The sequence below is a fragment of the Aquarana catesbeiana genome, linkage group LG04 (assembly GCF_042186555.1).
Source record: "Aquarana catesbeiana isolate 2022-GZ linkage group LG04, ASM4218655v1, whole genome shotgun sequence".
Taxonomy (NCBI): domain Eukaryota; kingdom Metazoa; phylum Chordata; class Amphibia; order Anura; family Ranidae; genus Aquarana; species Aquarana catesbeiana.
In genome coordinates, this window is record NC_133327.1 from 261,996,736 (window position 1) to 262,140,914 (window position 144,179).

At 44.7% G+C, this 144,179-nt stretch overlaps 2 protein-coding genes across 2 annotated transcripts; one reads left to right on the plus strand and one right to left on the minus strand.

The window, feature by feature from the left end:
• Positions 1–5,562: 5,562 nt before the first annotated feature.
• Positions 5,563–69,462, plus strand: NADSYN1 (NAD synthetase 1). Its single transcript, XM_073626425.1, has 21 exons — positions 5,563–5,754; positions 13,353–13,413; positions 19,595–19,711; positions 19,811–19,864; positions 21,808–21,897; positions 23,530–23,581; positions 28,311–28,399; positions 29,286–29,403; positions 29,932–30,063; positions 31,233–31,307; positions 32,622–32,746; positions 34,887–34,935; positions 37,930–38,032; positions 38,147–38,315; positions 41,575–41,710; positions 45,138–45,244; positions 47,079–47,210; positions 47,715–47,784; positions 56,507–56,632; positions 60,959–61,135; positions 66,582–69,462. The coding sequence occupies exons 1-21, from the start codon at positions 5,670–5,672 to the stop codon at positions 66,633–66,635; spliced, it is 2,121 nt and encodes a 706-aa protein (XP_073482526.1). The 5' UTR covers positions 5,563–5,669; the 3' UTR covers positions 66,636–69,462.
• Positions 69,463–120,138: 50,676 nt separating this feature from the next.
• Positions 120,139–136,538, minus strand: LOC141139877 (uncharacterized). The gene is made up of 3 exons (XM_073626426.1): positions 136,394–136,538; positions 131,807–131,982; positions 120,139–121,516 (listed from the first exon to the last, which is right to left on the minus strand). Exons 2-3 carry the CDS (start codon positions 131,950–131,952, stop codon positions 120,667–120,669), a joined length of 996 nt encoding a protein of 331 aa, XP_073482527.1. The 5' UTR covers positions 131,953–131,982; positions 136,394–136,538; the 3' UTR covers positions 120,139–120,666.
• Positions 136,539–144,179: the final 7,641 nt, after the last annotated feature.

Below are 144,179 nucleotides of genomic sequence, written 5' to 3' on the forward strand. Positions count from 1 at the left end.
CATATCTGGCCCCAGGGCCACAGTTTGGAGGCCATTGCTGTAGGTATTACTACTGCTAAGGGGGAACCCCAGGCCAGCCTATAGTACCTTAAAACCCAATGAAGGATAAAATAATATAGAAACCAGTAACCTGCCCCCTTTAAGAGCAATAGCAATTATGTTTTAGGACAGTGATGGTGAACCTTGGCACCCCAGATGTTTTGGAACTACATTTCCCATGATCCTCAACTACACTGCAGAGTGCATGAGCATCATGGGAAATTAGTTGTTCCAAAACATCTGGGGTGCCAAGGTTCACTATCACTGTTCTAGGAGCAAGACCTTGAATTATCTTCACAGGCAATTTGGAGCTCATAAACAAGAATTCCTTAGTGTGGTGAAGTGATGATAAACAAGGCAAGATAGCAGATTCTGTCTTACAACAATCCTCTGACTGATCCAGGTACAAGTTGTCTGTGTACAGTGTTCAGCATATGATGTGTATGAAAGGTAATAGAATCTGTGGGCAAAGGCCCCCTCACCAATCCTGACAGCAGTTGGCAGTTTCCCGCAGGGGAACAACCACACACGAGCCCCGGGCGATCTCCCGGCTGGGCCTGTCACTCAACCACAGACAGAAGGCAGAGCAGCCCAAGCGGCCGGATGGAGTAAGGCTGCTCGGGCTGCTCTGTCTTCTGTCTGTGGCCGGGGGTGGGCAGGACAGAGCAGGAAGCGCTCCACTGGTGGACACTGAGGCTGCGCTGGTGGACACTAAGGAGGTGGCACTGAAGGACACTGATGAGCTGCACTGGTGGGCACTGATGAGGTGGCACTGATAGGCTGCACTGATGGACACTGATGGGCTGCACTGGTGGGCACTGATGAGGTGGCACTGATTGACACTGATAGGCTGCACTGATGAGGTGGCACTGATGGACACTGATAGGCTGCACTGGTGGGCACTGATGAGGTGGCACTGAAGGACACTGATAGGATGCACTGATGGACACTGATGGGCTGCACTGGCGGGCACCGATGAGGTGGTAATGATGGGCTGCACTGATGAGGTGGCACTGATGGACACTGATAGGCTGCACTGGTGGGCACTGATGAGGTGGCACTGAAGGACACTGATTGACACTGATAGGCTGCACTGGTGGACATTCATGAGGTGGCACTGAAGGACACTGATTGACACTGATAGGCTGCACTGATGGGCTGCACTGGTGGGCACTGATGAGGTGGCACGAATGGACACTGATGATCACTGATAGGCTGCACTGATGGACATTGATGGGCTGCGCTGGTAGGCACTGATGAGGTGGCATGGATGGACATTGATAGGCTGCATTTAATTGGTACTGGTAAGGCTGCATTTCATTGGGGGGGGGGGATTGTCGAGGTCGACGCAAAGCGTTACCTCCCTGAAATTAGCTTGCCACCTCCCTCAAATAAGTTTTTGCAGGTTAGGATGTCTGAATCAACAAATATCCTTGCTGCAGATGAACAGATATGGTGATCTGTCTGTTGTCTCAGTGAACAGGTCGGCTCCACGGTGTTCAGCACTGCTGCAGACTCTTCAGGAAGCAGGCGAAGTCTGGACCCTCTAGGGCTTGAGCTATAGGCCGTGTATCCCGTGGTACCTCAATCCCCTCACACAGCGGCGAGATGGTGCCCATGCGATGGGATCCAGGAAGCAAGAGAGGCTTGGGCCTGGTCCTCAGTCCACTTTATAGTCTCCCATAATTCTCCTCTGCAGTGCAGACTGGGCTTTGTAGTCCCACCCCTTTTTTAAGACAGTGGGGCCGTGCTGGGACTTCAAGTCCCATGGTCCTCTGCTACTACTGCCTCTCATCGGGTCTTTCTGCCTGCCAATAGGGTCACAGGGGACAGAGCAGAGCGGCGCTCGCATTACATTCCAGTCAGTAGGAGAGGGAGATCCCCCTTGCAGATACTGACAGGCGCGCTCTCCCTCTGCGTGCCTGTGTACGTCTTTAGCCTGGCGCCTGCCAGCACGTATGGCGGGAGGTATGGGGCCGCGAGTGACAGAGCGGCTCTCACTACATGCGTGTAAGCGGGTGTAGGGTGTAGCGGCTTCACAGAGGGAATCACACATACTGACTTTATAAACCAGGCAATGTTTATTACCGGAGAGACGGTAGTAGAAAGAGTATTTACAGCAGTAATGCAAGTAGTTTCACTCCAAGCATGGAGGCACAGATACTCAGCACAGTCACTTCTGATGTAAGCAGTAGTTGTATTCGTCAGCATTATAGTCACTTTCCACTGACTGACATAGTATAAACCCAAGCACACAATGCGTATCCGTAGAGGCTGATATTCACACAGGTTACCCGATAACAGTGGTATTCCTTCAGCAGATGGATATAGGCATCTGATACACTTGTCCCTCCCTCACAGCGAGGACGCCGGTTTTATTATGCGCAATGGGGAGTCTTTCATCCAACCAGGATTGCTGATACAGGACTCCGTAAGAACCCTGAGCTATCCCTCACAGGCCGGAACACTCTCCCTATCTTCTCCTAACTCTCCCTGACAAGCAGGTTCACTCCCCCTGTCTGTGTACACACGTGAACTGAACTAAAACTGGCTGAGCTTTCTTATATTAAGTATCCACCCAAAAATGGCCAACCAAATCTCTCGAGATTTGCTTGCCCTATCAGGACACCAGGCTTCTCCAAAATGGTGCTGGAGACAATATAGAGGCCAAACAGCTCTGAACATATGAACATATTAAATAGGCATTGAAAATGAGACTTTACACTTGCTAACCCACTATCTCTTGCAGCCAACTAGGCTGCCCTGCACCACAGCTGCCTACATGGGCATGCACAGAATCTCACAAACTGCCTCTTAGGATGTGTGCCATAACCATCCCAGTAGATGCCGCGCATGTGCACACACACCATGGGGTTATTGAGAGAGAACTAGCAGAGAGACATGGCTCATCTGTGCGTGTATCTGGCGCATACACACATGACAAGGTCCCATAAACCTGGCAGTGCTTCACAGTGTGTTTGTGCATGCGCCATTTCTCAATTATTTTAGGCCCTATTCAGATCTCTAATGTTGCCATTATTGTGCTTTACAATAGGACATCTCATTAAAAAAATATTCTGCAAAAACATCAAAGTGTCCCAAAAATAAAACATGTCACAAAAGTTGTAACGTACTGCAATACACTATGCGGTGTCACCAGTGCACATGCATTGCCTTATTACAGTGGGGTACCATCAAAAATGAATGGCACCACAATGCATGTGATATTTGTTTTTGCAATGGGCCCATAGCATCTATACTCCAGCAACTAATTTCAGTCGTCTAAAATCTAATGGGTGTAGTCAAATTGTAATGCATTATTTAAGCATTTCTCTACAATTTCCAAATTCATTACATACTGCTGGAGTGAAGTATCGAATATGTTATTATTTATGGTGTTAAGGTTTGAACATGCACTACAGACCATTGTTAATTTTGACATCAAATTTCAATTTCGTTTTAGTCATACACTTTTGACTAAAATGCCATTTTAGTTTTAGTCGTAAATTTAGTCATCTCAATTGTTTTAGTTGCATTTTAGTAGACAAAAATGTTGTGGTCGACAAAATGAACACTGGTGCGAACATGTGATGCATATTAACACATGTGCACCACAATATGTGGTATTGCCATTAATTCAGAATGACACCCCCAACGCACATATCTAGGATGAATTAACGCACCTGATCCTGTGGCATACCACAACGCAGACATATGAAGGTACTGTGTTGCCCAAAATAATTAAGGTAGGTGCTACCATAACGTATTACACTTTGGTCTCATGCACGCTGGGCTTATCTGAATGCCTTTTTCCTGGTAGGACAAAAACAGCGTTAAAAATACGCCTAAAGCTGTGTTTTTCAAATGCGTTTAGATGCGTTCAGGCGCATCAAGTGTTTTTTTTTTTTTTTAAACATGTCATACTTACCTCCGTGGCCCCGATCCTCCCCTTCTGGGGTCCCTCCGCTGTGCTCCTGGCTCCTCCTCTTCTCAAGTGTCCCGTCAGAGAAGCACTCTACTACGTGACACCCGTGCGGGTGCACTCCCGTGTCCTGCTGCTGGATCTGTTGACACAGACAGCAGGACTCGGCTCCGCCCCCAGCACCCGTGTCATTGGATTTGATTGAGAGCAGCGGCAGCCAGGACACGAGACACCGACTGGAGCTGGTGTGCTCGTTCCCGTACCGGAATTACAAGGATCAGGTAAGTATAAGGGGGCTCGGGGGGCGCTGCTGCAGTAAAGAAGGTTTTTCACCTTAATGCATATGATGCATTAAGGTGAAAAACTCTGAGGGTTTACAACCCCTTTAAGGCGTCGGCATACCAAGGCATTTTGGACAATTTCATGCTCCCAACTTTGTGGGAACAGTTTTGGGATGGCCCCTTTCTGTTCCAACATGACTGTTCACCAGTGCACAAAGTAAGGTCCATAAAGACATGGATGAGCGAGTTTGGGGTGGAGAAACTTGACTGGCCTGTACAGAGCTGATAGAACACCTTTGGGATGAATTAGAGTGGAGATTGCCAGCGGCCAGGCCTTCTTGTCCAACATCAGTGCCTGACCTCACAAATGCTCTTCTGGAAGAATGGTCAAACATTCCCATAGACACACTGCTACACCTCCCAGAAGAGTTGAAGCTGTTATAGCTGTAGAGGGTGGGCCAACTCAACGTTGAACCCTACGGAATAAGGCTGGGATGCCATTAGAGTTTGTGTGCCTGTAAAGGTAGGCATCCCAATTCTTTTGGCAATATAGTGTATTTTTATTGCACTTTTCTTGTGCTTTTAGCTGGGTAAAAACGGAACAAAAACGTATCTTAGATGTGAAAGGGCCCTTAAAATGCATGCAAAAACATAACAAAGACAATGCTTAAAGTAGAATTCCAGGCTTTCGTAGCGATCATATGATCATCTGGTTATTACACAGCTTTCGAGAGCCGATCAGGACCACTCGTACTATTGTACTATTTACATTTAATCAGTACAGTATTCGTCTGAACATACAATACATCATTTCCGAATTTTGTTCTGATGTACGAGAATTTTCGTAACTAGTCTAGCATGCAAAAAAAAAAAAAACAGACGATCATTCGTCCGTTAATCTCATCATGTGTATGAGGCTCCACTTCAAGACGGCAGTAAAAAATCCCCAAAAAATGGCATTTGCTGTGCAAATACTGTGTGACATAAAAAATTGCAACAATCTCCATTTTATTCCCTAGGGTCTCTGCTAAAATATAATGTTTGGGGGTTATAAGTAATATTCTAGCAACAAAATACTAATTTAATTTTGTAAACAAGTGCCAGAAGAAAAGAAAACTGTTATTTAAATGGTTAATGAACGATGGGCAGTACATTGCATGTTTGTAGCAGACGTGTTGTTCCAGCCTGATCTCCTGTGTATTGGGTCCAATAATAATCAATAGGCTACAAAGATGAATAGATTTCTATGTACGATCACACAGCTGGTGATGAGACGTGCTGGTTGGGAGGGGTAGACCAGTGCGGTGTGGGGCAGGAAGTGATGAGATGGGGGAGGTACACCAGTACACAGGAGGAAATGTCATACTGGCTGCACTGGTCTGTCTGTTTACAGTACATGGTGTCTGTGTGTCCTCTGTCTGCACACTATGGGCAGGAAAGTGACCCTGGCTTCCTGTACATTGAATCAGTGGGCTCTGGACTTTGATGGGAATCTGCAGAGAATATTACAGAGTATGTAATCCCTAATTATACCTAACCTCCTAAAATCTAATCCCCCCTGTCCCTCTGTCCTCGTTTTTTTTTGTCCTCATATACATACAGACCTCTACAATGAATCATAAATGTAATGTTTAACCAGCATATGTCATGTGATGCTTAGGGCTCATACACACGGGCGTAAAAGAATGCTGCATTCAGATCTGCACAGCGCAGGGGTTTTTTTTTGGGGGGGGGGGTTTGTTTTGTTTTTTTTTACATATCTGGATACGGCAGTATTGTATATTTATGGCCCCCCTTATTATATCATTTTTATATGGGATTTATATAACACCAACAGTTTGCACAGCGTCGTCCAAAATGCGTACACACAGGCGTAAAAACTCTACATTCAGTACACCATATCCTATGTATAATATTCTTCCCCCTTTTATTTATATATATATATATATATATATATATATATATATATATATATATCTGGATGTGGTAGTATTATATATTATGGCCCTTTTATTATTATATGGCATTTATATAACACCAACAGTTTGCACAGCGCTGTTCAAAATGCATACACGCAGGTTTAAAAAGTTGTGTTCAGATCTGTACACTGCATCCCTTTTTTTTCTTATTTACATATCTGGATTCTGCATTTTTGTATATTATGGCCACATTAGTATATCATTATTATTAAATGGAATTTATATAACACCAACAGTTTGCACAGTGCCGCTAAAAATACATGCACACAGGCGTAAAAACGCTGTGTTTAGATCTGTACGCCACTTTTTTTTTTTTTTAATTTCGCTAACATATCTGGACGCGGCAGTATTGTAGATTACAGGCTTATGCACACAGGCTTGTTCTGCTCAGTAATTCTGCACTGTGTTCAGTTGTGTCAAATGAAAATAGAAAAGGTCAGCATTCCTGTATAATTTATGCAAGAAGAATTTTATGGGCATGACCCTTTTATGGACAGGTATGAGTTTTAGTTCGCAGTTCGGCGTGTGTTTACATGTATTTGTAATACATTTGCGTTGCTTTTTTTTTTTTTTTCTGATTTGCATTTAAATGTGTTTTGTGGTGCGTTGCACTACATACAGATGCAGCATGCTGTACTTTTTTTTTAAATGCACATGAAAGCACCACAATAGTGTAATCTAGGCTCATTAAGAAATGTTCATTTTCCATACTTACATTCGACTGCATCTGGTGTATTGGCTTGTTCACATCAGAACGCAGTGCGGGAAATTTGCGTTCCGTGTGCATTTCACCCTGTTCAAAACGCACTCTGCACTTGCAATCTGCAGCAAGTGTCAGTACAATGCTAATGACACCCCAAATGTAGGTCGCAAATGCAATGTGCAAACACCGGATGATCACATTGTACAGAAGTAGCAGGTGATTTGGTGGCAGTTTTTAAATGTAGTGCATGCGCTACTTTTTCTACAGTCTGGCACGTTCACCTATTCAAATGAAATTTGAAATTGCACTGCACCCAGATCGTGTGTGAATCGCACAGAAAAGCACCGTGCCTTCCTTTTGTGATTCATGTTGTGTACCTAGGGTTGCCACCTTTTCTTCAAGTCAAACCCGAACTCTTTAGCGGCATGCAGCAATTTTTTTAGTATAAACTATAGATATATACATATCTGAAACCCGGACACATGATTCCAAACCCAAACTGTCCGGGTGAATCCCAGACAGGTGGCAGCCCTATGTGAACCGGCTCTTAGGCTAGGTTCACATCTGTACGAGTGGTGCTGCTGCGGGACTGAAATACCGGCAGCCGTAACCATCCACACAGGGAAATGCGGGACCCGCGTTTTATTATGTCTGTGTACATGAGCCTTAACCTCACTGTACAGAGAGCAGAGCCTGTGTACTGGCATTACCAGGGCTTGCTGCCACTGTCTACACTCTCCCATTGGGATGCATTAGAAGAGGCAGCTGTATGTGGTCATGCACACACTGAACACTCTCTGGGTTTGGAGCATGCGCCCGTGTGCATTAGGTGCTTTACCCAACCCATGCTGCACAACTGCATACTGGCACCTCTTCTAACCCTAGGTGGCAGACGTTTGCAGCAGTTCCCAGGAATGTTAAGCTGGCCATACACCTATAGATTATCTGCAGATTTTCTATGGTTAGATGGAAAAAGTGAAACAGGTTTCTCCATGCTAAACTGTGTGGATGGAGGAATCTCCCACTGGGCCAAGCTTCAGTATTTTGCTAGTCGGCCCTGCTGGCTCTCAACCTAAACAATGCCTGCACCCAATCAGAATGTTCAGGTATTGTGAGAGCCAGCGGTGCCGACTAGCAAGTTATGGAAGCTTGGGCCAATGGGAGATTCTTCCATCCACACAGTTCAACATAGATGGAGGAATCTGTTCCACTTTTTCTATCTGACCATAGAAAACCTGCAGATAATCTATAGGTGTATGGCCAGTCTTATGCCCCGTACACACTGTCGGATTTTCCGACGGAAAATGTGTGATAGGACCTTGTTGTCGGAAATTCCGACTGTGTGTAAGCTCCATCACACATTTTCCATCGGATTTTCCGACACACAAAGTTGGAGAGCAGGCTATAAAATTTTCCGACAACAAAATCCGTTGTCGGAAATTCCGATCGTGTGTACACAAATCCGACGCACAAAGTGCCACGCATGCTCAGAATAAATTAAGAGACGAAATCTATTGGCCACTGCCCCGTTTATAGTCCCGACATACGTGTTTTATGTCACCGCGTTCAGAACGATCGGATTTTCCGACAACTTTGTGTGACCATGTGTATGCAAGACAAGTTTAAGCCAACATCCGTCTGAAAAAATCCTAGGATTTTGTTGTCGGAATGTCCGATCAATGTCCGACCGTGTGTATGGGGCATTAGTATACTGGCTTCCTGTATGGCCATGTGCGTGAGACCTTTGTCTGACCCCAGAATTTTTGCATTTGTTCCCTTGAATAGTCAGTATAAGGGTTCATTCGCACATCTGGTTGAAGGGTAGTAAAATCCTGCAGCTTAGTCATTTATTACCGCTCCCTCCTTTAGCTGCAGAGGCAGCGACCAGTGGTGTACACATGCCATGGCCGCATCAGGAATTATACTCCCTGATGCTTTCAGCAGGTGTAGTGCTGGTGTTCCGTCAGATTTTGTGACGTTACCAACAAAATGTTCTTACTGAGCATTCGCAATGCGTTCCAGCATGGTCGTTATGTGTTTCAATTGGTTTCCTACTCTGACAGAACACGAGGGCAGCAGCAGCCATCTTGTTACACCCACATTTTCTTACACCCAGGCAAATCATCAATTTTACACTTGTTTTGGCAGGAAAGTCAGCTTATATAATACAATATTTTTAATCTGTGACACTGTTTTCATGGTAAATTTGAAAAGAAGCGGCAAGGCTGCAGTCAGAAAGTGCTGACGGCTATCTTGGTCACACTGCTGATCGCCAAACTGATAGTAATAAGGCCCCATCGACATTTTTGGAACTCCTTACTCTGATGCGTTTTGTGACTTTACTGCTAAAATAAGTGTGACATTCAGGGCTTCCCTGGGTGTAACAAGATGTCCGCTGCCGCCTTCCTGTTTCGTCAGATTAGGAAACCTATTGGAACGCATACCGGGCATGCTTGAATGCATTGCACATGCGCAGTAAGCACATTTTGTTGGTAACATCACTTCAGTGTTGCCAACCTACCAGATTGAAATTTACTGACACGACAGCCAAGTTTTTACTGGCATTTCCAAAAGTTACAAAATTACAATTTTAAGTGCAAATTTTAGTATTTAGGCTACAAACAAGTACAATATGCAATTAGCAATGTGATTTAAGGTAGATATTAGGGCAAAAAACATATTTCTTATTTTATCTTCGATATAGTAAGTAAGTAGCTCAGGGACAAGACTCAGGAGGGCAAGAAATTAGAATAGGAAGGTACACATAAACACACATGAAGTTGACTCTTGGTCCCTTCAGTCTACTCCAGTCTAAACAGCACTGACAGTCCCTCTCCCGACCTGCCCTGTTCCTGTCCTGTAGACCCACACACGAGGCTCTGGCCGCTCTGCTTGGCTCCATTGCACCATGACATCACGTGACACGCTCGGGCACCGAGCAGGCACTTGGATGGTCTCGGCTGGCTCTGGACCGAGCCAAATGTCACAGCCATATTTTTTACGGGCAAATTTTTCCTTTTACTGGCAAGAGAAAATTGCCTGTTTTTTACTGGCTGCCAGTAAAAATACTGACGGTTGGCAACACTGCATCACTTCTGTTACCAAATCTGACGGGTTGCCTAATCTTGATGGAACACCTGCCTGCTTCAAGTGAATGGGACCACTCTGCAAGTGCCCCACAACCGCATACAATGCGTGAGTTGTCTCAGGGTAGTCCAGCTTTTAGGGGGTTAAAACATGGGCCGAGAAGGAGATACAGTGCCTCCTCACCGCCTGTCAAATGCTTTCTGAAGAAGGATCTGATTGTGGATCACTCTTCAAAGAGCAAAGCACATGTGAATAAGCCCTACAGGAAAGGTTTTGCTTAAACAAATAGCACCAATCATTCTTTCTTATTACCGTAGTTCTTTATGATCTGCGTGAGGGGGGAGAGAGAGAGAGGGGAACTTTAATGGCATCCCAGACATACACGCTATTAGATTTTCTGCAGACTTTTGTCTTCGGATTTACCAAATCATATAATATGAGGTCAAACCTTAAGAGTTTTAATTTGTATGAAATCAGGCAGGCCCTTACACTACATGGTTGTGGTAAATCTGAAGGCAAAAATCTGCAGAAAATCTAATAGTGTGTATGGGGTCTCTTTTGCTAGCCATACATTATACAAAAAATCGTCCGAAATTCGGTCATTTAGACAGTTCGTTCGTTTTTACAGCCAGTTAATGGCCACAAAATCGATAATCGTTGGGACGTTTTTGAGCTGAAGAAAAACGAAGTACAAGTTTGGAAATTTTCTGCCGAACGAACGATAAATTGAAAGGTTAATGTGTTTCCAGTCTGAACTGTCTGCACTAGGTATATGTAAAAAAAAAAAAAACGAACAAAAAATGCATTCATTTATGTCCACTGAATGATTTATCAGTCATTACATGATGGCACTATCGTCTGAGCTCACGGCCGAATGTTCGTTTTTCAAAAAATGCGTTTGGCCGATTTTTCGTATAGCGTATGGCCAGCATTAGTCTATAGGGTTCAATATTGAGTTGACCCACCCTTTGCAGCTATAACAGCTTCAACTCTTCTGGGAAGGCTGTCCACAAGGTTTGGAGTGTGTCTATGGGAATGTTTGCGTATTCTTCCAGAGGCGCATTCTTGAAGTCAGGCACTGATGTTGGATGAGAAGGCCTGGCTCGCAGTCTCCGCTCTAATTCATCCCAAAGGTGCTCTATTGGGTTGAGGTCAGGACTCTGTGCAGACCAGTCAAGTTCCTCAACCCCACACTCGTTCATCCATGTCTTTATGGACCTTGCTTTGTGCAATGGTGCGCAGTCATGTTGGTACAGGAAGGGGCCATCCCCAAAATGTCTTAGAATCCTGATGCCCCTAAAGCGGAGTTCCACCCAAAAATTAAGTGAAGGTGACCCCCTCACATGCCACATTTGGCATGTAATTTTTGGGGGGAGGGGGGGCGGATACCCTCTTTTTAGAGGCACCCAGCTCCCACTTCCTCCCAGGGCTCCGCGGCACCGGAAGGAAGTTCACCACTCCCCCCTGCCTCCCATGCAATCTTCTGGGACACGTCACAGGTCCCAGATGATTGCCCAGCCAATCACAGCGTGGCTCACACATGCGCAGTGTGTGCCCGGCTGTGAAGCCACAGCTGGGCGCCCACAGTCAGAATGCCAGCGCCACGGAGAGGATTGAGGCTTCGTTCGCCCGCATCGCTGGACTGTGGGACAGGTGAGTGTCCGATTAACAAAAGTCAGCAGCTACACTTTTTGTAGCTGCTGACTTTTATATGGATGGAACTCCACTTTAAGAGTTTCCTTCACTGGAACTAAGGGGCTAAGCCCAACCCCTGAAAAACAGCCCCACGCCATAATCCCACCTCCACCAAATGATTTGGACCAGTAAACAAAGAGAGGTCCATTGCCTTACTGCATTTAAAGGAGAAGTCCAGCCTGAGCTTTTTAGTCTGGGCTTCTCCTAAGGGTTACAGAAGTGCAATTCGTTTTGTACTCCTGTGACCCGTTTTCAGTGGAGAGCGGTCTGAAGTCCACTCCTCACTGAAGTCACTGCCATCAGTCAAGGCATCGCGTCATCCCGACTTCTAAGTCTGGATCCGTCAGCTGCCTTGATTGATGACAGTCTCAGCGAGCCTCTAAGACGATCCTTCCCTGCCCCTCCACAGATCGCTCAGTGAGCATGGAGGAGCAGAGAGGAGAGACACTGACAGTCAGCAGCTCGCCTCTCAGGGATCTGTGAGAACTGAGCCATCGGTGATGTTCGGTGGCTCAGTTCTCAGTGCAGAGATGGCGTGGGACAGTTGCAGCATCATCGGTCTGATGCTACATCCACCGAGGTAAGTATGAATATGAAATAAAAAAATAAAAAACATACTTCTCTTTTAATGTACCATTCAAATAAGTGGCTCCCCACTGCACCGATGCATATAACATAACGTTATTGTAAGACAGTGCAATAGTGTGAGCCAGCACTGTGTGTAAGGCACCATTCACATTTCAGTGTAATGAAATCACGCAATTCTGCCCATGATGCCAAAATGTGAAATGCGCTTGCAGTGCAATTGTTTCTTAATGGCACCCCAAAAATTTAGCGATCTTGCCATTTGATGCCAAATGCGCCTGGCTCAGGAACAAAATTGGTACATGAGCTTCTTTCGGGTGTTTTTGGAGCAGAAGGGAGGCTCATTCTATATAAATGGTGCCCTTCCAAGAATGTGCTACAAAAAATGCAGCGCAGCAGCGTCACTCAGGTGTGAACAGGGCCTAAGTTTAAAAGCCTACAGAGCATCGCAACTGTGATCAGGTTGGCTGCACTACCTTTCCTCAATGTAAAAGTCCCTCTACTGCTGTACCAGATGGGACTTGTAGTCTTCCCATTTACAGATTCCAGTGAATGGATTGTGTGGTTGTGTAGGCGGAACCATGCACAGCCATGCAGATTTGGACAATGTGTTCACGTTTCACACTAAATATGGGTATCGCATGAAACATGGGGGGCTGATTTACTCAAACTGGAGAGGACAAAATCAGGTGCAGCTCTGCATGGTAGCCAATCAGCCTCTAAATTCCGCTTGTTCAGTTAAGCTTTGACAATAAAACCTGGAAGCTGATTGGTTTCTATGCAGAGCTGTACCAGATTTTGCACTCTCCAGACTGACGTGGTTTTCAGGCTAGAAATAGCCTCTAAATAACGCCTGAAAACTGCCTCCCATTCATTTCAGCATGACTTTTCACACTGGGGTGGTGTGCTTGTGGGACGTTGGGAAAAGTCCTGCAAGCAGCATCTTTGGGGCAGTTTGGGAGTGCTGTATACAGTGTGAAAGTAGCCTTAACCTTCATTACAGTTTTTAATGCTTTTATATTTTGTCTGCACACCTGTTTTACATGTCAATTTTTTCCCAGGTATAAAGATTGCCAAAGAGAGAGGAGCTCGATACCGGCTCGGTCCAGAATTGGAAATATGGTAAGGTGTCTGTTTACTAAGAGTCATCTGTTTTGATCGGCTAATCTTTAACTTGTACGCCTAACAAACTCCCTGCTCACATATGTAACCCTGCTCCTCCGCACAAAGCTGGCTACAAGTCAAAGTCTCCATCAAGTGAAGTTACAGCTTTGTTGCTGTTGTTGAAATGCCATAAACTGTCATTTCTGAAAGTCTCTATTGTTTTTGGTCAAATTTATATTTTTAAAGGTTTCAAATGTATATGGCAGGTTACATTTTTTTTTTTTTTTTTTTATTCTACAAAACACAAATATTTATTGCTAATAAGGAAGCCCAGTGCTGCTTTTCGGGAGCCTCTGCAGAACTCATTAAGTCAGGCTTTAACACTGGTACAGAGCGAGGGGTTGGACTATTCAGCCTCTGGCGGTACAGAGCGAGGGATCGGGCCATACAGCCTCTGGTGGTACAGAGCGAGGGGTTGGACTATTCAGCCTCTGGCTGTACAGAGCGAGGGATCGGGCCATACAGCCTCTGGCGGTACAGAGCGAGGGGTTGGACTATTCAGCCTCTGGCGGTACAGAGCGAGGGGTCGGGCCACACCGCCTCTGGCGGTACAGAGCGAGGGGTCGGGCCACACCTCCTCTGGCGGTACAGAGCGAGGGGTCGGGCCACACCGCCTCTGGCGGTACAGAGTGCGGGGTCGGGCTACACCGCCTCTGGCGGTACAGAGCGCGGGGTCGGGCCACACCACACTCTGGCGGTACAGAGCGTGGGGTCGGGCCACACCGCACTCTGGCGGTACAGAGCGAGGGGTCGGGCCACACTGCCTCTGGCGGTATAGAGCGAGGGGTCTCACCTGAAGATCTATTTACTAGTTTTTATTGAAGGCTTTCAGAATTGCAATAGAATAATAAAGAATGCAGGAACATAGACAACAATTCACATAACTAAAGTTAGGTCACCTGTGGATCCAGATCTGTCAACTATAGACGTTTTTCATTTTACCATGGACTCAACCAGTTTTTAGATTTTCTTCAGCCCTTGGGGGGGAAACACGGTGGTTGGACCAGTGATGGCAGTAGATAGGAATGGGCTCGTACTAATCCTGTAGGGCAGGGATATGCAATTTATATAAGAAAGGTGTAGAAATTGCGCCAGCTCCTAAGACAAAAAAATGGAGCAGCCAACACAACAATCTGACCGTTGTAAATGTAAAAGTGATAATAAAGTGTGATGCTAATAAATAGTAGGACACATGTTAATAATCAGGTAACAGTGATCTCTACAAAGAAGTATCAAAACTTAAAGTGTGTGCTTAATAAATGAGTGATAATTGTTATGTAAAACATCCCAAAAAAATATTAAAAGAATAAACAAATGTATATAACAGCAGTGAGTGCTATGGTACGTGACAAATAAAAATAGTGGATACTAGATAGCAACCTATATATCAATTGGGAAACAAATGTGCATAAGGTACCATATTTCACAAGACCGTACAATAGGATAGGTATACAGAGTGTCACGGTATACTGAGTGTATAGCTCAGCAAAGGTAATATTCGTCTGGACAAAGGCCAGAACATGGACGTCAGAGTCTCTAAAGGGGTGGGTAAGTATAAATACTGAAAGTCTGTTATTAGATAGATGGGGTACCCGAAGTTAGCCCCACAGCCGTCTGGACATAGGCAGTCTTCCTGTATGGTGACTACAGACTGTTCTGAAGGGATCCTTAAATACAGGTGGGTTCTTCACCTATGTAGATGGTCTCAACACAGGGAAAAAAAAAAAAGCAAAAGGATGCCCTCACCAGATAAGGTGGACTCACAGGCCCTTGGCGGTGAGTCAAGCGAGCTTGTACCGTCAAGCGGTATGGGGTGATGATCCTTGAGAGGGTCTTGTATGGAATCTCATCAGAAGTCATCAGCTGGTATACCGGATTGGGATCAGGAGCTTTCAGGAATCAACTTCGATCACCGAGTGGTCGTTTCCTCAGTGGCCCATCACATGAACAAATAAAAAGAGGAAGAGACTTCCACATAGTGTAAATCCTTTTGGTTGTAAAGCATAATAGCGTTTTATTGAAGAGTGCTTTCCAAAAAGTTACAGAGGAGGGCAGTAAAAACTCGGCTCAAAATAGCAAGATAGTAAAAAAAATAGTATTAAAAAATAGTATAAAACAGCGCAGTGAGTGGTGGAGGGGTATAATCATAGTAACCTGACGCGTTTCGCCTCCAAAGGCTTCTGCTGAGGTATGAATTAGCCCCCCAAACAACTGCGCTTTATATATTCTGGTTTAAACAAAGTGGAACAGCTGATTAGCGCTGTTCCACTGAGTGACTTCCGGGTTCGGCGGCGTCATCGATGACAAGCGGTCACATGGTGTTTGTTAGGCCAATCACATCCTTGAAAAGCTGGTCAAGAGCCAAGCCTCACTTCTGTCCTCCAATCAACAAAAGCGTCACTCCTATTCGCCCTGATAATCACATGCCGGTCACGTGACGTGTATCCTGAGGAGTGACGACAGGCCGCTCCCGGCCTGCGTATCATAGGGGGTAGGAAGTGAGGGCTCACCAGTCTGAGACGTGGAACGCAAACATAGCGGCGGTCCACGAGATTGGTGTCCTTTTAAATCTAATTCTGTGTGGCTCGGTCCGTATCCCAGGAGTGCTCAAATATTAACTATGAAATCATATATGTGATCATTGAAGATTCTACACATACAGAGAACATATGTACATAGATAATAATACAGCATTTCTGTACAGTAGAAAAAAATCCTATACAGTAATAGTAATGAAAGGACATATCGGACATAAGATGATTAAAGAGTGTGGTTAAAAGATCTGTATAAAAGAAATATATATAGGTGAAACCTATTACAGAGACCTGTAGGAAAATTACAGTCGTGAGGCGGGTATATGTGTATATAGGCCTTTCATGGAAAAAATAGAAAACCAATGTAGCCTAAGGGAGTGGACCGATTAGGTCATATTTAACAGAATTGCCCATGAGAGAAAGGGAGTGGTAAAAATATTAATATTGCATGAACGAAATTTATATCCCATAGCAAAATAGCTGAGCTTCATTAAATATATAGCTCAGTGGCGGATAAGATGTTACTACATGAGATAAAGGTATCTCCTAGGGGGGTATTCTATTTTACAATATGCAAGTAGATCCCAGCTAGGGACTTGGTGGAGAACACTCATGATCGTTACTCAAATGGAGTTAAATAAACTTCATAAAAATGGTATCCACAAATGGAATTAAGGTTAACGGGAATAAGGAGAAAAAATAAAGATAAAATTAAAATTAAAAGTAAAGAAGGACTCTGCGGGTCTGTGCGATCCAAAGAGATATTATGTGGTCCGCAGAGACCCAAGGTTGGCCATGAGGGGGACATCAACGCTCAAGATTGGTTGATAAAAGCGTTGATATCCCACTCAACGTTGAGTCCATGTGGCACATAGCATTTCATGAGGTGTATCCAAAAAGTTTCTAGTTTGGAGACACCCCTTACATTCGGTTCCCCCCTCCAATGTGGAACAAATTTGTCAATGATTTGGAACTTCGTTCCAGATGGATTTTGATTGTGGTAGTGTAGGTAATGTTTAGGAACGCTGTGATTTGTGCGTCCTTTTGTTATAGCTGTAATGTGTTCGTTCAGTCGTATAGAAAAGTTACGTATGGTGCGTCCTATATATTGCTTACCACAGGGACAGGTGATAAGATAAACGATGAACTTCGTGGTGTATGTAACAAAGTGTTTCATCTTATATTCCCTCCCAGTTGAGGATGACACGAAGGTTTCAATTTTGCGGGATTTGCAGGCATTGAGTTTGCATACCACGCATTTCCTACAGGGATAAAAGCCTTTGAGATCGTGGAAAAAGGATAGTGTCTTTAGAGGATCCACTACACCTGGTGCAATCCGGCCCCCTATTGATGGTGCACCTTTATATATCACTCCAGCCTGTTCGGGGAGTAGTGGGCCCAGTATTTGATCGTTTTTTAATACTTTCCAGTGCCTTGAGATAATACTTTTTATCTGTTTATGTTGGATAGAGTAGTTGGTGAGGAAGGCCCATCTATGTCTATCATCAGAAGGTCTTTTAGATTGTTCTACTAGCAATGATGAACGATCAATGAGGGCTACTCTCTGGATTTCGTGGTCAATTTGTCCTCCATCATAACCCTTTTCTCTGAATCTAGATTTGATAGTCTCTGCTATATCTATAATATCTATAATAATCCGGCAAGAGGGAACAATTGCGTCTGATTCTCATCAGTTGGCTCCGAGGAACTGATTTCAGCCATGCTGTATGGTGGCAGCTGTCAATCGGGATGTATCCGTTGCGGTCGGTGACCTTAAAAAGGTTTTCGTCTCCAATTGGCCTTTGATAGCTGTGATTTCTAAATCTAAGAAATGTATCATAGAGGAGCTGGCTTCATAGGATAAGTGGATGCCCACTTCATTCTCGTTGAGGGTCGACATGAAAAGATCCAGTGATTCCATGGTGCCTCTCCATAGGAGGAGGATGTCGTCAATGTACCTGGCCCACAGCGCTAACTGTGGGGGTTTCAGGACCCCGACGACATCCTCCTCCCATTTGGCCATGAAAATATTGGCCAGACTGGGTGCAAATTTTGCCCCCATAGCTACCCCCTTTGTCTGCAGGTAATAGCGGTTATCGTACCAAAAGTAATTAGACTTGGTAGCAAAACGTAACAGATCCATAATGAACCTCTTTTGGGTCCTGGGGATGTTTTTTTCTCTTGACAGGAATAATTCAACTGCTCCTAGGCCCAACTCATGGGGGATAATAGTGTATAGGGATGTACAGGGATATGCAATTAGCGGACCTCCAGCTGTTGCAGAACTACAAGTCCCATGAGGCAAAGCAAGACTCTGACAGCCACAAGCATGACACCCAGAGGCAGAGGCATGATGGGACTTGTAGATTTGCAACAACTGGAGGTCTGCTAATTGTATATCCCTGCTCTAGGGTTTGGCAGTTGTTTGAGCTGTATGGTTTGGTGTACGTGTCCAGAGCCCACACTTCGCTATTTATAAAAACATTTACTATACGAATGTGACAAATGATCGCACAGCCACCACAGGAAAAAAATTCATGTATTTTGTCTAATATGATTATTGCCTGTGATTGGGAGCACTACCTAGTGGCCATAATGTAGCATTTTCCTGATTAGGGTATTTCAGGAAAATAACGCATTATGACCACTAGATGGCATTTATGAACATCAATAATCATGCGTTTTTCTTTTTTTTTCTTTTGTGGAAGCTGTATGAATATTTGTCACATTCATACAGCTATTTATTTATTTATTTTTTCTTTTACTCTTGCCTTTTTTTTTTTTTTGGTTTCATAAATAGGCCCCCAAGTTTAAAGACAGGGATTGAGTGGAAGAAAAAGACACAACAACGTGGTAAAGGAAGGAGGGAACATAGTAGGGACTATTTTTTTTTTTTTTACTTTTTTTTTTTTTTTTGTTTTGTGTCATTTGTATTAAAGTTTTTCAGTTTATTATTTCATTTTCCCGGAATTATAAAATATGCTGATATTCTTAAAAACCGTACTTTTATTTTTTAGTACTGAACATAAAAAAAAAAAAAAAAAAAAAAAAAAAAAACTACAGTCCATTTTAGGTACCTGTAGACGTAAAATGATCAGAGTGTGATCTGGCAGATAAGAACATAGTGATTAGAAATAAAGAAGTTGTTGAACTCTTGAGATAAGCAAATATTGTCTAAATACAAGAGTCATGTATTCTTGCTTGAATCTTGGTGTACTTTGTGTATTTCTTCCAGATCTGTGCAGTAATCCAGTGTGAAACTTTATCTCTGTGCAGGAGTTTCCTATCCTTGTGCAGGGTGACTGGTCTTGTCCCCGCCCCCCTCCTGTAGTTATCTGCAGGCAGCATGTAGTGGGCTGAGCTTGCTGGGCCCCACCCACAGCTCTGCACAGTGTATGTACAGCACAGTGATGATGTCACCACTACATTTACAAGGTTTTACCTATGGTTGCAAAGGCAGTTATTACACACAGAGTAGAATATCCTTTGTGGCTATTAAGGGATATATTTAAATAAAATGTTCTAAGTTTGGGGGTTCAGCTTTAATCTCAGTGAATCCATTCCAGCAAGCAGTGCCTAATTGTTATTAATCACTCTTCACACAGTGGTTATGGCTGTTCGGATCACTTCTTCGAGTCCGATACAATCCTTCATTCTTTCCAAGTCCTGGCGAAGCTGCTGGAGTCTCCAGTGACCACCGATATCATCTGTGATGTGGGGATGTGAGTATGCCATCCTCATTTTCACCAATACGTCATCGGTTTTGTATAATATCCAGGTGATTAAATTTGCATTGTTGTCTAACAGCTCCTTCTTTGCAGGCCAGTGATGCACAAAAACGTCCGATACAACTGCCGGGTGATTTTCCTTAACAAGTAATCAGATTTTCCTTTTACATTTATTACTTTTATTATCATAGAATTCCTGTCTAATCTGCCTTATAGCTAATTTCTCTATTAATAACAATTTACAATATGGAAAAATGTTTGATAAAAAGGCAGTATTTTCCAATGGAGAAATATTATACATTGGACCTAGATATGTCCACCCCTCCGCCATTGACTCTCGTTGACTTTTGAGTTGTTTGACAGTTTTTACATTTTGCAATATTGCATTAATGTACTTGTTTTGCAAAAATAAAACCGCTTTCTATTTATTCTACACCCACTTCACTGTCTTTATGGATGTTTCCAAACACGTATCCATTACTTCTGCCTTACTTCCTGGACCAGACTATAGGTCATGACACAGGAAGGAGTTGACCAGCTGACCTCATTAGCACACCCTGCATCATCTACCCTCCTCCCTACCCACCCATTTCCAGGTGCATGTTTTTTAAATGAAATGCAATCAGTGATCACCCGTCTCACTAAAAAAATGTGAACAAAGGTGAACTTAGCCTTTAAAGTGGTTCCTAAGATTTTTTTTTTCCTTTAAAATAATAAACACACCATACTTACCTGGTCTGTGTAATGGTTTTGCACAGAGCGGCCCCGATCCTCCTCTCCTCGGGTCCTATGGTGGTGCTTCTGGCCCCTCCCTGTTGCCAAATGCCCTCATAGCAAGCTGCTTACTCTGGGCGTACTTATGCATGCTTGCTCCCGAGCCACCTCCATGTGTTTATGGGACACACAGAGCATGGCTCAGGACCTTCCCCCATTCCCTCCTTACTAGCTGTGATTGACAGCAGCAGGAGCCAATGGCTCCTGCTGCTGTGTCTCAGCCAATAAGGTGGGAGAGACTTGGCTTTCAGCACTTTGTTGGATCGGGCTTGGGTAAGTATTAGAGGGGCTGTGGGGGGGGGGGGGGCTACACACTGAAAATGTTTTTACCTTCATGCGTAGAATGTATGAAGGTAAAAAACCTTCACCCTTTACACCCACTTTAAAGTGACTACTACCAGCTAGGTCATCAAGGATCATAACGGTTCAGATTTCGTAGTCGTCTGCAGACACAAGGCTCCCTACATACAGAAAGAAAACTTCATGGCATTCTTTTAGATGTCCATTATTCCTGCCGCAACTGGCCAGCAGGGATGAGTGAGGAGCATGCATGTCTAAGTGGATGCTAATGTTGCCTTCTTTCATATAACAGTAGAAAACATTTCCTATCTGCCTTTCCTTACTTGCAATTTAAAGCCCAACTCTGGGAAAAGTAAAAACTACCCCTTGTAGTTGGGCTGTGCCCACTCCGCAAGGGTTTACTGCTTGTTTAGGTCTAGGGGACATAGAAAACCTGCCTACCCCATTCTCCATGATGCTAGACCGTTCCTTGCAGCGTCTTCTTCCCCCATGCTCTAGGGATCTAAGGTCCAGACCTCATCAAGACCAATGCAGGGTCCATAGGGACGCCAAGGGACAGTCCACCGCTGGAGCATGGGTGGGCACCATCTGCCAGGAGAGCAGAGGATCAGGTACGTTAAAGTGCTTCTACTCTCCCCAGACTAAACGATCAGTTGAACCTTGCAGTGCCGGTGAAGTGCCACTGCAAGGGATAGTTTTCAAATTTCCTGTAGTTTTTGTTTTATACATAAGTGGGTATGATACATACACTCCATTCAATGAAGCCCTGACTAGAATTGAAGCCAGGACCCAGTGCTGCAAAGAATCTGTTATGACCATTGTGTGATTAGTAGGAATATTTCTATATTGTGGTAGTATGTAGGCATTTCTAGTTCTCTTTTCGCTTTTATTGTAACTAGTGTTTATAGTCTTATATAAACATGCATTTTATGAATGTGCCTTTTTTATTAAAATCAGAAAAAAAAACAGTTGGCTCAGTGGCATTCAGACTGAGATTTATTTTATTTATTTTAAAGGAAAATTTTGCTTATCCGACCGAAAACGGTCATGGCGAATGCTGGAAATTACCGGGAGCTGCGCTGGTTTACACCATGGAATAAACTGAGGTATAACTGTATTGTATGGTAATATGTTCCTGCATGTTATAACCTTTTAAAGTGTATGTAAACCCCAACAACAAACTTCTCCTATTTGCTACGTATTTGTGCTATTTAATATACCATTTTGCCACTTCTCGCCCAGCCACAGCACCCCTTTAAAAAGGATGTGTATGCTCAGGGGACAGGAAGGATCGGCTTATCATGTGATTGGCTGTCACAGTGGCCACATGGTCAGGAGCTGATTTACGATCATTGGTGTGCCCTGAGAGCTGCCTTAGCAGCTCAGTCATTGTGCTGGGGAGCGCACAGTGAGCACGCTGTCAGCTCAATGTCTACTGCATATGGTTGTTTTTTGTTTTGTTTTTTTTATTTTGCCTTTACATACACTTTAAGAAATGTATTTGACTTTACAAGAGGAATGATCTCTACACTACAATGCATAGGTTTTTTGTTTTTTTTAGGCTGAACTCCAGGCATTTAGTTTACTATGAATTCTGTACAGAATCATTCCATTTATACATTGTTAGCATAAGTATATCTATCTGTCTTCATATCAGATTCCTGGTATCTCATGTGCAACAACAATCAGAGAAAGAGGGAGGAGGAGAACAATAGCTCTCCATAGCTCTGTGTATAGACATGCTTACTGGCTGGCAGAGTCACCAAGAGCCCTTGTCCAGGAACTATTTGGTGCCCCTATTTAAATACTGCCTAAGTACAAACAGCTCTTTGCTGTGTATTGATAGGCATATCGATTTTGCTTGTATTTAGTTATTTATTGAATGTATTTATAAAGCACTTTGCATATTGTACATCGACATCAGTCCCTGTCCTTAAGGAGCTTACAATCTAATCTTGCATGCATGCATGCATACATACAAACTACGGCTAATTTAGAAAGAAGCATGTCTTTGGAGGGTGGGAGGAAACTGGAGCACCTGGAGAAAACCTGTGCAAGCACAGGGAGAACATGCAGACTCCATGCAGATGGTGTCCTGACTGGGACAGGTAGATAGGAAGATTGATCCAAATGAAGAGTAGTCTCTGCAATACACTGAAATCTCCTTTTAGGTTAGGTCCAAAGAGTGTCCAGATGATTAAATGGGGGAAGCATTCTGTGTGTCTTTGTACCTACCAGACAGGGAGAAAATGCTGTTCTAACCAGGAGTATGATTAGGACATCATTTATATGTCCTGCATCTCACCAGCCCTAGGTGTGAGCATTGTCCAGGTATACATGACCGAGAATGTCCCAGCACCTGCCCTACCTTCATCTTGTATAAATGGACTCTGAAGTTCAAAAGGCCCCTGTACTGCTGCACAATTTGTACAATTGGTTTGTCCACCTATGGGAAGCACAGTGTGCTGTAGCTCTGTACTTGTCCAATCACAGCCTGGGGTGGGTCCTAGACCAGATTGCATTGCTTAGTCTGCAGAGAGGTCCAGAAGTTGGCTGAGTGTTTGCATAACAAAACTGACTGTTCAGAATTGCAGGTAAAACGAGTCACATTTGTATATATGAAATGAATTTTAGCTGTTTCCCTGGAGTTCTAAAAAGTTTTTGAAACCCTTGTTAGCCTTCTGTATGGCTTTCTCAGGAATATTAAATGGTAATCGGTGTCTTTCTTCATTGTTTAGAGAAGTTGAAGATCACTTCCTTCCAAGAACCATTCAGGAAATCACAGGGCAGGTGGGAATGTGTGTTCTGTTGTTATTGTGTACTTATATAAAATGTTAAATCTGAAACCCGAGAGCTGCTATCAGTTTGTAAAGATAAACGCACCAAGAATGTCATACTGATCCTTGCTGCAATACCATCCAATCACTGACTTTAAATCAGAATGCAGGTCGGGGGTTTTGGGTTCGGCAGCTACATGTTGGGTCAGTGACTCCCAAGATAGTAATTTTGGTCTAGCACTCCTTTTTGTACTTCTATGGTTTGCGCTACTGTTGGGTTCCAAGATAGTAACGCCAGGATGAAAGGATAGCAACACCATAGCAATGGCAGCACTATTTCTATCATTGACAGGTGCCTTTTAAAGACAAGTTACAATTGGGCTTATGTTATATTTTTAACTTCTACAAGAAAACCCCTCCTGACTAGCCCCAGCTTCCCTTTAACAGGGTCTTTTCGCCCGGAAGGGCAGGAAGGACTGCCTGATCATGTGACAATTGTAATTGGCTGTCACAGTGGTCACATGATCAGAAGTTGGCTATGACAGCTTGGTCTCTGTACTGTGAGCTTGATCTCAGCACAGAAACCACAGCTGTCTGTGGATCCTGCCGCACATATATATTACAATGGAGGTAAGAAGTTAGGTAGTATACTTTTTTATTTCTTTATTAGAAAATAAAGTAAAACCATGTGATTGACATAGGCTTAATTCACAATACTTTAACACAAGGGTAAGGCTCAATATTTTAGTTATCTGACTGTCATTTGCAAATCTCATTGGTCTAAAAATAACTGTTACTTTCATAAAAATAATTATCTTTATCCTGGTGTGTTCGCTTTGTGAATTGAGCTTTATGTCAGCACTGACATCACATGACTTTGTTTATAAACAAAACCATTCATCACCAGCTCAGGGCTTTTACAGCAAAGTCATATCCTCAGCTGCAACCCAAGTCATTTTTGTGCCATTTTTACCCCTTGTTCTTCCTCGCAGCATCCAAAGTGACATGTGTGAACATGACTGTTCAGTGTAAAAAGTGCAATATACAAGGACGCTGTGAAAAAGACAGCAACCTATAGCTGGCAATCCGTAAACAGCTATTATGATATTTATTGTTTTAAACTGGGGAGAGCTGATATCTGGTTCCTATACTGTGGGTAACTACACACTAAGTAAGGGAACACAATGTAGCACAGTAAGGCTACATTATACTCTGACCAGAGTCTACTGCCTACTGGGCTTATTAATGTAGTTCTAAAGGCAGAAGTGTTTTTTTTTTTTTTTTTTTTTTTTTTTTTTTTTTAAACCTTAATGCATTTTCTGCATTCTCTGTGATAAGGTAAAAACCTTCTGTGAACAGGATCCCCCCCCCTTATACTTACCTCTATACTTACCTGAGCCCAATCTCGATCCAGTGTTGTGCCTAGGAGCAGCATATCTAGAGGGAGTGCCAGGCATCAGGGGGGCCATTGGCTCCTGTTGCTGTCAATCAAATGCTGTGACAAGGGAGTGGGGGGCAGGCCCAAGCCATACTGTCTTCTTCTATGAATGATTGAGGATTGAGCCTGCAGGTGTGCCACAATAGAAGGCAGCTTCCTATGCTGGCACACCGAGAAGAGGAGGAACCAGGAGTGCCAGCGGGAGACCCGAGAAGGGGGAAGTGCAGGTAAGCATGACTTTTATTTGTTTTTTTTTTTAAAGGTTCACATTTACTTTAAATTATGGAGACAAAAGAGCAACTCGTGGACAGAGTATAATATTTGGTAGTCTGTGCCATATATATATATATATATATATATATATATATATATATATATATATATATATATATATATATATATATATATATATATATATATATATATATATATATATATATATATATAACTTTTTTTTTTTTTATACACAGTATCTCACAAAAGTGAGCACACCCCTCAAATGTTATCTTTTCATGTGACTACACTGAACAAATGACACTTTGCTACAATGTAGTAGTGAGTGTACAGCTTGTATAACAGTGTTGCTGTCCCCTCAGAATAACTCAACACACAGCCATTAATGTCTAAACCATTGGCAACAAAAGTGAGTACACCCCTTAGTGAAAATGTCCAAATTGGGCCCAAAGTGTCAATATTTTGTGTGGCCACCATTATTTTTCAGTACTGCCTTAATTCTTTTGGGCATGGAGTTCACCAGAGCTTCACAGGTTGCCACTGGAGTCCTCTTCCACTCCTCCATGACGACATCACGGAGCTGGTGGATGTTAGAGACCTTGCGCTCCTCCACCTTCTGTTTGAGGATGCCCCACAGATGCTCAATAGGGTTTAGGTCTGGAGACATGCTTGGCCAGTCTATCACCTTTTACCTTCAGCGTCTTTAGAAGGGCAGTGATTGTCGTGGAGGTGTGTTTGGAGTCATTATCATGTTGGCATACTGCCCTGCGGCCCAGTCTCCGAAGGGAGGGGCTCATGCTCTGCTTCAGTATATTGCATTACATGTTGGCATTTATGGTTCCCTCAATGAACTGTAGCTCCCCAGTGCCGGCAGCACTCCTTTAGCCCCAGACCATGACACTCCCACCACCATGCTTGACTGTAGGCAAGACACACTTGTCTTTGCTTTGTACTCCTCATCTGGTTGCCACCACACACGCTTGACACTATCTGAACCAAATAATTTTATCTTGGTCTTATCAGACCACATGACATGGTTCCAGTAATCCATGTCCTTAGTCTGCTTGTCTTCAGCAAACTGTTTGCAGGCTTTCTTGTGCATCATCTTTAGAAGAGACAGACCATTTCTCCGAGCACCAAGGCAAAAAGTCTTGGAATTATCTTGGACCCAGAAATGACAATGGATGCGCAAATAGGATCAGTAGTTAGTGGATCGCACCATCTCCTCCGCAAGTTACACAGACTCATCCCCTTCATCCCAGAAGATGACAAAGCAGCAGTAGTTGGAACAATCATTAATTCCCGTCTCGATTACGCAAACTCACTCTACCTAGGATTACCCCAATATCAGCTTACGCGCCTACAGGCCATTCAAAACGCGGCGGCAAGACTAATAACAGGAAAAAACCCTGGGAGTCCATCTCCCCATCCCTGAGGAGCCTACACTGGCTAACAGTAAAGAATCGGATCACTTTCAAGATGCTCTGCCTCACCCACAAATGCATACATGGAAACGCCCCTCAATACCTCCAAGAGAGAATAAAACATTACACACCGAATCGCAATCTGCGATCATCTAGCCAAAACCTCCTCCTCGTTCCCAAATACCGCTACTCTCTTCCGACTCGCATCCGCATGGAAGAAAACCATCTGGCTTTCAGGAAAAAACTCAAGACCTACCTCTTCTAGTGAAGCTTGACAACACAACGCATCAGCGCCTTGAGGCGATTCAGTTCGCATTTGCAGCGCTTTACAAATCATTCATTCATTCAAGAGGCTTCCTTCTAGGACGACAGCCATGCAGGCCATTTGATGCAGTGTGCGGTGTATGGTCTGAACCCCTTCAACCTCTGCAGCAATGCTGGCAGCACTCATACGCCCATTTCCCAAAGACAACCTCTGGATATGACGCTGAGCACGTGAACTCAACTTCTTTGGTCGACCATGGCGAGGCCTTTTCTGAGTGGAACCTGTCCTGTTAAAACGCTGTATGGTCTTGGCCACCGTGCTGCAGCTCAGTTTCAGGGTCTTGGCAATCTTCTTATAGCCTTTGCCATCTTTTTGTAGAGCAACAATTCTTTTTTTCAGATCATCAGAGAGTTCTTTGCCATGAGGTGCCATGTTGAACTTCCAGTGACCAGTATGAGAGAGTGAGAGCGATCACACCAAATTTAACACACCTGCTCCCCATTCACACCTGAGACCTTGTAACACTAACGAGTCACATGACACCGGGGATGTAAAATGGTTATTGGACCCAATTTGGACATTTTCACTTAGGGGTGTACTCACTTTTGTTGCCAGCGGTTTAGACATTAATGGCTGTGTGTTGCGTTATTTTGAGGGGACAGCAGATTTACACTGTTATACAAGCTGTACACTCACTACTTTACATTGTAGCAAAGTGTAATTTCTTCAGTGTTGTCACATGAAAAGATATAATAAAATATTTACAAAAATGTAAGGGGTGTACTCACTTTTGTGAGATACTGTGTGTGTAATTATATATATATTTATTATAATATACCGTATTTTTCGGAAACCATAAGACGCTCTTTTTTCCTCCAAAAATATGGGGGGAAACGTCTCTGTCTTATGGAGCAAATATACACCAGGCACCCCACCACTGCCGGCACTGCCCCCCACGGCCGCCGCCATGCTAGTACCAGAAGAAAGGCAGGAGAGCGGAGGACAGACATCCCAAGCCCCTGCGAGCGCCGGGCGATCTCTCGGCTGGGCCTGACACTTGTTGAGACAGAAGACAGAGCAGCCCGAGCGATGGCACAGGTCAGGCTGCATTAATGGCACAGGTCAAGCTGCATTAATGGCACTAGTCGGGCTGCATTTCTTTGGCACAGGTAAATATTTTATAACACAAAAATATATTATTTATTATTATACAGGATTTATTTTGGTTCAGTTTTGGTTCAGTATATATGAATTCAGAATATATATGAATATATATTGTATGTGTGTGTGTGTGTGTGTGTGTGTGTGTGTATGTATATATATATATATACTCTCATTTATTATTATTATTATTATGTGCTGTTGTGTGATTACCCTATAGGACACAGTACCATTTGGTGATGCAGTTCTGGCAACTAAAGACACCTGCCTAGGATCGGAAATCTGTGAAGAGTTGTGGGCACCAAATAGGTAATATTGGGAGGCTACAATACAGATTAAAAAGGTGTTAGTGCCATATAGTGTGTTAATAGTACACAGCTTAGCTTACATATTTAAAAGTTTAGTTTCCCTTTAAATAGAGATTCAGATATGGAAACATTAAGACCTAATGCAGTGAATGGAGACGCACTGAACTCCTGCTGTGAGCTGCTGCGTTCTATAGTGTGAACCCAGCCTAAAAGTCTCTTGTAAGAACCTGTATCTCAACTCCTACAGTAATATAGTAGTGAAGGCCTACGTCACGGGATGGATGTGTGTGCTGTTATTTAGTTGTAATTTTTCCCTGTCACATCAGAGGTGTCAGCCCAGTGTTAGGCTGTAGGACCCCAATAGAACCTAATTTTCCACTGTCTGAGCTCAGAAATTATAATATACATTCTGTCTGGGCTGCTGGAGGAGTGTAAAACTGTCAATCAACAAGGCCTGGTCATAAAGCATAACAGTCTGTACGCTCAAACATAACTGGCCATTCCCTTATCTCAGGACTTATTCACAAATAATGACCCATTCAGAAAACTGTGTTTTAGAGTTTAAACCTTTAGTATGCAGTCAGCTGTTAAATTGTCTTTGGCCTGGAGTTGATCTCTTTCTTATCACTTGTATACTGCATGCAGTGCAATACATTGTAAAGCACAATAGTACCTTGACATTTGTATTCTCTTCCATTACTTAGGATGGCTTCCATCAAGTGCACCAATACTCCTAGAAGCCAATAACAAACTAATAGTTTGGCTGAACTGTAACCAGATATTGATATGAATGGGCAACATGCCGAATATAAAGCAGTGCAGAATATGCTGGCAGATGTATAAATGTGGAGGAATAATACTTAAATAATTATTTGCCTTTCTTGCAGCCCTCACATTGATATGGGCCTGGACGGGGTAGAGATATTTACCAATGCTTCGGGAAGTCATCATGAGCTGAGAAAAGCCTACTTGCGCGTCGATCTCGTCAAATCTACAACCACAAAAGTATGTTCTATTTGAATTTCACCTCTAGGTGGAGTATCTGTTTTTAGAAGTTCTATAATAAGTATTAACATATTAAGGGGGTATTTAAAACAAAAAAAAGGCAATGACCAAAGTGCATAATTCATGCCAATCAATCAGATATTATGTTTCTGTGTGCCGAGTTTTCTAAATTGATAGAAGATGAACTCTGGGGTTACAACCCTACACCCCGGGGTTACAGCCCCGACACCCGCACTGTGGGGTTACAGCCCCGACACCCGCACTGTGGGGTTACAGCCCCGACACCCGCACTCTGGGGTTACAGCCCCGACACCCGCACTCTGGGGTTACAGCCCCGACACATAACTCATTGCTTCTTGCACTGCTATATGCTTGCCGTGTAAATATATATATATATATATATATATATATATATATATATGTAAATATATATATATATATATATATATATATATATATATATAATTTTTTATTTTTTTTTTATTGTAACCTTCCACCCAATTTTCCAACCTGTATTCTCATTTACAGAATGGTGGGATCTACTTACTCTCCAATCTCAGAGGCTGTGACAGTGACCGGCTCTATTTTGATGGCTGTGCCATGATATCCATCAATGGAGACATTGTAGCCCAAGGTGCTCAGTTTTCTTTACAAAATGTGGTAAGGTCATTTAATTTCCAGTTGCTCATCTATTGATGAATAATCAACTGAAACAAAGTGGCTACAGTCAGAACAGCAGTGGTGACAGATGTAACAAAAATCATTTGCTCTAGTTAGTTTATTCCTAGATAGACCCTTCCTGTTCCCTCCAAATTTCTCTCTTCTCTTTCTATCATAGCTTTCTATGTATCATCTCTGTTGTTTTTTGCTCTCTATTATTCCCCTCTCATCTTTTTTTTTCTATGATCCTTTCTTTATGTTTTTTTTTTTTTTTTTCTATGATTCTTTCTTTCCGTTCTTTTTTTCCTTTTTTTTTCTTTCTTTTCTTTCTTTCCTTTCTTTCCCTCCCTCTTTTTCATATTTAACTGTTCGGCCCCTTTCAGATGGAGCGGACTTCGTCAAGCGCTTTCACCTGCTCAGTGGGGGATATCTCAGCTGATCCCCCGCTGAACAGGTGGATGACAGGTCCATGTCCACTATGCAGAGCGGCCAGGGTCACAGACCGCTATTCTCTATGCAGTCGCATGGAAACAGACTGCCTGTTCATTTCCATCTGACTGTCATCCGTTCTGCCAGACAGTTGGAGAACGTCTGTTTTTGGCAGATAGAATCAAATCAGATGGTGACATCCGCTGCTCTATAGAGAGCTATGGATGGTCCAATTGGGTCCACCTGAAAAACTGACAGTGGGACCCCATCGGTCCGTCAGTGTAAAAGGGGCCTTATGGTGCTGCACATGTGATCAGTTATGACTCCAGCAATTTGATTGTTTCACAGTTTAGCTGAGAGCACAAGCAATGTGACAGTTGGCATTCTTGCATGCCTGGAATATAACTGTTTTGAAACTGTAAAAAAAAAAATTGATGGGTTTAGTTTGACTATAAGTTCTCTTGCTATTCTTGCTAGTAGTGTTTTTGTAAATGCTTCAAACCCATAGCTTTCCTGTAATCTGCATTTATAGAGAGCATTACCTCAAAAATTCAGTTGGGCTTTGAATTTGGTACCGGGCACTTCAGTTTACGCAGACAAGCCAGTAATAGCAACAAGCTTTTGAAACTACCGTCTGCAAAAAAAAGAAGCCAATTTAACCTTATTTTTGTTCATCGGTTTATCTAAAAGAAAAAAAAAAAATAGGTTTAACTGCTCATTTTCCCATTCTGTTTTGACAGGAGGTCCTCACTGCCACATTAGACTTGGAAGATGTCCGTAGTTACAGGGCCCACACCTCCTCCCGGTGTATATCGGTAAGGAATTAATTCTCATGCAGCACTTTTGAGTAGAAAACTACTCATTCACTCACCAAAACCTTATGTATGCATACACCTGTTCATTCGTATCTGACTCTTTGTGATTCTATGGGACAGGTCCCATGAAAGACTTTTTCATAGACTTTACTTGGCCAATTTTTACAAGGTAGGGTTGTCATGTCTTTTCTCAACCCTCCCCAATTGCTCAGCTGGGACTGCCATGTAGAATCTGATAGCACATGTGCATGGCTTATTTATACACACACACTGGGGCCAATTAACCTACCAGCATGTTTTTGGAGTGTGGGAGAAAAACCCACACAGGCAAAGGGAGAAGGTGCAGATAGGTCCCTGGCTGCAATTGGAACCAAGGACCCCCTAAGCCACTGTTCCACACGCAACTTTACAGCTGGATCCCAAATGGCATACAATTTTAGGGGAACTTGTTAGGACAGAAATATTGGAGCTGCCGTTGCCAAGTTATTTTTGATGGTGCAAGCTCTGAGATTGCCGTTGTCATCCTTGCTTCACTATTTAAAGTGGACCATCCACACAAATGGAAGGTCTGCTTAGATAACAGCTCTTCACTACCTTTTTTTAAAAATATGCATAGACAGTGGTAAAACAAGATAGCATTTTAAAAAACATAATAAAAAAGTGTAACCTTTGTAGAGGAAGAGCTGGGTGCTCAAGATCCTGTAAGAAGTCACTCTGCACTGCACTGGAGCTAAGACTATCCTGTCCATAGGGTGACACTGTTGGTGTGATTTAATTGCGGAGAAAATAGCATTGTTATCCTGTTAATAGAAGTGGAAAATGAATGGATCAATTAACAAGTAATAAAGCTATGTTACAAGGGGGAATAAGAAAAACAAAAGCTGCTCAGGTTATTTCTAGTGACAGATTGCATCATGTGCTGCTATTTTTTTTTTCCTCATAGATCCACATTAGAAAAGTAATAGAACTGAGAACAGCTAAATTTGTTTAAAAGGGTATGCTGGTTTTGAGTAGAAACAAAAGTGTGGGAGCCCTTGGTGATAGAACAAGCGTTACTGGACAGTGGGCATGGTAATATGGCATTAATATCTTTGATTTATATATTTTAATAACTGAATATTTTTTTCCTTTTCCATTTTATTCCTTTAGCCCCTTATTTGATCTTTGGATATTTATATTTATCATTTGCTAAAGGAACAGTCTAAACATTTGTTAAACTTTTGAAACAGTCAAGAGTTCTTTATAGAAAAATGTATGACCTGATCTCTAATGATGAAATTGTTCATAGTTCAACACTATCATTGTTTTGTGCAGGCCAGCAGAGTGACCCCCTTTCACAGAGTACATGTGGACTTTTCCCTCTCCTCATTTGATGATATATATACTCCCACATCTGAGCCAATCCAATGGAAGTACCACAGCCCTGAGGAGGAAATCGGGTATTAAATGATTAGATGTATTCTTTTACTTATTGTAAACTGATGAAATTGAATCTGTCTGACTTCTATAGAGCAGCCTATAGATCATGCAGTTTTCTTTCCTTCCACCACGGGTGGAAGGGGGGGCGGGGACCCTTCCCTACCAGCAAAACACAAAAGGTGGCTATAGCTGCCTGCAGTGATCGCATGAAAAAAATCTGACAGGCTGGCTGTACTGAAGTTGATTGATGGATCGACTTGAGTACAACCAGGCTGCCCATAGATGGATCAAATCTCAAATAAAGCTGCTCTTTGCACTAAACCTATCTATTTTGTGAAGAATTTTATCTATCCCATAGAATTTCATCAAAGATGGGTCGGTTTGATAGAACAACCATAGTGTTTTCAAACATTTTAGGGATTACCATTAAAGGACATATCCTTGATGAAATCCTAGGCAGTCGTTATGGTTGATCGTTCTTACAGGCGGCAAGAGGGGACGTCTTGCGCAGGATGCTGACGATAGAGATTTCTGTCTCTATGATCATTTTGAGGCCGGGTGCAATAGTATAACGTCACGCCCAGCCCCTGCATTTGAAAAAATGGTGCTGCCTCGGCTGGGAAGCTGAGATCGTTTTTTACATTTTTTTTTTTTCAGGGTTCCTAGCCTAGAGGTGAGATCTGGGGACTTATTGACCCCTTATCTCACTGTAAAGTAGACCTGTCATGCTTATTCTTGTAATAGGAATAAAAGTGATCAAAAAAATGGAAAAAAGAAAGTGTCAAACTGGAAAAATAAAATTAACAATAAAACATTTTTTTAAAGCTCCCCTGTCCCCGTGTGCTCACTCACACAAACGAACACATACGTAAGTTGCGCCCACATAAGTAAACTTTTGTGTTAAAACCACATATCTGAGGTGTCACCGCGAATGTTAGAGTGAGAGCAATAATTCCAGCCCTAGACCTGCTCTGTAACTCAAAACATGTAACCAGTAAAAAAATCTAAAGCATCGCCTATGGGGATTTTTAAGTACCCAAGTTTGGCGCCATTCCATGAGCATGTGCAATTTTGAAACATGACATGTTAGGTATCTGTTTACTCGCCATAACATCAACGTTCACATTATGCAACAAAAATTGGGCTTTACTGGTGTGTGTGTTTTTTTTTTTTTTTTTTTTTTTTTCAAAAAAAATGCGTTTGAAAAATTGCTGCGCAAATACTGTGTGAGATAAAAAGTTGCAACAACTGCTATTTTATTCTCTAGAGTCTCTGCTAAAAAAACATATATAATGTTTGGGGTTCCATGTAATTTTCTAGCAAAAAAATTATGATTTTTACATGTAGTAAAGAAATGTCAGAATTGGCCTGGTAGGCAAGTGGTTAAAGTAGTTGGTGCTATTGGATTATGTAAGAATAGTAAGGACAGAAGTAGGGCACATTGCTGTATGTAGTCTGTGAAGCTAGCATCACTGATACCAATCCTTTTGTAATCTGGATTCTGATTGGGAGTACTGGAGGGGTGGAAGCTGTTCTGGGTATGTATCTAATCTTACAGATGGGGAAGTGCTTAATGAAGCCTTAATGACCTCTTATGATTATAATATAATTTATATTTGGTGAGTCTACCCTAATAGGGGACTTGTCCTGAGTTTGCGTGATATACCCAAACTAAGAGCCTTCACACATTTCCTATTGTAGATCACAGGGGAGGTAATTGGAACTAAACACTGTCACACTGATCACTTTTATATTTCAGGGCTGATGATTGCTATGGACACAATAGGGTTGATTTACTAAATGGAAAAAATTTGTGCACTGAAAGTTCAGTTGCTCTAGATCTGAGAGTGACGTGCAATGAAAATAAAAAAACTGCATTTTTGCTCACACATGATTGGGCGATAGAAATCAGGAGAGCATTCCCTCATTTCAGAGCTTCCCCTCAGATCTAGCGCAACTGCACTTGTAGCGCACAGACTTTCTACCTTTAGTAAATCAACCCCAATGTTTTAATGTTCATGCATTTGCACAATTTTTATAATATTTGATGTCCTCTTCAGCGTTGTGCACTATGTATATGGTTGTAAAACTTGAATTCATTTTTTATGTACGCTTTTGAACTCTAACTTTTTTTTTTTTTTTTTTTTTACTGCTTTCCAGGCTTGGACCAGCCTGCTGGCTTTGGGACTATTTAAGACGTAGTAAACAGGTAAGCATTTTTTTTTTCGCTTATGCCATGAAATGCTGTATATTGTTTAAATAGGATTTATAGTTTTGCATATACTTTTTTATGATCATGTAAGTCAGGCAAATGGGAAACATTGCATATGAATATTTTGTATAATCACTTCCAGCCAGCAGATGGCACTCTACTCTCTTTTTACATGTTTACCTGCTATCCATAGCTGTTTTGCTAACAAAAAAGAAAAAAAAGGAAATGCAATCAACATCGTGTTACTATGAATCTACATGGAATTTGTCCTTGTTTAAGATACTGGAAATTTTTTCCCGTGAAAAATCTTCTATATAACCCCCCTGCTCTCTTTTTCTTATTTTTTTTTTTTGTTTTTTTTTATCCCTTGCTTGTTATATCCAAAATAATTCAATAAACTCAGATAACAAAGGTTCCATGCAAATGTTCAATCAAAAAGGAAGTCTTTTAAGTCTGCCGAGCTCCCTTTACAAACCCCACTTAACACTATTAACACTATGACACCAGTGTGATGGGTGCTCCCTGTATTAAAAAATTGAAGCCTCACATTTTTTTTTTACTTTTTTATGCTGTCAGGTTGCATACCTAATATAGAACTAGTCATTATTTTTGTTTTTATTTTTACTATGTGCTGGAGAGTTTTTTTTTTTTTTAAAGGCCATATTCTTTACTTTACTCAACCTAGTAGAAAAAATGAAGCTTCAGGAAAACTTTAAAGCAGAACTAAACTCTCTTAATCAACATTATTTGTTTTTATCCTTATGCTGCTAGCAATTAGTAAATAGATAGGAAGGTAGATTATATTTATTTGTATTAAACTTTTTTTGTTTACATTTCTTCAGTTGCTTCCTGGTTTCTGGCTTAGGCCGAAATTTTGTCATATATCCAGTGAGCCTTGGGAACGGGTTTTCTCAGCTAAGCAGACCCTCCTGTCTGCATACCTGAGCTAAGGGCAGATGGATTCCAGGAAGTAAATACTACATGAATCATCTGCCCTTACTCAAGATGGCTGTGGCTAGAAATGCTGGGGGAGGGGGGGGTTGTTAAGTGATTTTTCAACAAAGAAAAGTATAGGTACATGGATGGATAAGGGAGTTTGCTTAAGAAAAAAATAAAATGGTGATTTTAGTTTTGTGGTGCTCGGATACAGGTAAGTTCCGCTTTAAATATTCAACTGTAAATCCAAGATTTTATGTAAATAGTAAAAGATGTAAAACATCAGTTTATGAAAATTTAACCTTTATGCAAATAAAATGTCCAAAAGCCACAATAGTTTACCTAAGAATTTATAATATACTTTTATACTATTTTTTTCTCTGTGAAAATCCCTGTTTAAAGTTAATTTAGCATTTTGTGAAACAAAGTACGGAAGGTTCTGTATATGAAAAGGTCAAATGCTGTTGGTTCAAAGGTGTAAGGTGTGCTCTTAGGGCATATATTGCAGATCTGTTCTCACACTGGTATGTGCCAGTTTGTGTTTCTGTGGTCACTACACATAGAAGTTAATGGGGTTGATTTACTAAGCTTTGGGACAACTGCACTTGCAAAGTGCACAGTCTTTTTGTCTTTAGTAAATCACCCCCTTGTATTTACTGAGCTCCATAAGGAATAACCGTATTGCTTCCTTTTCCAGTATTTCTAGACCCTTTTTTAGTCATGTAAAAGCTTGAGGTACCCCAGGTGAATTACACCTTGTTTTCTAGCAAGATCAACTGGGCCTCTATTTGGAGGTTAATGTTAATAGATATCTACTGATTTATTTATTTTCAATGTATTATGAAAAGTAAAATGGCCCCCAAAAATTTTATTTTTTATTTATTTTTTTACATTCATTTAATAGTATAATTGTTATGCCATTACCATAACCCACTCAAAGAAAAATCCTTCTTCTGATGTTCATAAGGATGCCACATATGTGTGCATTATTTGTTGTTTGTATCCTTTGTAGGGCCAGGAAAATGTCCCTTATTTTTTTATTTAGTATTAGTAAAAGAAAAATCTTCTTTATATTCGCTGAATATTTATTTATTACCATGACCCACCAAAAAAAAAGTACATTTTCCCACTCCTGATGCGCATGAAGATACTGGGGTGAGCAAAAAAGTAAATGGTAAAGATGGGCTCAAGCATGTTCGGATCCTAGTCTGAACCCACTAGAGCAGTTATGCCAGAAAGGGGTTGTCTGTCTATGGCCAATCATAAGCAGCCAAGGCATTACCTACCCCTCAGCCACATGTAAACAAGGGGCGTGTATACATACAGCAGAGTGTTGGGGAATGCCTCCGCTTTTTATGATTGATCATGGACAGATGACTGCTTCCTGGCAGGATTGTTCAGGTGGGTTCAGACTAGGATCGCAATGCGCTTGAGCTCATCACTTGTAAACCGACCGCTCCAAGATATGTAGTTCAAAGGTGTATTTAGCTCATAGGTGTGCACAGGGGGTTTGCTTGGGCACACCCAAATCACTCACTGTGGTGCCGATTCCCCCTAGTGCCTGGGCCTCTCCTCGTGTTGCGCCCCCCCCCCCCCAACCGCAGTGCTGCTGGCTTCCCTCCTCTCCCCCCCCCCCCCCCCCCCCCCGGCTGCTGCAGGGATGTTTCCGGATGACAGTGGGGTAAGCGGCAAATCAATGTCCTTTACCAGCCCCCTCCATTTCTAAATGAACACAGTGAACACACTCAGTTAGTGAATGAACCGGAAGTTGCTTAGCACAGAGCACTTCCCATTCATTCACTTTCCAGTGCAGCTGAGGCTGTAGAGAAAGGAAAGAATGTGTTTTGAGCTTTGGGGTGCACACCCTAATGCAATAATCTTTGCACACCTATGATTTAACGGTTTGCATGGAGTTAGGCTTTACCTATGAGCCTGAGGCCCCAGGACCATGAGTCTGGAGCAACCTGCGTCTAATATCCTGTTTTGTGTCATGACTGTTCAGTCCCCTTATATAAGGACAGCTCTAATAATAATATCTTTGTATGGCTCTTTCAGGGAGGGTTCCTTCTTCCTCTCAGTGGTGGGGTGGACAGCTCTGCTGTAGCCTGTATTGTGTACTCTATGTGCCGCCTCGTATGCCAGGCTGTGGATATGGGAAGTAAGTGCACCTATCAAATCCTTCAACTAATAAAATACAATGTTATTAGTAAAGGTAAGTAAGATATTGCAAAATAATTCATAAAATACTTGTATTTCATTTATTTTTCTCTAGATGAAGAAGTGCTGCGTGATGTAAGTCAGATAGTCGGCGATGAATCCTACGTGACAACGACTCCCAATGAGCTCTGCAACCGTCTATTGACCACTTGTTACATGGCGACTGAGAATTCCTCCGCTGAGACTCGAGAAAGAGCCAGCATGCTGTCACAGCAAATAGGCAGGTACCTGAGAATGGCAAAAGACACAATGGTGGCCATACACGTAGACATTTAATAATAATAAACTTTATTTTATATAGCACCTTTTAAAGGTGGCTTCTCAAAGTGCCTATCGATTATATAGTAGGTGCAAACAATCGCAAAAACAATTGCTTAATCATGAATTAAAATATAGGAAGATGTGGCACACATGGAAGTGTATTCAATTGAGGTAAACCTAAATTGTGATCGATCAGTCAAAAACATTGCTTTTGGAAACAGTTTTTCAATTGATCTGTATTATGAACAGTCCCCTGGCACACACAGATATTTTTGTAAGTACTGTAATCAGAAGGTAAGTTAAAAAATTCCAGAGATTGATGTAGCAGATTCAAATTTGATCAAGAGCTCTCTCAATCTATGGGATAGAGGATATCTGTTTTATGTTTGTATTTGATAGATCAATAGACTGTAGATGTAAATATGGATGATATAGATTTACCCAGATATGATGTAGATATACGTAGATATGGATGATATATAGATATATATATATATATACAATCAATATCTATATGTGTATATATTATGAATGATATAAATGATATACTGTAGATATTGATTTATATAGCTATAGATGAGATATACATTTATATAGATGCTATACTGTAGATATAGGTTATATAGATATTGATTACATTGATATAGATGTTTTCGATAAGGATATTGATTTTATAGCTATAGATGATATTGATTTCATAGATACAGATGGGGGGTCAGCAACCAGTAGATTGTGGACAGGTGACTGGTAGATTACGATAACAGCAAACAAACACTTTTGCGCATTAGTGTGATGTCCAGGTGGTCTATAACTCAATCGATAGTGTCTCTGACCTTGCTGCCCTCCAGGACAGGGGATATCCTAATAGTCATAGAAAAAATAGAAGAGGGCGCATCAGCCTTGTGCATTATCCCAAGGACATTTATTAATAAAAACAAGATAAAAACTACTCACAAACTTATGGAGAATTATTGCTTGTAAGAGCCACCTATTTGTGTCAGTCAGTCCTGGAACCAACAGTCTGCGGATAGCAAAGAGGAGGACATCAGGACCGCTACTGGATGATGCATTTCGAAGGAGTACCTTCTTCCTCAGAGCCTAGCAGTAATGGCTCCTTCAGCTTATTATATACACATGTACTGTACGTTCATTAGACACATCCCACGAGAGCCTCAGGCCCCCACCTGCTAAAGGGGTGGTCCTACGAAGGGGTGGGACTACAATGATAGGTAGAAAATGACACATGATTGACGCATTTGAAACATTGCCAGAAGCATGGGCACTAAGCATATTGGGTATCCGCCATCTAGTGGATATCTACACAAAGATAGCGACTGGTAAGCTCTGAAGATGACCTCATCTCTACACTGCGATAGGCGAGCAGGAGGTTACGTCTTGAGCGCATATCCGGTTGCACCTCCCGGAAACACAAACACTACAGCATGCATTCTAGTCGCCAGCATGACAGCTGTGATCATGGCACATAGCGATGAGACAGATGTCACTTTTGCATTACCAGCTATATACAACAGCAGTACACATAGATATAGATTGGTACGTCACTATACCAAGGTATGGACTATTGGTCATTACGCTACACCCATCGTTATATGTCTATGCATGTAGTATCCTTACCCAATATGCTTAGTACCCACACTGCTGGCAATGTTTTAAATGCTTCAATCATGGTTATACTATGTAGTGTGGGCAAAGTGTAATTTTCTACCTGTCACTGTAGTCCCAACCCTTTGTAGGACCACCCCTTTAGTGGGTGGGGGCCTGAGGCTCTCATGGGTTGTGTCTAATGAACGTACATGTGTATATAATAAGCCGAAGGAGCCAACACTGCTAGGCTCTGAAGAAGAAGGTACTTTGCAAAGCGTCAGCCAGCAGAGCAGTCCTGATATCCTCCTCCTTGCAATTCAGAGACTGTTGGTTCCAGGACTGATTGCCACAAATAGGTGGCTGTTACAAGCAATAATTCTCCACATGTTTGTGAGTAGTTTTTATCTTATTTTTACTAATAAATGTCTTTGGGCTAATGCACAAGGCTGGTGCGCCCTCTTCTTTCTATTTATTCTATGACTGGTAGATTGTGGTCTGGGCTTGCTGACCCACAATTCCAGAGCATTAAACAGAGTGTAATGCAGAGGGACTACTTGTAAAGTTGGAGCTATAGTAGGGAGCAAGAGCCGTATAAGCCGATCCTTCATCTGTAGTGCTCCTGTCCCATGCGGAGTGATACCAACTGCACTCCACCTCTTATCCCAGCTAGCGGTGCCAACAGCAGAAAGAAGAGATCTTCAGGTCAGTGTGAAGCAATACACTGGGAATAATAGTATAGGGCTGCTTTCACACAGAACCGCCACTCAGCCGTAGGGTTTGAACAAGCCCTAAGGGTGCCACTGCCAATTGCAACTAAGTGCTCATTCCCAAGTGCCAAAGGCACTGCTGCTCCTCTGAAAAGCGATCCAAGTGTATTTGACAAGTGGTGAGGAGGCGATATGTTGCCTCCTCGCTACTTGATTTAAACCCATGATTGCTGTGCAATACACGCGATTGCGACACAGTAGTAAGGCAATTAGGGGTTTAAATCAGGTTTGAGGAGGCAACACTCTGCCCGGTGATCTTTGACTTCTCCCATGTTGTTCAGGTAGGTCTCCACCTCTTTAAGTTGGCCCCTGATATAGATGATATAGATCATATAGCTATAGATGATATTGATTGCATAGATATAGATGATATAGATATACGTAGATATTGATAAAATATATTAGATGATATAAATGGAGAGATTTTTGCTTTTCCATCCAAATACGAAGTAACAATGAAATATGACAAAGGAAAAATGTTCAAATGTTTTTTTGGATAGAGTGAACAGGGATTAAAACCACTGCCTGGTTATTTTTATGCTGTCTGTGTACCCTTGGGTAAATTTACCTTTTTGGTTCGTGTCGCAGAGATGCAACAGGCAATTTGAAGAAATCTCTTAAAGTGGGAATTCCATTCTTAGACAGTTGTTACCATTGTAAAATATACCCTTACCTCTCATTCTGGGGTCAGTTTGAAAATGTTGGATTTCCTATCCCTTTCTTTCTCAGTGCCAATGGCCAGCATTACTTAGAGGTGTGAACACTCCCAATGAGGAGTCCAACCCTTTCCCTATCTATCCAAAAACACCTAGAGATGCTCTTCAGCTATATTCAATATTATGTATTTCAGTTATCACCTGACCCCAACCATTGACACAGCTGTGAAGGCTGTTATTGGCATTTTTACTTCTGTGACCGGTAAAGTCCCCCAGTTTCGTGTTCATGGTGGAAGTGGACAGGAGAATTTGGCACTTCAGAATGTCCAGGTAATTTCATTGCATTCATAAAAGATAAAGCATATATAGTCAGGTCCATAAATATTGGGACATCGACACAATTCTAATCTTTTTGGCTCTATACACCACCACAATGGATTTGAAATGAAACAAACAAGATGTGCTTTAACTGCAGACTTTCAGCTTTAATTTGAGGGTATTTACATCCAAATCAGGTGAACGGTGTAGGAATTACAACAGTTTGTATATGTGCCTCCCGCTTTTTAAGGGACTAAAAGTAATGGGACAGATTAACAATCATCCATCAAACTTTCACTTTTTTTATATATATATATATAATACTTGGTTGCAAATCCTTTGCAGTCAATTACAGCCTGAAGTCTGGAACGCATAGACATCACCAGATGCTGGGTTTCATCCCTGGTGATGCTCTGCCAGGCCTCTACTGCAACTATCTTCAGTTCCTGTTTGTTCTTGGGGCATTTTCCCTTCAGTTTTGTCTTCAGCAAGTAAAATGCATGCTCAATCGGATTCAGGTCAGGTGATTGACTTGGCCATTGCATAACTTTCCACTTCTTTCCCTTAAAAAACTCTTTGGTTGCTTTCGCAGTATGCTTCGGATCATTGTCCATCTGCACTGTGAAACGCCGTCCAAAGAGTTCTGAAGCATTTTGCTGAATATGAGCAGATAATATTGTCCGAAACACATCAGAATTCATCCTGCTGCTTTTGTCAGCAGTTACATCAACAATAAATACAAGAGAACCAGTTCCATTGGCAGCCATACATGCCCACGCCATGACACTACCACCACCATGCTTCACTGATGAGTTGGTATGCTTTGGATCATGAGCAGTTCCTTTCCTTCTCCATACTCTTCTCTTCCCATCACTCTGGTACAAGTTGATCTTGGTCTCATCTGTCCATAGGATGTTGTTCCAGAACTGTGAAGGCTTTTTTAGATGTTGTTTGGTAAACTCTAATCTGGCCTTCCTGTTTTTTGAGGCTCTGTATTCACTCTGGTGAAGTCTTCTCTTGATTGTTGACTTTGACACACATACACCTACCTCCTGGAGAGTGTTCTTGATCTGGCCAACTGTTGTGAAGGGTGTTTTCTTCACCAGGTAATGAATTCTTCGGTCATCCACCACAGTTGTTTTCCGTGGTCTTCCGGGCCTTTTGGTGTTGCTGAGCTCACCGGTGCGTTCTTTCTTTTTAAGGATGTTCCAAACAGTTGATTTGGCCACACCTAATGTTTTTGCTATCTATCTGATGGGTTTGTTTTGTTTTTTCAGCCTAATGATGGCTTGCTTCACTGATAGTGTCAGCTCTTTGGATCTCATATTGAGAGTTGACAGCAACCAATTCCAAATGCAAATAGCACACTTGAAATGAACTCTGGACCTTTTTTCTGCTCCTTGTAAATGGGATAATGAGGGAATAAAACACACCTGGCCATGGAACAGCTGAGCAGCCAATTGTCCCATTACTTTTGGTCCCTTTAAAAAGTGTGAGGCACATATACAAACTGTTGTAATTCCTACACTGTTCACCTGATTTGGAGGTAAATGCCCTCAAATTAAAGCTGAAAGTCTGCAGTTAAAGCACATCTTGTTTGTTTCATTTCAAATCCATTGTGGTGGTGTATAGAGCCAAAAAGATTAGAATTGTGTCGATATCCCAATATTTATGGACCTGACTGTATAGAGGGCTCGGCTTTTCTGTAAATGTTTCCTTTATAAACGTAAATTTCTTCTGGTGAAAAATGTACCATATGTATCCCCTGCCATCTTCATGGAATATTGCTATAGTTATAAAGGCCCTAAATGCAAAGAGCAAGCTGCAGTGGTGAGGATTGAGTTCCAGAAAAAGAGATCTGTGCAACTAACTTATCACAGAAATGTGAATTTTGGGTATTGACAGCTTTAGGCATCATAAAAACTGCACAGTGTCACCATAACCATCTGTGGCTTTTATACACCCAACCACTTGCACACCTTTTACTGGCACTTCTTCATGGTAACTAAAGCCACCCTGAGCATCCTATAAGCCAATCTAATCAGTCCACCCAAAACATATTTTATATGTTATTGTTTTTGTTCTACTACTTTTTTCTTTTTATTTAACATTCAGAATTAGGAGAATCAATGACAGCAGCATTACTAGTCATACATTAAGGATTGTATAGGACAGTGGTCTCCAAACTGGGTCCCGCAGGCTGGATGCTGCTTTGCTTGCCTTTATCCTGCTCATGGGGCATTATTCTTCCTACTGATACGAGGCACTATTCTTCCCACTAACACCAATGGTTGGGCACTATTCCTCCCACTGACACCAATGATTGGGCACTATTACTCCAACTGACACCAACAATGGGCCACCATTCCTCCCACTGACACCAATGATTGGGCACTATTACTCCACATGACACCAACAATGGGCCACCATTCCTCTCACTGACACCAATGATGAGGCATAATTCCTGCCGCTGATATAAATGGTTCTTCCCACTGACACAAAATTTGGAACACAATTTCTCCCACTGACACCAATGATGGGACACCATTCCTCTCACTGACATCAATAATGTGGCATTATTTCTTCCACAGACACCAATGATGTGGCATAAAGCCTGCTGCTGATATAAATGATAGACCACCATTCCTCCCACTGACACAAAAGATGGGACACTATTCCTCCTACTGACAGCAGTGTTGGGCACTATTCCTCCTACTAATACCAATAATGGGGCACTATTCCTCCTCCTACTGACCACAGGCACTATATAATCTTTGTCCTCCCACTGATCACCAAGCTTGCGGCATTGTCCTCTCGCTGTGATGCCAGGGCATTTTCTACTCCCAATGACCAAAGCCGACCCTAAAGTCTAAAGTGAACTGACCCTTTGCTTAAAAAATTTGGTGACCCCTGGTAATGGATGTAACAATGCTTCTTGAATGGGTTAATCAAGAAGATAATGCCATACGGTGCATGGCTGTGGCAAGGGTATTGGTGCCAGAGCATAGGTGTGGAGTCTGATTGAAAAATTATATTATTATGTTTGAAACAATATGAACTAGAGAGCGTATATACTGTAGTTGCTATGGATTGGTCTATTGGACCTCCAATGTAGCTAATCAAGTCACAGGCTAATTTTTGTTGGACATTTGTTAATGCTGTTAAGAACTGCACAGGCACCAGGTTTTACATGATTGTGTCATCTCTGAGACAGCACTTCAATCCAGGCAGTAGATGGTGCCCCTGACTTATGCCTGAGCAAAGATGGTGCTGTCTTTCTGAAGCGCTAAATGTCCGGAGGAGTGCTTTGATCTGAAATCTGGAACACCTGGAAGTATTACACTGATACATTACTGAGCATTCATGTGTTTATTATGAAAAGATATATTGGATGCTAGGTCCACTCTAAAGGATATTTGCATGTCACTTGTATCTACAGGCCCGATTAAGGATGGTGATTGCATACTTGTTTGCTCAACTCAGCCTCTGGACACGTGGCTTACCAGGAGGACTTCTGGTTCTTGGATCAGCTAATGTGGATGAAAGGTTATATCAATCATTTATATATTAAACCAGTGACAATAAATGTAGACTATGAGGTCTGACACATTTTTAGAACAATATACTGTAAAAAGGGGATTGTGAAATCAAGAAGTTTAATTATAGATCTGGATGTTACTTTATAATTAATTGCTAAAATAATTTAAGGTAGATATAAACCCTAACTGGAAGACATTTCGTTTGCTAAATCACTGTGTATAAAATACATAAACAATTGCTTTCTTTTTTTACTAATTTTTTTTCCTTTGCACCTTGGTGCTGCTGATCTCCTCCAGATTCTTTCAGCCACTTTCTGTAACATGCACTTGCCCCATTGCTCGGTGGATAATGGTGGACCATGTTATGTATCAGCATTGCTGTTTGCAGTCTCAGTCAATGAAGCAAGTGGCAGCTTGACAACGCAGAGATACAATTTGGAGACAGTTGTCAGCCCGTAACAGGAAGTGTCTGAACAAAGAGCTTCTTGGCAGAATCACCAGGGAGTGTTGTACAGGGTTTTCTTCTGTATGGAAATGACTTGCTCTGATTTCACTTCACCCTGCAAGCTTCTCAAGGTGTGCATTAGAAGCTGCAGTAAGTCAGATAAAGCCCACCTCATTTCCTGGCTGGAGTACGTCCAGCAACATAGTTACACAGTTAATCTAGTTGAAAAGAAGACACAAGTCCATCCAAAAAAAATAAAAGCCCTTTCCTCCCAAATCGGATTTGTGCATGCATCTGGCAACTGAAGGCAGGCTGACAACGCTGCCGCTAATTGTAAGGCTGTGGCCTAGCACTGCCAGCTTGCAACAGGATGTTATTGGCAGGATCTCCAGGAAAAAAATGTTGCAACAGATTAAAAAAAACTCAGCTCCTAAAGTGGACCTTACCTCCTTCCTTCTTTTTTAAACAGTATTACACAACCCCAACCCCCCCCCAAAAAAAATTGTTATCTGCAATTTCTTGAAAGGGGGGGGGGGGTGTTATCTTTTTTGGGGGTGATCACAGTCTGTGCTTCAGCCTTCTTTGTCTAAACCAGAATAATGTCCAGGGATGTCAGGGATACTCACGTTATGCCTCCCAGAAGGCTTTTCAGCAATCCAGAACACGCCTTGCATGCGGGTGTGTCACCAGGGGGCCAAGAACCTGCTGCAAGAACCTGGGAGAGACAGCTTGACACATGATGGTAAGTAAAGAAGATGGCAGATGTGGGCCCAGTGTGCAGCGAAGGATTGGAGGGTTACAGCAGGACAACGCTGGACTCGTGTGAGTATGTATTTTGAAGGCAACCTAAGAAACCATACAAAGGGGGGGTGAGGTGAAGGTTCCCCTTTAAGACATGATGCCCGAGATGCTGAAAAGTAGATTTGAGGTTTGTTTACCCTTTTAAAACTAACAGTGTTTTCAGGTTTTATGGCAACTATTTTTAAAAATTTGCTGTGTGAATGTCTCAAGCATTCGTACAACCCTCACGAATAATGCTCTTAACATAAAATATTTCTCCTAACATGTCTAACAAGTTTATTTTCTAGGTTTGTCAGTGCCATCTAGTGCCTATAGTGTTGTATTTTCCTGAAATACCGCAATCATAAAACGGCTGCATTATAGCCACTAGATGGCACTGGCAATCATAGGAAGCAAACCTTTGAGGCAGATTACTGTGTTTTTTTTTTTTTTGTTTTTTTTAATGTTGGCTGTGTGAATGCTTGAGAGATGTGTACAGTAATTTTTAAAAACCTTCACAGCACTTCTCGCCCCCTGGTGGATGTTGAAGACCCTTAAAATGATTTACAAATATTGAGTTCCAGTTGGTATCATTTTTATACTGTTTTTATTAAAGCCTTCGAGGATACCTGACAAAGTACGACTGCTCCAGTGCTGACATAAACCCTATTGGTGGGATCAGTAAAACAGATCTGAGAAGATTCATCAGCTATGCTATCGATACATTTCAGCTCAGCGCACTGACAAGGTGAGTGAATATTAAACTTGCAGCTGAACAAATGTGGCGGCAGACATTTAAAAGGATAGTCCACTCAAATCTGGTATTGTGGACTGTCTGTCATCAAGGGTCCTTAACCTGTGGCCCTCCAGCTGTTGTGGAACTACAAGTCCCATCATGCCTTTCATGCTTGTAACTGTTCAGCCTTGCAATGCCTCATGGGACTTGTAGTTCCACAACAGCTGGAGGTAAGAACCAGAGACAGGAAGGGGCTTGAGTCCTTTCCGCTGACTATTTAGCTGTGTGTGTAATCAGAATAGCACTAAATAGCTGGAGATAAAATCGCACTTTGCAGCATAGCGGTAAACTGCAAAAAAAAATGTGATTATCATTCTAGCACTCCTTACTCCCTGAATGGGGTCCTGAGCCCTATTTCCTGATTTTCTTTCTAAATATATTCCTGGTTTTAAAAATAAAATGTGTAATCTTTATGCCTAATCTCACCCTGTATTCTTCATGTGTTTTATATTCCAGTATACTGTCTGCCCCACCAACAGCAGAACTGGAGCCGCTCACAGATGGACACGTATCGCAGACCGATGAGGTAGGGCAGTCAATGGTCTCTTATTATGCAGTCCTTTCCTTGTCCTGGTCTATAGTTACATTTCATTCAATTTTTTTTTTTTTTATAATGATTGCACTGGAGAGGGAGAAACACCACCGTACACCAACCTGGCCCAAAAGGTGAATCGACCTTGATTTACCTTTCGGGCCGGGTTGGTGTGCAATGGTGTTTCTCCCTCTCCAGTGTATGCTACAGAGTCGATGGAGGGGCTCCTTAGCCACCTGCACCCTTGAGTAAGGGTCACAGGAGTTGAAGAATGATTGTATGGAGTGGCACCCCAAATTTCCTTTTTATAATGATGCTTGATATCTTTTTTAATTTAGGGTTGTAAAATCATTATTAACAACAAAAATTAAAGTGGTTGTTAACCCACTTCTACTAAATGCTCCTATTCTCTCTGTACCATTATAATAACTGTCCCTGTGTTCTGTAAAAAATCTGCCCGATTGCACCTATGCTGACTGTCGGCTCTCTCTTTTCTCTCTGGCTCACAGCTGCAGTGGGCTGGGCGGGGCCGAGCCCTCCCACTGACATCAGCCGAGGAGGAGGGAGGAAGAGGAGAGAGAGAGGGGGCTGTCAATCAGCTGAGTGCCTGGAGCCGTGCTCATATAGGTTCAATCGGGCAGATTTTTTGCAGAACACAGGCACAGGGACAATTTTTATAATGGTACAGAACGTATGGGAGTATTTAATAGCTGATATTAGAGCAGCGGGGATGGGCACTGGTAGGAGCAGAGACAGGCAAAGAGGGGAGGAGGGGGGAGAAGGAACACAGGAGACAGATAGCAGGCTGCGGATGACGGAATCATGCAAACTGACCGCGGTGTCAGGGCACAGCAGCCATGATTATCGTGGTCAGTTTACAGGGGGAGGGCATAGCCAGGCAGGATCAGCCAAGTATTTCAGGTGATATGGAGGTCCACATTAAAAGGCACAAGCACTGTGCTGTATAACATTCTTTAAGGGAATAGGATCTTTATTTTAATTTTTTGCGGGTTAACAAACGCTTTCATTTTATCATTTAATTAGTAATCTCCCTCATACGTGATTGGGTACTTAAAGTGAACACCAGTATTATCAGCAAAGTGAACAGCATTTACTCCGGTTCACACTGGAGAGACACAGGTGTGTTGGGTGCAATTTTCAGCCTATTAATTTGAATGTGATACTCAAGTCTCTCGTTTGTTATTTTTAACTTAAAAAAAAAAAACATTTTATGTTATACTTGCCTGCTCTGTGAAAAGGTTTTGCACAGAGCAGCCCCAATCCTCCTCTTCTTGGGTCCCTCTTCGGTGCTCTTGGCCCCTCCCTCCCTGCTGAGTGCCCCCACAGCAAGCAGCTTGCTATCAGGGCAGCCGGGCCACAGCTCCCTGTGTCCATTCAGACACGGTCCCCCGGCCCCGCCCCCTTTCTCTTCTCATTGGCTGACTGACTTTGACCACAGCGGGAGCCAATGGCGCCCTGCTGCTGTCTCAGCCAATGAGGAGGAGAGTCGGAGGAGCTATGGAGTAGGACGCTTGTAGAGAGAGCTCCTCTGCCCAAACTCCTATAACAGCCATCCTGCCTTTATCCTAACAATCCTGCCAAGAAAACATACAGAGTTACCCCGTTGCCTGCAAGGCTTTTGGTGCTGCTAGATCGCCTGGAACGCTGCCCGAGGCCGCGAAAACCGGATCGTTCCGCTCTGGGGCTTGCATCTAGGAAAGTCCCCGGCTTCGGCCTAGCGCCTAGAGCGGCGGCCATTTTGCTCCACCCGGCGGTGGCTCCGATCCATCCCACGGACACACTGGGCCCCCCCGAGACTGATCCTTGCCTGCATCGGCCCCCGGATTGCCTGTGGCCCCCAGCGCTAAGCCTCTGCACCCTGTACCAGCCTGTGGGACGGCCCGCGGTTCCGGCCTGGCCCTCAGAGCGGCGGCCATATTGCTACACCCAGAAACGGCCCTGATAGTCCTCCTGGCCTGCCTGGCTCCCCCAAAAGACTGATCCACACGAGCCTGGACCCCAGGATATCCTCAAAAAGTGCAGCACCGGGGGGGAGACCTGGCATGTGTTGGAGTGAGACCTGGAAAGAGAGAGCTCCCTGCACACAAAATCCTAAAAAGAGATCCTGCGGAACGCTACACCGGAGTGCCCCATCCCACGGGCTTCCCCTTTTATCCCGGGATCGTGGCAGACTATGTCCCCACCGAGACGGAACACTGGGACGGCAGACAAGCTCGCTCAATATCGCCGCCAGGAAAAAGACATGCAACAGGAAAATGGAGCCAACGCGTGCACGGGCCCCGCTCCTCAGGCGTCAGACACCGCCAAAGTTCTGGACGCTATAGCCGCCCTACAAGGTACCCTGACTGCAAAGATAGACGAAGTGAAAATTGATATATCCCTGATAAGACAGGACTTCTCAAAACTGAAAGACAGGGTCACAGAGGCTGAAACCAGAATCAGCAAAGCGGAGGATGCCCTGCACCCCATGAGACATACTACAGAGGAGATGCAGAGACAGATACAGCAACTCCATGCCCATCAAGATGACATGGAGAACCGCCTCAGACGTTGCAACCTCCGCTTCATAGGACTGCCAGAGAAAGAGGAAGGCGCAGACCCAGCAACCTACCTAGAAACGCTCCTGCTCAAAACATAAGGCAGGGAAGCCTTTTCAGTAATGTTTGCGGTGGAGAGAGCGCACCGCATCCCTGCGTGGCCACCACCACCCGGAGCGCCTTCCTGCACATTCATCGCCAAATTTCTAAATTATCGGGACAGAGACAAAATCCTTAAACTCACCCGGGAGAGAGGAAATATACAGATCGGGAACAGCCAGATTGCAGTATTCCCGGATTTTTCCAGTGAAGTGCAAAGGAGGAGAGCACAATATCAGGAAGTGAAGCGCCGACTGAGGACCCTCCATCTTAAGTATGCCATGTTATTTCCCGCTAGGCTGCGGGTGGAGGAGGACGGAAGAGTACAGTTCTTTGACGACCCGGCGGCAGCGACAGCATGGCTGGATCGCAGAGATAGACCTGCTTAATCTGTCTATGTTCACATAACAACAGTGAGTACTTTCTGACTTTGAACAAAATTCTTCAATACTAATGTCGCGGGGTCTTCTCGGTGGGGAACCAGAATCCAGTTAAGGGATATGAAGAATGGGGGCATACACAGCTTGTGTGCAGGTGGGGTGGATGGGAACAAGAACGCTAGCTCATGTATAACGTTGATATGGAGCTTGGGGGATCATAAAATAAAGTTGTGCAGGTTACCGGTTGCGCCTTTACAGTTTGAGAAGAGTGGGGACAGTCTACAGTGATCTGCTTTGCAAGACCTCTAAAGAACAGGGATGAACTGTACCACATTATCCTGGAATAAGGGACATAAATTAACCTGATGCAAAGAGGGGAAAAAAAGGGCAAGAGGAACTCAATAACTGCAATGTGTGGTAGTCCTGATTATCATTGCTCCACGTTCGACAGGGGAACAGTCGCCCCCTTAGCAAAGTTGGATCAGCATAAAAGAAAAACTCATCTATTGCTTTTAAGAAATGTGCCTCCAGTGGACTGTAACCGCTGGATGATATGTTATATGCTGACAGTTTGGGTATATATGCTCACATCAGGTTGGGGAGATGTGCAGCTGGGAGGGATGGGAACAGTTAAAAGGATAAGTTTTATGTTTTATTTTGGGAATATAAGTATTGTTGTGACCTTAATGTGGCTAGATAGGCAATATACAGTCAACAATAAAATATGCATTAGCAGACTGGCACTGTGGAAAAGGTAGACTGAGGGGGTATCACTATTATGTGATCTTACAAGATGGCAGATACACTAATTACATTCAGAGACTAACATGGCCAGTGTAAAGTTTTTAACATGGAACGTACGCGGAATGCGGAATAAGGTAAAGCGAACCGCAGCACTAACATTTCTAAAATCACAAAAAGCAGATATCATAGCGTTAACAGAAACCCATATCACAGGCCAGATGCAGGTAGCCTTAAAAAAAACATGGATAGGATGGTTATACCACAGTACGCATACCAATCAATCAAGGGGGGTATCGATATTAGTAGCCAAAAGAGTGCCCTTTGAACTAATCGCACTAGAATCAGATAGAGTAGGAAGATATATCTTCCTGCACGCCACCATAGGAGGCAACTCCCTATTGATTCTGCCATGTTATATCCCCCCCCCCCCCTTTTTCGATTGAGGTAGTATTGAAGGGATTGGCATTCATGGCACAGAACCCATCAGTTCCAGCTATTTGGATGGGTGACTTTAACCAAACCATGAATCCAAATTTGGACAGACCAGACCTGGGAGATGCGTCCAGGACTGTGCCTCACCAAACCAGACTCTGCAGACTATTCACAGAATTTGCGCTAACAGACGTATGGAGATGGCAAAACCCGACTAAAAAAGCATACACATGTCACTCGGTAAGCTGCGACACGATGTCCAGGATTGATTTTATAATGGCCTCAAATGTATTGCTGCCCAAAATTACAGGGTCGGGTATGGCTCCACGAGCTCTATCGGACCACTCACCTTGTTGGATAACAGCATCTCTATTAAAAGCGATGCCCACTTCTGGGTGGAGGCTGAATCCATTCTGGTTATCAGTCCTGCCAGATCTCGAGAGCATAGGGCAAGAACTACAATATATCCTAAACAACTTAAGAACCACAGATTCAGATACTGCAGCATGGGACACCTTTAAAAATCAAGCCAGTAGACTACTATCATTAAGAATAAACAGATTTAAAAATTCCTCTAAACTGCTATTACAGATGACCACTGACAAACTACAGGAATTGGAACAGGTATACGCACAAGAACCCAGTACAGACAATCTCCATAAAGTACAAATGCAATCCAGAGTAATAACCCAAATGCACATAGAGAAAGCCAAACAACAGGTTTTTTTCAAAAAACAAAAAATCTTTGAACACGGGGAGCGAGCAGGTAAATTACTGGCATATTTAGCTCATTTAAATGAAAAACCCCCAGTAGTGGTGACCCTAGCTACCCCACAGGGAGGCGAGGTGACCGACCCACACCAAGTTGCAGACATTTTCCTAAACTTCTATAGAAATTTATATAAAACTCAGACAATATACTCCACACAAGAAATTAAAAATCACCTACACAGAATTCAATTCCCTAGACTCACATTAGAACAGGCTAAGCTACTAGACGCCCCCATCAGCCAAGAAGATATATCTGAAGCACTGTCCCAACTAGCTAAATCTAAGGCCCCCGGACTAGACGGCCTGCCACTAGAATTCTACACTGCATTCCCTGATATACTAGTCCCGAAATTGCAAAAACTATATCAACAAATATTTAAACATAAAACACTCCCTCCATCAATGCAAGAAGCACAGATAATAGTTTTACCTAAACCAGGAAAAGACCCTAGATACCCCGAGTCCTACCGCCCAATCTCACTACTTCAAGTTGATATTAAGATACTGGCCAAAATTCTAGCATCCCGCCTAAATAAAGTCATTCTTTCTTTAATTCACCCAGACCAGACCGGCTTTATGCCCGGGAAAAATACGGCCATGAATATAAGAAGACTTTTTCTAAATATTCAAGCACAGCACGACAATCGAGGTACCAGAGTAGTGGTGGCCCTAGACACAGCAAAGGCTTTTGACTCAGTGGAATGGCCTTTTCTATGGGAATGTCTACAAGAATATGGATTTGGTCCCAATTTCATACAGTGGGTACAAATACTCTATCAGTCACCAAAAGCACGGGTTTTTGTTAATGGTTGTATGTCGGAGCAATTCCCTCTAGAAAGAGGCACACGCCAGGGATGTCCCCTCTCTCCACTGCTATATGCCCTGGCAGCGGAGCCATTGGCCATAGCTATAAGAGCTGACATGGACATAGTGGGTCTTAGAATAGGCGACTATATAGAGAAGATCGGACTATATGCAGATGACACGATACTCTATCTAGCCGATCAGGGCCCATCACTACAAGCAGCTCTAGACACAATAGATAAAATGGGGAAATTCTCAGGCCTACGGATAAATTGGGAAAAATCACAGATACTCCCCATAGACCAGTTTCCCCCAACCAATATACATCCAGAACTACCATTAGTCAGAGTAAACACTATTAAATATTTAGGGGTACTGGTTACAAGAGACTTACGCGAATATACAACCAACAACATAGAACCATTGTTTGCCATGATAAAAACCAAAACGCAAGCCTGGTCCAAACTACCACTGGGAGTAATGGGGAGGATAAATATCATAAAAATGATTATCTTACCTAAGATCCTTTACATGGTATGGCATGCCCCACTATATATCCCCATAGGGATTTTCAAAAAAATGTAATCTATTTTGAACACCTTTGTGTGGGGACATCAAAGACATAAGGTAGCTTGGCATGTCCTTAAAAACCCTACAGATATGGGGGGAGCATCTGTCACACATGCATCACTACCATAATAATGAAAGACAACGATATAGTACACTAGTATCTAGTAGCCCAGACAGTCCCTTATCTACCCCACTTCAAATTATACTACAAGGGGGTCAGGTTCATAGGAAAGGTCCACAATTTAATGACGGGTTACTCAATCACCATCAACGAATATGGGGATTAGCCCAGAAAAAACTTAAAATAGGGTATATTCACTCTCACACTCCTTTATGGGCTAACAACCAGCTCGCGGAACTTAAAAAAATACCAGACCCTACTATTTGGGCCAGATATGGAATTATATACCTGCACCAGGTAATGGCAAGTGCTAGGCCCAAAGCGTTTCAAACTCTTAAGGAAGAATACTCTATTCCGCAACAATTATTGTTTAAATACCTACAACTCCGACATGCCTTGCGTTCTCAATTCAGAAACGAAAGTTGCATCCTGGAATATCCCCAAATCCTGGATATAATAATGGGAGCCGAATCGCAAAAATTGATATCTAATCTTTACTACTCCATACGATTACCCAGAATTAGAGAAGTGATACAAAAAGCCAAAACAAGATGGGAAAGAGATATAGGAGCCGTTAGTGACTCAGACTGGGAGGAAATTCTAGAAAATGTAAAAGTAACATCTCCAAAACTGTCTGATAGGTTAACACAGATATACATTATTCACCAAGCATACCTGACACCTAACATAATAAGGAAGTTTCAACCTACACAACCTATATTGTGTCCTCACTGCCAGGCAGAGATGGGTAGCTTCTTTCACTTAATCTGGGAATGCACTATCCTTCAAACATACTGGAGTCAAGTGATTAAGTTCTTACACGATCAAATGGGTTCCCCTGTGGTATTAGATCCAAAACTGTGTATACTCGGTCTTCTTCCAGACGTGGACATTGATAAATACCAAGCCACATTTATATCTGAAGTCCTGTTTATGGCCAGAAAAGTGATTGCCAAGACTTGGATGCAGAACGTAACCCCCACTATAACAAGCTGGAAGAGGGAAGTTAACAATTCCCTCCCATACAAGCAGTTGATCTACAAACACAGGGGAAACAGCCACAAATACTCAAGGATTTGGGACGAATGGCTGGGAGACGGGGAGACATGTGTATAGTAATGCGTGAAAACAAGATTATCAATACCTAACAATCAAAACACACAACTATATAATAAATATTCCAATTCAGTCTGTTAGAACCTCACAGAGCTATTAACAATAGGTATACCTTTGTTATGCAATGCCAGCCTCGCAAGGCGCTGATGTATGTAAACGTACCACATGTGACTATATTTTATGTTTCTATGCATAGACCTCAAATGTGCTGTATAAATTTATGCCTAATTTCAATAAAGACTACTTTCCCAAAAAAAAAAAAATGAGGAGGAGAGTCCTGGGCAGCTGAGACACTCCTGTAACATCGCTGGATCTAGATAGACCTCAGGTAAGTATTAGGGGAGCTGCTGCACACAGAAGGCTTTTTATCTTAATGCATAGAATGTGTTAAGATAAAAAATCTCCTGACTTTACAACCACTTGAATAGGCTGAAATTGCACTGGATTGCATGCACTACTTTTAAAAATGCACAGGAACTGGATCAAATGGTACTGCAGTACTATGGAAGCAAGTGCAGTCAAACGCACTGCAGGGTGTTGATAGGAATACATTGACACCCACAGCAAATCATGCACCCAGTGCATTTTGAACACGATGAAGGAAGCGCACACAAAAAACGAGCTTCCCACACCACATTCTGGTGTGAGCGGGCCCTTATACCACTTATAAGAGAGCCCCGTTCTGTGTGCTTGCTTGTTGGCAGGCTGTGCAAAACCGACAAAGCATATGGGCCCATCTTTGCCAAGAGCCAGACTACATAATCTGTAATAGTTGAGGGTTTCATTTTTAGTTTTAGTAGTCTTATTTGCTGCAGCAAAGGTTAGTATACCTTGTTCTAGAGAGGCCCTGAGAAGCACTGTTGTTTGGAGCACAGAGCAGGACTATGTTAAGCAGTGGCCTGACTCTATAGCATGCTGATAGCGAGGGCTATTTTTGCCTATGTTCCAGCAATAAGACTCTTAAATGTAACTGAAAAGTCTTCAATTATTACTGTTTATATGGCTGGGCTGCCTACACAATAGCATAGTAGAAGTGATATAATATCAGACTAAAGTATCTTACATGTTAGAAGATTTAAAGCCATGCTCTAATACTTTTCTAACCATCATGCCCCCTACAGCAGGATATGGGAATGACATATGATGAGCTCTCAGTCTATGGAAAGCTGAGAAAAGTTGTGAAAACTGGACCGTACAGCATGTTCTGTAAACTACTTCTCATATGGAGGACGATATCACCTAGACAGGTAAGTACAGAGTTCTTTGTGCACTTTAACAGGTTCAAACATAAGGCAACCTGAAACTTTTTGGAGTGGGAAAGGGAGAGCACTTCTTCCTTTTTTCTTAGGGAGAATTCTTCTTACTTTATTCGCTCATGACAGCTAGCAGCAAAACACAGCAACCCTACAAAGTTTCCAACCATTCTTAATGCTGACCTAAAAAAGGAAAATAGCATTGTTTTGCAGTTGAACTTTAACTACTTCAATACAGGACACCCCCTTCCTGCCCTGGCCATTTTTCAGATTTCAGCCTTGTCACACTTTGAATGACATTTGTGCGGTCATGCAACACTGTACCCAAACTAAATTTTTGTAATTTTTTCATATAAATAGAGCTTTCTTTTGGTAGTATTTAATCACTGCTGGGTTTATTTAGTGTTTGCTAAGTGCCGGTTAACACAGGGGCGGCTTCAAAGTCATCCGACTCTGAAGCCACCCCATACAGCATGACTTCTGTATAGAAGTCAATGCAAGCTGCTCCGAAGTCGCCCCAAAGTAGTGCAAGAACCTTTTTCTAAGTTGGAGCGACTTGAGTCGCTCCTATTAGAATGGTTCCATTGCAATGCATGGAGCGCAACTTGTCAGACGGCTAGGTCACCCCTGTGTGAACCGGCACTAAATAAACAATAAAAGACCAAAGATGTAAAAAAAACAAGTTTTTCTTTGCTTCGGTTATAACATAACATTTTGCAAATAATCTTTCTTCATAAATTTAGACCAAAATGTATTCTGCTACATTTCTTTAGTAAAAATAACCCAAATCAGTGTATATTATTATTATTATTTAGTCTGTAGGAAAGTTGGAGTCCACAAACTATATGTGATATGAAAATCTATCAATCTTGATGTACTGATGGCCAATTTCTCGAGACCCAAAAATGCCAGGACAGTACAAATATCCCCCAAATGACCCTTTTTAGAAAGTAGACAGTCCAAGCTATTTAATTAGAGGAATGGCGATTTTGAAGTCATCATTTTTTTGTTACAATTTTTTGGAAAATGAACAAATTAAAAAGAAAAAAAAAAAAACTTTCATAAGTGTCATCGTATAACTGGTGTGGCAGTGAGCACCGGCATTGACTGGGGTGACAGTACATTAAAAAAAAAAAAAAAACACAAACTGTTTAACCACTTGCCGACCAGCACGGCTTGGCGAAACAACGTTATGTAACGTCGAGCCGATGTGAGTGGCCGGCGGTCCCGATTGCCGCTGAGACACGGAGAACCCGGAACTGTGTGTGAACACAGTTTGCGGTTCTCTGAGGGGAGAAGTGACAGGTCGTCTGTTTATACAGAGTATGAACAGCGATCTGTTATCTTCCCTGCACAGTCCCCCATCCCCCTTCAGTTAGAACACACACTAGGACACACTTAACCCCTTCACTGCCCCCTAGTGTTAACCCCTTCACTGCCAGTGAAACTTTTACAGTAATCAATGCATTTTTAATCGCACTGATCGCTGTATTAACGCCAATGGTCCCAAAAATGTGTCAAAATTGTCCGACGCAATACACATAATGTCGCAGTCATGATAAAAATCGCAGATTACTAGTAAAAAAAAAAAAATAATAATAAAAATGCTATAAATCTATTCCCTATTTTGTAGACGCTATAACTTTTGCGCAAAGCAATCAATCAATAATCAAATTATTATTTTTTTTTTAATTTATTTATTTATTTATTTTTTACCAAAAATATGTAGAAGAATACATCTCGGCCTCAACTGAGGAAAAAAATAGTTTTTTTAATATATTTTGGGAGATATTTCTTATAGCAAAAAGTAAAAAAATATTGCGTTTTTTTTTTTTTTTTTTTTTAATTGTCGCTCTTTTATTGTTTTATAGCGCAAAAAATAAAAACTGCAGACGTGATCAAATACCACCAAAAGAAAGCTCTATTTGTACGAAAAAAAGGACGTCAATTTTGTTTGGGTGCAACGTCGCACGACCGCACAATTGTCAGTTAAAGCGAAGCAGTGCCGAATCGCAAAAAGTGCTCTGGTCAGGAAGGGGGTAAAATCTTTCGGGACTGAAGCAGTAAAAAAAAAAGAATTTTAAACATTTTTCTTTTATAACATTTTTTTTTTTTCTTTTTACAATTTTTTTTTCCTTACATACGGTGACCAGAACAAACTTTTTTTGTTTTGGTTTTTTTTTTTTTGCTTTTTGCTTTTTTACACATTATGATTTCTTTATAACTGTGAATTTTACAGTTAAAGTGAGGTAAAAAAAAGTATTTGATCCTCTGCTGATTTTGTACATTTGCCCACTGACAAAGAAATGATCAGTCTATAATTTTAATGGCAGATTTATTTTAACAGTGAGAGACAGAATAACAAAATATCCTTTCTGCTAAGGGGACAGGACAACTTCACCGCATCAAAGAGGATAGACACTGCCATGTACCATCAAATCTTGGGTGAGAACCTCCTTCCTTCGGCCAGGGCATTGAAAATGGGTCGTAGATGGTTATTCCAGCATGACAATGACCCAAAAAACATGGCCAAGGCAACAAAGGCGTGGCTCAAGAAAAAGCACATTAAGGTCCTCGAGTGGCCTAGTCTTGAGACCTTAATCCCATAGAAAATATGTGGAGGGAGCTAAAGGTTCGAGTTACCAAATATCAGCCTCGAAATCTTAAAGACTTGGAGAGGATCTGCAAGGAGTAGGACAAAATCCCTCTTGAGATGTGTGCAAACCTGGTGGCCAACTACAAGAAACGTCTGACCCCTGATTGCCAACAAGGATTTTGCCACCAAGTACTAAGTCATGTTTTGCGAAAGGGGTCAAATAATTATTTCACTCATTAAGATGCAAATCAATTTATAGCTTTTTTTGAAATGCGTTTTTCTGGATATTTTTGTTGTTCTGTCTCTCTCGCTGTTAAAATAAATCTACCATTAAAATTATAGACTGATCATTTCTTTGTTAGTGGGCAAACGTACAAAATCAGCAGGGGATCAAATACTGTTTTCCCTCTCTGTATAAGCAACCATTTTTTGTGAATGAAAACTATTCATCCAGTTTTTACTATTGTGATTAGCTGTGATTGGACCTGTCTGTACCATGTGATTAATGTGACCAATCACAGAGCTCATTACCATAGTCCACAATGAATGACATGAATAAAAGCCTTACATTGTGTACAATTGTCATGTTATCTGCTGTAAGTAGCCACAGCGATCAAATGGTACTGGCAGCGGGCCGGTACAGTAATCTGTCATCAACTGTGTCCAGTGGATTCAGCGAAGCTCAGCCTGATTCTGGGAAGACGTCATATGACATACTCCCAGGATAGCAGAGCTCCTGCTTGGCTGTCATTTTACAATAGGCTGGGTGGGAGGGAGTTAAAGGGCCAGACCACCCAAAAGTGATATTTTAGGTAATGGTGAAATCAGTCCTGGGAGTGTCTCTTGGTGATTCACATGAGATCTCCCTACCATTGTTCCTGACTTTTCCTGTCTACCCGGGAATTTTAGGTATCCTGTCACCTTTTGCATGTTGCAGGTCCTCCTGTTACATGCTCCTTAACATTAAATAAATAAAGCATACTAGGTAAGTAAGGAATACTCATAAAAGTCAAAGAAGGTGTGCAGACCCAGGAACCTAGCACGCAGATCTCATCAATAAAGTTCCCAGGAGATGCACAATATGGCCAAAAGTAAATAGACGCCTGACATCTCACGCCTGTATGTGGACAGTTCTACAAATTATTCAGTTCAGGTGTTTTTAGTGAAAAGTATTGTTAATCCAAAGATATTTTAGACAATTGTGAACTCCCAAACTTGTGGTAATAGTTTGGGAAAAGCCGTTGTCTCTTCCAGCATGACTGTACCCCTGTGTACAATTCCAGCTCCAGACCTTTGGCCATATAAATTATAAAGAATCTGTCAGGTGCTCTAACTCTACAATGGCTATGGTGGCAGTGGTCAGCTGTGTTAAGGCTTGGACTTCTGTCCTGAACTGCAGCTAATCGCTCTGTGTGCGGCTACATGCAATCAGCAGTGGCTGCTTTCAGCCCGCCATTAGTTTAAATGGGCTGAGTGACCACTACTGATCACATGACCTGGTCATTATAGCTCCAAGAGTCTGCAGATTCTTGGCTCAGGCATCCAACCACCGCAAAAAATCAGCCATGTGGAAGGGGTCTAAATTCTATGTTACCCCAACTATTCATATTCCGGATATGTGCCTGCTGTACCATGTACTATGAAAAAAAGCATTCTATTCTCTCTCCTGCCAGTCCCCCTTACCTATTTCAATTGAATTGTTGCCTCTGTCCTTTTCATTTCAGGTAGCTGAGAAAGTGAAACATTTCTTCAGGATGTACTCCATTAACCGGCACAAAATGACAACCCTGACGCCGGCATACCATGCTGAGAGCTACAGCCCGGATGATAACCGGTTTGACCTCCGACCTTTCCTGTATAATGCATCGTGGACATGGCAGTTCCGCAGCATCGATGAACAGGCAGGTCTCTTTTCATTACAGTGGCTGCATGAGAGCTCTTTTGAGCTTTTATAATGAATATGTCATGAGATATACGGGGACTGCCATTGCAGACCTCCTTCTGAAAATTCCACATACCTGGCTGGTATGTTGAGCCTCTGGCTTCAGTACTTGAGTCACCGACCTGTCTGCAGATCGTAAACCTTACAGAAAAGACAGAAATCCTTTTCTGCATATTTGTTAAGTGACTCAATATTGAAGCAAAGGATCTGTGTGACAGCCAGGAAACTAGACTTTTTAACAGAAAGCTCCGCTATGACTACCACCATGTTTGTCTCATGACTGGTTTCCCTTCTTGTAGACTTATTTCTTCCTTGATAATTAAAGCAAAACTTCACCCAGAAGGGGAAAGTCTGCATCACAAGTCCCAAAAGACTGCGGGTCCATTCACAAACCGCAGCACGGCTCATGCATGTGCAGTGGGAAACCGCCTGTGAAGCCGCAAGGCTTAACTGCTGGTTTCTCTTACTTAAGGTGATATAAAAGTCTTGTTTTTTTGTTTAAAAATAACAAACCTGTTTATACTTACCTGCTCTGTGCAGTGGTTCTGCACAGAGCATCCGGGATCCTCCTCTTCTCTGATTCCCCCACCAGGACTCCTGGCCCCTCCCTTCTGCAGAGTGCCCCCACAGCAATCGGCTTGCTATGGTGGCGCTGCTCTGTGTGTGTGCAATCAGACACAGAGCCGTGGCTTAGCCCCGCACCCTCTCTACCCTCATTGGCTCACTGACTTTGACAGTAGCGGGCGCCATGAGCCAATGCGGGAAAGTCCCCGGACATCCATTGGCTCCCACAGCTGTCAAAGTCAGCTATCCAATCAGGGGAGAAAGGGGGCTCCATGTCTGAATGTATACAGGGAGCTGTGACTCGGCTTGGGTGCCCCCATAGCAAGCTGCTTGCTGTTGGGGCACTCAACAGGAGAGAGGGGCCAGGAGAGCCGAAGAGGGAGATGTAAAAGTGACCCTAAACTTTGCTATATCTCGCTTTAGCTAAACCCTTTTCTGGTTTTCAAGTATTTTTTGCTAGCTGTTGGGCAGGAAGCACAAGCAGATGAGCACCTCCTTGTATTGTTTATCAGCTACTTCAAAAAAAGTCTTCCACTTTGATAATTCAGAGAATAGTGGCAGGTTAATCATGAACTAGCTAATAAGAAAAAACAGACACGCAGCGGGTTAGCCCAGTATTGGAAATTGGATGTAAAGACCAGCTACAGTCTCCTCCCATGCCATGTCCTCTGACGTATTGCTCCCTCCCAAGATTAACCGCTTGCCATCTGCAGGACGTCCATTAACTTCCTGCACCTGCAAGCATCATGCCAGTATGAAAATGTTCAGCTGGCCATTCCCTTTCCAGCAGAAGTGATTTGAGTGGCTGAACAGCCACTCTATCACTTCTGTGGGTGGTGGAAGGGGGTCTCACCCCCTTCCCACTGCTGCCACCTTTCCCGGGCCATGCTGTCTGATCGCAGAGCTCGGGAGCAATGCGACCGGCGGCGATGACTGCACAGAACAGAAACGGGAAGCAACGAGTATGTCGTCACTTCCCGTTCCGCCTCTATGTTTACCTGGCTGTTAGTGGCCAGGAAAGTGACTGATCTGTGTCTGGCTGCATTGTACGCAAGATCTCACCATAAAGAGGACCTGTCAGGGCCCATGCTGTCAAGGGATGTTGTGCAAAAGTTAATAAAAACATTTTTAAAAAAATGTAACCCTTTCTGACAGTTGTTGCTTACAAGTTAAAATCCGTATTTTTTGTTAGAAAATACTTAGAAGCCCCAAACATTATATATATATTTTTTAGCAGAGACCCTAGAGAATAAAATGGCGTTCATTGCAAATGTTTTGAGTCACACTGTATTTGCGCAGTGGTCTTTCAAATGCAATTTTTTTGGAAAAAGACACTTTCATGAATTGAAACAAAGGAAAACAGTACGGTTAGCCCAATTGTTTTGTATAATGTGAAAGATGATGTTACGCCGAGTAAATGGATACCTAACATATCATGCTTTGAAACTGCGCACACTCGTGGAATGCCGACAAACGACAATACTTGAAAATCTCCATAGGCGACGCTTTAAAAAAAAAAATGAACGGTTACCAGGTTAGGTTAGTTACAGAGGAGGTCTTTTGCTAGAATTATTGCTCTCACTCTGACGATTGTGGCGATACCTCACATGTGTGATTTGAACACCATTTACATTTGCGGGCGTGACCCATGTATGCGTTTTTCTTTGCTGCGTGGGGACGTGGAGCTTTAATCTTTTTTTTTTCTTTTTTTTTTTTTTCATTATTTATTTTATTTTAGGTTTTTTTTTTTTTTTTTAACATTGTCCCTTTAAAAAAAAAAATTATAACCTTTATTGCTGTCACAAGGAATGTGACCTTGTGACAGGTACTCTTTATGGGGGGATTGGGGGTTGTTTGCACTTAAAAGTATTCAGATCGCCAAAATCTGCGTTTCTGAATACTTTATTTTTTTTTAAATCGGCGCCATTGAAGACCCGATCAAAGCCAATTCCGGCTTTGTGCGGGTCTCAGCCTAGGTGGCGAACGTGCCGAATGGTGGCTCAGGTCTCCCGGTGGGATGGGAGGCCCAGAAAGATCGGCGGGAGGGGGGGGGGGGCATGTCCCCTCCCACTCCTTTAGGATAACATCCGAGCAGCTTTTAGCCGCATCAGTTTTTATCACTAAAAAGCCAACCGCTGGCTCTAAGAAATGGTACCTGGGGTGATGCCTGCGGCTGTAGGCATCACCCCGCTATAACCCCTTCAAGCTGAGAAAGCATATTTGCATATGGTCGGTGTGAAGGGGTTAAAAGTGTAAAAAAATTAATAAATAAAAAAGAAATTTGTATAAAATTAATAATAAAATAAATTTAACGCACCCCCTTCCCCCCATGTTTATGTGCAAATGTGAACGCATATGTAAACGGTAATTGCACAGCACGTGAGATATTGTCACAAACGTGGGAGCAATAATTCTAGCACCAGACCTCCCTTGTATCTCTAAGCTGGTAACCTGTAAAGACGTTTAAAGTGTCACCTATGAAGGATTTTAAGCAGTTTGCCGCTATTCCACAATTTTAAAGCGTTATATTGTGTTTCGGTGCAATAAAATTCATTAAAGTGTATTTTTTCCCAAAAAAAAACGGCGTTTGAAAAAAATGCTGAAATACCGTGTGACATAAAAAAATTGCAACACTTATCATTTCATTCTCTAGGGCCTTGACTAAAAAAAATATCTATAATGTTTGGGGGTTCTAGGTAATTTTCTGGCAAAAAAAGATTTTTACATGTAGGAGAGAAATGTCAGAATTGGCCCTGATACGAAGTGGTTAAGCCCATTGAAAGGTGAAACGCATCAGTGGGGCATGACATGAGAGAAGACTAGCTGAAGACAGTCTTTACATTCTGTTTCCATTACTGGGTTAATCCATTGTGTGTGGCTCTGATTTTTTTCTATTTGGAGGGTAGTGATACTGGGCCAGACGTGGATGCTGGCACCTTAATGTGATTTTGGAGTCACCAGGAGGGGAGTAGACAGTTGCGTAGACCGGCGCATTTTGCTTATGTGTCACAGCCACGCAATTACTATTCTTTCACCGCTCCACCATTCCATTCTGTTTTTGGAGCCCTCACAACTACCCAGTACTTCCAGGTATGAGGGAGCATGTTACCTTTTCCCCTTACCAGTATGCGGTGATTGAGCCTGAGGAGGAAGGAAGGAGAATATTAAAGTATAACTAAAGGCAAAACTTTTTTTTTTCCTTAGTTTTGGATAGAGTGGAGAAGGATTAGAACACCTGTTAGTTTTTATTGCTGTGCCCCCCGTTAAAGCGGAGTTCCGCATAAAAAAAATAAATAAATTAAAAGTCAGCAGCTACAAATACTGCAGCTGCTGACTTTTAAAATAAAGACACTTACCTGTCCAGGGCACCCGTGATATCCTCATCCGAAGCCGACCCGTCCCTCTGCTCCGGGTGAAGGCGCCGGCATTGCTAATAGGATAATCAGGAAGTGAAGCCTTGCGGCTTCACACCCTAATTCCCTACTGCGCATGCGCAAGTCGCGCTGCGCGTTTTGAGTAGACCGTGCTGTCTATTAGGACAGTGTTCTGAGTGGTCCCTGCTGCAGAAGACAGCGGGGGGGACAGAAGAGGGGCCAGACATGGCATAGCTTGCCGCGGATACTGCGGCAATCTTTTGTCGGAAGTGGGAGCAGATACCTGTATTAGACAGGTATCTGCTCCCCCCTCCCCCCCTGAAACGTGACACCGGAGGGGGGGGGGGATCCGGACAGCAGAAGTTCCATTTTTGGGTGGAACTCCGCTTTAAGGAGATTCACCCTCTCTACTGTATTTGTCCTGTTTCCCATTATCTTTGAAAGTAAAAGAAAATCACAATTTTTGGATTGTAATAGAGGGAAAATCTTCCAATGGGAACACTAGTTCTGGTGACCTGGGGGTCCCCAAGGAATTCCCTTAATTTGAAAGGCTTTCCTCTCACTTCCTGTGTTGGCAATGGCACAGGAAGTAAAGGGAGATCTCCCCAATGGAACACTGATAGCGAAATAAATCTGACATTGGTTTTAACCCTTCCTTTCTCTATCCGAAATGAAATAACGTTTTGCCTATAGTTCTTTAAAGCTGAACTCCAGGTTTAAAAAAAGAAAAGGTAGCACCACTGGCTGCAGCCACCTTTTTAACGCAGAGCTGTCCCCAGATCTCTGCTTCACCACAAGATGTCCTCAGTCTTCCGGGTTGAATGACGCCGTGAGCCTGGAAGACTGTGAAGGGCATCATGAGACCCCTGAATTCTACACACAGTGTACTGATGCAGAGTGCGGCTCTGTGGTCACCACATTAGCTCTACTCTCTATCATCCATGACTGCCCATCACTAGGAGAAAATTTAAAAGGATCCAGCATGTTATGTGCTGGCCGGTATACATCCGAAAAAAAGGCAAAAAAAGCAAAGCATACTGCTGTTGGGGGCTCGATGGGAGGGAGTAGGCCTATCACGAGAACATGTCACACGCAAATAGGCAAAATGTCAGATTCTCTTTTTACAGCAGAAACGCCTTGCTGGCTATGTACATAGGTACTAAATGCCAGCTCAACCCTTCAAATAGGAATTGTCCAGGTTCCAGAAGATGTAACATTATTTTGCTTTTGTTGCAATATATTAGTGGAAAACCCCTTTTAAATACGACCACTGATCAGTTCTATTCATCTGTCCACTGCAGCAGCCATTTGTACCAGATGGCCCAGCAAGGGGATGGGTGTGATTTATATTGCGGTGAAAAAAGTATTTTCCCAGCAAGATGTATTTTGCTTTTCATGAGTAATTGATAGTGAAGAAATTGGCATTGATTGTTAAAATACATTTTAAATGGCATCTTTTTGTTTTAGGTGTCTTCTCTTGAGGAAAGTAAAATGGGAGACATATCTGAAGAGGTGGATTGAAGACAACCAGTTCCATTCACCCTTTTCTTCTTATTGCAAGACTAAAGATTAGAGGGCTACTGCACTGAAAATTGTAATTTAAAGCACAACTTCAGACAAAACGTTATTTTTATAGTGTGGTGGGGGGGTTACAATCCATTTCAAAACTTTATTGTTATTAGTACCCCCACTGCAGGAATTTGACATCTCTATTAGTCCTAGTAACTGTTGCCATTGGGAGAGAAAGTGATGGGAAAACCAAAATGTAAGGGCATGTGCACATTCGTGTGTTGAGGTAAGGGGCTCACATTTGCCACATTAGGCCCCTTTCACACGGGACGAATCCGTGTTGATCCGATCCATGAACATCCGCTGCTCACCTGGGATCTCTCCGTTTTTCCCAGCTGAGCCGGCGGATGACAGGGCGGGACCCACACACTGTGCAGGGACCGCCCTGTCAGATCCCCGCTCTCCCCTATGGGGGGATCGGATGAGCACGGACCGTCTGTCCATGTTCATCCGATCTGCTCTGCAGAGGGATAGAAAAATAGAATTTTCCTCCGTCTGCAGAATCGAAACATATCGGGGACGGATGATATCGAGTGTCAGCGGATGTTCATCCGCTGACACCCGCTATCCCATAGGGATGCATGTATGTCCATATTTCATCCGAAAACGGATGGATGAAATACGGACATACGGTCCGCATGTGTGAAAGGGGCCTTATTTCTTGTTCATTGAGGGACACAGTAAGTATTTCACTTTGGATTATACTGCCACCTACAGGAGAATTTGACAGTCTTTTCTTCAGCTCTGCTGTGTTAAAAAGACGTACCCATCTGAGACAACCTTTTTTTTTTTTTTTTTCTCTTTAATCAAGACCCTTTTCTAAATTGCTGCTGGAGCCTTGCCTATTAGTTTGCATCTGGTGCAATTGTCCTCAGCCTGGCTTTTGGAGTACCGGATCTGGACCCTGCCGGACTGGATGCACAGATAACTGGAAACTGACCTTCGGCACTGGGTTTCACATGGGGCACTTTCCAGACTCCGCTTTGGTAAATGTTAGCTTTGGAACACTATCACGTCCAGGTTCAACATCAAAACTGGACAGGTTTATCTCCAGGTACAGAGATCCATTAGCTCTGTGGTTGCCAACATTAATCCTCAAAGAACCCCCAACATTCTGCGGCAGATGGCTTTTCAGAGGGTGGTTGGCAGGTGACTGGGAGGCAATATGTCCCTGTTTTAACCTTAAAAAGCCCAAACCGCCTTGATTGGGTTGAGTTTGACAGGTGGTTTAATTTTTACTGTGGCACACATACAGCCTTGAGCAGCATGTCCTTGATTAGGTGGGTGGTTGGCGGGTGGTAAAATCGTGCCTAAGCTGCCTGCTTTACTGCCCCCTCGCCACCCCTCTGAATGAACAATTAGACAAAATAGTTGTCAAAATAACACAACACCATTGATGTTTATTTCAGGATTTCCTTTACCTACCACACCTGCTTTAAATTAATGACCTGTTGGGGGTACTTGAGAGCTGAGGTTCTGCTGACTCCATGGGGTCAGTCCACCCTGATCTATGCATTTATTACTTAAAACTTCTTCCTCAACTACTTCTTACAATCAAGATGGAGGGCACTCCGGTGATCATCATGAGCCAGAACAATACAGGTGGATGTGGTTCTCTGACCCAGTAAGACTCCTGGTGGACACATTGTGGGCTCTTCCATATCCTCTGGATCTTCAGTTCCAAGGACTGATCTACCATCCTGAAAGACGTTTGTGCTGTAGACAGCAGTATAACCCAAAAGGGAAAGACTTTCTGTGTCCCTCAATAGACTCCAAGAAAATAATCTTTCAGTGAGTACAATAATTCAGATTTTTTCAATGTAGCACACCACAAGCGTGTTGCTGTGCTATTCCTAGGTGCCATCTTAAAATCAATGGTACTGCAACATGTATTCTTTGCACTACCATGCTCTGCAGTAATCTGCTGTAAAAGGGAGCATTTTACTGCAAGTTTCTGCAACACAGTAGTGTAAATGGGTCACAGTAGGGACATCTGTTAGAGGTGAGAGTTTCCCTGCCTTTGGGAAAATTTCTATGTCTCTGGAACAGGAAGTGCCGGGAAATTTCCGTAATGGGGATACAGACAGTAATTAAAACCTTACAGTGCTTCTAACCCATTCACACTCTATTCAAAAAACAATATAAAGCAAAGATTTGGCTACAGTCGCCCTATAAAGTGAACCTAGTTTTGAATCATATTTTTTAATGGAAAATGGATGCATATGTAGATGAATGTGGAATGTTAATGTTTGCTGGTATCACACTACTACCTCTGACAATGTCTTCACCCTTCTTTCTCCTTACTATACGGAAACCATCTTTATTTAAGTATCATCCAGGGTCAGCAACTACTTCTGGAACTTCAAACATGTTATACACATAGATTTCTCTCATTCAGTTTGCAGGCTGAGCAAGAGAAATGTAAGAGCTTTCTCTTTTCGTTCTAACAAGCATGACTGGAGGAATCTCTGCTGCTGGCTTTTTAATTCAGTGCTGCTTCTTAAATACCCCAAAAGTGACTGCATCTGATAGGCCAAAATCAGAAATTTAATACGCCTAAATTCAAGCTAGTTTTAATATTCTGGCTCAAATATAACACAATCGTGTACAGTTCCTTTGGCTTGCTACAGTGTGCCTTGGCTAGAGGTTTATTTGCTATACCTTTACTTAGATACCTGTGTTTCAGAACTTTTGTATTTCTGCAACCTGAATGTCCTGTAACCTTCTTTCTGAATGTTAAAAACGAATAAAAACTACATTTTTCAGTTCTCAAAAAGAATTCCTTTGGCTGCCAGCAACCTTTATGTAAGCACATAGCTTCATACATCCTGGCAAACTCCTTCTGCCTCTCCATGACCAATCGGCATACAAATTCATCATCCACAACTACTTCCTGTGCTGAATCTCACTCTATGACCTTTCAGCATAAAAATCCATTGCAATCTTACACAGGATAGACACACTGGTGCCACCTTGAGACTACACTGAACAGTAATCACTTGGCAGGAAACATTTTAAGCTGGCCATAGATGGTTTGAATGCCGGCTGGTTCAGCAGGGACCGGCCAAGATTTGATCCATACATGAGCAGGCTGATTGCATCCAAGTCAGTCCATCGATCGACTTGGGTACAGCCTGCATATCGGATTTTTACATGCGATGATTGTAATCACTGTTGTCTCCCAGCCGGGAAGACGCTCCTGGCCCCTCCCTCCTGCCGGGTGCCCCCCACAGAAAGCAGATTGTTTTAAGGGCACCTAAGCAGGCGCGCCCCCGAGCCACGGCTCTGTGTGTCCATTCACACACGGAGACACTGCTTGGCCCCACCACCTCCGGCTCCTGATTGGCTCCCGCTGCTGCCAAAAGCCAGTCAGGAGCGCGAGTCTCCAGAGAGGCAAGGCTGGATCGAGAGAGGGCTCAGGTAAGTATTAGGGGGCTGCTGCACACAGAAGGTTTTTTACCTTCATGCACAGAATGCATGAAGATAAAAATCCTTGTGCCTTTACAACTACTTTAATTTAACAAGTTGAAGTTAGAAGCTGATTGGCAAACCATGCAGAGCTGCACCAGATTTTGCACCTTCCAGTTTTAGTAAATCAACCCCTATGAGTTTTCTAGAACATGAACAGATGTCTTCTCCCACCATATACATAGTTGCCAACATTGTGAAAACATTTTTAGGGACACTTTTTTGGCTCTAGGCAGTCTTATTATAATTAGGGGGTGGGGCATGTGTTTGTAGGTGTGGCACAGGGGAAAAGTAAAAATGTGGTGCGCCGAAAAATGGACGTAGTTTACGCAAAAGTGGGAGTGTCTCAAATGGGCGTGGCTCAAAGCCCCCCCTTACATCAGGTGTCCCCACAGATGTCCCCAGCGGAGCCCCCATTACATCAGGTGTCCCCAGCGGAGCCCCCATTACATCAGGTGTCCCCAGCGGAGCCCCCCTTACATCAGGTGTCCCCAGCGGAGCCCCCCTTACATCAGGTGTCCCCAGCGGAGCCCCCCTTACATCAGGTGTCCCCAGCGGTGCCCCCCTTACATCAGGTGTCCCCAGCGGAGCCCCCCCTTACATCAGGTGTCCCCCAGCGGAGCCCCCCTTACATCAGGTGTCCCCCAGCGGAGCCCCCCCTTACATCAGGTGTCCCCCAGCGGAGCCCCCCCTTACATCAGATGTCCCCAGCGGAGCCCCCCCTTACATCAGATGTCCCAAGCGGAGCCCCCCTTACATCAGATGTCCCCAGCAGTGCCCCCCTTACATCAGGAGCCCCCCTTACATCAGGTGTCACCAGTGGAGCCCCCCCTTACATCAGATGTCCCCTGCGGTGCCCCCCTTACATCAGGTGTCCCCAGCGGTGCCCCCCCTTACATCAGATGTCCCCAGCGGAGCCCCCTTACATCAGGTGTCCCCAGCGGAGCCCCCCCTTACATCAGGTGTCCCCAGCAGAGCCCCCCCTTACATCAGGTGTCCCCAGCGGAGCCCCCCCTTACATCAGATGTCCCCAGTGGAGCCCCCCTTACATCAAGTGTCCCCAGCGGAGCCCCCCTTACATCAGGTGTCACCAGCGGAGCCCCCCTTACATCAGGTGTCACCAGCGGAGCCCCCCCCTTACTTCAGGTGTCACCAGCGGAGCCCCCTTACATCAGGTGTCACCAGCGGAGCCCCCCTTACATCAGGTGTCCCCAGCGGAGCCCCCCCTTGCATCAGGTGTCCCCAGCGGAGCCCCCCTTACATCAGGGGTCCCCAGCGGAGCCCCCCTTACATCAGGTGTCCCTAGCGGTGCCCCCTTACATCAGATGTCCCCAGCGGAGCCCCCCCCTTACATCAGGTGTCCCCCAGCGGAGCCCCCCCTTACATCAGGTGTCCCCCAGCGGAGCCCCCCCTTACATCAGATGTCCCCAGTGGAGCCCCCCCTTACATCAGATGTCCCAAGCGGATCCCCCTTACATCAGATGTCCCCAGCAGTGCCCCCCTTACATCAGGAGCCCCCCTTACATCAGGTGTCACCAGTGGAGCCCCCTTACATCAGATGTCCCCTGCGGTGCCCCCCTTACATCAGATGTCCCCTGCGGTGCCCCCCTTACATCAGGTGTCCCCAGCGGTGCCCCCCCTTACATCAGGTGTCCCCAGCGGAGCCCCCCTTACATCAGGTGTCCCCAGCGGAGCCCCCCTTACATCAGGTGTCCCCAGCGGAGCCCCCCTTACATCAAGTGTCCCCAGCGGAGCCCCCCTTACATCAGGTGTCCCCTGCGGAGGCCCCCTTACATCAGGTGTCCCCTGCGGAGGCCCCCTTACATCAGGTGTCCCCTGCGGAGGCCCCCTTACATCAGGTGTCCCCTGCGGAGGCCCCCTTACATCAGGTGTCCCCTGCGGAGCCCCCCCTTGCATCAGGTGTCCCCAGCGGAGCCCCCCTTACATCAGGTGTCCCCAGCGGAGCCCCCCTTACATCAGGTGTCCCCAGCGGAGCCCCCATTACATCAGGTGTCCCCAGCGGAGCCCCTCCTTACATCAGGTGTCCCCAGCGGAGCCCCCTTACATCAGGTGTCCCCAGCGGAGCCCCCCCTTACATCAGGTGTCCCCAGCGGAGCCCCCCCTTACATCAGGTGTCCCCAGCGGAGCCCCCCCTTACATCAGATGTCCCCAGTGGAGCCCCCCTTACATCAAGTGTCCCCAGCGGAGCCCCCCTTACATCAGGTGTCCCCAGCGGAGCCCCCCTTACATCAGGTGTCACCAGCGGAGCCCCCCTTACATCAGGTGTCACCAGCGGAGCCCCCCCCTTACTTCAGGTGTCACCAGCGGAGCCCCCTTACATCAGGTGTCACCAGCGGAGCCCCCCTTACATCAGGTGTCCCCAGCGGAGCCCCCCCTTGCATCAGGTGTCCCCAGCGGAGCCCCCCTTACATCAGGGGTCCCCAGCGGAGCCCCCCTTACATCAGGTGTCCCCAGCGGAGCCCCCCTTACATCAGGTGTCCCTAGCGGTGCCCCCCTTACATCAGATGTCCCCAGCGGAGCCCCCCCTTACATCAGGTGTCCCCCAGCGGAGCCCCCCCTTACATCAGGTGTCCCCCAGCGGAGCCCCCCCTTACATCAGATGTCCCCAGTGGAGCCCCCCCTTACATCAGATGTCCCAAGCGGATCCCCCTTACATCAGATGTCCCCAGCAGTGCCCCCCTTACATCAGGAGCCCCCCTTACATCAGGTGTCACCAGTGGAGCCCACTTACATCAGATGTCCCCTGCGGTGCCCCCCTTACATCAGATGTCCCCTGCGGTGCCCCCCTTACATCAGGTGTCCCCAGCGGTGCCCCCCCTTACATCAGGTGTCCCCAGCGGAGCCCCCCTTACATCAGGTGTCCCCAGCGGAGCCCCCCCTTACATCAGGTGTCCCCAGCGGAGCCCCCCTTACATCAAGTGTCCCCAGCGGAGCCCCCCTTACATCAGGTGTCCCCTGCGGAGGCCCCCTTACATCAGGTGTCCCCTGCGGAGGCCCCCTTACATCAGGTGTCCCCTGCGGAGGCCCCCTTACATCAGGTGTCCCCTGCGGAGGCCCCCTTACATCAGGTGTCTCCAGCGGAGCCCCCCCTTGCATCAGGTGTCCCCAGCGGAGCCCCCCTTACATCAGGTGTCCCCAGCGGAGCCCCCATTACATCAGGTGTCCCCAGCGGAGCCCCTCCTTACATCAGGTGTCCCCAGCGGAGCCCCCCTTACATCAGGTGTCCCCAGCGGAGCCCCCCTTACATCAGGTGTCCCCAGCAGAGCCCCCTTATATCAGGTGTCCCCAGAGGAGCCCCCCTTACATCAGGTGTCCCCAGCGGAGCCCCCCTTACATCAGGTGTCCCCAGCGCAGCCCCCCTTACATCAGGTATCCCCAGCGCAGCCCCCCCTTACATCAGATGTCCCCAGCGGTGCCCCCCTTACATCAGGTTTCCCCAACAGGGCCCCCCTTACATCAGGTGTCCCCAGCGGTGCCCCCCCTTACATCAGATGTTCCCAGCGGTGCCCCCCCTTACATCAGATGTCCCCAGCAGTGCCCCCCTTACATCAGATTTCCCCAGCGGAGCCCCCCCTTACAACAGGTTTCCTAGTAGGTGTCCGTTGCCGCGTAGTTACAATAGAACGGGGCGGAGTGGGGCGGAGGGTGGTCGGAGCAAAGCGGGGCGGAGGGGGTCGGCGACACAGGAGCTCCGTCTAGCCGCCCAGCCGTGTTCCCTGTCTTCTTAAAAATGGCGGCCGGCGGAGACAATGTCTCCGCCGGCTGCGGATCTCTAGCGGCGGCGGAAAATCGTGAAAAACCGGATTTCTCTGGACATTTCCCAGGAAATAATAAAATCGGGAAAATAGTCTAAATCCCGGAAATGTTCCGGGAAATTCGTGACAGTTGGTAAGTATGCATATAGACCAGATAAATACCAGATTGAACACTCCAGGTCCTTATTGACAATACCTTTTATGCTGTAAAACCCAGGGTAGCAGCAGAATCTCTATAGATTCTAGCTGCTTGCTACCCTTATTTTACGATGAACTTTGGGTGCTTTTAACCTGGTACTTTACTTGTCTTGTATATAACAGTGCTTCTTGTTTTTATTGTGACCAGAGCCCGTTAATTTCTTCTGAAACCTTTTGTGCTCCAACAGTGAAAAAAACATTTAAACTCACAATAAAAGTGTGGAAATACAAAATATGTATTCAAATTCTGGAAGGCTCTGGATGGGGCTGGGTGTCACTATGGGGTGGGGGGGTGAAGGGTTAGGGGGACTCAGCTGACTTGGGGGCCCTGGAGAGAGCTGAGACCAAATGAAGGCGAATGGATATCTGGATGGGGTTGGGGATCTCTCCAGGAGGCTGGGGCTTTGCAGGGGCAATGTGGATTGACTGGAGGGTACTGTTGGGATCACTATAAGGGGGCTTGAGGCTCTGCAGCATGCTAGGTGCTCTGCCGGGGGGGGTGGGCATTGTGGAAACTGAGGAAACTCTTTAAACGACCTGGGGGCCTCTGTACGAGACTGCAAACCCTTATTGGAGGTTGGGCTTGGGTGGCACTATGGAAGGTGGGAGGCACTGTGGGTGAATAAGGGACCTGCAGCTAGCTGGAGGACCAGGAGGAGGGAGGTCATGACCCTGTGGTTAAGAACCACTGATCCATATGCCTCAGTGATGAGCTGGATGTGCAATCCTGAAATCTTTTTTTCAGACAAGATTGGATTGGCCTGGAGCAGTGACATTTATGCTGGCCATACACTATACGAAAAATCGGCCGAACCCATTTTCGAAAAAAACTAATTCAGCCGTGAGCGCAAACGATAGTGCCATCATATAATGAACGATAAATCATTCAGTGGACATAAGTGAATGTATTTTTTGTTTAGTTTTTTTTTTTTTTTTTTTTTTTTTTACATATACCTAGTGCAGACAGTTCAGGCGGGAAACATATTAACCTTTCAATTTATCGTTTGTTCGTCAGGAAATTTCCAAAATTGTCCTTCGTTTATTCGGCTCAAAAACGTCCCAATGATTGAACGAACTGTCTAAATGACAAAATTTTATCCAATTTTTAATATTTTTCAGTATATGGCCAGCATAACTCTTTCTATAATTTACAGCAGTGTTTCTCAACTCCAGTCCTCAAGGCGCCCAAACAGGTCATGTTTTCAAGATTTCCCTCAGATGAAACGGCTGTGGTAATTACTAAGGCAGTGAAATTGATCAAATCACCTGTGCAAAATAATGGAGAGCCTGAAAACATGACCTGTTGGTGCGCTTTGAGGACTGGAGTTGAGAAACACTTATTTACAGGATCGCCTCCCACATTACTTGGACCCTCTGTGGGCTGTTAAAGTGAATCTGTTCTCAAATTTGATAACACCGGAAACAGGAGGCCAATGCTAGGACGTGGGGGTGCCTCTGGTTCTTCTACAGCAGTGATGGCAAACCTTGGCACCCCAGATGTTTTGGAACTACATTTTCCATGATGCTCCACTACACTGCAGAGTACATGAGCATCATGGGAAATGTAGTTCCAAAACATCTGGAGTGCCAAGGTTCGCCATCACTGTTCTACAGCATCATTGTAGCCTCAGGTTCCATGGCGCTCTATTGAAGTGACTCTGTTTCTCTTAAATGATCCTGGTAACTGCATCCTGTAATAGAAGAAGCGAAATACTTACCTCTCCAGCAGGTGTAGCTCAGATTGCACAAGCAGCGACTCAATGACTCCCACAGCCTATGCGCCAACTTCTGTTACCTAATCTGATGGGTTGCTGATTCTGACGGAACACCGCACTCTGGGAGGAAGAGAAGCAGGTGATTTAAACACCACCAGGGGCAGCTCCGGGGAGTCTGAACCGCTTTGGAGGAAGTAAGTAGCCCCGGTTCTTATAGAAAGAGATATTAGTTCTTCAATTGAACACCTCCCTCTGCTTGGCCATTATCAAATAATCCTTCACCGATAGACTCCACATAGACTTTATTGTATTTATTCTTAGGGCACTCTATGGAGGCCCGTGCGCCATCTAGTGGCCAAATAGAGGTGTTGCAAAACTTTACAGCCTAGATGTACTACTGCTGCATCCTAATGGTAGAAATAAGTGCTAAGTCTATTAGAATTACCCACTTCAATATTGGGCACTTTCACTCCCTTCCTGCCTGAATGACAATTGCACATTCATGCTACACTGTACCCAAACAAAATTTTTATACTTTTTTTTTCACACAAATAGAGCTTTCTTTTGGTGATATTTAATCATCACTGTTTTTTTTTTCATTCTTTGCTAAATAAACAAATAAAGACCAACATTTTTTTTAAAATAACCCAAAAACTTTTTCATAGTTTGTTATAAAATTTTGCCAGAGGGGAGGGTTTTTTCTCAACAAAAGTGGAGTTACTCTTTAAAGGCATACTTTTTTTTTTTTTTTTTTAATAATAAAAAAAATTTAATTGCACAGAACACCCCTGATCCACCTTGTCTCAGGTCCCCTGTTGGCGCTCTTGGCTCCCCCCCCCACCTAGTGCCCCCACAACAAGCTGCTTGCTATGGGGGCACTTGTGCGTGCTCGCCTCCGAGCCCCTCCCTTGCTCCCTCACCACTGGCTGTGATTGACAGCAGCAGGAGCCAATGGCTCTGCGCCGATGACGAGGCAGAGGCTGATAGACTGGAGGTAATATAAGGCATTACAATTACATTTAAAGTAAACTTTTACCAGTATTGTGCATTATATTTAAAATGATCATATCCATGAAAAAAAAAAAGTCTCAGCTTTTAGTACTACTTTAGTATAAAATATTTATATCTCCCTTCCACCCTTCATGTAGCTTCATGTCTGAATCCTAGTTATAATGCCCATATATCCTACTTCTGGGTGTATTTATTATACATATGATATAAGTAATATATATTATTACTTTCACTGTTTCACAGTATAAAAGAACCCCTTCTAGTAGTGATTATCTGCTCATTTTGTACTATAAAGGGATCATTTTAGTTTTTTTAACCCCATTATGAGAGGTGATACAAAAAAAGCATGCTACTGCTATTAAATATCTTAGGCCTGGTTCACACCTATGCATTTTTGGTGCTTTTTGCAGAAACACAAACACATCTATGCTTTTTTTCAGCCGCTGCGTATTTGGAAAGAGTCAAGGACTTTTTTCAATGCAAAACGGTGTTTTTTTTTTTTTTTTGGTTCGATAGACTTCAACGGAGAAGCTGCTGAAAAGCATGTAGTGCTTTTTGCTGCAATTTGTTTTTTTTAATCTGCCCAACAACAAATTGGTCAGAAAAAAGCATACTGAATGCAAAACACAAATTGCAGAAAAATCGCCTGTGCAAAAATGCAAAACGCACAGCAAAAAGCACTGCAGAAACTGATCAAAAGCAAACTGCATAGGTGTGTACCGAGCCTTCTGCTGGCCATACATGAGAATATTCATACGAAAAATATTTGTACATTCGCTGAATGAAAGGATGTCGTTTGAAAATCTCACTTGCTTTTAACATTAAGTTATAAAATCAATGTAATTTCTGAACGAAAACCACATAAACTGTCTGAAAATTCCTTTGACCAAGAATTTTTCTATTCTGCTCCTTCAAATTTTCACGTCACTGTTCGAAAACTAATGTCGATTTGACCCCACTAGTGATTAGAAAATCCAACAAACGTTCTTAAAATTATTTTGAGGGAAGACATTGTTTTGGTATGGCCAGCATAAGTGACAACAGGCACAGGTAGCTTTTATCAAGCCACCCCCTGCCTATGACAAGGGAGCTTGTCATTCATAATATATTACAGTTCTGTGGGAAAATCAGCAAAACAGTCTTTAATTTATTTTTTTTCTAAATAAAAAGCTTGATCTCTGAGTCTGACGATATTTACCAGATTCAACCTCTAATAGTATATACAGTGAGGGGAAAAAAGTATTTGATCCTCTGCTGATTTTGTACATTTGCCCACTGACAAAGAAATGATCAGTCTATAATTTTAATGGTAGATTTATTTTAACAGTGAAAGACAGAATATCAACAAAAAAATCCAGAAAAAACACAAATTCAAAAAAGTTATAAATTGATTTTCATTTTAATGTGTGAAATAAGTATTTGAGCCCTTCGCAAAACATGAATTCGTGCTTGGTGGCAGAACCCTTGTCTTGTAGTTGGCCACCAGGTTTACACACATCTCAGGAGGGATTTTGTCTCACTCCTCTTTGCACATCCTCTCCAAGTCATTAAGGTTTTGAGGCTGACGTTTGGTAACTCAAACCTTCAGCTCTCTCCACATATTTTCTATGGTATTAAAGTCTGGAGACTGGCTAGGCCACTCCAGGACCTTAATGTGCTTCTTCTTGAGCCACTACTTTGTTGCCTTGGCTGTGTGTTTTGGGTCATTGTCATGCTGGAATATCCATCCACGACCTGTTTTCAAAGCCCTGGCTGAGGAAAGGAGGTTCTCACCCAAGATTTTATGGTACATAGCCCCACCCGTCCATCGTGCCTTTGATGCGGTGAAAGTGTCCTGTCCCCTTAGCAGAAAAACGCCCCCAAAGCATAATGTTTCCACCTCCATGTTTGACAGTGTGAACTAAAGCTCTTTGTTCATCCAACATCACGACTTCAATCCATCCAAAAGACACACCACAATCCCACTACACGCTCCAACAGAGGCCTCTGCCGTTCAGAATGCTGAGAGGCTTTTTTGATTTTCTCCTACCCAAAAATTTTACCACCCACTTGACACTCCCCCAGAAGACTTCAGACCCCCAGGGCATCGAGAGCAACTGAGCTCATCCTGTGTGAAGACATGTTATCTCCACCTGTGATCACGGCAGGTTTTGTGCCTTACCCCATGGGGTGACTGCAACCTCACCAGATGTAAGTCCTCTTGTTTTTTCTTTTTCTACTTAACCACTTGCCGACTGCGCTATAGCCGGATGGCGGCTAGTTCTGAGAGGCCGTCATATGATAGTCTCCCGTGACATGGGCGGCACGCTCTGTGATCAGTGTTCAGAGGACCCTACTCTGTCTGCTCTGATGCTAAATCGTTCTTTCCATGTGAGCACAGCTGCCATCAAACGAACATAATTATAATGTACACTGAGGTGGGAGACTCATTTAGCGAATGTTTCACCAATCAGAGAGTGACTATATACTGGGACACAGATATGTCTTATGTCTGAAATTAAGTGTACGCCTGTGCAGGGCCATGTTTTGCCTGCATGGGATGCAGAGGTGTTGCGGCCATCCCAGTGCAAACAGTCTCATTCATGCCAATCGGAATAGTCACTGCTCTCAGTTTACCAGCCGAAGGCTCTATCAGGATGAAGAGACTCCTTTTCTTTGGTAATGGCCTGCAGTGTTTCCCTCCAGAGGTACTGGTGTCTTAGGATGAAATTTAAAATGTTAACTAACACCCTTACACCTCCACCACACCCCCTGCCATCCCCTGCACCTACCTCTGTGGAGGATTACCTGTCATTGCCCACACAGTCGGTGCAACGGATTTGAAATCTCTGCTCATCTTCCCCTTCTATCTGTAGTGCTTCTGGGATGGATCAGAGTGCTTCTGGGACAGGTCAGAGTGATTCTGATTGGTCAGTGCTGGCACGTAACCGCGTTGACCAATTAGAACTGCTCTGATCCATCCCAGAAGTTCCACAGAAAGAAGGGGAAGAAGAGAGAGGATTTCAAATCCACGGACCGCTACACCTGCTGAGTGAGCACTGACCGCTTATCACCCATCAGGTAAGTGCAGTGGAGGGGATGTTGGTGTTAGTTCACCTTTTTTGACAAGGTTGTAATGTTATATAATGTCTAATCTGTTTTGCTGTTTATAGTTTGTTGCTACATTTTGTAGTCTAGTCTGGAGTGTTTGCCTGAGAGGTCGTGGCTCCATCAGGATGAAGGGAGTCCTTTTTCTTTGGTGTTGCTCTGTAGTGTTCATCTGAGCGCTAGTGGCTCCATCAGGATAAAGGGACTCCTTTTCTTTGGTAGCAGTTTGGAGTGTTAACCTGAGAGGTATTGGCTTTATCAGGATGAAGGGACTCCTTTTCTTTGGTATTGGTCTAGAGTGTTCACCTGAGAGGTAGTGGCTCCATCGGGATGAAGGTATTCCTTTTCTTTGGTAGCAGTCTGGGGTATTAACCTGAGAGGTAGTACCTGGTGCATGTTGTGGATCAGGAATAATTGCCCAGCACAAGGGACAAGTAGAGTGTTGTTCAAGCCATTTATGGGATGCAAGCAGAGTGGAATATATGAGAACAGTGTAGCGTTCTGGTGTCCTCTGCAACATACTCACCCAGGTAGATGGAACAGATAGGCTGCTCCATGGCCGGTGGTCCTTGTAGCGCTGGGTGGTGATCAGCATCCCTGTTGTTGTCTCCTGTTGATGGCTGCATCCTCCTGTCTCCTCCGAAGTTGTGCTCTCGTCCTGGGGGCGATTGGAGACTCTCTGCACTCCTGATGTGATGGCCTTCGACAGAAGCAACGTTGTGAAGGTCATGGCATCCTGATGGTGATTGATGCTGGTGTACCTGAAAATAGCAAAAAATTTATACTACTACTACTACCGTGTTTCCCCCGAAAATAAGCCCTACTGTGATTTTCAGGGAGGGCTGCAATATAAGCCCTACCCCGAAAATATTCCCTAGTGTAAAATCATTAAATGCATTTTATTGCAGTGTTACCGTATATACTGTGAACTGTGTAGGAAGCTCCAGTGGGCCATCTAAGCGCCGAGCAGCACTCAGCTGATCCCTGCTGCTCTCCTCTTCTGCCAATGGAGGATCTTGACCCCCCTCCCTCTGCAATGCTCAGAGGTCAGAGCAGGGAAGGAAGCTCCGGCGGGACATGTAAGCGCCGAGCAGCGCTCAGCTGATCCCCGCTGCTCGCCTCTTCTGCCAGCAGAAGGTCTCAGGCCCCCCTCCCTCTTCAATGCTCGGAGCGAGCCCTGAACTACACCAGAAAATGAAGGTCAGTGTGGGAGGAGAGGATCGGCGGGTCACGGCACTGTAAGTGTGTTGATCACAGATAGATCACAGATAGATTGCAGAAAAATGCACGGTTTGCATTGTGTAATATGGTGCATTTTGTTATTTTTTACACCCACTTTTACTCAGTTCCACTGGCCTGACAGGCAGGGAGGGAGAAGGCAGCATGTCAAGCCCTACCCTGAAAATAATCCCTACTGGGTCTTTTGTTGTCAAAATTAATATAAGACCCAAGCTTATTTTTGGGGAAACACGGTACTACTACTAATAATAATAATAGTAATATATACAGTAATAGTATCATCATAGCAATATATTTGAATAAAAATGCTGATAATTGCAGTAAATCCCAGGAGACACAATCTGACAATGTGACTCGGTCAACGTGACTTCGGTATTGGTCTGGAGTGTTCACCTGAGAGCTAGTGGCTTCATCAGGATGAAGGGACTCCTTTTCTTTGGTAGTAGTTTGGGGTGTTAATATGAGAGGTAGTTGCTCCATCAGATGATGGGACTCTTTTTTTTCTTTGGTATTGGTCTGGATTGTTTACCTGAGAGCTAGAGGCTCTATCAAGATAAAGTTACTCCTTGTTTATAAGTGACAGTAGATATCAGTATGTACAGGACAAGTGCTGGAGGTGGTGAGATGGAGTTCTGTCACGTTCCGGCTAGAAAAAAGCCCTGCTACTATACCTACTACAAGCAACAAGATAAAAATACACCATGGTAATAATAATAACCCTGGTGGATGTTGTGGATCAGGAATAATTGCCCAGCACAAGGGACAAGTAGCTTGTTGTTCAAGCCATCCATAGATGCAAGCAGAGTGGAATATATGAGAACAGTGTAGCGTTCTGGTGTCCTCTGCAGCAGTTTCAAACAGATGGGCTCCTCCATGGTCGGTGGTCCCTGTGGCGCTGGGTGGTTATCAACATCCCTGTTGCGGTCTCTGGGAGAATGGCTCCTGTTGATGGCTGCCTCCTCCTGTCTCCTCCGAAGTTGTGCTCTCGTCCTGTGGGCGATTGGAGACTCTCCGCCCTCCTAACGTGATGGCCTTCCACAAAATCTGCGTCGTAAAGGTCGTGGCATCCTGATGGTGATTGCCGGTGTACCTAAAAATAGCTAAACATTTATACTAATAAAAATAATAATAATAGTAATATATACAATAATAGTATGATAATACCAGTATATTTGAATAAAAACGCTAATAATCGCAGGAGACACAATCTGACAATGTGACTCGGTGAATGTGACTTTTGGTATTGGCCTGGAGTGTTCATCTGAGAGCTAGTGGCTCTATCAGATGAAGGGACTCCTTTTCTTTGGTATTGGTCTGGAGCGTTCACCTGAGAGCTAGAGGCTCCATCAGGATGAAGGGACTCCTTTTCTATGGTAACAGTCTGGAGTGTTCAACTAAGGGGTAGTGGCTCCATCAGATGAAGGGACTCCTTTTTTATAAGTGACAGAAGATATCAGTATGTACAGGACAAGTGCTGGAATGGAGTTCCATCATGTTCCAGCTGGAAAAAAGCCCTGCTACTATACCTACTACAAGCAACAAGATGAAAATATACCATAGTAGTATAAAAAAATAACCCTGGTGGATGTTGTGGATCAGGAATAATTGCCCAGCACAAGGAACAAGTAGCGTGTTGTTTAAGCCATCTATGGATGCAAGCAGAGTGGAATATATGAGAACTGTGTAGCGTTCTTGTGTCCTCTGCAACATACTCACCCAAGCAGATGTAACAGATAGGCTGCTGCATGGTGGGTGGTCCCTGTGGTGCTGTGTGGTGATCAGCATCCCTGTTGTGGTCTCTAGGAGAATGGCTCCTGTTGATGGCTGCGTCCTCCTGTCTCCTCTGAAGTTGTGCTCTCATCCTGTGGGCGATCGGAGACTTTTCACCCTCCTGACGTGATGGTCTTCCATGGAATCGGCGTCGTGAAGGTCATGGCATCCTGAAGGTGATTGATGCCAGTTTACCTGAAAATGGCTATAAATGTATACTACTACTACTAATAAAAATAATAATAGTAATATATTAGAATTAAAATGCTGATTATCGCAGTCAATCGTAGGAGACACAATCTGACAACGTGACTCGGGTATTGGTCTGGGGCGTTCACCTGAGAGTTAGAGGCTCCATTAGGACTTTTTTATAAGTGACAGTAAAGATCAGTATGTACAGGACAAGTGCCATGGGGGGGTGGAAAAAAGCCCTGCTACTATACCTACTACAAGCAACAAGATTAAAAAATATACCATAGTAATAATAATAACGCTGGTGGTGGCTGCGTCCTCCTGTCTCCTCCGAAGTTGTGCTCTCGTTTTGTGGGCGATTGGAGACTCTCTGCCTTCCTGACATGATGGCCTTCCATGGAATCGGCGTCGTGAAGGTCATGGCAACCTGATGGTGATTGATGCCGGTATACCTAAAAATAGCTAAAAATGTATAACATTATTAATAGTAATATATACAATAATAGCAATATGTTTGAATAAAAAGGCTAATCACAGTCAATCGCAGGAGACGCAAACAAACAAGGTCAGCTCCCAGTGCAGGAATGATGTGCAACAGCGGCAGTCTGGTTTGAATCGGTTTGTAGCCCACTGTGACATCACACACCTCACACCAGCTGCCACTTTTCAGGCCTGGAAACTGTGACTGGGAATACCTCGGTCATGTAACACTATAGCCAAATACATTTTATATCATTTTATAGATATAATTAATCTGTACTATGGTAATTTTAAGGGTTATTCTTGGAATTCTCCACAAGAAAGCAGTGTGTCTCACTGAGTCCTCAGCTGCTATATCAGCCATTGCCACAGGATGTCTCCCTGGTGGTGATGGCGACTGGGGAGAGCAGAGCTGAGCAGGTGAGGAGGACAGAGGGAAGGAGAGCCGAGGGTGGTGAGAAGAACCCGAGAGGTGCTGGATTATGGAGGCTTGATGGTTTGTGGAAGAAGCTGACTGGTCTTTTATGTATAGAAAGTGCTGTTACAGAGGGGGATGATGTCTTTTTAAGCACCCCCCACCACTACCAGTGTTATTATCTGCCCACCCACCAGTGTTCCCTATATCTGCCCCCCACCAATGTTCCCTATATCTGCCCCCACCAGTGTTCCCTTATCTGCCCCACCAGTGTTCCCTTATCTGCCCCCTCACCAGTGTTCCCTTATCTGCCCCCCCCCACCAGTGTTCCCAAATCTGCCCCCACCAGTGTTCCCTTATCTGCCCCCAGACCAGTGTTCCCTTATCTGTCTCCCCCCACCAGTGCTCCCTTATCTGTCTCCCCCCACCAGTGCTCCCTTATCTGTCTCCCCCCCACCAGTGCTCCCTTATCTGTCTCCCCCCACCAGTGCTCCCTTATCTGTCTCCCCCCACCAGTGCTCCCTTATCTGTCTCCCCCCACCAGTGTTCCCTTCTCTGCCCCCATCTTCCCCACCAGTGTCCCCCCCATCTGCCCCCAACCAGTGTTCTTTTCTCTGCCCCTCCCCCAGTGTTCTCTTTTCTGCCCCCCCACCAGTGTTCTCTTTTCTGCCCCCCCCACACACACCAGTGTTCTCTTTTCTGCCCCCCCCCCACACACAGCATTGTTCTCTTTTCTGCCCCCCCCCCCCACACACACACACACACCAGTGTTCTCTTTTCCGCCCCCCCACACACACACCAGTGTTCTCTTTTCTGCCACCCCCCCCACACACACACACACACACACACCAGTGTTCTCTTTTCTGCCCCCCACACACCAGTGTTCTCTTTTCTGCCCCCCACACACCAGTGTTCTCTTTTCTGCCCCCCCCCCCCCCACACCAGTGTTCTCTTTTATGCCCCCGCACACACCAGTGTTCTCTTTTATGCCCCCGCACACACCAGTGTTCTCTTTTCTGCCCCCCCACACCAGTGTTCTCTTTTCTGCCCCCCCCCACACACACACACACCAGTGTTCTCTTTTCTGCCCCCGCACCAGTGTTCTCTTATCTGCCCCCCTCACCAGCCTGGCTTCCTGTCATTTTAGGCAAAAACATCACTTAAACCGGTTTGCAAAATAATACAATTAAGAACTTTGGAGTCACCACCCACCACCCTACCAGAAGAACGGTCACTTAGTGTCCTAGCGACATTAAAGTCTCCTACCATAACCATAGGGACTGATGTAAAAAGATATGATTTATTTCACATCATTAAATAACCCGATTCTTCCTGATATTGTTTGAGGCCCATATATGTTAATTAATCTGAGTCTCCTGCCGTGAATTGTTCCTTCCAATATAAGACATCTTCCCATTGACACCTCAGTGAGTCTGTGCACCGTCACATCCTTAGTATTAAAAAGGATACTAAGGACCTGCATAAGACTCCACAGCCAAAGACCAAAATGAGGGTCTCGTGTCCCAGTCCCTCTCTGGCTCCCACATTAGTACAACAGATGTTAGATGTCTCTTGTAAAAAGTAGACATCAGCATCCAGGTATCTAAGGTGTTCAAAAACAACATGCCTTGTCCTCCTGTTTTTAATGCTGTTCACATTGCTAGAGACAATGTTTAGAAAAAAACCTGCCATCACAGCAAAGAGGAGAACCCCCATCATTATAAGTCAGAATCCAAGTCACTCTGCTGACTACCAGTTTCTATATCAGATGCTACGGATAAAGGACGCCTTTTAGTGGGCGGGTCATCCTCTGAGCCAGTCGCATACTCCTTTTCCACTCTTTTTAATTCCTGCTCCAGTTCCTGGGCCTCTAGAGAATAGGCGTCGACATCCAAATCTGATAACACTTCATACCTATCGGTAGAAACGGCCATACCCACTTCTGGTGCCCCTTTCACTTTTTTGGCTGGCTTCTACACTAAGGTCCAGTCACTTTCAGGTTTACGGGTAGATTTATTATTCTTTATTCCTCCTCTCATGACCAGTGATCTGCAGAGACAGGAACTGGAACAGACGAAGAGTGTGCAGCCGGCTGCTACTCAGCCCGCTGAACACTGTCCCTAGTCAATACAGCCCCATTCATTAAGGCTTCCTCCTCTAGTTGATCTGCTGCAGCCAACAGTTCATTGTCTGCAGATTCCCCACCCATATTATGAAAGGCCTCCGGGCAATCCCTGTGGAAATGGCCAAGCCTACCACACAGATTGCACTTAACCTTCTCACTTCAAGATCGTGCAAACACTCGCCACATGGCCAGATTTACCACATTTAAAACATAACCAGGGCTGACCTGCATAGAAGCAAACTCCACTCTCCCGCCCAATGAAAAAGGAGTTTGGCAGGTGATGGGTAACATTGTTAGTTTGCCTCAACTTAACAAGAACCCTCCAACCACCAGTCGGATCCCATCACTGTCTTTAGTTTTTGTCAACTCAGAAGCCATTTCACAATGTCTTCTAAGCCAGTTAACTGTCACGTACCTGCTTGGAGACTGAAATGACGAGGTCGGCCTCTCTTGTATCTCCAGTCCAGGTCCCGCTGGAAGTGGAACAGCGGGAGCCGAGGACCAGGAGGGACACGAGTGCCTGCAGCTGCGGACCCGGAGACTTGTGGCTGAGGATGCGATCTTGGATGAGTAGATAAACCGTCAGATCAGGATAAGTGGTGCTGCGCCAAGGATCAGCTGGGCTTAAGGAGGCACTCCGCAGGAACTGTGGTGCTGGAACGTCAGGTGATGTAAAGTCCCTGGAATACTTGCAGAAGGAAGTCGCAGCAGGTTGCAGGACTGTGATTGCAGGCACTTGCAGGATAACAAGGAGAAACGCTGGAAGGCAGGAGCAGAGTCTCAAGGGTAGCCAGGTTCGGTAACAGGCGGTCAGCGGGGTACAAGGCAGCAGGCAGAAGCGAAGTCACATGGATAGCCGGGTCTGGTAACAGGCGAGCAGTGCAGTGCAAGGCAGCAGGCATAAACAAAGTCCAATGGGAAGCCAGGATCAGAAACCGGTAGTCAGAGCAGAAACAGGATCCAGAAGCAGAGTCAAGGCAAGCCAGGTTCATCGACGGGTAACAAGCAGGTAGTAGCAGGTTTCAGGTATCGGGGTACAGCTGAAGACCAGTCAGCACCGGTCTGAGGGCAGAGCACTTCTTTAAATAGGCAGGCTGGCGCCAACTGGCGTTATGAGCTCGCTTCTGCCGTCCGTCACGCACGTGCATGCGCATTGGCATCTGCAGCCGTCCGTGTGCGCGCGCATGCACGCCGAACGGGAACTAATAGTTCTCTTACATTGCCCCCCCCTTATGGGCAGCCTCCGGTGCCCACTAGGGATCTCTTTTCCGGGTGAAGCTGAAGATAAGCCTGGATCAATTGAGGAGCATGTACATTACAAGAGGGTTCCCACAAATTATCTTCAGGACCACAGCCCTTCCATTTAATTAAAAACTGGGTCTGGCCCCTTCTCTTCCTGCAGTCCATAACAGCCTCAACCTCAAACTCTTTGTTACCTTCAACAAGCAAGGGTGGAGGAATCTCAGGTTCTCGATCAGGGAGTATCGTTTTAAGAGAGAATGGGTGAATCTTCAAATTTGCCGGCAGGTTGAGCTCAAAGGCAACAGCATTAATCCTCTTCTTTACTGAGAATGGGCCAATATACCTTGGTCCAAGTTTTTTAGAGGGACAAGCCAACTTAAGGTTCATGGTGGAAAGCCATACCTTATCTCCTGGTTTAAGGTCCAGGTTACCCCTTCTCTTCCTGTCATAGAACCTCTTATTATTTTCCTGGGACTTGGTGATGGTTTCTTGTAGGAGTTGGTTGTTGGACCTCCAGAACTCTAAACGATCTTGTACTGCCGGAACTGAAAAGCAACGTAAATACTGCTCCAGGGTCTGGTTTGTCCTCTCTGTTTGACCGTTAGTCTGTGGATGGTATGCAGATGACAAACAGTGTTTAATGTCCAAAGCTTCACATAAGGATTTCCAAAATTGGGAAGTGAATTGTACCCCACGGTCAGAGGTAATGTTAGCAGGAATACCGTGAAGGCGTACAACTTCCTTGATGAAAGAAGAGGCAGTCTCTGCAGCAGAAGGGGTGCCTTTCAGGGGCACAAAGTGGGCCATTTTGGACAATCGATCCACAATCACAAAAATGGTGGTGAAGCCTTCTGATGGGGGTAGTTCAACAATAAAGTCCATGGCAATCATGGTCCATAATTTATCAGGGACAGCAAGGGGTTCCAAAAGACCCCAATTTTTGGCTCTATCAGTCTTGTTCCGAAGACACGTTGTGCAGGATTTAATATAGTCCCTGCAATCTTGCACCAGGTTTGGCCACCAGAAGGAGCGAAGGACCAGATTTGATGTCTTATGTGCTCCGAAATGACCTGCCAAGGGATGGTCGTGACACATGTAAAGCACTGCTGACCGTAACTGCTCAGGAACGAAGATCTGTTTGTCATGAAAGTAGAGACCTTCTTTCAGCTGAAGGTGGAGATCTTGAGGTGGAGAATGGTTTTGAACTGCTGACTTAATTTGAGGAATGAGGTCCATCTGTAGAAGAAAATTTTTAGCTGGTAGAATGGTATCGGGCTCAGAGGGAACCTCAGTGTCTTGGAACATACGAGAAAGGGCGTAAGGCTTCCCATTCTTGGATCCAGGCCGATAGGTAAAATGGAAGCAGAACCTTGCAAAAAGAGGGCCCATCTGGCCTGGCGGGGTCTTAATCTCTTGACTGCTTTTAAATATTCAAGGTTCTTGTGGTTGGTGAACACAAGAATGGGATGTGCTGCTCCTTCAAGAAGATAGCGCCATTCTTCCAAGGCAGATTTGATAGCCAGTTACTCCCGATCACCCACGTCATAGTTCCTTTCTGAGGCACTTAGTTTTCTGGAAAAGAAGGCGACAGGGTGGAGTAAGGATTTTATCCCCTGTTGCTGACAGTGTGGCTCCCACAGCAATCTCGGAGGCATCAACCTCAAGAACATGAGGCAAAGTAGGGTCAGGGTGTCTCAAAATGGTTGCAGATGTGAAAAGGCTCTTTAACCTCTCAAAAGCAGCTTGAGCTTCTACAGTCCATGTGAAAGTTGTGCATGATCTGGTTAATTGTGTAATAGGGGATATGATACCTGAGAAGTTCTTGATAAATTTCCTGTAGAAATTAGAAAATCCCACAAATCGCTGCACGGACTTTTTATCAGTGGGAGCTGGCCAGTCGAGTACTGCAGATACTTTCTGTGGATCCATGGCAATCCCATCTGCGGAAATAAGGAGGCCCAGGAACTGGATAGTAAGTCTCTCAAACTCACACTTTTCAGCTTTGGCATAAAGGTGATGTTTCCTTAGTCTGTCTAATACCTTTTTAACATGGACTCTATGTGATTCAAGGGAGGAGGAGAAGATTAGTATGTCATCCAGGTAGACAATAGTAAATATATCAAGGAAGTCCCGAAAAACATCATTCACAAAATGCTGGAAGGTAGCTGGTGTGTTACAGAGTCTGAAGGGCATCAGTAAATATTCAAAGTGCCCAAAACGAGACCTAAAGGCCGTCTTCCATTCATGTCCTTCCTTAATTCTGATCAGGTTATATGCTCCTCTTAGATCTAATTTAGAGAAAACTTGTGCTTCTCGCAGTCTCTGAAACAGTTCAGGGATAAGTGGCAGGGGGTATCGGTTTTTAATCCTTACTTTATTTAAGTCCCGGTAATCAACACAAGGCCGGAGTGTGTGATCCTTTTTTTCGACAAAGAAAATTCCTGCTCCAGCGGGAGAAGAGGAAGGCCAGATAAAGCCCTTATCAAGGTTTTCTTTAATGTACTTTCGAAGTTCCTTCAGTTCAAGCTCAGAGAGAGGAAAGATTCTGCCAAAGGGAATTTCAGCACCCGGCAAAAATTCAATAGGGCAGTCATACGGTCTGTGAGGGGGGAGAGTGTCAGCATTCTTCTTGTTGAAAACATCCAGGTATTCATGATAAACGGATGGCACAAGTTTAACAGTCTCGGAATCTGCACTGATGCAGAGGAGTGGCTCTCCGGAACTGGGTATAGGAGGGAAGCAGTACTCCTTGCAATAGTCAGAGGAAAAAGACACTTCTCCGGATGACCAATTGATGAGAGGATTATGCGCCCTCAGCCAGGGTTGCCCAAGAATAACAGGAAAAAGTAGGGATGTGATGACATCAAGACGAAGGAGCTCCCGATGTCCAGAAGTAGTAGAACAGGGAATAGGTACAGTCTCTAGCATAACAGGTCCAGATTTAATGCCTGTACCATCAGCTAGGTGAACCAAGAAGCTGTTTTTCTTGGTACATAAAGGTAATTCATGCATAGTTGCGAAAGAAGAGTCCACAAAACAGCTACAGGCCCCTGAGTCCACGATGGCAGAAACTGTGAGAGTCTTTCCTGCATACTGGAGAGAGATTGGCAGCAAGGTGTGGTTCTGCCCAGGGTTTAGGAAAGCAACCGTATGAGGTGGAGAAGATGATCTCCTAAGGTGTCTTCGGGGACAACATTGCAGAAAATGTCCTTCATCGCCACAGTAAAGGCAGAGTTTGAGCTGGTGACGACGAGATCGCTCCTGTTTGGACAGAGGAGGTCTCGGGAAGCTGGTGTGTGCAACCCTTTTAACATTGGCTGTGTCTTTAGGCATAGTTGCAGAGGAAGGAGGTAACTGGGCCTTGGACTGTGCAGGTAACAAATGAAGGTTTCCGGTTCTCTCGGACTGTCTTTCACGCAGGCGGCGATCAATCAGAATGCAGAGATGAATCAAATCATCCAAGGAGGTGGGTGCATCCACCCTGGCCAGTTCATCCTTGATAGCCTCTGACTGGCCAAGACGAATATGAAAACGTAGTGCAGAACTATTCCATTTGGTATCGGCGCTCCATAATGGGAAGTCCAAAACATAATCCTCCACAGGCTTGGGGCCCTGTTGCAGATGCCTCAAGGTGGTTTCGGCAGTCTGTTGATGGAACAGATCCGCATACAGTTGGGTCATAGCGGCAAAAAAGGAACTTGCAGAAGCCAAGACAGGATCACGTTGCTCCCGGAGTTGGTGAGCCCAGGCCTGGGGTTCTCCCAGCAGCAAGGAGATGAGGAAGCCTACCTTCACTTCTTCGGTAGAAAAGGTGTGGGGTAGTAGAGAAAAATAAAGCTCACAGGCATTCTGAAAAGTTCTGAATCCTTTACGGTCGCCAGAGAAGCGCTCAGGTAAAGGTACTCTAGGCTCAGGAGGGTAAGAAAGTCCCACATGATTACAAGTTGTGATTTGTGCAGCAGAATCCATGACTCTTGTAGACTCAGAGGTGGAGACCGGACTGGATACTGACTGTAGTTGGTTGTGGAGTTGAACAAAGTCCTTATGCAACCCTTGTACCGCATGAGAAGTACGGTAAGAGTCCGGCAGAGGGTTGACAGAAGAGAGACCTCCCTTTCATACTCCATTACTGGCTGACTGGTACTGTCACGTACCTGGTTGGAGACTGAAATGACGAGGTCGGCCTCTCTTGTATCTCCAGTCCAGGTCCCGCTGGAAGTGGAATAGCGGGAGCCGAGGACCAGAAGGGACACGAGTGCCTGCAGCTGCGGACCCGGAGACTTGTGGCTGAGGATGCGATCTTGGATGAGTAGATAAACCGTGAGATCAGGATAAGCGGTGCTGCGCCAAGGATCATCTGGGCTTAAGGAGGCACTCCACAGGAACTGTGGTGCTGGAACGTCAGGTGATGTAAAGTCCCTGGAATACTTGCAGCAGGAAGTTGCAGCAGGTTGCAGGACTGTGATTGCAGGCACTTGCAGGATAACAAGGAGAAACGCCAGAGGCAGGAGCAGAGTCTCAAGGGTAGCCAGGTTCGGTAACAGGCGGTCAGCGGGGTACAAGGCAGCAGGCAGAAGCAAAGTCACATGGATAGCCGGGTCTGGTAACAGGCAAGCAGTGCAGTGCAAGGCAGCAGGCATAAACAGAGTCCAATGGGAAGCCAGGATCAGAAACCAGTAGCCAGAGCAGAAACAGGATCCAGAAGCAGAGTCAAGGCAAGCCAGGTTCATCAACAGGTAACAAGCAAGTAGTAGTAGGGTTCAGGTATCAGGGTACAGCTCAAGACCAGTCAGCACCGGTCTGAGGGCAGAGCACTTCTTTAAATAGGCCGGCTGGCGCCAACTGGCATTATGGGCACGCTCCTGCTCGTGCACGCCGTCCGTCACGCACGCGCATGTGCATTGGCATCTGCAGCCGTCCGTGTGCGGGAACTAATAGTTCTCTAATAGTTCTCTTACAATAACAATATCCTGGGGGGACACAGACTCATTCCAAAAAATTATGTTAACATTTGCTGTGTCAGATTTGGAGATGGGAATAAAGCTGAAATTCCTCCAACCCTCTTTGTCCCGCAACCTACTGAAGCTGGCCCAGAATCTGTCTAAGTCAGACATGAGCTTAAAGCTGACATCATAACCTTGTCTGTCAGGGAGATTGATGACTGCCAGTATGTCGGCAGGCGCAAACCCCATCTGCTGACACAGCAACTGTCTTACTACAAACCTCCTATCAGGGAGCTTCTCTCTGGAACCCCTATGCTTAAATTTGACCACATTTCTCCTCTTAAAGGCCTGACTTGTATAACAGTTACTGGTGGAAAAAGAAAGGGCTCCAGGCATTCCGAGGAGGGACATGACCAGATGGACCAGTGTTCCCCTGTGGTGCAGGTGGTGGATCCACCAAAGGGGGGAAGTCCTGAGGGCTATTCTGAACTGACTCCTCCATTGCTACATTCTCAGCGCTCTCAGACTGCTGATGACCCCATTCAGATATACCAGCTTTAGTATTAATGACATCAGAATTATTTACCACATTAATATTAGTGACATTATCACTGCACATCATATCATTACTAGCAGCATCATTGCTAGTTACCCCAGCGTTACTCCCACCATGAACACCAGTCACCCCAGCATGGCTCTGTACTGTGAATGTCTGCTGGGTTAAACTGATGTCCCCACTATCCTCCAGAGCTGGAAGTCCAGCAGGAAAATCAGCTCCAACCTGGTTTTGCTCCTCACTGTCCTCCAGAGGCTGCACAGTCTTCCCTTCAGGAGACACATTTGGTGGATGCGTGCGTTAGACTGGTTCCCCAGAGTCTGACGCTGTAGAACAGTGGTCATCAACCCTGTCCTCAGGGCCCACTAACAGGCCAGGTTTGCAAGATAACTGAAATACATCACAGGTGATATCATTTGCTGCTCAGTGATTGCAGTATTCTAGTCTGCATCTCCCCAAGGTAATCCATAAAACCTTAAGGTGTGAACAGTGATGAATACATATAATGTGAAATAAAATTAATAAATATATATACCAGTGACGTGATATACAATAAATATAAAAAATGAAAAATTCGTATTAAAAATTCATAATAAAAAGTTCATAATAAAAAGTGGATCAATTTGTATCCAATGTGTAGAAAAAATCTGTGGATAATATGTGCAACCAATTGTGCAGAATCAATAAATAAATATGTCAGTGACGTGACAAAAGTGAAATAAAAATACAAATAAAATAATAATGTTCATAATATTAAATGAATTGGTTGTGTCCAATATATGGGAAAAATTCGTAGATAATATGTGGAAAGTCCCGATCTTAACAGGCTCCCAGAACTCTCACCTTAAGATAGATTAATACAGGCATCGATGGATATCTTTAGATTGGCACTGTGTAATATAACGTGATGGTGTCCTGGATTGGGCATCTGCTGATGGCTGAATAGTCCTCTCAGTATGTGTAGGATATACCTATTAGAAAGATTTCCCACCTAGGCTCCATCGGCCCGGTAACTGTTTTATTAATATCTCACAAGTGGTCTCTTACATTTAAAAACATTTAAAATCGCATTGAACAGAAACAGCGGCGTCTGAAGCGCCTCCTTACGTGACTTCCGGTTTACGTCTGCTCTCCGCCACGCCCTGCCCATTACGTCACTGCTCGTGACTTCATCTGGGGACTCCCAGAAATTGGACTATACTGGGTGGCATTAGTATGTTGCTGGACTGAATGAGCCCCACTCTGCGGGGTTTGCCTTGACTGTAATGACTGGCTGGATTGAGTTCCACTTCAAGAGTTTGGACTGTGCTGAGCAATAATATTATGTCGCTGAAAAGACTAAGCTGCACTGTGCTGGGCCTGCAATGGCTGGCTGGATTGAAAAATTTTGCTGAATAACATTACCAGACTTCCTCTTATCAGTACTTAAAATTACTTATAAGTTTATTTTCCTTTCCTTTTCAAAGGGCAATCTGGGATCCAACGGGATTGTCCTTCCTTTTTGGGGGGCCTTTGCGAGGCTATTTCTGAAGCCGACGGATAGCCATTATCTTACACTGGCTGATCAGCCGACAACCAGTGCGCTTTTCATTTAAAAAGATATAATCTGCTACCCTATGCCAAACTGCATGTTGGTGTGCAGTCATATACCGTATTTATCGGCGTATAACACGCACTTTTTTCCGCTTAAAATCAGGGGAAAGTCGCAGGTGCGTGTTATACGCCGATAACATGCGATCCCGAGCTGCACAACTTCAAAATCGCTGACCGCGATTTGAAAATGGTGCCGCCGGCGCCGAAATACACAGAGCCGGTCCTCGGCTCTTTCCGGCGGCTCTCGTTCACTTTCGGCTCCACTCGTAGTCCCGAGCGGAGCTATCCGAACCTAGCCGAGTAGGTTCGGATAGCTCCGCTCGGGACTACGAGTGGAGCCGAAAGTGAACGAGAGCCGCCGGAAAGAGCCGAGGACCGGCTCTGTGTATTTCGGCGCCGGCGGCGCCATTTTCAAATCGCGGTCGGCGATTTTGAAGACAGGGGATCGAAGGCTGCACTGGGGAAGGCTGCACTGACAAGGCTGCACTGGGGAAGGCTGCACTGACATGGCTGCACTGGGGAAGGCTGCACTGACATGGCTGCACTGACATGGCTGCACTGGGGAAGGCTGCACTGACAAGGCTGCACTGACAAGGCTGCACTGGGGAAGGCTGCACTGACATGGCTGCACTGACATGGCTGCACTGGGGAAGGCTGCACTGACAAGGCTGCACTGACAAGGCTGCACTGGGGAAGGCTGCACTGACATGGCTGCACTGACATGGCTGCACTGACAAGGCTGCACTGGGGAAGGCTGCACTGACAAGGCTGCACTGACAAGGCTGCACTGGGGAAGGCTGCACTGACAAGGCTGCACTGACATGGCTGCACTGGGGCAAGGCTGCACTGAGAAGGCTGCAATGATGGGCATTTAAATGTAAGTTTTTTTCCCTTCAACTTCCCTCCTAAAAGGTTTTTTTCCTTAAAATTCCCTCCTAAATTGGGGTGCGTGTTATACGCCGATAAATACGGTATGCATCTTTCATTCTTGAAAACTTCTTGTTGGTATGTATGGTGGACATGGTGGGTTGTCGGGTTACTAAACCTTTTGTGGTTCATATTGTTACCTCTGTGCAAATTATTTTCATTTGTTATTTCAGAATGTATCTCCTATATATGCGACTTTTCTCTCTGCAATACGCCTCTGAAGAAGGGACATCGTCCTGAAACATGTCAGGCTTCTAGAGAAAATACTTTATTATGAATGGAAATATACAAAATTATTACAGGATAGCAAATTTTATTGTATAAATACTCTTGTTGAGATCCATTGCTAAATGTATCTTGTTTTTATGATTTTTCAAATAAATAAAACACTTTTTATCTAATCCATTGTATGGTTCGCCTACAAAGTCCCATTATACTGATGGGTATATAAGTTCCCTAACCCAAGGGTCTTATTTTTTTCCCCTTGGCCAATAAGATCGCTTCTACTTTCGGCCAATCGGGAAATGTTCTCATGAGGAGGAGAATCAGTGTGATAATAGCGAATATGAATTTGTTATTGTCACACAACTGGGTGGGCTCGGAGACCAGTCCACCCTTTTTGAAGCCTATTAGAACCCCTAGCTCTAATCACGTGCTTCACCCCCCCCCCCCCCCCAATTGGAATCCATGCATCCAGCACCCTGCATGTAGATTAGGGAGCGGGACGCATGGATGGGGGGGGTTTGCGCCGTACCACCCCTTAATGGACGGGCACTCCCCTGCTCCTCTCTCCCCCTTGTCCCCTCTTCCTTCTCCAAGCTAACATATTATTTTGAGACCTCATTGTCCACCATTAACTTTTTTTCTTGTGAAGACTAGAAGTTCAGGGAAGCCGCACTGAGAGTGCAGGAGCCAGCAGCATTGGAAGTTGTAGATCGCAAGTGCTGGGGTAAGAATTTTAACAAATAGATTACTTTGGAATGTTTATTTCATTGCTGTGAATGTGTTAAACTTAAAAAAAAAAACTCTGAGGGTTGCATACTACTTACTACTAAAGTATTACTAAAGTCTGATGATTTCTTTTTTTTTTAATTAAAATAACAAGCATGTTATACTCGCATGCTCTGTGCAGTGGTATTGCACAGAGCAGCCCGATCCTCCTCTTCTCAGGTCCCTGATGGCGATCTTGGCTCCTCAGCCCTTTGCTATGGGGACACACGATGCGTGCTTACCCCTGACCTGTGTGTCTATGGAGCCGCTCTCCATAGACTTACATAGCAGGACTTAGGCCCACCCCCACTTCCTCTTCACTGCATTTGATTGGCAGCAGCAAGATCCAATAGCTCCTGCTGCTGCTCGAATCCTGTGTAAAGAGGAAAAAAGGGGAGAATAGATGCAGCCATGCACAGCACTGATCTCTTCTCCCCTCTCTTCCCCTTCACACAGGGAAACTGAAAAAGTTTTCTACCTTAGTGCATTAAGGTAAAAAAAAAAAACGTTTTTAGGTTTAGTATCAATTTAAGTAATGTGGTGGAGTTTTAAGACATGAAACACCAGAGAGCAAATTATACATCATCTCCTTTCACAAGGTTGGTGCAGTTTTCTTAGAACAACATATGACAGGGTCGCTTTAAAGAGAACCTGTAACCACATAGAAAACAGCCTTTTTTTTCGCCTGTACAATATTACTTTACTTATGGGCCAAGGGTATGCTAGAAATACTGCAGGCCTTCAGCCACCAGAATAGAAAGATGTTGGACAGATGGGGACCAATATGGCCACCCAATGAGTGATTTTGCTCTATATAGGCCAGGTTTAGTTGGCAGCCAAGGACCTGGTGCATGTACAATAACTGCTCACAGTACAGTGAATACAGTGATTAATGACAAATGCAATGCAACTGTTTTGTTCCATTGCAATTAGATGCATCCAGACGGCAGGCTTTTTCTGGCAACTGCCCTTGCATGAATACTACACAATTTATGTTCAAACATGAGGTATTGTTGAATGGCACTGCACAGGTTAACACATGACCTCTGTCTCTAGTCTGAGGACTAAAATTGTATATAACTATATATCTCACAATATCTGGGTATCTCATTCTAGTGCTCTGCAGGCAAGATCCAGGGGTCTCAAACTGGTGGCCCTCCAGCTGCTGCAAAACTACAAGTCCCATGAGGCATTGCAAGGCTGACAGTTACAAGCATGACTCCCACAGGCAGAGACATGATGGGACTTGTAGTTTCGCAACAGCTGGAGGGCCGCCAGTTTGAGACCCCTGAAACAGTATTACATTTGAAACCGATACAAACAGGCAGAGCAATCAACAGAGAGCTCACTGTTTTATTATATTAGCACTCCCATATTTGTGTAGCAACACAGAGTGGAGGCAGGTGTCTACAAATGATGAGCTATTGTTTAGTTAGTTTAGATTGCCCAGATAGGGAGAGGGTTAATACGGGATCTGTGTTTTGCTGGGCTTTTTGGGTTCTGCCCTCCACCCTGATCCATATATAAATAGGAGAAAGGCCGGGCTCAGGAGCCACCAGCCAGACCGCATTGGAAGGATGAAGTTATTCAAAGGGGTGCATGGTGGTATGTGGTGTATCTAGAAAAACATGTCCTGTAAAGCACACAGGGGGTGCAAGAGGAAGGTCACTACAAAGGGTTAACTTGGCAGGAGAGCGTAGTAAGAGAGTAGTTGCCACGGGTGACCATTAGCTGGTGAGAGTGAGTAGCAGCTAGACAACGAGGAGCAGTACCAGACAGCTCAAGTGACAGGTCCTCCGGTAGCAAAGGGGTCAGTATTCTGCCTCCCTCCCTAGCGGTCGGTTCCCCCAGGAAAAGTAACTGGAACCGAACCCATGGTACGGAGTCCCCATGTATCCAGCCACATGGAGAGTAAAGTAGTTAATTAAGTGCACACATAAAGTCTGTACCAGTTCACGGTGGGACCCCATTCTGCCACTGAGAGTGAGGTGGCAGAGTTATGCTGAATTGATGGAAAGGGCATAGGCTCTAATGCAACATTCATTGAGCAAAGGTGTGTAGTAACACTTCTGCACACCGCGTATGGCTCATTTCTAACTCGGGGGTTCCGCCTTAATGTTGACTTTTACATGAATGCAGCCTGGTCCTGGGCATTGGTGAGCACTTACATGAGAGGAGAGGTACCCCTGCGTGCACGGGCATGGAGGCCCCACCCACTCAGAGGAAAGGGCAAGGCATGAATTGGACTCTGTATGACCCAGAACAAGAAGTTGCCTGTCCCTTTTAGCAGATATGGACAAGTTCACTGAATTAATACATGAGCAAAGGGTAAATGTGCTACAGACTGCAGACAAAACAGGTTAACCCATGATTGCAAGGTAGGATATATATATATATATATATATATATATATATATATATATATATAACAAACATGTCATACTTACTTGCTCTGTGCAATGGTTTTGCAAGGAGCAACTCCTATCCTCCTCTTCTTGGGTCCTGGCGCTCCTGGCCCCTCCCCTTGCTAACTTTGGGGGCACTTGTGTATGCTCGCTCCCGCCCCCTCCCGTTGCCGTGTCTGAGCCAATGAGAAGGGAGAGATCTGAGAAAGCCTCTGCTGTCATGCATGTTGCTGGGTCAAAATTGGGTTCAAGTATAAGGGGGCACTGGGGAGAGAGCTGTTTGCAGAAGGTTTTTCACCTTAATACAGAGAGTGCATTAAGGTAAAAAAAAAAACCTTTCTGCCTTTTAAAACCCATTTTAAATAAAAATGTTTCCTATTTAACACTCACCTAACTCTAATTGGTCCTAATTAGCTTCATCCATAGCATGTTTTCATTTGCCTATAAAAATGTTTCTGCACATTTTGGTTTTTGTAGCTTTGCTTATGAATAAAATAAATAACAATGTTATTTCCTTTTGTATATTGCCTGATACTACTAGCATGCTTTGTACTAGAAACAGTGTTGAAGCAGGACAATTTGCTGCATATATGTTGAATTTTGTATCTGTAGTAACAATCTATAGCAGCAATAGTTGTTTTAACTGTCACTATTAAAAATGTATTTTGACTTCTATTTGCCTGTAAAATACATGGAGAGTAATTCAGAAGAGAATAAAACCAATGGAATTAACAAATAAATAGTTGTGTAGTTGGTAAGCTTAAATAAAGACACTGGTCCATCCAGTTCAACGTGTTTGTTTATGTCACTACCATTTTCTACATGATTGTACGTTGTGTACGCTAAGAAACACATCTAAAATGTCTTGAATTTATCTATACTTCCTACTGTCACCACCAACTTACCTCCCTCACAATAAAGAACCCTTTATGCAGTTTAAGATTAAACCGCTTCTCCTCCAACTTCATTGTGTGACCGAGTGACTTCTTTAGTGACCCAAGATTAAATAGTTTTCTCCCAATGATACAGTTACCATTTAAAGATTTGTATATTGTGATTGCATATGCCCTCTCAAACATCTCCTCTCCAGGGAGAAGAAGATTAAAGTGGCTGTAAACCTAAGACATAAATTATGAATAAAGCATATCCCTTTATAGTGTGCACTTGTCTAAATTAGGAGAGAGCACTAATGCCGCGTACACACGATCGGACTTTCTGGCATACTTGGTCCGGCACACTTTCCGACGGACTTTGTCCGCCAGGTGCGCCGGACTTTAAAACGGACGGACTTGCCCACACACGACCGGACTTTCCGGCGGGCTAAGTCCGCCCGTCTTTCCGACGGACTTTCGCCGGAGTTACGGCGGACTTTCAGAATGAACGGACTTGCCCACACACGGACAAGTCCATTCATTTTGAACGTGACTCAGGTGCGACGGGACTAGAAAAGGAAGTCAATCTTGCCGCTTTTATCGGCGAGATTGACACCTTGCGAGCCCCGTTGTGGGGCATACCAGGCCCTTAGATCTAGTATGGATTATAAAGGGAAACCCTACGCTGAAAAAACGGTGTGGGGTCCCCCCTAAAATCCATACCAGACCCCGATCCGAGCACGCAGCCTGGCCGATCAGGAAAGGGGGTGGGGACGAGCGAGCGCCCCCCCCTCCTGAACCGTACCAGGCCGCATGCCCTCAACATGGGGGGTGGGTGCTTTGGGGGAGGGGGGCGCCCACCTCAAAGCACCTTGTCCCCATGTTGATGAGGACAAGGGCCTCTTCCCGACAACCCTGGCTGTTGGTTGTCTGGGTCTGCGGGCGGGGGGCTTATCGGAATCCGGGAGCCCCCTATAATAAGAGGGCCCCCAGATCCCGGCCCCCCGCCCTATGTGAATGAGTATGGGATACATGGTACCCCTACCCATTCACCTAGGGAAAAAGTGTCAATAATAAAACACACTACACAGGTATTTAAAATAATTTATTAAACAGCTCCGGGGGGGGTCTTCCAACGGCTTCGGGGGTCTTCTTCCGGCTTCGGGGGTCCCTCCGGTTCCTCTTCTCCCGGCGTCCGGTTGGTTCTTCTCCGCTCTCTCCGGCCTCTTCTCCCGGTATTCCAGCTCTTCGGCCGGCTCCTCCGCTGTCTTCAGGCAGCTCTCTTGCCAGCGGAGGTCTGGACTTCTGGGCTTCTTGTCTTCTTCCCTCTTTTCTTCTCCAGATGTTGACACGACGCTCTCTCCGGCTGGACTGTTCTCTGAGGGCTCCGTTGTGACTTATATAGGCAGAGACCCTGGCCCCTTATGATGTCACAGTCCCTGGGCATGCTGGGACTGTGACGTTTTAGGGGGCATGGTCACCGGGTGATGTTGACCACGCCCCCTAAAACGTCACAGTCCCAGCATGCCCAGGGACTGTGACATCATACATAGGAGGGGTCTCCGCCTATATAAGTCACAACGGAGCCCTCAGAGAACAGTCCAGCCGGAGACAGCGTCGTGTCAACATCTGGAGAAGAGAAGAGGTTAGAAGACAAGAAGCCCAGAAGTCCGGACCTCTGCTGGCAAGAGAGCTGCCTGAAGACAGCGGAGGAGCCGGCCGAAGAGCTGGAACACCAGGAGAAGAGAGCGGAGAGGAACCAACCGGACGCCGGGAGAAGAGGAACCGGAGGGACCCCCGAAGCCGGAAGAAGACCCCCGAAGCCGGAGGAAGACCTCCCCCACTCATTCACATAGGGTGGGGGGCCGTGGTCTGGGGGCCCTCTTATTATAGGGGGCTCCCGGATTCCGATAAGCCCCCCGCCTGCAGACCCCAACAACCAACGGCCAGGGTTGTCGGGAAGAGGCCCTTGTCCTCATCAACATGGGAACAAGGTACTTTGGGGTGGGGGGCCCGCAGGGCGCCCCCCTCCCCCAAAGCACACACCCCCCCATGTTGAGGGCATGCGGCCTGGTACGGTTCAGGAGGGGGGGGGGCGCTCGCTCGTCCCCACCCCCTTTCCTGACCGGCCGGGCTGCGTGCTCGGATCGGGGTCTGGTATGGGTTTTAGGGGGGACCCCACGCCGTTTTTTTGGCGTAGGGGTTTCCCTTTATAATCCATACCAGACCTAAGGGCCTGGTATGCCCCGCGCTCGCCGCAATAGGAAAATTTGTTTTTCCTATTGCAGCGAGCGCAAAATGCAATACCCTGCCCTTGCGTCGTATCTGGTCCGTTGGACCAGCATACAGACGAGCGGGCTTTCCGTCGGACCAGGACACAGACGAGCAGACTTTCCGCCAGAATCTGAGTCCGACGGAAAGATATAAACCATGTTTCAAATCTAGGTCCGGCGGGCTTTTGGGAAAAAGTCCGCCGGAAAAGTCTGCCGGAGCCTACACACGGTCTGATTGTTCGGCGGACTCTGGTCCGCCGGACCAAGTATGCCGGAAAGTCCGACCGTGTGTACGCGGCATAAGTGTCATTTCTGTCTGTTGCCTCGTTTCTTTGCTATAAGCATGAATCACTTACTGACAAGTTTTCCTGACACCAAGAGAAAAAAGGTGACAGAGAGGGAGCTCCTGTACACAGCTTATGATTGACAGCCTCAGCTCTGTGCTGTTGTCTGAAAGATCAGACAAGCTTTATCAACTATGGACTTTGAATGGATGTAGGGAAGAGAAGACTGCAGATAAACAGGTACAACTTATGTAGGAGGATTTGTTTCATCTTTGTGTATCGCCCGAGGCCAGTCACTTTACTGGGCATATGAAAGGGTTTACAACCACTTTAATGTTTGTAGTCGTGCCTCAATACTGAGGTCTTCTTATTAGCTTTGTTGCCCTTCTCTCGACTCTCTACATTTCAAACAGATCCTTCTTGAGGATTGGTGACCAGAACTCAATGCCATAGTTAAAGCAGAGTTTCACCCCCCCCCCCGTGTCACATTTAGCACCTTTCAAGGGGGAGGAGGGAGCAGATACCTGTGTAATACAGGCATTTGCTCCTACTTCTAGGCATAGATCACCTACGCCACGTCCGGCGCCTACTCTGCCCCCCCCTACCGTCTTCTGGGGGATACACAGGTTCCAGAAGACAGCAGGGACCAGTGAGAATGCACAGCGTGACTCGCGCATGCGCAGTAGGGAACCAGGAAGTGAAGCCGCAAGGCTTCACTTCCTGATTGCCTTACCGAAGATGGCGGCGGCAGCACCCGAGAGCCGACGGACAGATCGGCATGCGACATCGCGGGCGCCCTGGACAGGTAGGTGTCCATATGTTAAGTCAGCAGCTGCAGTATTTGTAGCTGCTGACTTTTTTTTTTTTTCGGCGGAACTCCACTTTAAGATGTGGATGAACCAGAGTTTTGTAAAGTTATAAAACTATAGTTTTATCTTTTGTAAATTCCTTTTTTAATGCAAGTTAATCTGCTAACCTTGCTTGCTGCAACTTGGCCGTTGCTGAGTCTGGGATTTACCAGGACCTCCATTCTTGATTCCCCCAGAGGTTTTCCCCCTAGTGAGTAATTTCATTATTATTTTTACAAAATTTTTCTAGCTCCCAAGTGCATTACTGTACTTTACATGTTTCACTATTGAACCAGATCTGCCATTTAGCTGCCCACCTCTCCAATTTTAACTTGGTCTTTTTGTAAAGTTGATATACCTTGTTGTGAAGTTATTGCCCTGCTTAGCTTTTTATCAATGGCAAACACTGAGATTGAAATATTTATTCCAACCTCTATATTATATATGAACAAGTTATACAGCATTGGTCCCAGGACAAAGCCTTGAGGTACCCTGCTCACAAATCCAGGCCATTCATTACCACCCTCTGGAAAAGCTTCTGTAACCAGTTATCTATCCAGGTAGATACAATATCACCAATTCCAAAAGACATTAATTTGTAAATTAAGCTTTTATGGAGTACTGTATCAAATGCCTTCGCGAAATCAAAAAACACTATGTCCATAGACCTTCCTCTATCCAAATTACAGCTCCCCTTCTCTTAAAATGTTAAAGTGTTTGTTACCCCAACACTTGATATTCCTGATATGTGCCTGCTGTACCATGTACTTGTATGAAAAAGTATCCTGTTCTCTTTGTATTGCTTCCTTTATGTGAAATCCCTGGTGTTCCTGTCAGTCCTTCTGCTTTCCTATTTAAAAACTGACGACACTAAGCAGGAGACCACACCGTGGTCAGTTTTCTAGCTATGCTGGGAACTCGGTATGCTCTCCTCCAATGATCAGACTTGTCCTGACATCCCCCTTCTGTACAGCCATTCACTGGGAATCTCAGTGTGATACTGCTTCTCCCCCCCCCCCCCCCCCAACTCTTATGCAGCTGAGAACAGAAGGAATGTGATCACTTATAAAAAAGGTATTTATAATTTTATTTTATTTTTTATATCAATAACAATGTTTTACCTTTCATTTCTATTTTAAACTGAATGGGTTGTTTTACAAGTTGATTGTTTACAATCACTTTTAATGGTTGGTCTAGCAGGGACGATCAGTCATAAATTCATGTTGGTTACTGCTGATATTACTATTTTCATCAGCAAATTTTTAGATATGGTCCTTTATCATTCCTTCCAATAGTTTACATACTAGTAATGTAAGGCTGACTGGTCTGTAGTTTTCAGGTTTATATCTCAGCCCCTTGTTGAATATTGGTACGTTGTTTGTTTTTTGCCAATCAGCTGTACTATTCCAGTCAGTAAGCTGCCCTACAAATAAGGAATAAATGTCTGGCTATGTCATGGCTAAATTCTTTGGGAACTCTCAGGTGTAGGCCATCTGGTCACAGTGATTTATTCACATTAAGTTTCTTTGGTCTTTTTGAACACTGGTCTCTATCAGCCACGAGTACATTCAATGTAATGATATTAACGTTGCTGTTTTTTTTAAACCCCCTTTTTTCTTGTATAATCTGAGGAGAAGAATCTATTTAATATAGTTGCTTTCTCCATGTCACTTGTGTCCAACTTACCCTGATCTTTTATGGTGTTGATATGTTCTGCACTTCAATCGATGTGCTGCGCTTCTGATGTGCTCTAAATTAACCCTGAAAACCACTTCTAAACAGATACTAACAAGTCTCTTTAAAATAGATCACACCGTGCCCAATTCACAGTGCTCCTATAATATGAACCGTGCAAACCACTTCTAAAATTACATATATCTATCACTGTTGACATAATGAATCTCAACATATACCATCCACAGTGCTCATGCAATATTATGAAAAGTGAATGTGAGATATATCGTGCTAAGAGGAAAAGTTGCCCTGGTGTCAATGTGCAGTATGAAGAAACTAATGTCCTGGTGTCAGTGGTCAGTATGAAGAAACTAATGCCCTGGTGTCAGTGGTCAGTATGAAGAAAAGAATGCCCTGGTGGCAGTGGTCAGTATGAAGAAAAGAATGCCCTGGTGTCAGTGGTCAGTATGAAGAAACGAATGCCCTGGTGTCAGTGGTCAGTATGAAGAAACAAATGCCCTGGTTAGTATGAGGAAACGAATGCCCTGGTGTCAGTATGAAGAAACGAATGCCCTGGTTAGTATGAGAAAATGAATGCCCTGGTGTCAGTGGTCAGTATGAAGAAACAAATGCCCTGGTTAGTATGAGGAAACGAATGCCCTGGTGTCAGTATGAAGAAATGAATGCCCTAGTTAGAATGAGAAAACGAATGCCCTGGTGTCATTGGTCAGTATGAAGAAACAAATGCCCTGGTGTCAGTGGTCAGTATGAAGAAACAAATGCCCTGGTTAGTATGAGGAAACGAATGCCCTGGTGTTAGTATGAAGAAACGAATGCCCTGGTTAGTATGAGAAAACAAATGCCCTGGTGTCAGTGGTCAGTATGAAGAAACGAATGCCCTGGTTAGTATGAGAAAACGAATGCCCTGGTGTCAGTATGAAGAAATGAATGCCCTAGTTAGAATGAGAAAACGAATGCCCTGGTGTCATTGGTCAGTATGAAGAAACAAATGCCCTGGTTAGTATGAGAAAACAAATGCCCTGGTGTCAGTGGTCAGTATGAAGAAACGAATGCCCTGGTTAGTATGAGGAAACGAATGCCCTGGTGTCAGTATGAAGAAATGAATGCCCTAGTTAGAATGAGAAAACGAATGCCCTGGTGTCATTGGTCAGTATGAAGAAACAAATGCCCTGGTGTCAGTGGTCAGTATGAAGAAACAAATGCCCTGGTTAGTATGAGGAAACGAATGCCCTGGTGTTAGTATGAAGAAACGAATGCCCTGGTTAGTATGAGAAAACAAATGCCCTGGTGTCAGTGGTCAGTATGAAGAAACGAATGCCCTGGTTAGTATGAGAAAACGAATGCCCTGGTGTCAGTGGTCAGTATGAAGAAACGAATGCCCTGGTTAGTATGAGGAAACAAATGCCCTGGTGTCAGTGGTCAGTATGAAGAAACGAATGCCCTGGTTAGTATGAGGAAACGAATGCCCTGGTGTCAGTGGTCAGTATGAAGAAACAAATGCCCTGGTGTCAGTGGTCAGTATGAAGAAACAAATGCCCTGGTTAGTATGAGGAAACGAATGCCCTGGTGTCAGTATGAAGAAACGAATGCCCTGGTTAGTATGAGGAAACGAATGCCCTGCTGTCAGTGGTCAGTATGAAGAAACGAATGCCCTGGTTAGTATGAGGAAACGAATACCCTGGTGTCAGTGGTCAGTATGAAGAAACTAATGCCCTGGTCAGTATGGGGAAACAAATGCCCTGGTGTCAGTGGTCAGTAGGAGGAAAAAATACCCTGATGTCAGTGAGAAGGCAAAAATGCCCCTGTGTCAGTGGGAGGAAAAATGCTCCAGCGTTAGTGAAAGGTAGGAGGAAAAAATGGCTTTTTGGTGAGTAGGAGGATGGACACCCTGATGTCAGTAGAAGGAAAGAATTAACCCAGAATTGGTCTCAATTGGAGGAAGAATATAAGGAGCTCTAAAGGCAGTAGGAGGGCTATGCAGGGGACTGTGGGGGAATCTGTGGGGGCTCAGAGACTCTGCAGTTGGCTGGGAGTGCACTGCAGGCATAAGGGGAAGGCACACTGGGGGGGGGGGGTTCAGGGAGCATTGTTAGAAGGGGGGCTGGGAAGTACTGTGGTGGGCTGGAGGCAGTACACTGTAGGTGGCTACAGAGGGAGGACTGCATTGTAGGGGGCTTGGGGTGAGCATTTGCAGGGAACAATGTGCAACAGAGATTGTGGCTTTACTTCCCTTCCCACCTACTATTCAGATATGCTATAAGTGCAGGCACCCACAAAACTTCCCCTTCATCCCCTCTCTGCGGCAGTTACAATGACAGAGAAAGAACCAACGGGACTCTCTCAGGTGTGCTGACGAAATGTCTGTAGCTGCTCTGTTCAGTGGTGAACTAACCAATATGCATTAAAAAAATAATTTGGATGTTCTTGCTTTTACCCTGGAACATAAATTCAATAATTGAGTAATCCATTTTAAAAACATGTCACAGGAGTTGCTAGAGGGGAAAATTAGCCCCAAGTGTGGCCAATAGTTTTATGGCCAAATGGGAATTTGAAAGTGCTTTAAATCATAAACTGGATTAATTTACATTCTATAAATGATACATCAATAACATTCATTTAATGTGGAAGGGAAGTGAAACTTCCCTAAAAAAAAAACTTCATGTCAACGACCATAGTAAAAATGATATTTTGTCATGGCAAATAGATGAAAACAGATTAATTTTATGGATTTGAGGGCAATTCATTGCGATTGTAAAGGTTCGATTTTTTAACAACATTTATTTTTTAATAACAAGCATGTCATAATTGCCTCCACTGTGCAGTTTGTTTTACACAGAGTGGCCCCGAACGCCATCTTCTGGGGTCCCCCGATGGCTCTCATGGCTCCTCCTCACATACGATAACCCTATAGGCAAGTGTGCATGTCAATCGGGGGCCCCGCGCTGCATGTCCCAGGGCTGGGAGTCAATGATATACCTCCTCTCCTCGGACTGACGGCTGTGTGTGCTCTGCCTAGACATATGTGAGAGGCCCAGCGTTCCCTTCTAGATAGGGGCCCTGAGAACACCCACCGCATGGGACCCCAGCCTCATCTGAGGTGCTTGACATGTGCATCAGTTGTTGGAGCCTTCCATCTGCCTTTTATGGGGTTAGTAATCCATTTAATTATCTCTAATGTCATCTGAAGCTTGCAGTATAGAAATTGATTGGAGGGGAGTTCTCCATACTAATGATTGTGTGTGTATGGGGGGTGTAATGTATCTGGGTGTAATATGTGTGTATGGGGATGTAATGTATCTGGGTGCAATCTGTGTATTAGGATGTAATGTATCTGGGTGTATGGGGGTGTAATGTATATGTACTTTGTCCGCAGTCACTGACCATTACCTGTATTACATCTGCAGTCCTGGACCGTGATGACATTAGTCGAAAAGAGGTGGAGCATGGGTGACCTTAAAATGATGCCCCCCCTGTAAAAAGTTCTGCGAACGCCCATGTTTAAAACCCCTTTAACTTCTGTTTACAGACAGGAGGGAGAGGAGCTCTGTTGCTGTCATTACTCCTTTATTATTGAGAGGGAAGGAATTTGTGCAAGGATGGTGGATTTGGGGGGGGGGGGTGGTTGTGCTAGGAGGAAAGTTTGGATGGGGGGATTGTGCTAGGAGGGGGGATTGGGGGAGAGTTATGCTGGAAGGAGGATTTGGTGGGCATGTGCTGGGAGGGGGGATTTGAGGGGAGTTTGTGCTAGGAAGGGGGGGGGGGGTATTTGGGAACAGAAGATTTACAACCTACAGACCACTGAACATTTTAGGGATTATTCAAACCAGCTGCAGTGCAGTAACACATGCGAAATTGCATGTTTTCCTGCACTGCTCAAAAAATGTGCTGCCTTTTGCAGACACGTGTAATAATTCTTAATGGCACCCCCACACATCTAGCAAATGCGTGAACTCTCACACCTGCTAAAATGCAGTACCATGCATTTTTTGTGTGGCACAATTTTAAAATTTATGTCGGCATCTTTTTGCGTGTTTCACATGCATAGAGCAGCACATTAAAAACATGATGTACACATACCTCCCAACTTTTGAACTTTGTAATGAGGGACACTTGAGGGAGGAAGTAATTTGCGGCAAAATGTGGGTGTGGCCAAACTTAACAGTGGGAGGGGCTTCAGCAGTGTGGTAGACAGGAATGGCAGAGGAGAAGGGTCTGCAGAGCAGTATACGGGGGTCAGCAGCGCAGAAAAGAGACATCACAAGGACAGAGGATAAGGGGTTAGTATAGCTGGGTACAGGGGGCAGCAGGATGGAAGAAAGGGGGTCAGTGGGGAGGAAGACCAGGGGAGTCAGTAGGGCAAGGTACAAGGGTCATCAGGACAGAATACAAAGTAGGGCAAGGTACAAGGGTCAGTAGGACAGAGTACGGGGTCAGTAGAGCACGGTACAGGGGTCAGCAGAGCACGGTACAGGGGTCAGCAGGACGGAAGACAGGGAGTCAGTAGGGTAGCATTCATGGGTCAGTAGGACAGAAGATAGGGGATCAGTAGCAGGGTACAGGGGTCAGCAGGATGAAGGAAATGGGGGTTAGTAGGGCAGGGTACATGGATCAGAAAAACAGGGGGTCAGTATGGCAGAGTACAGGGATTAGCAGGACAGAGGAAAGGGGGGTCAGCAGGGCAAGGTAAAGGGGGCAGCAGTACAGAAGACTGAGTCAGTAAAGCGAAAGACAGGGGGTCAGTAGGGCAGGGTACAGGGGTGAGCAGGACGGAGGACCGGGGTTCAGTAGGGAAGGGTACAGGGGTGAGGATGGGGGACCGGGGGTCAGTAGGGCAGGGGTGACCAGGATGGGGGACCGGGGGTCAGTAGGGCAGGGCACAGGGGTGAGCAGGACGGAGGACCGGGGGTCAGCAGGGCAGGGTACAGGGGTGAGCAGGACGGAGGACCAGGGGTCAGCAGGGGCAGGGTACAGGGGTGAGCAGGACGTAGGACCGGGGGTCAGTGTGGCAAGGTACAGGGGTGAGCAGAACGTAGGACCGGGGGTCATTAGAGAAGTGTACAGGGATGAGCAGGACGGAGGACCAGGGGTCAGTATGGCAGGGTACAGGGGTGAGCAGGGCGTAGGACCGGGGGTCAGTGTGGCAAGGTACCGGGGTGAGCAGGACGAAGGACCAGGGGTCAGTAGAGGAGGGTACAGGGGTGAGCAGGACGGAGGACCGGGGGTCAGTAGAGGAGGGTACAGGGGCGAGCAGGACGGAGGACCAAGGGTCAGTATGGCAGGGTACATGGGTGAGCAGGACGAAGGACTGGGGGTCAGTAGAGCAGGTTACAGGGGTGAGCAGGGCGGAGAACCGGGGGACAGTAGAGCAGGGTCAAATCCCCCCCATTCCTCTTTTTAACCAAAATCCCCCCACCCCCTCCGAGCACAAATCCTCCCAGTCTATCCCCCTTTACTCTTACACCCCCCCAATGACTACTCCCCTCCACCCAGTCACATGGGACCCCCATCAAAATACCTTCAGGCTGACTCAGTGGGTGGAGCTTTCCGTCTCCTCTGCAGACTTGCATAGACCTCTCAGATCGCAGTTCTAGCAGAGTGCAGTGCACGCTCCACGCCTCCTCCTCTGTACAGGAAAACAAAACATTACTGCAGGAGGAGGAGGGGGCGGGCTCAGTGCGCGCCACTCTGCACTAGTGATGGGAAGTCTGGATCTTTTAAGTGATTCGGTTCATTTCAAACTACTTACTGAAATTAACCGATTCCATGGTTCTTCGGTTCACTTGCTGAGTCTACTGACAAGCAAGTGAACCAAACTCTGACTCAACCTTCTTAAACAATTAGAATCAAAAGAATGATTCTTCAAAGAAGGTTGGCAGGTCCTGGGGACGTTTACTTGTATTTAGTTCCTTGGTCAGAGCACAAGCACAATCCTATTGTATTGTCAGATTAGCCAGCGTCATCAATTTTGGTAATGCATAAAAAGCTGTGTAAATGAAAAGCGGGTTTTTGTGCATGTGAACCTCATTCTGATGGGCCAACTTCACAGTTAACATTGCTAGCCATCAGATTTTTCCGTAGTCTTTACAGTGCATGCACAAGAAAAATGATCAGATTTTACTACCGCGGGTTGGGCAAAGTACCCACAGTAGTAAAATTCAATCGTTAGGCTCCTTTTACACTTGTGTGACTTGAAAGTGGTGCAATTTTTGCCACGATTTTTACAGTGACTGATGCGATTTTAATGCGACTTGAAGCAATACCTATGTAATCTTGAGGTCCCTGCCTCAAGTCGCATCAAATTCGGACCAAAGTAATGCAGTGACTACTTTGAAGTCGCTGTGACTTGAAGACGCACAGATATGAATGGTACTCATTGGAAATCTTGGGGTACCACTTGTCATGCGATTTTGTAGTCCCAAGTCGCAGGACAAGTCACACAAGTGTGAAAGGGGCCTCATTAGCACTGTAAAGACTACAGACAAATCTAAAGGCTAGCAATCTTAACTGTGAAGTTGGCCCATCAGAATGCAGTTCACAATAGTGTACTGCTGCTACCTGATCATTGATTTAGTGTATTGTTCTACTGGTGGTGACTCATGGTCCTTTCAGTGTACTGTGTTCTAACAACTCATATGATTCTTTAACTCAGTAACTCGTATGATTCTTTAAAGAGGAAGTAAAGCCTCGGGGAAAAAAAAAATACACCCTGCAAGGCAAAGGCATAATTATGAATAACTTACCTGAGATCGAAGCCCCCGAAGCAACCCTCGTTCGCCTCCTCCGACGCTGCCATCTATCTCGGAGTGACTTCGGGGTATCGCAGCTCCGGCCAGTCACAGCGCCATGACGTCACTACCGCGCATGCGTGCTGGTGCTGCCACTAACGGCATGATCGCAGTTAGAAACGGCACGCTCCGTGCGCCTGCGCCCGATGTCTACAGCGCATGTTGCTGCGGCTTTTTCTGCAAATATCTCCTAAACTTTTTAGGTTTGGGAGACATTCCTTGAACCTACAGGTAAGCCTTAATCTAGGCTTACCTGTAGGTAAAGTGGTTTTAAAGGGTTTACAACCACTTTAACTCGGTGTACTGTGACTCTTGTTTTAAGTTTGTATCCAGTTCCTGAATGTCACTGTGCCTTGAGCATGCTGATTGGTTGCACGGAGGGGCAGAGTTCTCTCACTCTAGGATCATATTACCAGGCCTGCTCTGCTATGCTAGTATGGAGTGCATAGTAAACTGTTTCAAACGGATTAGTTCACGATGAATCAATTCAAACAGTTCACTTAAAAGAATCGATTCAAAAGAACGATTCGTTCATGAACTGGACATCACTACTCTGCACTGTGCTCCCATGTGTCAGAGGCAGCCGGACCAATGGGGAGAGATGGCGGCTTCAATGCACAATGTTGCTCGCGGCGTTTGCGGCAAGTTAGACACAGAGTTTACGGTTTATGCAAGATTCCCTGAGTGGGCGGGGCTTAGTGAGAAAGCCCTGGGCACTGCATAGAGCACATTTTCCAGGCCTCCAATAGCGAGGGAGCGGGCGGGGCGAAGTTTAACGGCAAAGCCCTGGGCACTGCACTAGTTGTAATTACAGGCTTCTAATAGCAGCGCCGTGCTGATAATGCCAAGAAAGGACAGGTGCTGTTTAAAGTGTCTACGGGACACAGCCTGGATCCGCAGGACCATATTAGAATCGCAGAACAATCCCACGGAATCCGGGACTGTTGGGAGGTATGCGTATGGGAATGCGCAAAAAAAACGTGCGTGATCAGACGCACCTCCTGGTGTGAATGAACCAACAGACTGGTGTGCCATGGGATTGTGCACAATTCTAAAGGGTGCTCTGACTGAAAATATTTTGAGAAACACTGGTTTAAATATCGGTAATGTTCACTCAGGTATGCTTGGCTCATCCCTAGTTAGGACATGTCTTTACTGTTAACCCCTTCAGATCCGCGCTATAGCCGAATGACGGCTACAGCGTGGACCCACTTTTTTCCGGGAGGCCGTCAATAGATGGTCTCCCCTTTGCACGCTCCCCGCGCAGCCCCTGCAGGGCGCGGGCTGTGATCACCGAGTCAATGAGACTCAGGTGATCACAGATCAGAGTAAGGGGCCCATCCCGGCCCCTTACCACGTGATGAGCTGTCAGCTGATCACATGATGTAAACAGAAGCTCGGTAATCCTTTTTTTTTTCCTCCTCACGCTGACAGTGTGAGGAGAGAAAAAAAAAAAACGATCACCGGCTTCTGTGCAAGGGACATCGGTCCCGAAGAGGAAGAGGCACAGCTGCCTCATCTGTGCCAACCAGTACCACCTGCCAGTGCCCACAGTGCCACGAATCAGTGCCCACTAGTGCATAACAGTGCCAGCATTCAGTGCCGCCTATCAATAACCATCAATGGTGCCAATCAGTGCCACCTAGCAGTGCCATCTATTAGTGCCACCTTTTAATACCCATCAGTGCCACCTCCCAGTGCCCACCAGTGTCGCCTATCAGTGCTGCCTTATTAGTGCCCATCATTGCAGCCTTGTCTACATCAATGAAAGGAGAAAAGTTACCTGTTTTGTTAACAGTTGTTAACAGTTTTGATTTTTTTTTTTTAAATCGGTATTTTCTAATTTTTTTAACAAAAAATAAAAACCGCAGAGGTGATCAAATACCACCAAAATAAAGCTCTATTTGTGGGAAAAAAATGATAAAAATGTAATTTGGGTATTGTGTTGTATGACCGTGCAATAGTCGTTCAAAGAGTGACAGCGCTGAAATCTGAAAATTGGTCTGGGCAGGAGGGGGGTGTAAGTGCCCTGTAAGTAAGTGGTTAAAGCTGAACATGTTTAACACTGTCTAAAACGTGGAACAGTGCTTGCCATGTGAAGATTTAAAACAAGGATTGAAGGAATATGAAAAGTAAACTTTGCAAAACATTGAATCTGAATTCTATAGAGCTATACTCTGGCAGGTACTACTTTTATACATATTTAGTAAACAAGGACATACAGTGCCTTGAAAAAGTATTCATATCCCTTGAAATTTTGCACATTTTGTCATGTTACAATCAAAAATGTAAATGTATTTTATTGGGATTTAATGTGATAGACCAACATAAAGTGGCACATAATTGTGAAGTGGAAGGAAAATGATAAATGGTTTTCAATTGTTTTTACAAATAAATATGTGAAAAGTGTGGCATGCATTTGTATTCAGCCCCCCTAAATCAATACTTTGTAGAACCACCTTTCACGGCTATTAGAGCTGCATGTCTTTTTGGGTATGTCTCTACCAGCTTTGCACATCTAGAGAGACATTTTTGCCCATTCTTCTTTGCAAAATATCTTAAGCTCTGTCAGATTGGATGGAGAGTGTCTGTGAACAGCAATTTTCAAGTCTTGCCACAGATTCTCAATTGGATTTAGGTCTGGACTTTGATTGGGCCATTCTAACACATGAATATGCTTTGAGCTAAATCATTCCATTGTAGCTCTGGCTGTATGTTTAGGGTCGTTGTCCTGATGGAATGTGAACCTCTGCCCCAGTCTCAAGTGTTTTGCAGACTCACAGGTTTTCTTCTAAGATTGCCCTGTATTTGGCTCCATCCATCTTCCCATCAACTCTGACCAGCCTCCCTGTCCCTGGTGAAGCAAAGCATTCCCACAACATGATGCTGCCACCACCATGTTTCCCGGTGGGGATGGTGTGTTCAGGGTGATGTGCAGTGTTAGTTTCCTGCCACACATAGCGTTTTTTCTTTAGGCCAAAAAGTTAAATTTTGGTCTCATCTGACCAGGGCACCTTCTTCCACATGTTTGCTGTGTCCCCCACATGGCTTCTCACAGACTGCAAACTGGGCTTCTTATGGCTTTCTTCTTGCTACTCTTCCATATAGGCCAGATTTGTGGAGTGTACAACTAATAGTTGTCCTGTGGACAGATTCTCCCACCTGAGCTGTGGATGTCTGCAGCTCCTTCAGAGTAACCATGGGCCTCTTGGCTACTTCTCTGATTAATGCTCTCCTTGTCCAGCCTGTCAGTTTAGGTGGACGGCCTTGTCTTGGTAGGTTTGCAGCTGTGCCATACTCTTTCCATTTTTGGATGATACAACCCCTGGCAAAAATTATGGAATCACCAGTCCCTGAGGATGTTCCTTCAGTTGTTTATTGTTGTAGAAAAAAAGCAGATCACAGACATGGCCAAAAACTAAAGGCATTTCAAATGGCAACTTTCTGGCTTTAAGAAACACTAAAAGAAATCAAGAAACATAATTGTGGTGGCCAGTAACAGTTAGATTTATAGAACAAGCACAGGGAATAAATTATGGAATCACTCAACTCTGAGGAAAAAATTATGGAATCATGAAAAACAAACAAAATAACACTCCAACACATCACTAGTACTTTGTTGCACCACCTCTGGCTTTTATAACTGCTTGCAGGCTCTGAGGCATTGACTTAATGAGTGATAAACAGTACTCTTCATCAATCTGGCTCCAGCCTTCTCTGATTGCTGTTGCCAAATCATCTTTGCAGGTTGGAGTCTTGTCATGGACCATTTTCTTTAACTTCCACCACAGATTTTCAATAGGATTGAGATCCGGACTGTTTGCAGGCCATGACATTGACCTTGTGTGTCTTTCTTCAAGGAATTTTTTCACAGTTTTTGCTCTATGGCAAGATGCATTATCATCTTGATAAATGATTTCATCATCCCCAAACATCCTTTCAATAGATGGGATAAGAAAAGTGTCCAAAATTTCAATGTAAACCTGTGCATTTATTGAATATTTAATGACAGCCATCTCCCCAGTGCCTTTACCTGACATGCAGCCCCATATCATAATTGACTGTGGAAATTTGCATGTTTTCTTCAGACAGTCGTCTGCATAAATCTCATTGGAACGGCAACAAACAAAAGTTCCAGCATCATCACCTTGCCCAATGCAGATTCGAGAATCATCACTGAATATGACTTTCATGCAATCATCCACAGTCCACGATTGCCTTTCCTTAGTCCATTGTAAGCTTGTTTTTGTGTTTAGGTGTTAGAGATGGCTTTCTTTTAGCTTTTCTGTATGTAAATCCCATTTCCTTTAGGCGGTTTCTTACAGTTCGGTCACAGATGTTGACTCCAGTTTCCTTCCATTTGTTCCTCATTTGTTTTGTTGTACATTTTCTGTTTTCAAGGCATATTGCTTTAAGTTTTCTGTCCTGACGCTTTGATGTCTTCCTTGGTCTACCAGTATGCTTGCCTTTAACCACCTTCCCATGTTTGTATTTGGTCCATGTTTTAGACACAGCCGACTGTGAAGAACCAACATCTTGTGCAACACTGCGTGATGATTTACCCTCTTTACCTACATACTAACAAGCAGATTTAATCTGATGCAGGTGTTAGTGTTTGTAATGAAAATTTACAGGGTGATTCCATCATTTTTTCCTCAGAATTGAGTGATTCCATAATTTATTCCCTGTGCTTGTTCTATAAATCTAACTGTTACTGGCCACCGCAATTATTTTTCTTGATTTCTTTTAGTGTTTCTTAAAGCCAGAAAGTTGCCATTTGAAATGCCTTTAGTTTTTGGCCATGTCTGTGATCTGCTTTTTTTCTACAACAATAAACAACTGAAGGAACATCCTCAGGGACTGGTGATTCCATAATTTTTGCCAGGGGTTGTAGATTGAATAGTGCTCCGTGAGATGTTCAAAGCTTGGGATATTTTTTTTTTATAACCTAACCCTGCTTTAACCACTTGCCAACCTCTGCTTGTACATATATGTCGGCAGAATGGCCCGGCTGTGCAAAACAATGTACCAGTACGTTGCTTTGAATTTTCCACCGTGCGGGTGCGCGCGCACTTCGTAAGCGTGCCTGCGGACTCTATGTCCGCTGGGTGCTCGCGATCGTCTCACAGAGAGGCAGAATGGGGAGATGCCTATGTGACAGGACAGTGATCTACTTCTCCCTGTCATCGGGAGCAGCGATCACTGTCGTGTCACTTGTAGCCCAGCCCCGCATAGTTAGAATCACTCCCTAGGACACACTTAACCCCTTCATCGCCCCCTAGTGTTTAACCCCTTCCCTGCCAGTGTCATTTACACAATAACCAATGCATTTTTATAGCACTGATCGCTGTATAAATGACAATGGTCACAAAATTGTGTCAAAAGTGTCCAATGTGTCCGCCATAATGTCGCAGTCCCAATAAAAATCGCAGATCGCCGCCATTACTAGTAAAAAAAAAATTAATAATTCAAAAATGACATAAAATTATTCCCTATTTTGTAGACGCTATAACTTTAGCGCAAACCAATCAATATATGCTTATTGCGATTTTTTTATCAAAAAATGTATAAGAATACATATCGGCCTAAACTGAGAAAAAAAAACGTGGGATATTTATTATAGCAAACAGTAAAAGATAGTGTTTTGTTCAAAATTGTCACTCTTTTTTTGTTTATAGAGAAAAAAGAATCAAATACCACCAAAAGAAAGCTCTATTTGTGGGGGAAAAAAAGAACGTCAATTTTGTTTGGGTGCAATGTCGCAAGACCGCGCAATTGTCAGTTAAAGCGACGCAGAAGATGGACATGATAGCCCCTGCCGTCTGGATACCATTTTTTTCTGACGATATATCGACGACCTCCTGTTCGTCACATCGGTCGATAAGGTTGATTTAGATCTGTGGCTTTTGTACCTGAACGATAATTCTCTTAATTTGAAATTCACTGGAGACCTTGGTGAGGTCTTTATAACATTTCTTGATGTGCAACTGACAGATGTAGGTGGTACTGTGGTTACAGGTTTACATTGGAAATCTACAGCAGGCAATGCTCTTTTAAGAGATGATTCTGCCCATCCAAGGCACACCACTAAAGGTGTGCCTTATCGTCCGTTTCTTAGACTGAAACGTCTATGCAGCACACCTGTCAGCTTTGAGAAAGAAGCCATTAACATGTCTCAGAGGTTTAAAGACAGGGGATATACAAACAAAATTGTCAACAGGGCTCTCCTTGCAGTTGAAAGTATTCCTAGGGACATCCTGTTGATGGAGAATACCAACAACAGTAATGCAAACCGCAGAGGTAATCAAATACCACCAAAAGAAAGCTCTATTTGTGGGGAAAAAAAGGATGTCAATTTTATTTGGGTACAGCGTCTCACGACCGCGTAGTTGTCAGTTAAATTAACGATGTGCCGTATCACAAAAAATAACCTGGTCAGGAAGGGGGTAAAACCTTCCAGAGCTGAAGTGGTTAAATCAATCTTTTTTAATAGCGATTTAAATCGTGATTTAAATCAACTTTATTGAAATCAGATCCACCCTGCTTAACCACTTCATCCCCGGAAGAATTGGCTGCTCAATGACCAGGCCATTTTTTGCAATACGGCACTGCATTGCTTTAACTGACAATTGCGCGGTCGTGCGATGTAGTACCCAAACAAAATTGACGTCCTTTTTTTCCCACAAATAGAGCTTTCTTTTGGTGGTATTTGATCACCTTTGCGGCTTTTATTTTTTGTGCTATAAAAAAAAATGAGTGACAATACTGAAAAAAAACACAATATTTTGTACTTTTCCTCAGTTTAGGCTGATATGTATTCTTCTACATATTTTTGGTTATAAAAATCGCGAAAAGCGTATATTGATTGGTTTGCGCAAAAGTTATAGCATCTACAAAATAGGGGATAGATTTATGGCATTTTTATTATTTTTTTTTTTTTTGTTTACTAGTAATGGCGGCGATCTGTGATTTTTATCGGGACTGCGACATTATGGTGGACATATCGGACACTTTTGACGCATTTTTTGGACCATTGGCATTTATACAGCAATTAATGCTATAAAAATGTTTTGATTACTGTGTAAATGTCACTGGCAGGGAAGGGGTTAACACTAGGGGGCAAACGAGGTTAACTGTGTTTCCTAATGTGTGTTCTAACTGTGGGGGGAGGGAACTCACTATAGGAGATGACAGATCGTGGTTCCCAGCTTGTAGGAACTCACAAGCTCTCTCTCAGAACAGAACAGGGATGTGTGTGTGTGCACACACACGTCCCTGTTCTGCCTCTCATGCCCGCGATCGCTTGTGGCCGGTGGTCATCGAGACCGCTGGTCACGAGTATCGGCACCCCCCGCTGTGCAGCGCGTGCGCGCCTGCTATCCCACTTAAAAGGGACCGACGTACAACTACGATGGTCCGCGGGACAGAGGCGACCTGCTACAGTATAATGATGGCGGCTGGTCGGCAAACGGTTAAGATTAAAGCGTTTGTTAACCCAAAAAAATTAAATAAAAAATCTTGTTCCCGTAACGCATGTTATACAGCAAAGTGACCACGATAATCATTACTGCTGAGCCCTGACACTGTGGTCAGTTTGCGTGATTTTGTCATCCGCAGCCTGCTGTCTGTCTTCTTCTCCTTCTACTCCCCCCCCCCACCGCTCCTGCTGCTCTCATATCTGCTATTAAATACTCCCATCCTCTCTGTACCATTGTAAGAATTGTCCCTGTGCCTGTGTTCTGTAAAAAATCTGCCCGATTGTACCAATTGTCGGCTCTCTCCTCTCTCCCCCTCCTCCCCAGCTGACGTCAGTGGCAGGGCTTGGCCCCACCCACTGCAGCTGTGAGTCAGAGAGAGAAGAGAGAGCCGACAATCAGCTGAGCGCCTGAGCTCATATAGGTACAATTGGGCAGATTTTTTACAGAACACAGGCACAGAGACAATCATTATAATGGTACAGAGAGGATTGGAGTATTTAGTAGAAGTGGGTTAACAACCACTTTAAGTGTATCTCTATACCAAACCTCATTTATTTTTAAATAGAGTGGGAAAGGCTTCTGTTTTTCTGTCTGGAGGCCCCCATTGAAGAGATTCACCATTCTATTTGTACTGGTGACCATGAAAAAAAGTTAAATCCAAACTTTTAGACCTCATGCACACTGGGCTTAGTAAACACCACTTTTAGCCCAAGTTTACATTAATGCTATTTGGCATGCCAAATTGGCAGCTATTGCCGGCAATAGCAACATCCGATTCCCAAGAGTAGTTCCTGTACTACTTTTGGCGACTTCGGTGCGATTTCAATAGACATCTGTACAGGAACCCGCACAGATGTCTCTGAAATCGCTCCCGAAGTCGGACTGACATGCGGGTATGAAATCGTGCGAGTTCAGCTGAACTTGCACGATTTCAATCCCGTAGCATTGTGAACCTAGGCTTAAAGGCATTTGGCGTTTTATTTTTTTTCAGCTTGTAAAAGCACCTCTATGTTATCCTATGTGTCCAATGCACACATTATACAAGAAGAGGAGTGTTTACAAGCTGAAAAAAAAGCACCAAAAGCATGTTCAGGAGACGAGCTGAAGGGCTGAAAATAATGCACAACACATCTAAATGTCTGTAAACATATTGCGCATGCATTTGGGCATGTTTGAGCATTAATTATTATTCTGGCAAATGGAATTCATTTATGCTCAAACACTTAACACGCCTAAACGATTGTGCTATACACGACTTTAGGCACATTTATTTTTTTAATAAGCTTTTCTCCTGCCAGCAGAAAAGGCATGCAGGGGGGCTAAACAGATGCCCTTTGTGCATGAGTTGTCCTGAGATCAAGAAGTGAGGAAAAATCTTCAAATAGGGACACTTGCTCCAGGGACAACGGTCTAAGAGTGGAATTCCCCTCACTTTGGGAGATATCCACTAACTTCCTGTTGTGTTTCTGGCACAGGAAGTAAATGGCAATTTCCTCAATGGTACACATTCAACAAAACAATTACCTGGCTGGGATTTTAACCCTTCCCTATCCCATATGAAACAGAATGTTTCACGTGCCCGTGTACCCATGTCTGTACAAGGCTGATTTTTTTTCTCAAAATAATCTTTTATTTGCAAAATACATTAGTGCTATTGCTGCTACACCCACGACCAGGCCCATGACAGACAAAGCAGCAGGTGCAGCTGAATCTCTCTTCTTCCTATTTTGTTCATATTCTATCTGCTCCCTATTTTGATCATATTCTATCTGCTCCCTATTTTGATCATATTCTATCTGCTCCCTATTTTGTTCATATTCTCTCTGCTCCCTATTTTGTACATATACTCTCTGCTCCCCATTTTGTACATATACTCTCTGCTCCCTATTTTGTTCATATACTCTCTGCTCCCCATTTTGTACATATACTCTCTGCTCCCTATTTTGTTCATATACTCTCTGCTCCCCATTTTGTACATATACTCTCTGCTCCCTATTTTGTTCATATACTCTCTGCTCCCTATTTTGTACATATTCTCTCTGCTCCCTATTTTGTTCATATACTCTCTGCTCCCTATTTTGTTCATATACTCTCTGCTCCCCATTTTGTTCATATTCGCAAGACAGCATCTGTTGTTTACATAAACCATCTCTGCATGCCTCACACCGCTCTTTGTTATGTAAACCTTCCAAGGAGCCATAGATTTTTGGCTTCTGATCTTGATATTGATCATTCACCTCATAGAACTTTCTTCGGATTTTATGGACTAAATTACAAACAACTCTTTCAATGTTGTCAGATGTCACCGTTGGGATCATTTCCTCGGGACGGGTGCAACGTTCACAACCCTGCTTGAAAATTCTCATTTTTACTGTTCCACGTCTCAGACGTTTGTTTAGATTTATGATGAAAAATACAGATACTTTTGATGAGCTCCATGTGCGTGCACAACGTGAACAACGGAAGCTGAAGTGAGAAGAAAAATACAATAGGTCACAACTGGAGCTCTCTATGTAATACAGGGGTTAAACAATAAATAGTTTATAAGGAGCACCAGTAGTAATCAACAGAATGTTTTGCAATAGTCTGCATCTGTTCAATCAGTAAAAATATGATGTTCAGCTTCTAAAATATGTACAACTTTGGTATGGTTATGAATTCTAATGTTACTACTTAATCTGTATTAGGCCATCTGTAAAATCTCATAGGAGCTGTGAATGAGGCTACTCAGTGTTGGCAGATTCATAGCAGGATTAGTACTGTAAAAAAAGCATCAACTATCCTGCTAGTTCTTATCACTGAACGATCCATAAATGTTGACTTCTTGATTCAGGATTCAGCTGAGTGTGACATGCCTGCAACTAAGGGCCCCACCGCTAAATGTAAAGAAAGAGATGGGGGTATTCCAGTTGACATCATTGACCAAATATGGACATGACCATATTTGGCTAGAGATGTCACAGGGGTTCCTGGGTATCATCATTGACCAAATATGGTCATGTCCATGTTTGGTCAATGACGTGACCTGGGATACCCTGCTCCTTTGTTTTCATTCTGCTGACAACTAAGAAAATATAATTAGCAGTGACTGAGTGGATAGCAACATGTTTTTTCTTTAGCGGGTCGCTTATGAATGATGGGTCACATCAGGGTCCGCAGACTTCCCGTAAAGGGGAAACCTGCAGACTCTGATGTAAGAGGAAACTCTTTGCTGGATTATGTTAACCTGACCTTCATTGACAAGGAGAAATATGTTTTATGTCTGTTATTATCCCTTAAAGTGGTTGTAAACTTCAATCTTTTACTTGTACCTATAGGTACTCTAAATATCTCCTAAACGTGCTCTGTTTAGGAGATTTTTACTATATATGAAGCCAATGACGTCATTGGCGCATGCGCTCTGAAGGAACAAACTCCCAGGGTGTTCCTTCAGAATCCAGTGCCGTAAATGGCCGCTCCCCCGCGTATACGCAGGAGTGACGTCATCGCGGCTCTAGCCAGTCACACAGCCAGAGTCTACAGAACCCGGAAGGAAAACTTGTGAAGATAGAAACGGCCTCCAGCGAGGCTTCGTTTTCAGGTAAGTTTCACATAATGTGCCAGTATGCGATGCATACTGGCACATTATGCCTTTACCTTGCAGGTCAGGGAAAAAAACACCCAGCGGTTTAAAACACATTTTTAATTGCACTAGCTACATGTTTGTAACTTAATTCATAAAATATGCATTGCAAACGGTCATTCTGGCTAACTTTTTGAACTGCCAGCTACAAATGAGGGTGGTAGCAAGTTTTTTGAGATCATGTTGGTGTGTGTATTGGTCCAGCAACGCACCAGCACCTTTGCAGCCAGAGTGCTGGGTGTTTGGTGTGCTCCTGTACCTTTAAGAAGGGGTGGGCTGCCCTTCAGTCTACCTGCCCGCATTTATCCATCAGAATGCATGTGCCTCCACTGTGGGGACACTCATATTTTTAGTGTTAGGACCACAGATATCAGGGTGCCGTGACATGGCTCTGTGGCTCACGCATCTGTTTTCAAATGCGTGCGGACTAAACCCCTGTTTTTAACGCATACTGTTAGACAGGTCAATTTGGTTGTCTGCGAGCTGATGGTAAGTAGGCTTGGAGTTTTTTCCCGGGCATTCCCCAGGCTTTGTTTGTAACTTTTTGAACTGTCAGCAAAAATGTGGCTCTGTCAGTAAATGTTTTGTGCCTTTCAGTCAAAAAATTGGCTCTGGAGGTTGGCAACCCTAGTAAAAGCAGTAAAACCCAAAACAAACATTTATTTTGTTAAAGCGTACCAATTCTTAGAAGTGGTGGCTGCATTAGTTTCCTTTCTTAGGCTTTATTTTCACCTGTTGCTCCAACCATTAAGTCTGTAATTTTTCAACTTCCTTTAACAGACCAAACTGTTTGGCAAAAGTGTCAGTTAGAGGGTTCAGACGAACAATTTACTTCTGACAGGGGTGCTTACAATGGTCGGCTTTTATTCATTTATGCAAAATATTTATCCCAAAGAAAAAATTTAAGTTAGACTTACCGGTGACTTGTTTTCCATAAGTCTATCAGGACAGCACCTGAGAGATCGTGACTCCACCCACTGGGCTATAGGAAACACCACCTTCCTCCAGATCTTTAAAGGGAGGCAACTCCCTACCACACATCAGTTGTAGAAGAGATCCTCCGGCCCCGGCTGGAACACATAGACACATATGTTAGTCACAGCATAGTACATAGAAACTAATAGGGCGGGCCGTTGCTGTCCTCAAAGACTTATGGAAAACAAGTTACCGGTAAGTCTAACTTGAATTTTTCCAAAGCGTCTTTCAGGACAGCACCTGAGAGGATAACAGACTTGCCCCCTTAGGGCGGGACAACAGCCTGCAGGACCTTCCTGCCAAATGCCTGATCGCTGGCAGATGTGAGGTCCAGCCTGTAATGTCGCACAATGGTGCAAAAACTTGACCACGTTGCCACCTTGCAAATTTGTTCAGGGGTGGCATCAGCTCTTTATGCCCAAGTGGCCGCAAGCGCTCTGGTTGAGTGTGCACGAATCCCAGTTGGTGGAGACAAACCTGCATGCGAGTATGCCTCCAGGATGGATAATTTCAGCCATCTGGCTAATGATCCTTTAGAAGCCTGGCAACTTTTCTTGTTGCCTGAAAAAAGGACAAATAACAAATCTGTATGTCTAAAGTTCTTAGTTATTTCTAGTTAACATAACAAAATCCTTTTGACGTCCAACATATAAAAAAAAGTCTTCTTCTCCCCCAATGGGTTAGCACAGAAGGTTGGGAGCACAATGTCCTGTGAACGATTATGCATTGAGGCTACTTTAGGTAAGAACTTTGGGTTTGTCCTAAGGATAACTTTATCCGGAAACACTGAGAGATAAGGTTCCCCAATTGACAGAGCGTGTAACTCACTGATCCTTCGTGCTGAAGTAATGGCGATCAGGAACACAGCTTTAAAAGTGAGACATTTGAGTGATGCTGCATCCAGAGGTTCAAATGAACTCTTTGCTAGGGATTGCAGGACTACTGACAGGTCCCATTTTGGGAAACCCTTAACCAGCTCTGGCCTTGATCTTGCAAGAGCTCTAAAAAAAAAAAAAACTACCAGCGGTTCAGAGGCCACAGATTTCTCTAAAAAAAAATGAAAAAAAGAAGAAAAACTGCGCTAGAAAAAAATAAATATATAAATATATATATATATATATATATATATATATATATATATATATATATATATATATATAAAGCAGCAGCTATCAGTGAGGTAAACACAACAAACAAATAAAAAATAGAAATGCAGCGCTTAAAAATTCAATAAAAATCATAAATATAATAAAACAATCTCTGTGAAAAATGATTGTAATTGGTAATCATAAAACTAATTAAAGTCCAAATTAATAATTCCAACTGTCCAAATAATAACCCTCAGTGATTGGATAGAGCAGAATGTATCCCCAACTGATGAATGGCATGCTTACCAGATTGTAAGCCAATCAAGCAGGTGGCTTTAACCCAGCCTGGGCCTTGATGTAAACCAGTCACAGTAGGGTATAACGATTTTCACTCATGATGGATGTGCGTTGAATCCACGAAAAAATATTTATCCCCAAAAAAATAAAATAACAACATAGCGTAATACTGACACATAAATTAATGTAATATATATGGAAAAGAGTGACACTCACATTGTGAAAAAATAAAAAATTGCATATATTAAACACCCAGTGTTTAAAAAATTGATGACCACAGATGCCACACAAAGGGCCTCCTTACCAGATAGCAAATATTGAGTGCAAATCATACAGGTATGTGAACCATCAACCAGTGAAGGGATCAGTAAGTGCACCAACACCACAAGGAGAACCTGCTTACCAGATGATAAATAACAAGTGTGAATCCTGCAGATATGTGAAACATCAACCGAACATTTACCAGTGAAGGGATTAGTAAGTGCACCAACACCACACAAAGAGCCTGCTTACCAGATGCCAGACTCAAGAAGGCAAATGTCATAACCACCGGATGGAAATCCAGCTAGATAGATAGAGGTTGTGGATGATCCGTCCCCGCAGCCTCAACCAAAGGCTCCATGATTCACATGATGTAAATAGGAACAATCCTTGGTGTAAGGCTCCACAGAGGGGACACAACGGGGTGACAGCTCCAGGTACCAGCCTGCTGGGACGGATCATCCACAACCTCTATCTATCTAGCTGGATTTCCATCCGGTTGTTATGACATTTGCCTTCTTGAGTCTGGCATCTGGTAAGCAGGCTCTTTGTGTGGTGTTGGTGCACTTACTAATCCCTTCACTGGTAGAAGTTCGGTTGATGTTTCACATATCTGCAGGATTCGCATTTGTTATTTATCATCTGGTAAGCAGGTTCTCCGTGTGGTGTTGGTACACTTACTGATCCCTTCACTGGTTGATGGTTCACATACCTGTATGATTTGCACTCAATATTTGCTATCTGGTAAGGAAGCCCTACGTGTGGCAACTGTGGTCATCAATTTTTTAAACACTGGGTGTTTAATATATGCAATTTTTTATTTTTTCACAATGTGAGTGTCACTCTTTTCCATATATATTACATTAATTTATGTGTCAGTATTACGCTATGTTGTTATTTTATATTTTTTTGGGATAAATATTTTTTCGTGGATTCAATGCACATCCATCGTGAGTGAAAATCGTTATACCCTACTGTGACTGGTTTACATCAAGGCCCAGGCTGAGTTAAAGCCACCTGCTTGATTGGCTAAAAAGAACTGCTAGTGCAGCAACCTGTACCTTCAAGGTACTGACTGCTAGTCCCCTATCTGCCCCATCCTGTAAAAACTTCAAGATGGAAGCAAGGCTCCTTGGGTCTTGCTTAGATGAATTGCACCATGAGTTATAGACCTTCCAGACTTTAGTATAGATGGCTCTCGTTACTTTTTTTCTACTCTGTAGCAATGTTGCAACCAGACGATCTGAGAACCCCTTACTCTTTAAGAGCTGCTCTTCAGATACTATGCTGAAAGCGACAGCCTGGCCACTTCTGGGTGATTTACTGGACCTTGGATTAGTAAATCTTGCCTGAGAGGTAGATGCCAACAAGGTTTGGTCGCCATCCCCAGAACGGTCGAGAACCAGGCCCTTTTTTGGCCAAAATGAAGTCATTAGAATGACTGGTACTCCTTCCCGTTGGATCTTCTTTAATACCAGTGGGATCAGCTGGAATGGGATGAAAGCGTAGCAAAGGTGAAATCTCCATGGATGGGCCAGGGCATCTGGTCCTAGTGACCCGTCAAGATTTTTCAGAGAAAAGTAACGAGGCACCTGTGCATTCTCCTTCGAAGCGAACGGATCTCTGCCCATATAAGAATCTCCGTTGCCAGTGCTTCTAAGGACCTGCTCCTTGTGTCCATCTTGAACCTTCTGTACTTCACGGATTTGTTCAGAGGTTTTAGGTTGAGGATCAATCTGAATTTTCCTGTTGTTTTTTTTACCAAGACAATATGAGAATAAAATCCCCGTTGCCGCTCTCCTGGTGGCACTTGGACCACTACACCCTTCTGCATCAGTTCCTTTAATAAGGACTTCATGGCCAGGGCTTTCACTGGATCCTTTGGGGTATTTGTCACAAGAAATCTTCTTGGGGAAGATTCCGTAAACTCTTTTGCGTAGCCTTGAGAAAGAGTGGTCAGGATGAACTGATTTGACGTTATGCCTGACCACTGCGGAAGGAAACTTTGCAGCCTTCTGCCCACCCGCAGGGTCGAGTCATTGGGATTTTTCGGTCTGCGCAGGAGGATGGTGAAGGATTACGCCCTTGCCGTTAGCTTTTTGCGGGGACCAATTCTTCCTCCTCCCCTGGGACTTGTTGTCCTGCTCCTGAGCTTATAAAAACCAAAACACCAGCGCTCAAAAGGTTAAAAAAGCAGTCCGCAATTAATAAAAAATTATTTAAACGATGAATACGTTTATTCAAAATAGCAGCTGATAATAAGAAACACAGTCCTGTTCACTTGCAATAGAGTAAAACAAAAGAGGGGGGGGGGCTTTACATAGTCTCCGGCAGTCCACTGAGCAACGAGGAGCTGTACTGAATCCTTTCAAGAACTGTTCACCCACAACGGAGGGAGGGGGAGAGAGAGAGATCAGTAGATGGAAGATGAAACAGCCATCTATGTTCCTGCTGGGTTTGGATGTAATCCCAAGGGAGCCTGCTCACCAGCGTACAGACAAAGTTCCAGCAGGTAGAGGGATAGACACTGCAGCTGCACACGGCGGGAAGATAGAGAGGAGCTCTGTCTCATGAGTGTCAGTGACGTCAGTCCAGCTGAGACACTGACTCAAGGAAGGGGAAAGCCTGGCATTGCTAGGATGGATCAGCTGTAGGATCGCTCCTTCACACGCAGTGCGATCCGATGCTGCACCAATGCTGGTAGATCAGCTGACGTTCGCTCCTTCAGATTCAGTACGTTTCGATGTTGTAACATATACTGTGGGAATGTATAGCCTGCTGGAGGGTCTGGGCTGACAAGCTGGAATGGCTGTACAAAGCTATAAAAAGCTGTCAAAGTCATGACAAAGCGTTTGAGTGCGAAACGTCAAGGCAACATGTATGGCTCTAAGGAGACCATCAAGGAGACCATCAACTTCCTCCAGGGATAGCTTAAACTTGGAGGGGGCCACTTTTGCCCCTTCACCCGCCTCCTTTTTTAAACTTTCATTGGAAGGTGCAAGGAATTGTTTTTCCCTGGTAGACGGACCCTGAGACAGAGTTTCTACCACCGGGACAGAAAGTGAACCCTGGGAAGACTCTGATGTGGAGGGCTGAATCACAGCCGGATAACTAGTGAGTCACGGAATGATTGAACCAAGTCATCACACACGTAAGCAGATTCCTCTTTCACTAAAGAAGTACTGCATAGGGCTTTTTTTCCAATTTTCTCATCTTGGCCTTGCATGAGGGGCATTTCTTTTTTCCTGGGTCAGAGCTTTTGGCCTGAGAGAGAAAATACAAAAGGGAAAAAACGGGACCCTTGGTGGGACCCAGTCTCTGCCTGTGGACCACCCCATAAGGAACACCAAGAGGGGAAGAAACACAGGCTCCAGTGCTCAGACAGGCCCCCGCCACCAGGGGGAAAGAAAAGCGGAAATAGGCGCCAGGTCCTGCCCTGCCTCCTCCCCCCTGCGCCCGTCCACCGGAAATGACATCGGGCGCCGAACCCAGTGACCCGCTCATAGGAGCGTCACTTCTGGCACGGCCGAGACTCTACTCTGCAAAAATGGCGGCGGTGCACATGCAGCCACTGCTCCTGGAAGCCTGGAGCAGGGTCACAGGACCACACGACTCTCCCCGAGCACCTAGGAGGAAAAGAGGAGTCTGTCCCTCCCCGAGCACCTAGGAGGAAAAGAGACCCTGGTAAGGTGGGAGGGCTGGGGTCTTAGAAATAAGGAGGAAAAAAAGTAAGGAAACCCCTGTCTCTTAGGACTGCCCTAATGCCAGTGTACACTGAACAACAAAGGTCCGACGGAATGAATCCGCCGGACAATCCGATCGTGTGTGGGCTTCATCGGACCTTTGCTGTCGAAAAATCAGATGGACTTTAGATTTGAAACACGTTTCAAATCTTCCCGCCGAAACCAGCTCCTATCGGGAAACCCGTTCTTCTGTATGCTGGTCTGACGGACCAAATACGACGCAAGGGCAGCTGCAGCATCTGCCTGCGAGAATGTTTCGCGCTGGTTCTCGGCGACGGGGTACTGTACATCTTGCGCTCGCTGCAATAGGAAAAACAAATTTTCCTATTGCAGCGAGCGCGATAAAGAGGCAACAATGTCCCTTAGCTCTGGTATGGATTTTAAGGGGAACCCCCTATGCCGAAAAAACGGCGTGAGGGTCCCCCCAAAATCCATACCAGACCCTTATCCGAGCAGGCAGTCCGGCCGGTCAGGTAAGGGGGTGGGGACGAGCGAGCGCCCCCCCCCCGAACCGTACCAGGCCGCATGCCCTCAACATGGGGGGTGGGTGCTTTGGGGAAGGGGGGCGCCCTGCGGAACCCTCACCCCAAAGCACCTTGTCCCCATGTTGATGAGGACAAGGGCCTCTTCCCAACAACCCTGGCCATTGGTTGTCGGGGTATGCGGGCGGGGGGCTTATCGGATTCCGGGAGCCCCCTTTAATAAGGGGCCCCCCAGATCCCGGCCCCCCACCCTATGTGAATGAGTATGGGGTACATTGTACCCCTACCCATTCACCTGGGGGAAAAAAAGTGTCAATAAAAAAAACACACTAGACAGGTTTTTAAAGTAATTTATTAGGCAGCTCCAGGGGTCTCTTCTGTCTTCGGGGGTCTCTTCCGACTCCTCCGCTCTCTCCGGCCTCCTCTCCCGGTCTCCGGTCCTTCTCCCGCTTTACGGTTCTTCTGCCGGGCTCCTCCGCTATCTTCTGCTCTTTTACCAGCAGTGGCCCGGTCTTTTCCATCGTCTTCTTCCCTGTTCTCTTCTCCCGCTGTAATGCTGTGTGCACGGTGCGCAACGACTTATATAGGCATGGGGCGTGGTCACCGGGTGATGTCACCCTTTGACCCCGCCCCCTATGAGGGCACAGTCCCGGGGCATGTTGGGACTGTGCCGTGATAAGGGGCGGGGTCACCGGGTGCCATCACCGGGTGACCCCGCCCCATGCCTATATAAGTCGTTGCGCACCATGCACACAGCACTGCAGCAGGACAGAGCGTCATGTCAACATCGGAAGAAGAGAACAGGGAAGAAGACGACAGAAAAGACTGGGCCACCACTGGAAAAAGAGCTGCAAAAGAGCAGAAGATAGTGGAGGAGCCCGGCAGAAGAACCGGAGAGCAGGAGAGGAGGCCGGACAGCGGGAGAAGAGGCCAGAGAGAGCGGAGGAGTCGGAAGAGACCCCCGGAGCTGCCTAATAAATTACTTTAAAAACCTGTCTAGTGTGGTTTTTTTTTTTTTTGACACTTTTTTTCTCCCAGGTGAATGGGTAGGGGTACAATGTACCCCATACTCATTCACATAGGGTGGGGGGCCGGGATCTGGGGGGCCTCCTTATTAAAGGTGGCTGCCGGATTCCGATAAGCTCCCCCCGCCCACAGACCCTGACAACCAACGGCCAGGGTTGTCGGGAAGAGGCCCTTGTCCTCATCAACATGGGGACAAGGTGCTTTGGGGTGGGGGGGCCGCAGGGCGCCCCCCTTCTCCAAAGCACCCACCCCCCATGTTGAGGGCATGCGGCCTGGTATGGTTAGGTGGGGGGGGGCGCTCGCTCGTCCCCACCCCCTTTTATGACCGACCGGGCTGCGTGCTCGGATAAGGATCTGGTATGGATTTTGGGGGGACCCCCACTCCGTTTTTTTGGCGTAGGGGGTTCCCCTTAAAATCCATACCAGACCTAAGGGCCTGGTATGCTCTGCGCTGGCTCCCGTGATGGGGCTCGCAAGGTGTCAATCTCGCCGATAAAAGCGGCGAGATTGACTTCCTTTTCTAGTCCCGTCGTACCTCATCACGTTCAAAATGAATGGACTTTAGTCCGTGTGTGGGGAAGTCTGTTCGTTCGGAAGTCCGCCGTAACTCCGTCGAAAGTCCGTCGGACCTATTCTGCCGGAAAGTCCAGTCGTGTGTAGGCAAGTCCGTTCCTTTGGAAAGTCCGTCGGAAGTCCGCCGAAAGTCCGTCTGGAAGACCGTCGGACCTAGTCTGCCGGAAAGTCCGGTCGTGTGTACGTGGCATTAGAGATCATGGCTCCCCCACAAAAGATGTTCCCTCAGGGCTGGAGGAAAAAAAATCACAAAAACTGATGTGTGGTAGGGAGCTGCCTCCCTTTAAAGATCTGGAGGAAGGTGGTGTTTCCTATGGTCCAGTGGGTTGGGTCACAATCTCTCAGGTGCTGTCCTGAAAGACGCTTTGGGAAAATAAACTGTTACTGTAACTGCTTAAAACGTGTTACCTGAAATTCAGTTTTAATTTGTTAGTCAAGTCCATCTAAATCTGCTAGGACATCTAACACTTCCCTACCCACAGATTTGCAATGCTGCTGTCCCAAAGGTGAAAATAAAGGGGAAAAAGGATAGGAAAGAAAACTAATGCAGTCCTATCTAAGGATTTGTAACCTGCAATATTTTATGTTATTGTTTTTGGGTTTAAGTATGCTTCAAGATGACATTAATTAATTTGTTTGTTATATAAGTGATATCATATCATTATAAATGTTTACCAAAATGTAGATACCTGCCAAAGGTTTGCTGTGTATAAATCAGTCCTGTTTTCTGCTTTACAAGGTTCATATCAACATGGAGATCCCAGTTACCTGGAACTTTCAATTCCTCAATCTTGTTGGAAAATTCTTTTTTCCACATAAACTCGTTCATTTTCATTCAGTGTTATTTTTTGCACTTGTAGTGTTCCTGCAATAAGACAGCATAAAAACAACCAATAATTCCTTGGCAAAAAGAGTAATAGCTTTTAGACTTTTAATAGGCTTTTACTTTTGTAACCATCTTTAAATTCCTTTTAAAGGGGAAGCTCCGCTTGATTGCCTCAGTCAGCCCCCACCCCCCCCCCCCCCACCCCCGCCAAATTTGGCACCTTTTGGGAGGGAGTGGATACCTACTCTCCCTTCTAGATTGTAAGCTCTAACGAGCAGGGCCCTCTGATCCCTCCTGTATTGATTTGTATTATAAGTGTACTGTCTGCCCCATGTTGTAAAGCGCTGCGCAAACTGTTGGCGCTATATAAATCCTGTATAATAATAATAATAATAATAATAATACCTGGTTTTGACAGGTACCCACTCACACTTTCGGCTCAGTTCGCTGTGGCAAACTGAGCTGGAAGTTTGGCCCCTCCCGCAGCCGACCCATTCACAAAGAGCAGTGCGCTTTGTTCATGCGCAGTAGAACGCCAGCTGTGAAACCGCAAGGCTTCACTGCCGGTTTTCCCTAGTCAAAATGGTGGTGCCAGCACCCAATAGTCGATTGAAAAATTGGCTCGGGTGAGGACACTGCTGGATTCCTGGACAGGCAAGTGCCCTAAGATTAAACATCAGCACCCACAGTATTTGTAGCTGCTGACTTTAACAAAAAAATTGGGGGGGAGCCTGGAGTTCTTCTTTAAGTCAGAAAATAAAGTCCCGATAGCTACTGTATACCTGAAAAAGGGCCAGCCTGAAGTGATCTATCAGGACTTCATTTTCTGACTTAAAGAGGAGCTCCAGGCTCCCCCCTCCCCCCACAATTTTTTTTAAAGTCAGCAGCTACAAATACTGTGGGTGCTGATGTTTAATATTAGGGCACTTGCCTGTCCAGGAATCCAGCAGTGTCCTCACCCAAGCCAATGTTTAAGGTTTTACATAGCTACTGTATACTGTACTTGAGAAAAGGGCCAGCCTGAAGTGATCTATGTACACCACCATCCCTCTGTCCTTGATCCCACTCCCCCCACCACCATCCCTCTGTCCCTTATGCCATTCCCCCCCACCACCATCTCTCCGACCCATATCACCCCCCCCCACCACCACCACCACCACTACTGCCACTGTTTCCAAGGGGGCACTCTGTAACTTTGTAACCATCTTTAAATTCCTTTTAAAGGGGAACTCTGTAGGCATTAAGGGGGAACTCTGGAAGATATAAGGGGGCACTCTGGAGGTACTAAAACAGTACCTTTCAGAGTTCCCCCTTACATCCTTTAAAATGCCCCCTAGTAATAGTAAGGTCAGTGGCAGAACTACCAGGGTCTCAAAGGTCACACTTGCAACTGGGCTCTAGCTTTCCAAGATGGCAGGAGGTGGCCCACTGCAGAACATGAGAGAGAGCCCCAGGATGGGGTCGGGGTGAGGGGGCCTTAATAGCTTCTTGCACCGGGGCCCTGAAGGTTGTAGTTACACCTCTGCATCCAATCATAACTATGGGACACATCAAGAAACTAAACCGTGAAAGTAACATTACATATAAATTCAGGTAATTGTTACAATAAAGCTAAAATGAATCTTTGCTGAGCTTTTCTTTTAAATGCTGGATATGGTACCTGTTGTAAACCTTAGAAAAAAAAAAACAAAAAAAAAACAACCTGCAAGACAGACAGACGGCACAGCAGCTAAAGAAACGGCATGTACGAGTTGTTTCTTGACGTCGGCACATGCAGATACAGCAAATATCTCCTAAACTGTGCAAGTTTAGGAAATATTCACGGTACCTAAAGTAAAGCCTTATTATAGGCTTACCTGTAGGCAAAAGTGGTTGCCTACAGGTAAGCCTAAGAATCACATAGATCCCTTATTCTGCTTTATTATATTCTTGCTTCATCATTCCCTCTTCTCCACCCATGGGATCATCTGCATGAGTCTGAGAAAAGAAACTAAAGCATTTCTCAGTTTCCCATTTTTGTGCCAGACCTCATCTATTGCTCTAACAGACATCCGAACCTGCAAAAACTCATTTCAGGGAGGTGACGCCTCGCGCTGACCCCATTAAATGCAGCCTGATCAGTGCCAATTAAAGTTTGCAGTTTTTGACATAGGCATTCTGTGTTTCTTATTTTTTTTTTTTTACTAGTAAATGTTATTCCTCAGCTCTTCACATGGGAATCTGCTAGGAGTACCATTGTATCAAATATTATAAAGACTTTGGGCATAATCTACTAAAAACTTCTATTTGCAAAATACATTAGCAAACAGTGGCATACCTTGGGGTGTAGGACATGAAGAACAGTCAACCTTGGGTACAGCAAACTGGGGATGCTCTAAAATCACATTCCAATTCTGCATATACAAGCAGCACCCAGTGGCAGGAAGGAAGAAGTGCATGTCTAGAGGGAAGCTAGGGGTGCTGTACATTTTATAACACTGGGGAGGGAAGCGGCAGCGTGCCACCAAGTGTACCGTTGTTCTGCCGAGAAAGGTCCCCCCATCATAATGTCCGCCCTATACTGCACAGGAGCAGCGCTTGCGCAGTACGGAGGACAAAGGAAGGGGACATTTCTCGACAGGACACCGTAACATTCAGCACTCGGGCTGCTCTTCTGTCTGAGTGAGAGGCCCAGCCAGGAGATGGCCCGGTGCTCACGGGTGTCCATGAGCCCGCAGCCAAACCCGGGAGACTTGGGATGTTGGCTGTTAATTGATTCCAATCTTCCAGCACTTGTATAGCAGGACTGCTGACCAGATAAACATAATTATAGGATACATCAAGCTGTATACTGTAAATATAACATTAAAGTGGAAGTCTACCCTAATACTTAACCACTTCAATACCAGGCACTTACACCCCTTTCCTGCCTAAGCCAATTTTCAGCTTTCAGCGCTGTTACTTTTTAAATGACAATTGCGCGGTCATGCTACACTGTATCCAAACTACATTTTTATCACTTTGTTCCCACAAATAGAGCTTTCTTTTGGTGGTATTTGATCACCTCTGCGGTTTTTCTTTTTTGCTAAACGAATAAAAAGACCAAGTTTTTCTTTGTTATAACATTTTGTAAATAAATAAGTTTCCTCCTTCACTGATGCACTGACGATGGGCACTGATAGGCAGCACTGGTGGGTGACACTGATAGGTGGTACTGGTGGGCACTGATAGATGACACTGATGGGCACTGAAAAACTGCACTGATGGGTACTTATGGATGGCACTGATAGACGGCACTGCTGAGCACTGATAGGCGGCACTGAAAGGTATCACTGGTGGCACTGGCAGGCATTTTTATTTGCCACTGATTGGAAGCTGCCTGGGCACTGATTGGCATATCCCTGGTGGTCTAGGGTGGCATACCTGGTGGTCCTATGTTGTGGCCATCCCTGGTGGTCCTGGCGGAATCCTGGGCAGGCATCCGAGGGGGGCTGCGCTGATAAACAATCACCACAGACCCCCCCTGTCAGGAGAGCAACCGATTGGCTCTCCTATCTGTCAGACACGAGTGAGGAAAAGCCGATCAACGGCTCTTCCTCTTTACATCGTGATCAGCCGCGATTGGATACGGCTGATCACATGGTAAAGAGCCTCCGTCAGAAGCTGTTTACTGAAATCGGTGTAGCGGTGTGTCAGACTGACACGCCGCAACAACGATCCCTGCGATGTGCGCCCCCACTGGCGCGCGGTGGCTGTTATCCTGCTGGACGTCATATGACACCCAGTCAGGATAACTGAACCACTGCCTGGCTGTCATTCTGCTATAGGCGAGGTGAGAAGTGGTTAATGTGAGCTCAGCCTTATGCCTCAAAATTAAAAAAATCCCAGTCTTAAAGCAGCCAGTGGGTGTGGTTACTGAAAGCTAGTGATATCACTTCCTGGGAGGGACATTGTTCCTGTGTAGCCAGTGGGCGTATACAGGATGAGAGGAGCTGACCGTAGGTTTCTGCCCAGTGTTCTCTCATTATACATCCTAATTCAGTAAAAAAAGAGCCATCCACACAGGACCCGGGGGGCGTGTGCCAGGATCTTGTCTTGCATACTAACGTTACACAATTGTGCCACAAACATGAACGTAGTGACGTACTACGAGGAATTTCAGCTCTCAGTAAGAATTTAGGACAACAGTCTGTCAACAGACAATCCCCTTCCAAAAATCATACCGTGTGTACGAGGCTTAAGGCTCTGTTTCCACTAGTAGGAGGCTTTCATCCAACTTTACACTCTGGATCAAAGTCGCATCAAAGTAGTGCAGCCACCTTTTTCAAAGTCGCTGATTTTCAAAGGAGCATAGATGGGGAAAAAAAACATTTTGAATGGACTTCCACTTGAAAGTTGAAGCCATATAATGGTTTGTAAGATGTGTGTGTGAGCACGCTGTCATGTACTGCAGTGAGCAGAACATACTTACCAGGCTTGCCTGTTCTCCGTCTCTCTCAGGCAGCTAGGAACCAAAACAACTGTGAAGACAGGAAGTTTTCTTTCTCTGTCTGACGAGGGGTCTGGCTACAGAGTGGAGCTCCACCAATGACAGGAAGCATGTGTCCTCCACTTCACGTCTTACGTCTTAGTTTCTACTGAACTTTATTATGTATCTCTGCAGCTGGAGCTCCATTGTCACTAGGAAACATGTGGCCTCCACAACGCCATCTTTAATTTTTAAATGAACTTTAATGTAACAACACTTGAATATAACAACCAACAAATAGACAATAACAAACAACAAATAGACAATACTACAGGAAGTGGTGGTCCCTTGTTATCTGTACATAATTTCTGTGTAGAGTGGAGCGCAGTCTGCAGCAGATACTGAGCCATTTTGTTCTTCTTATATATTAAGCCTGAAATTTGCAGAAATACAAGATATTTTCGGTAGGTACTTTCTGTTAAAGTGCTGTCCAACCACTCGCCGACCACCTCATGTACATATACGTCCTAAATTTGGGGGCGGATATCGTTGTTATGGCAGCAGCTAGCTGCCATAACCCCGGTATCCCCGTTTTTGGGCAGCGGTCGGCTACAAGATAAAAGTGGTCTCTGTGGCGGATTTGCCGCGAGATCACTTTTATCGGTGGCGGGAGAGGGTCCCCCCTCCCGCTGCGATCCGGTGCCCTCCGCCGTTTACCGGAGCTGGCAGCAGCGGCGGAGGCAATCGCATCCTTTGCCTAGCTGTGCATGGAGATGAGTGAGGGGAAGATGGCCCCCACCCGTCTCCATGACACTGCAGGGCGGAAGCGACGTCAAAACGTCACCTCCGCCCATACGTCTTAAAGCCACATTTTTTCAATGCCATTTTTTCAAATGACTTTTTTTTTATTGCTTTTAAGTCCAAATATGAGATCTGAGGACTTTTTGACCCCAGATCTCATATTTAACCGCTTGCCGCCCGCCGGCTGTCATATGACGGCCAGGCGGTGCGGCTCCCGTTCTGGGAGGGCGTCATATGATGCCCTCGCCTTCCCAGCCCACCAGGGGGCGAGCGCGCCCGCCGTGTCACTGGGCACCTGATGCGCGTGCCCGGCGGCCACGATGTCCGCCAGGCACCTGCGAATGCCCAGTAAGACGGCAGGACCGTGGATCTGTGTGTGTAAACACACAGATCCACCTCCTGTCAGAGGAGAGGAGACCGATGTGTGTTCAGTATAGAGCAACACCGATCGGTCTCCTCCCCTTGTGAGTCCCCTCCCCCTCCAGTTAGAAACACTCCCTAGCAACATGACTAACTCCTTGATCACCCTCTAGTGTTAACCCCTTGCCTGCCAGTCACATTTATACAGTAATCAGTGCATTTTTATAGCACGGGTCGCTGTATAAATGTGAATGGTCCCAAAATAGTGTCAAAAGTGTCCGAAGTGTCCGCCGCAATATCACAGTCACGATAAAAATCGCAGATCGCCGCCAATACTAGTAAAAAAAAAAATAATAAAAATGCTATAAATCTATCCCCTATTTTGTAGACCCTATAACTTTTGCGCAAACCAATCAATATACGCTTATTGCGATCTTTTTTTTTTTTTTTTTACCAAAAATATGTAGAAGAATACATATCAGCCTAAACTGAGGAAAAAATTTGTTTAAAAAAAAAATTGGATATTTATTATAGCAAAAAGTAAAAAACAATGCGTTTTTTCAAACTTTTCACTCTTCTTTTGTTTATAGCGCAAAAAATAGAAACCGAAGAGGTGATCAAATACCACCAAAAGCTCTATTTGTGGGGAAAAAATAATAAAAATTTAATTTGGGTACAGTGTTGCATGACCGCGCAATTGTCATTCAAAGTGTGACAGCGCTGAAAGCTGAAAAATGGTTTGGGCAGGAAGGGGGTGAAATCGCACTGTATTGAGATGGTTAAGAGGACTTGTCATGCTTTTTTCTATTACAAGGGATGTTTACATCCCTTGTAATAGGAATAAAAGTGACCCAATCTTTTTTTTTTTTTTTTTTAAACAGTGTAAAAATAAATAAAAATCAAGTAAAATAAATAAGAAAAATAATTTTTTTTTTTTAAATGCCCCGTCTCGACGCGCTCGTGCGCAGAAGCGAATGCATACGTAAGGAGTGCCCGCATGTGAAAACGGTGGTCAAACCACACATGTGAGGTATCACCGCGATCGTTACAGCAAGAGCAATAATTCTAGCCCTGGACCTCCTCTGTAACGCAAAACATGCAACCTGTAGAATTTTAAACGTCGCCATTGGAGATTTTTGAGGGTAAAAGTTTGACGCCATTCCACGAGCGGGCGCAATTTGAAGCGTGACATGTTGGGTATCAATTTACTTGGCGTAACATTATCTTTCACAATATAAAAAAAATTGGGCTAACTTTACTGTTGTCTTATTTTTTTATTCATAAAAGTGAATTTTTTCCAAAAAAAGTGCGCTTGTAAGACCGCTGCGCAAATACGGTGTGAAAAAAAGTATTGCAATGACCGCCATTTTATGCTCTAGGGTGTTAGAAAAAAACAATATATAATGTTTGGGGGTTTTAAGTATATTTCTAGCAAAAAAAACTGTTTTAATTATGTAAACATCTAAATTCCAAAACCAGGCCGGTCTTTAGGAGGAACTGTAGTTTGCTCACATAATTTGTAATAAAAACATCTTTGACATTCTGAAGCTTCCCTCCAACCACTTTGCATATTATTGTATCTATACTGTAAATCTGTACTTGCCAAATATGCTGCAGAAATCTCCCTCCACTAAGTCTGGCTGCAACCATTGTAACTGTGGGCAGCTGAAGCTGCTGCCTGTTCACTTCCTGGATTTCCACAGACACACACCTCCAGCTCTGCAGCTCTCATTGGCCCTCTTATGACTCATCCCCCTCCCTTCCTGCCAAATTCTCACAAGAGTTGGAGAGAGAGCTGTGCATGATGTCATAAGCCAGGGTTTTTACCAGACAAGAAACAGGAAGTGGGCTGTATAAGATATTTCTAAACAAAAAACAAAAACGTTGCTCTCTATACCAAAACCACATGAAATCAGTAATGAAAAACAATTTAAATTGATGATAAGTGATCAATTGACATAAAGTCCATTAAAAATTGATGACTTAAAAAATTCAATATTAAAGTGAAAACAATTATCCTCAAATGTCCATACAACAAATGAGTGACAAATAAGTGACCAATAAGTGAATACTCCGTGTTTAAGTTCCAAAAGGTGACTTTTCTTAAATAAACCCACCACCATGCGAAGTGTGCGCTTACCAGCTGCACAGTCAAGATTTGCCTGTGGCTAACACCCAGCCAGGGCCTTTTCCTCAATAGCGATCCAATCGCCACATCGCTTGGGGATATCCCGGTCCAGACCTTGACAGGTTAATTCTCTAGTTAGTCCACAAACCGCTCAGTGGATGGTGGTGCAAACGTGATTCCTGTAAACGCACACAGCCTGTGGTGCCCAGGCACAGAATCAGACTGGAGGAGATACCTATGGAGTTTTCTATAGAGACTGTGAGGAAATAATGATGGGACTGAGGCCAGTTCTGCCAGTATAAGATATTTACTGGCAGAAAAAAAGTGCTTTACTATCCAGAGTTAAAACAAGGGCAGAAGAGTTAATAGTAGATGGAAAGATGAAAAAATGACTGAAGTTTTGCTTTAAATTAACTTTGTAAACTGGATTTATTTGTAAAAGCAATTGTTTAACATTTACTAAATTACATTTTTGGTGATGATGGAAGTTCATGTTGTAAGAAGAATGCAATCCATGTTTCTAAGCACAATCTCATTGTCCTTTTTTGCCCACCTTCATGCCAACTAACAGGGCCAAGATTGAGACACATATGGATCTCCACGCAAAAAATGTTTTACGGTTCAATGGTATGTCGGCATTAAACCTACATCTTCTTGAAAATCATACATGTTCAGGCGCAAACATCACACTTAACAACCGCCCGGCCGCATTGTACATAGTTGCCAACATTGCAAAAAAAATATGTGGGACACTTTTTTGGCTGTAGGCGGAGCCGTAAAATAATTAGGGGGCGGGACATTCATTTGTAGGCGTGGCTTAGCAAAAATTACAAGTGTGGCGCGCGAAGCACGCTGCAGCTAAAAATGGGTGTGGCTTATGTGGAAAGTGGGCGTGGCTTAAATGGGCGTGGCTCGAGGGGGTGTGGTTAGAGTCTGAGATGAATGAGGGATGGAGAGGGAAAGAGGGAGAAGGAAAGGGGGAGAGGGGAATGACGGGACAGCAGCCCCAGATCCTACACAATAGAAATATGTGTATTCCCAGAAAGTTTAACAATCAGCAGATAAAGATACTCCAAACGCCTGGTGTTAACGCTTCAATCATCCCGGCACCATGGTTGTTATGGTGTCAGGATGATTGAAGCGCATTATTTCTATTATTACATTGTAATATAAAATTAAATCATTCAACTCACCATAATGCCGAATCAGTGGGATCCCTGAGCGTGTCACTAGCCACGTCGCCTGCCACCAGCAGAGTCTGTCCTTGCATCAGGTGCCCCCGGCAGAGTCTGTCCTTGCATCAAGTGCCCCCGGCAGAGTCTGTCCTTGCATCAGGTGCCCCCGGCAGAGTCTGTCCTTGCATCAGGTGCCACCAGCAGAGTCTGTCCTTGCATCAGGTGCCCCCGGCAGAGTCTGTCCTTGCATCAGGTGCCACCAGCAGAGTCTGTCCTTGCATCAGTTGCCCCCGGCAGAGTCTGTCCTTGCATCAGGTGCCCCCGGCAGAGTCTGTCCTTGCATCAGGTGCCCCCGTAGAGTCTGTCCTTGCATCAGGTGCCCCCGGCAGAGTCTGTCCTTGCATCAGGTGCCCTGGCAGAGTCTGTCCTTGCATCAGGTGTCCCCGGCAGAATCTGTCCTTGCATCAGGTGCCCCCGGCAGAGTCTGTCCTTGCATCAGGTGCCCCCGGCAGAGTCTGTATAGACCCCCTCAGTGCAGACCCCCCCTCAGTGCAGCCCCCCCTCAGTAAAGCCCCACCTCTATTAGTGCAGACCCCCCCTCAATGCAGCCCCCCTCAGTGCAGCCCCCCCTCTCAGTGCAGGAGCGGCCGGTGTTCTGCCGAGAAAGTTCCCCTCGCCAAGTAAGGACCCCCTGTACTGCGCAGTACGGGGCTGAGGAACTTTCAGCAAGACACGGCGGCGCCGTTGTCTTCTGCTTCAGTGGAGAGGGGAGGGGCCGTGCATCTAAAGAAGCCGCTTCATTGGCTGCACAGATCGAGCCCCCTTCCTCTTTCCACTTACTCAACACTGTCACTAGGGGGAAGATCGAACAGCGGCGCCGGCCGCCATTTTGCTGGAGCCAGCTGCTCCAAAAACAAAAAAAACAACATTCCTGGTTTTCCTTATGGAAAATCCCGATTCGGGACAGCCTCCAATCGGGACGAGGGTCCCAAAATCGGGATTGTCCTGGGAAAATCGGGACTGTTGGCAAATATGATTGTAGTGAGGACGGGTGGCTGCTGTAGGCAAAGTGATATGGTACATCACTGCCTTTCCCAGGTTTAGGGCGCGCACATGTTTGGCCCCAACCGGCCTGTCAGCAAGTCCCGGCCAATGATTCACAACCGGGACCTGCTGACCCCCAGCGTCAGTTAATGTCAGATCGCACTATCATAGCCCCACTATAAGTTGTTTATCTCCACCATTTGTAGTATAAAACAAATAAAAAAATAAAAATTCCAGTACATATCCCATAGTTTGTAGGCGTTCTAACTTTCAAGCACACCAATCCATACTTATTGCGATTTTTCTTTGTATCAAAAACATAGCAGAATACATTTAGGACAAAATTCATGAATCAGTTTTTATTTTTATTTAGTGAGGTAGAGTCTACAAATGTGCACACTGAGAAAGTTGTATGACTTGCTTATATTTTATTTGCAGTTTATTAATATGTTATTTATTTTACATAAAAATCTTATGCCAGTGCAGGATTCCATGGCGGTGTTCTGACAATTTCTCCAACCCATCAGAAACTCTAACCACGTCACTTCTGGTTTATTTAAAACCATCAGTAATTTGAGATTTTGAAAATTGGTGGTTGGACACAACACCGACAACCAAATACAGTCCAGTACAGGAATATTGAGCTGTTTTGAAAGCACAGCGGCTAACAAGGACAGAGGCGGCCATTTTGTTGGCTAGTATTGAAGCAGAACAATAAATGTCTTTCCATATCCACCCTGCGTATAATTGTTCTTTTACAAAGGTGGCAGTGATAATGTCCCACTGGCTAGCACGGAAGCCTGCACCGCCATAAGATTTTGTCTGCGGGCGGGGTTGATCGGGAGCTGTTCTCCCGGTGGAAGAGAGCATGGAGTTAGAGGAGATCTGCTGGATCACTGAGCGGTATAGCATGCTGTAACAGCTTACATTGAAACTGTCTCCGCTCTGCTCACTCTCACACAGCCCCGCCACCTCCTAACCCGTGCCTGTGATAGACAGAACGCGGGTCCAATGCTGGGATGCATTCTGTCTATCCCAGGCGCGAGGTCTAACCCCTTCCCTGCCTGTCACATTTATACAGTAATCAATGCAATTTTATAGCATTGATTGCTGTATAAATGTGAATGGTCCCAAAAATGTGTCAAAAGTGTCCGATGTGTGCGCCATAATGTCGCAGTCATGAAAAAAATCGCAGATAGCCGCCATTACTAGTAAAAATAAATAAATAAATAAAACTTTTTTAAAAATGCCATAAATCTATCCCGTATTTTGTAGACGCTATAACTTTTGCGCAAACCAATCAATATACGCTTATTGCGATTTTTTTACCAAACATATGTAGAAGAATACGTATCGGCCTAAACTGAGGAAAAAATGTGTTTTTTTTTTTTTTTAAATGGGGATATTTATTATAGCAAAATGTATAAAATATTGTGTTTTTTTCAAAATTGTCGCTCTTCTTTTGTTTATAGCGCAAAAAATAAAAAACGCAGAGGTGATCAAATACCACCAAAAGAAAGCTCTATTTGTGGGGAAAAAAATTACGTCAATTTTTTGAAAAAAAAACACACAATTGTCGTTTAAAGTGCGACAGCGCTGAAAACTAAAAATTGGTCTGGGAAGGAAGGGGGTAAAAATGCCCTGTATTGAACCGGTTAATATCAACAATCCGACGTTTGCAGGTCTCCGTGCTTCGGGCGGTATCCCCGGATGCGTGCACTTGCTCCACTATGCTACTCCATATAGCATCTTATTTAGACTGTGACAGCATCCGAGATCTTTTGACCATATAGGCGATCCCAAATGCCAACCACTCGTGACACAAGCACGCAATTTTGTGTGTACGAAAGTTTTGCAACTCTTTTTTTTCTGACCCCCCATCTTGCTTCCTGTCTTATACCCTCAAATGCTTAATAGTTTAACCGCTTGCCGACCGCCTCCTGTAGATATACGTCGGCAGAATGGCATGGCTGCGCAAAGTAATGTACCTGTACGTTACTTTGAATTTGCTGCCGTGCCGCGAGCTCCGTGAGTCGGGTCACGGGTCCCGCGGACTCGATCGCCGCGGGGATACGAACGGGGAGATGCTGATGTAAACAGCATCTCCCCGTTCTGCCTAGTGACGGTGTCACTGATCTCTGCTCCCTGTCATCGGGAGCAGAGATCAGTGACGTGTCACACACAGCCCATCCCCCCTACAGTTAGAACACTTTCCTAGTACTGACTTAACCCCTCCCAGCCCCCTAGTGGTTAACCCCCAGTGTCATTTACACAGGAATCA

Coding starts and splice junctions, on each gene's coding strand:
- NADSYN1 (XM_073626425.1), top strand. CDS start 5,670: ATGGGCAGGAAAGTGACCCTGGCTTCCTGTACATTGAATCAGTGGGCT. Junction 45,245..47,078: donor TCAGCTAATGTGGATGAAAG/GTTATATCAATC, acceptor TTTTTATTAAAG/CCTTCGAGGATACCTGACAA. Junction 56,633..60,958: donor GGACGATATCACCTAGACAG/GTAAGTACAGAG, acceptor TTTTCATTTCAG/GTAGCTGAGAAAGTGAAACA.
- LOC141139877 (XM_073626426.1), bottom strand. CDS start 131,952: ATGAAAATGAACGAGTTTATGTGGAAAAAAGAATTTTCCAACAAGATT. Junction 121,517..131,806: donor ACACAGCAAACCTTTGGCAG/GTATCTACATTT, acceptor TTCTCACTTCAG/CTTCCGTTGTTCACGTTGTG.